The 121896-nt window shown below is 51.3% G+C and overlaps 5 protein-coding genes, 1 long non-coding RNA gene and 2 pseudogenes across 13 annotated transcripts in view; 3 read left to right on the top strand and 5 right to left on the bottom strand.

Annotated features, from left to right (window-relative positions):
• Window positions 1–3510: 3510 nt before the first annotated feature.
• SPRYD3 (SPRY domain containing 3) lies at window positions 3511–18534 on the top strand. 3 transcript variants are annotated; one of them, XR_005125846.2, is made up of 13 exons: window positions 3511–3587; window positions 5839–5985; window positions 6939–7014; window positions 7482–7606; window positions 7921–8056; window positions 8914–9099; window positions 9822–9956; window positions 15206–15355; window positions 15774–15831; window positions 16417–16536; window positions 16621–16793; window positions 17089–17274; window positions 18077–18534. XR_005125846.2 is itself a non-coding variant. In XM_037514811.2 (12 exons), exons 1-12 carry the CDS (start codon window positions 3511–3513, stop codon window positions 17221–17223), a joined length of 1518 nt encoding a protein of 505 aa, XP_037370708.1. In that variant the 3' UTR covers window positions 17224–18533. The 3 variants fall into 3 exon arrangements, 2 of the variants coding, with proteins under 2 accessions (XP_037370708.1, XP_037370709.1); XM_037514811.2 differs by having other exon boundaries at window positions 17089–18533; XM_037514812.2 differs by lacking the exon at window positions 9822–9956 and having other exon boundaries at window positions 17089–18531.
• Window position 18535: 1 nt separating this feature from the next.
• On the bottom strand, window positions 18536–32337 carry TNS2 (tensin 2). The gene is given in 31 exon segments (XM_037514810.2): window positions 18536–19172; window positions 19302–19331; window positions 19427–19495; window positions 19582–19750; window positions 20127–20204; window positions 20364–20441; window positions 20561–20653; window positions 20843–20968; window positions 21212–21301; window positions 21407–21715; window positions 21718–22016; window positions 22123–22273; window positions 22413–23624; window positions 23785–23898; window positions 23974–24039; window positions 24130–24259; window positions 24457–24532; window positions 24700–24760; window positions 24844–24956; window positions 25459–25542; window positions 26348–26412; window positions 26522–26644; window positions 26936–26986; window positions 27203–27374; window positions 27602–27651; window positions 27843–27881; window positions 28176–28214; window positions 29035–29072; window positions 29479–29587; window positions 31175–31395; window positions 32146–32337. Coding segments are annotated over 30 exon segments (4248 nt in total). The 5' UTR covers window positions 31250–31395; window positions 32146–32337; the 3' UTR covers window positions 18536–19033.
• A 6985-nt stretch (window positions 32338–39322) lies between these two features.
• EIF4B (eukaryotic translation initiation factor 4B) lies at window positions 39323–64332 on the bottom strand. Of its 5 annotated transcripts, none has more exons than XM_054696636.1 (15): window positions 64275–64332; window positions 56357–56494; window positions 54601–54809; window positions 53702–53818; window positions 51666–51720; window positions 50927–51061; window positions 46834–46965; window positions 46576–46749; window positions 44733–44961; window positions 43647–43759; window positions 41449–41662; window positions 40836–40891; window positions 40195–40303; window positions 39854–39926; window positions 39323–39527 (listed from the first exon to the last, which is right to left on the bottom strand). In XM_054696636.1, the coding sequence occupies exons 1-15, from the start codon at window positions 64285–64287 to the stop codon at window positions 39450–39452; spliced, it is 1845 nt and encodes a 614-aa protein (XP_054552611.1). In that variant the 5' UTR covers window positions 64288–64332; the 3' UTR covers window positions 39323–39449. The 5 variants fall into 5 exon arrangements, with proteins under 5 accessions (XP_054552611.1, XP_037370705.1, XP_054552612.1 ...); XM_037514808.2 differs by having other exon boundaries at window positions 40195–40300; XM_054696637.1 differs by having other exon boundaries at window positions 43662–43759.
• A 308-nt stretch (window positions 64333–64640) lies between these two features.
• Window positions 64641–68766, top strand: LOC129146038 (uncharacterized). Its single transcript, XR_008552351.1, has 3 exons — window positions 64641–65360; window positions 67019–67159; window positions 68481–68766. It is a non-coding gene; the product is annotated as an uncharacterized LOC129146038 (long non-coding RNA).
• Window positions 68767–71310: 2544 nt separating this feature from the next.
• On the bottom strand, window positions 71311–72249 carry LOC119247075 (CUE domain-containing protein 2-like; annotated as a pseudogene).
• Window positions 72250–92483: 20234 nt separating this feature from the next.
• Window positions 92484–96494, bottom strand: KRT18 (keratin 18). 2 transcript variants are annotated; one of them, XM_037514806.2, is made up of 7 exons: window positions 96026–96493; window positions 95229–95311; window positions 94765–94921; window positions 94047–94211; window positions 93820–93945; window positions 93303–93526; window positions 92484–92657 (listed from the first exon to the last, which is right to left on the bottom strand). In XM_037514806.2, the coding sequence occupies exons 1-7, from the start codon at window positions 96437–96439 to the stop codon at window positions 92540–92542; spliced, it is 1287 nt and encodes a 428-aa protein (XP_037370703.1). In that variant the 5' UTR covers window positions 96440–96493; the 3' UTR covers window positions 92484–92539. The 2 variants fall into 2 exon arrangements, with proteins under 2 accessions (XP_037370703.1, XP_037370704.1); XM_037514807.2 differs by having other exon boundaries at window positions 92618–92657; window positions 93275–93526; window positions 96026–96494.
• An 8080-nt stretch (window positions 96495–104574) lies between these two features.
• LOC119248411 (FAU ubiquitin-like and ribosomal protein S30) lies at window positions 104575–104996 on the bottom strand (annotated as a pseudogene).
• A 16409-nt stretch (window positions 104997–121405) lies between these two features.
• KRT8 (keratin 8) overlaps window positions 121406–121896 on the top strand; it is a 7396-nt gene continuing 6905 nt past the window's right edge. The window contains exon 1 of the mRNA XM_037514805.2: window positions 121406–121852. Within this exon, the coding sequence (XP_037370702.1) occupies window positions 121502–121852 (351 nt within the window). The 5' untranslated portion in view covers window positions 121406–121501. The remainder of the gene's footprint in view (window positions 121853–121896) is intronic.

Below are 121896 nucleotides of genomic sequence, written 5' to 3'. Positions count from 1 at the left end.
CACAGACAGAAAGACCTAGAAAAGGGCTTCATTGACTATATCATCAGCTACCCCAAAGCCACCTGGCTGGCCTCCAAGCTTTCAGGTCACAGGGACTAAACCCTTCTTACTATTCCTTCACCACAAACCACATTCTTTTTTTTTTTTTTTTTTTTTTTAAGATTTATTTATTATGCATACAAAAACTGGGGTACAGGCCAGAGGTGCGGGGGCTGAGAGGATCCACCAGAGACACAGTGGGGAACAGAACAGGCAGATTGACTGAAAAATACACTGCTGAGGGGAGCAGTGGGCGAGTCAGGAGAGGTCTGCTGTGCCGTGAGGGTAGCTCCCTGGCCGGGGATCAGACTCATGCTGCAGTGGCTGCGGACAGCTTCATAGGTTGTGTCTTAACACCTTGTGCCACGAGGGAGGCCCCCATGTGTCCCTTTTTAACAACTCTAATAGTTTATCTTGTTCTAGCGGCTTTTCATGTATTATGTCATGCCTGCTTCTGACTAGCTTATGAACAGGGACCACATCCTCTAGTTTCCTCTGTAAAATGGGTGTGGCAGTATTTGCTTTACAGAATTGATGTAAGAGTTAGAGATAATTCATATAATGTACATGGTGGGCACTCAGTGATTTAGTTTTTCTGTAATGAATGAAGTGACTAACTCAGTTCCTAGCCCACCCTAAAGTATTCAGTATTTGTTGGAGGATTGATGCAACCTTGGTTCAGAATTGTCCTGTGCATTGGATAGCCTCATTGGATTGGAAGAGATACAGAGAAAGGTAATGTTTCCGTGGGGAGAAGATACCAGCCTGTCTGAGCTAACCAAACTGATAAAGGCTCTCTAATCTGAAGAGGAGGCAGAAATATTCATATTCAACTGAAGTTCACTGAATGGTTATTTATATTTAGCATAATTCTCACAATGTTCCATTACCATCTCTATTTTGCAGATAAGAAGACATATTTAGAGAGACTAAGTATGTTGCCAAAGGCCACCAGGATAGATGGTGGGATCCACTGGATTTCAAGTGTAGAAAAACTTTCATTATGTAGAAAAACATTAAGAATGTGGATAAGGGGCCTCCCCTGGTGGCACAGCGGTTGAGCGCTGGGCTGCGAAGCTGCCTGCAGCCTCTGCAGCACCGGTTCGATCCCTGGCCTCCTGGCGAGGGTCCCACATGGCACGCAGACCTCTCCTGCCGCCTGCTGCTCCCCTCAGCAGTGTACTTTGGTCCTTCTGCCTGTTCTGCTCACCGCTCTGGCTCTGGTGAATTCTCTCACCCTCCCGCGCTTCTGACTGTACCCAGTGCTTGTATAAATAAATAAAGAAATCTTAAAAAAAAAAAAAAAGCTTTAAAAAATAAATGAAAAAGAGTGTGGATGCATACAAGTTAAATGCAGACTTGTATGCTAGATTCTTTAAATACTCAAACCACGTGTAATTTCTAGAACTAAAGGCTGTTGTTTTTTGGCAAATAAAAGGGATGGTTGCTTTATATTGGAGTGGATGGAAATAAACACAATGAACATATTATGATAAACAGCACAGATTGAAAAAGGAAAGAAGTTAGAAAAGAATTAATAAAATCATAGATAAAATATCCTTGGCAAGTCATGAAAAGACTAGACTTCTTCCTCTTCCTGAACTTTGAGTATACTTCCGAGCCTATCCAAAGGCAACCTGGGGCAGTTTGAGAGCTGGGTTCTTGTGCTTTTGGGGGGGGCTAGCTGACTTCCCTTACGTAGACTGTCTTTGGCAAAGCTGTTGAAGAACGAAACCCGACTCTAACAAAATATGGGTTATAGTTAATATATATTTTTAAAGATTTATTTATGCATGCAAGAACTGGGGTGCAAGCCAGAGGTGCAGGGGGTGAGAGGATTCACCAGATCCAGAGAGGGGAGCAGAACAGGTGGATCTACTGAAATACACTACTGAGGGGAACAGCACATGAGAGATCTGTGGTGCCATGTGGGTCACCTCCCTGGCCCAGGATGGAACTCTGCTTGATAGTGCTGAGACTTAACCCTTTGTGCCACCAGGGAGGCCATGCAGAGTACCTATTTTTTTTAAAGATTTATTTATTTATGCATACAAGAGCTGGGGTACAGGCCAGAGGTGTGGGGGGTGAGAGGATTCACCAGAGACAGAGCCGGGAACAGAACAGCCAGACTGACTGAAATACACTGCTGAGGGGAGTAGTGGGCGAGACAGGAGAGGTCTGCTGCACCATGTGGGTTGCTCCCTGGCCAGTCCAGGATAGAACTCATGCTGCAGAGGCCGCAGATTGCTTCATAGTGCGGTGCTTAATCCTTTGCGCCACCAGGGAGGGCCTAGAGTACTTATTAATGGTAAGACTTGGATGGGGCCCGGGATCAGAAGGAGCTCACAATCCAGTGGAGGCAGCTCTACATACACAGGTGGCTTTAATAATAAAAGACTGTAATTAGTGCTACATGTGGGGTGTTAAGGACACGGTATTTTATTTATTTAAAGGTTTTTTAAAATTTATTTATGCATACAAGAGCTGGGGTGTAGGCCAGAGGTGCGGGGAGTGAGAGGATTCACCCAAGGCAGAGTGGGGAGCAGAACAGGCGGATCTCCTGAAACACACTGCTGAGGGGAGCAGCGGGCGAGACTCCTGAGGTCTGCTGCGCCACGTGAATCGAACTCGCGCTGCAGAGGCTGCGGACCTCCCCACAGCGCGGTGCTCAACCCCCTGCGCCACCAGGGAGGCCCAGAACACGGCGTTTTAAATGCAGAGGAGGGGAAAACCTTCCTATCTGGTGAAATTTGGTGACGGGAGGAAATTGGGGAAGTCCGCTACCTCCCTCCCCGCCCCCCGCCATAAACACCCTTTAGAAGGTGTCCATGAAATCGACATTATAAGCCCAGCCTGACTTCCTTTCCCGCCGAGGCCCCTGGCTCCTGCACGGCCTGCGGTCTCAAGCCTCGGCCTTCAGCGACCGAAGCTTCTCCTCCCGGAGCGGCGCACCCCAGTCAGGGCGGGCGTCAAGACACGGGCTCGGGCGACTGTAACGCACACGATGATGGCGAAACTGCACGAGCCGCGGGGCCGGCCGCGGCCTCACCGCCCGCGGAGGGCCAAGCCCGGCTCCTCGGGGCGGCGGGCGGCCTGCGAGGACGAGCCTCAGTCCCGCCATCGCGCCGGCCCCGCGGGAGCGCCCGCGAAGGGCTCGCAGCATTTGCGCGCACGTCGAGACCGTCGCCCTGGCGTCTGCCCGCGCAGGAGCCGCCCCCGCCGCCCGGCCAGCGCCCAGCGCGGCGCCCCGCGCGGCTCCCGCGCCGCCACGTCGCCGCCCCCGACCCTGCCCGCGGCGGCGCCGCCCGGCCCCGGCCCCACGCGAGGTACCGGCTTCACCGGGCCGCGCCCCGACCGGCCTGCAGCTTCCGATTGGCTCCTTCAGGTGTCTGTCCTCCGGGGCCGCTGCGGATTGGCCGGGCGGGCGGGGCGGGGCGGGCCCCGAGGAGCGTCGCCAGGGCGGGGCCCCGGATGTGTGTGGTGGCGGCGGCCGAAACCTGGAGTGCGGCGCTGAGAGGCCTATGGATGAGGAGGACGCGGCGGCCCCGGTAGGCGGGGATCGGGGCGGGGTCCCGGAGGCCGCGGGTCTCCCGGGAGCGGGAGGCGGGAGGCGGGGGTCTTGGGCGGGGGCTGCGGGGTCAGGGGCGGGGCCTGTCGCTCGGGCCCGCGCTTCCTCCCGGGGAGCCGCCGCGGCGGGGCGGGCGGGGCCGGGCGTAGCTCCCGCCGGGGCCGCGCCCCGCGCCCCTGCGTGTCCGGAGGGACCGGGCCCTGCGCGGGCGGAGGCGGCGTCCAGGGCGGCCGCCACCCGCGGGGGCCGGGGCTGTGGGGCCGGGCGAGCGTTGCCCGAGGTTTGGGCCCCGGGGTCTCCCGGGGGTCGTGCCCGGGCGCGGGGCCCCTGGGGCTGGGCCGCGTGGTGCAGGGGGCGCTGCAGAAGGGGTGATGGGCGCAGCGGGGTTGGATCAGCCTGACCAAGGCGTGGTGAGCACCGACTGGGTGCAAGGCCTTGGTGGAACCCCCGATCAGGGTTTTAGAGGTGGGAAAAGCAAAGAACCTCACCATTTGCTCACCCGGCCCCAGGGAGAAATTCATTCATTCATATGTGAGCACCGCTGGCTGTTTGAGTGCCTGGAGCGTCGTAGTCTCTCCATCTTCCTTCCTCTGAACTGCTTCTCTCATCTCAGTTGTTCAACAATCTCCTCATTAAAATTTTTCGTCACTTCTGCTTTTGCTTCTTATGTTCAGTTCCCCAACCAGCAGCCCACTGGTTTTTAAGATCTGATAAACTTAAGGTCATATCATTTCCTTGTTTAAACTCTTCATAGGGGCCTCCCTGGTGGCACAAGGGGTTAAGCACCGCACTATGAAGCAATCCACAGCTTCTGCAGCACGAGTTCGATCCCTGGCCGGCCAGGGAGCAACCCACTTGGTGTGGCAGACCTCACCTGCCTCGCCCGCTGCCCCCCTCAGCAGTGTATTTCAGTCAGTCTGGCTGTTCTGTTCCTCACTCTGTCTTTGGTGAATCCTCTCACTCCCCGCATCTCTGGCCTGTACCCCAGCTCTTATATCTATAAGTCTTTTTTTTTTTTTTAAGATTTATTTATTTATACAAGCACTGGGTACAGTCAGAAGCGTGGGAGGGTAAGAGAATTCACCAGAGCCAGAGCGGAGAGCAAACAGGCAGACTGATGAAGTACACTGCTGAGGGGAGTAGCGGGCGGCAGGAGAGGTCTGTGAGCCATGTGGGACCCTCGCCCGGTGGCCAGGGATCGAACCGGTGCTGCAGAGGCTGCAGGCAGCTTCGCAAGCCAGCGCTCAACCGCTGCGCCACCGGGGAGGCCCAATCAATAAATCTTTAAAGGGCCTCCCCGGTGGCGCAGCGGTTGAGCGCTGGGTTGCAAAGCTGCCCGCAGCCTCTGCAGCGCCGGTTCGATCCCCGGCTGCTCCCCGGCCACCAGAGGAGGGTCCCACATGGCGCGCAGACCTCTCCTGCCGCCCGCTGCTCCCCTCAGCAGTGTACTTCGGTCCTTCTGCCTGCTCTGCTCCCCGCTCTGGCTCTGGTGAATTCTCTCACCCTCCCGCGCTTCTGACTGTACCCAGTGCTTGTATAAATAAATAAAAATAAATCTTTAAAAAAAAAAAATCTTTAAAAAAAAAAAAAAAAAAAAACTCTCCATAGGTTTCCCGCCCCACTTGGAATAAAATCCAGACTCCTTAATGTGGGCTGTAGGCTCTTGATCTGGCCCCCATTTCCTCCTGACTTCTTGTACATGGCCCCTGCATTCCCTGCACACCAGCCACCCTGGCCTTTCTGTTTCTCTCCCACCTCAGGACCTGTTTCCTGGCTGTCCCCTCTGCCTGGAATGCTCTTTCTGGGGCTTGTCACATGCTGGTATCTTCTCATCGCCACTCAGATGTCACCTCCTCAGAAAGGCCTTCTCTGTCCGCTCTCACCAAAGTATTCTTTAGCTAGTCTTCACCCCATTATTCTTTATCACGTCACCCTGCTCTTTACCCCACTAACACTGCCATGTCTGTTTACTGTCTGTCATGCCCCCCCCACTTGAAGGAACCCCTGTGAGGACAGGAGTCCTATCCATCTTGTTCACAGCTGCTTTCTCAGCACCTCAAACAGTGCACAGTGGGAGCTGAAATGATGAATGAAAGGGTGAGGATGGGGATTTTGGGATCAGTCTGGGCAGCTGATTTCGAGGCCAGTGCCCTCTCCGCATTCTGGGTCCAGCAGCTCGAGGGCTCTGCTCAGGCCCCTGCGCGTCCTCAGGCCGCTTCTCCCTTTGGCAGGTTTGTTCTCATGAACAAGATGGATGACCTCAACCTGCACTACCGGTTTCTAAACTGGCGCCGGCGGATCCGGGAGATTCGGGAAGTCCGTGCTTTTCGATATCAGGAGAGGTTCAAGCACATTCTCGTAGATGGAGACACTCTGAGGTGAGTTTAGAGGAATGCGTCCATGTTTTCTTGCCTGTGCCACATCTTTGGCAGAGGCAGAGGACTGTCAAGACTACTTTGGGGGAGGGGGCTTTTGACCCTGGAGGCCTTTCTGAGTAGAGGGGTGGGTTTTGCTTCATCCTGAACTCCCTTATGTCTGCCTTTGGGTCACACTGTCCTCGTCTGGCATTGTCAGAGCTGGGAGGCTGCTGGGGTGTCGGGGTTGCCCAAATGCCTTGTAGAGAGGACGCCAGTGGGTCTGTGGGGTGTCTGGGTCCCCTGCCTGCAGTTCAGTGGCCATTGTCAGTAGTGCAGTTGCTGTTTTGGGAGGGACAGTTCTGTAGTGCCTCCTGCCCACCATCTTCCAACCCTTTGGCTTGTGTATTTGTGTGTTTTCTTCTTCTTTTCTGGCTTGATCCCTTTCCCTGACTCCTTCTGAGCTGAATTCTCTCACAGAGTTGTCCCTGACGGAGTGTTGGGGAGGGAAGGAAGTAGTGCTATTTAGCCAGAAGATAAGAAAGCTGAGGAAGGGGCATTGAATAACTGTCTTTCAATCTACGAAGGGCTGTGGTACAGAGGATAGAGACCAGCCGTTCTCCAGCTCCACTGAGGACAGAGCCAGAGGATAAGGGCCGAAGCTGCAGCATGAGGGATTGAGGTTAGACAGGGTTGTGAGACCCCAGCAGGCAACTGAGGGAGGCTCTGCATTCTTTTCCCCCGTAGATGAAGAAGCCCGGCTTGTGTTGGTCTGGTATGGGTTGGACCCTGGCTGCAAGCAGTGGGAGGGGTGGGGTGGCTCAAGTATCTTATCACGGTGTCTGCGCAGATCCTGAAGTATGGCCTGATGGATTCTCCTCGTGCTGGCCCTGGCAGGGTGGGGGTGGGGATGCTGAGGCCCTCCCCGCAACTCATGAACCGGCTGCTAATGGAACTCTCCCTCATTCCTCCTTCAGTTACCATGGAAACTCTGGTGAAGTTGGCTGCTATGTGGCTTCTCGACCCCTGACCAAGGACAGCAATTATTTTGAGGTGATCCAAGCAGTGGGTGGGCAGAGCAGGGGGTGAGATGATTAAGCTCTAAGGAGCTTTTGTCTGAGATTCATGATCTGATCCTTTAAATTTCCCATCAAGGCTGTCCTTTTGTGTGGGGAAGGGGCACACATCTGAGAGACAGGTGCCCTGAGTGCTGTCACCGGGCCCTTCCGCTCCCTTGCTCCTCCTCACCTAGGTAGACTTGGACCCATGTCCTTTCCCACCCCCTGATCCCAGCCCACCATCTACTCCATCTTCTGTCTTTTCCCTAAGCAATGATAGTAAAGTAACCCCCCCCCGCCACCGCCCCGCTCTCCCTTTGGGTGCCCTGTCTTTGTCTCAGATTCTCTCATGTCTTTTACCTCTTGGGGGCTCAGCCTCCTCTGATGTCTATGTTTCCTTCCCCAAAACACTCAGCAGTTCATCCCTTTCCCCACCCCTGCTAACTGCCGGCTGTCCCCCAGGTGTCTATTGTGGACAGCGGGGTACGGGGCACCATAGCTGTGGGCCTGGTTCCTCAGTACTACAGCCTGGATCACCAGCCTGGCTGGCTGCCTGACTCCGTAGCCTACCATGCTGACGACGGCAAGTGAGTTGCCCCCGTGAAACCTGCCCCTTTCCTGTGGATTCGGGAATCTTAGATATAACAGGCTATCTCAGGGTGACCCTTGTCATTCCTTCACCTGTCTTGGGGTATTTCTTGGTTTTTCTGATCAGGACAGGCAGGTGGTCCAATGGCTACCCTTGGATGTTTGCAGACTTGGAGGGGAGGGTGAACCCCATGGCAGGATATCAGGATCTCACAGAGTGACTGGGAGCAGTGAGACATGAAGCCTCCGCTATCAGCGCGGGGGAGAGGTTGCGAGGCCAGAGTCGAGTCCCATGTCTGTTTTCTGTCCACAGGCTGTACAATGGCCGAGCCAAAGGTCGCCAGTTTGGGTCAAAGTGCAACTCTGGGGACCGAATTGGTTGTGGCATTGAGCCTGTGTCCTTTGATGTGCAGACTGCCCAGATATTCTTCACCAAGAACGGGAAGCGGGTGAGTGGGAAACCCCACGCGGGCAGCTTGGAGCTGTCCCAGCATGCGTGCGGCAGCAATAAACAGGAGTGCTGCCGGGACCTAGCCAGGGGCCCACAGGCTCTGTCCCCACTGCCTTCAGTGCAGCCTCTGATCCTCCTGGAGTAGAAGGTTCTTCTGCATGTGGAAGGCACTTTCCCAGCTCAGAGGCACTAGGATATTACCCTGATGTAGCTGTGGAGGGCATGTTATTGTAGTGGGGGGCAGAAATTGTGGGGGACAAAATTGGGAAGGATTTGGGCAAAAAAAAAAGGGGGTGGAAGATGATAGTCTGGCTGTAGAAAGCTGGAGGTCCTCTATGTATTGTTGGCTTGAGAGCTTTTGAGGATATGTCCTGTCTGTGTTTATTTTGCTTATATTTTGCTTATATTTCCCTTCCCTCTTCAGAAAGAGACTATAGTGGTGATGAGATGGGATACATGAGCGAAGTGAAGCCAGAGACTCTGGCTCTCTTTCTTTTCCCAGCTCCATCTCTGCCCTGGGAAAACTGCTTTCTAAGGCCTTGTCTGGGTGGTCCTGCTCCCTTAGCATCTGTACCTCCTGCTTTGCTGCTCTGGTTCACACTCATGTGTACCCAGTGTATTTGGCAGCAAGTCAAGGGACTTGTGTTGGCCTCTAGCTCTGTGGTCACTTTGCTCTACCAGGAGGGCTTCGCAGCTTTTTAAACTTTTCTATAACTCTGGGTTTTTCATTTTTTTTAAAAAATCTGTCAGTGTGTATAATTATTCGTTGCATTATCTCAAAAGGACCCTTGTGAAAATGAGGTGAGCTATGGGGAGGGGAGCCAGCTAGCAGCTCTGTCCCTCCCTCCACTGCAGGTGGGCTCTACCATCATGCCCATGTCCCCAGATGGGCTGTTCCCAGCAGTGGGCATGCACTCCCTGGGTGAGGAGGTGCGACTACACCTCAATGCTGAGCTGGGCCGTGAGGACGACAGCGTCATGATGGTGGACAGTTACGAAGACGAATGGGGCCGGCTGCACGACGTCAGAGTCTGTGGAACTGTGAGTAGGGGGCCCTTGGAAGGGCTGGGCAGAACTGTAGGCCACACAGCAGTCGGAATCACTCAGATGGGGATTGGGGCAGTGGCTTTTGTAGGGGTTTGAGAGACAAGAGTGTGAACAGGATAGCCTGAGACATGGACACGATCTGTTGGGTCTAGATCCCTGTTCTTCTGGGGGCTGAATCCCTTTCTTCTCTTCTGTCATGTGACAGCTCAGGTTAGTTTCGCTTGCAGAACATGTAGTGGTTCTCTTTCACCTTCTTTGGTTCCTTAGACACCTGCTGCCCTCTGCTGCCCTGCCTTTGAGGGGTTGGGGCTGATTTGGAGACAGCTCAGCTGGCCCACACCTTCCATTCACAGTGCTGTGGGACAGCTGTGGCCCCAGATCCCACACGTGGGGGTGGAGGCTCTTTGAGACTTTTATCAAGTGTCAGCGTTAATTTCTTCTGTTTTCCCTATACATTTCATACAGGGTGAGAATAGAGGTGGGTGAATATTCAGTAAGAACCCCTAACCCTAAATCTTAATCCCTAATCCCTAAAACTTCATATCATGCCTGTATTAGGTTTTAAACTTCTTTGGGGAGCATGACCTTGAGAGAGGGAAATTCTTCATGTCTACCCTCTGTGAGTGGATGCTGAGTCAGGGGTTTGGCCGTGACCTCTCGTGGGCTGCTCAGGCCTCCTACTTCGAATTGTCCCTCTCTTGCCCTCCTGCCCCCAGCTCAGCCTTCTTCTCCACCCTCTGGCCTTCTCACCCCAACCCGGGCTGTTTTCAACTCAGCTTTTGAGAGCAAAACAGAAGCAGTGGGGGGTGGAAATGGATTATGAGCAAGACTCTCCCCTTCTGGAGTTCAAGGTGAGTCAAACTCAGGAAAATGGCAGAAAGTGTGCCCTCCTGCTACTTCTGACACTCTGCACCTCCTTGTGGCACTGGGATCACATACTGCAGTGGTTATGAGCTAGGAGGCCTTAGTGCCCACTATGTGACCCGTCTTTCCCCTTCCACCACCATTTTGACAACATCCACACAGTTGAACTTGGGCCTGAGCCAGGGCGATGTTCCAGCTCTTATTCCTGACCTCTCCTCAAGAGTTTTTTCCTGGCATCCTTTCCCTGCCTGGACCTGTCCCCACTCTGCTCCCAGCTCCTCCCAGGCAATCTTTTTTAATTGATGCAGAATCTTGTAGACATTTATAAATAGCTTTCCTTCCTCTCTGCCTTCCCCCAAGTCCCCTCAGGACACTCATTTAAGAATTTTTTCTTTCTTAGACGTAAACTGTTGAGTTTGGCTCTTCTCAGGCCCTCACCCCAGCTTGGGACAGCTGTCAGAGTGGGCAGCTTGCTCCCTGCGTCCTTGCTGCTCTGGGGCAAGCTTGGGTATGAGCCTCTTGAAGGACAGCTGCCTCTCTTCCGGTCTTGCCAGCTCCCCCCATCCTCTGCTGTCCTGCCCACCAGCCCTCCTTGTCTCTTGGCCGCCTTTCTTTTTTCTCCTCCTAACCATGGGCTGTATTTCTGACTTGGTGATCAGCATTGTGTTTGCCTGGAGGAGCCTGGGAAAGGTCATTTAGGTCATGCGTGTGCTCCTGTTTCTAGAGATGTCTAGCACAGCTGTTTTTCCTTTTTGCCCTTCCTGATTTTTACACCTGCCTCCAGGGGGCCCTTCCTTGGACCTCAGACCCCTGCAGCTTCTCCTGCCTTAGGTGAGGTTCTCAGTAAAGTGCCTTTTTGGAACATAGAGTTTTGAGAGAGACTTTGATGTCATCCATTCCAGGGTTTCTCACAGGGGAGATTGTTGGTATTTTAGGTGAAACAGCTCCTTGATGTGCAAGAGGTTTAGTATTCCTGGTCCCCAGACATAAGGTGCTAGCAGCCCCCTCCCCTAGGCATCGTGACAGTCACACAGCTCTGAATAGCTTCTTGTTTTGCTGTTGATGAAAAAATAGTCCCAGAGGAAAATGAAAAGTTTTGTTGAAATGTCCAACAGCGAAATGGTAGCAAAACTTAGTTCAGCTGCTCATTCTTTGCTCCCTGCCCACTGCCTTCCATTAATACATGCTGAAACCTTCTACCCAAGCCTCCTTTCTGTCGCCAGTCATTTCTTCTCCTCCTGCCTGCTTCTCCTAAGATGAAACTGGAATTCCTGGACTTAAATTCCCACTTCTCCTGGGGTTCCCCGTCTGGTTTCTGTAACCAAGACCCTCGTAGGTGAGTTTGCTTCATAACCTTGGGATTCTTTCTCTCCTAGCCATTTGTCTCAGCTTTGATGTCTCGCTTCTCATTGGTTTTTCCTACAAAGGAAAGCAAATTCAATTTCTGCCTTTTATTTTTCCTCTAGCATTTCACTATGAAAAATTTCAAACATACAGAAAAGTTTAAAAAATAGTTCCTTGAACACCCATATACTTAACCATATAGCTTCAGTACTTGTTAATATTTGGTCCTGATTGATCTGAGCATTTAGTTGCAGATAGGCCTGGTCTCATGAGTAGAATGCTCCCCCTGCTTCCTCGGGCCTCAGTTTCCCTCCTAAATGGTTCCCCCATTGCCAGAACTCTGAGGTCTTGAAGAGTTGCTACCACATTTACTCAGAGTGGGGGTGTTGCTCCCTCCTGACTCCTGTCCCCAGGACTTGCAAAGTGAGGTGAGTGTGGAGGGTGGGGGGCAGTAGGTAAAGCTGGGGGATTAGGCCCATTCTTTCTTTGGTTCCTGTTCATAGTTCCTCTGACAACTCCTTAGAGACTGCGCAACAGCTTTGGTATACAAAGTGGGGTGAATGAGGCCTCACCCTCCCAGGGGTCCTCCCCAGACCCAACCCAAGTAGAGTCCGTGTTGGGGCCTGAGCTGGCTGGTGGGGAGCATGATCTTGGTTCTTGTTTCAACTGCTCTGGGCCCTCAGGGCACTGAGCCCTCCTTGGCTGCTGTCAAGAGGGATTAGGATCTCTACTGGGAAGAGGAAGAGGGTGGATACCAGCAGGGGAGAAGAGACTGAGAAGGCCTACGGGTGGGGGCGGGGGAGCAGTGGGGTGCAGGAGCCTCTGTGCACTCTGGCCTCAGTTACCCAGTTAACCTGTGTGACCGCTTAAGGCTTTGGTGGTTGTGTGCATGTACGGAGTTGGTGTGGGTAGGAGGGGACTTGAAAGCTCTGAGGAAAGGGTTCCCCTTACCCCACCAAAGATGTAGAACATTCCTGTTGTGTAGAGAGATGCTGGGAAGACGGCTGCTCCCAGAGTAACTAGGAGTGGGTGTCTGTCCTGGGGAACCAGTGACAGTTTTGGGAGCCCCTAATTGGTGGTGAGGGCTGGGATGAAAGTTCATTTCCTTCTTTGTGATTGGCAGATCTAATCGATGGTAGCTTTGAGGTGGCTGTTAAAGTTTAGGGAGCACTAATATGCTAGCATGTTCCAATGCAACCCTCATTTCCAGCATTAGGAAAGGCAGAAATGTGTGTAATCCCCTATTGGGTGTCAGGCTCCATGCTAAGCACTTGACCCTCCCTTCACTGGGCCTCCTCACCCATTTATGGAGATGCAGGTCGTAGTATCCCTATTTTACAGAGGTTTAAAGAAATGTAAGTTGTGGGGCCTCCCTGGTGGTGCAAGGGATTAAGTCTCAGCTCTATGAAGCAATCCACAGCCACTGCAGCGCGAGTTTAATCCCCGGCCAGGGAGCTACCCACATGGCACAGCAGACCTCCTGTCTCCCTGCTGCTCCCCTCAGCATTGTATTTCAGTGGATCTGCCTGTTCTGCTCCCCACTCTGTCTCTGGTGAATCTTCTCACCTCCCTGCACCTCTAGCCTATACCCCAGTTCTCATATGCATAAATTAAAAAAAAAAAAGTGCAGGTCACTTGTTGATGGTAGGTAGCTAGTGTGTAAGGGCAGTTATGGTTTGAACCCAGGTCTGTTTGCTTCTCTTTCAAACTTAAGAGCCATCTGAGACATAGATCGAGGGACCAACATGAAGATTCTAGCAATTCAGACTGTAGGAAGTAAACTGCCCATCTCCTCTGTGTTCCTCTAAGGAGGGTAGGAGTGAACTCAGATTTAAGAGTCAGTCTATCAGGCTGGCTGCCCCCCTTGTGTAAATGTTCCCAGGAGGCTCCCTGGGGCAGGGAGTCAGAGTGGATCAGGGATGACCCGGGCCAGTTGGTGTGGCTTCCTCCCCAGGGTGAGCGGTTCTCTTGCATAGGCACCAAGTCTTCCAGGCTGTCGCAGTCTGCGCAGGCTTCTCTGCAGGATGGAAGTGGGTTTTAGAGTCCCATTTTAATGCATTTCTTCCTCTTGCATAGGGGCAAACTCCTGCCCGAGCCACAGATGAAACTACCGCAGCGGCCCTTGTCTGGGCTGAGGCAGAAGGAATGGCTGGGCGGGTTTTTCCCAAGGACCATGATCTGGAGCCGCTGTCTCTTGGCTCCGGAAGTGGAGAGCACTGTTTTCCTATGCTGAGGCCAGTTGGATAGAGTGGTCTAGGGCAGCTGTGGGGTCCCCCACCCAGTTCTGCAATGCTGGACGGAGAGGGTGGGCTCGGGCTGCTTAGACTGGGAGTGTAAGCTGATTCATGTGCGCCAGGCCACAGCCTGCTTGGCCGGTGGGGAGCGGTGGGGGGCGGGGAGCCCAGGTCAAAGAGAGGACACTCAGGACCTTGAGCAGAATTCGGACAGCGTGGGACTTCGTCCCCGCTAAGGCAGAAGACAGCCTGGCGGGGGATCTCTTCCTGATGAGAGGAAGTGTGGGAAGACCTGGACTAGGAGCCTGACTGCCAGACAGCAGAGCAGCCCGGCTGGTGTCAGATCGGGCCGTGGGAAGTAGAGCAGGGCGAACCCGGGGGTGAGTGTAGCCGGTGTCCCACACGCCTCTGGCTTCTCTTCTGGCTCCTACCCTGTGCCTCCAGCTCTCTTTGGAGAGGAGGTGGGGATGGGCTGGAGGTAGCAGGGCTTTGGGGAGCCAGGGCTGAGAAGGGGACCAGGTTCCCCTATTCCCACTCTCCGAAGGCTTCCACTCTGGTGCAGGCGAACATAATTCCTTTCTTGTTCAGGCAGGAGTGCCCTGTGGGATGGGAGCCCAACACCCCAGGGCTTTTCAGGGCTGAGCAGAGTCCCTGAGGAGCGTTTTCTCTAGGGCTAGAGGGCTGGGAGGGTAGAAGAAAGTCTGGTGGGACAGTTTGGCTAATTAAAAAGGGATTAAGGGATCCCAGGTGATGTTAAGGGTGGGGGAGAGAGGGGATGGGGTTGAGTCATCGTCCCATTATTGTCATGACAACTGATAAATAAATCCTCCCAGGTTGGGGGTTGCCACCCCATCATGCCCAGGCAGGACCATTGTGGGACTGGAGCGCCCGTCAGTCGTGCCCGCTCCCACCTCCATGCCCTTGCCCCAGCTTGACAGGACCACGAGGGCTGGGAACAGGAGGCCTGCCTTCCTGCCTTTCTTCTGCCTGCTCCCCTCGCATGTTAAATGCCAGAGTCAAGCTGGCCCTTCCGGGCTCCCAGCTCCCCTGACCACCTCCCTGGCCCAGCTCCGAACAGCCCTGCTCGAGCCAAGTAAAGCAGAACCCTTGAGAAATGACATCAGTCCCACCCCAGGCAGATTTGGCTTCGGAGCTGGTCCCCCCGCCCCAAACATCTGGAGATGGCACAGGCCTCTGCATCCTCCCTGTCCCCATTGCGGGCCGCCCCCGGAAAGTCATCAGGTTTCCTCTGGCCTGGCCCTGGCTCCCTGTCTCGGTGCTCGGGGGCGCTGGGGTGGGCCTCTCCCGGCAGGGAAGGGCAGGGTTATTCAGGGAGATGATGACATCACCCTGAGCCCCTTCGCCGGGGTGGCTGTCCTGTCCTCGCTGTCTCTCTAGTGGGCAGGTGGCTGCGGCAGACGAGGGGGAGGGGCGGGGGGGTTGGTGTCGTGGCCCTGTTGTTCCTGCCGCCACCTTCACTGCCCCTCCCAGTTCTCCCGGGCCTTCCTGCGACCAGGGCCGCCTTGTGCCTCCAGGCCCTTTCCCCTCCTGCCAGGCCTTTTTGTCAGACCCAGCAGACGGGTCCCAGACTCCCTGGGGTCCAGGTTTCCAGGACAGGAGTCAACCTGCCCCGTGGCGCTCACGGCTCTCCCCCGCAGCTGCTGGAGTACTTGGGCAAGGGCAAGAGCATTGTCGACGTGGGGCTGGCTCAGGCCCGGCGCCCGCTCAGCACCCGGAGCCACTACTTCGAGGTGGAGATCGTGGACCCTGGAGAGAAATGCTACATCGCCTTGGGACTGGCCCGGAAGGTGCTGGCTTTTCCGCTGCGGGGCTCCACTCTGGGCTCTCGGGGTGGGGCGGGAGCTCTTGGAGGAATTGGGGCGAACTGTGGAGCGTTAACTGTCTCAGGTTAATTATCTTCTCGCGAGACAGACAGGCGAGGGGCTCTGCCGTGTAGGCGTGTAGACCCCACGTGACCCAGGACTTGTGAGAGTGTCACGTCTGTACCCCACACGCTCAGGCTGGTGGGGCTGCGGCAGCCTGCGGCCCTGCCCGCGAAAGCCAGGTTGTGCTTCCCCTGCAACCTTTTAAGTGCCTGAAGGCTCTCAGGCTGTGGAGGTGAGCAGCCATGTGTGTGGTAGCCTGTTCCAGAAAATTAAAGGCTCAGATGCCACTCTCCCTTTCTGTGTGTGGTACTATAGATTTTCTTCTGTCTTCTTGGTACAGGATTATCCCAAGAACAGGCACCCAGGATGGAGCAGAGGGTCTGTGGCTTATCACGCAGGTGAATTGGGCTGGCTTGGGGACGCTGGGATTGCGGGGGGTGCAGACACAGGGATGGCCCATCTTCCTGCTGTCCTTACCAGTGGCCCCTCCTCCAGCAGCTGGCTGCAGAGACGCCCCTGCTGCCAGACCTCCCCTCCCCAAGCCTCCAGTGCTTTCTCCTCATCTGTTTTTCCTCCTAGCCCTTAAAGCCAGGGGAGCAGAGCAGGGGTGGGGGGTCTGGACCAAGCTGGACATTCCAGGCCTCTGAGCTGCTTCCCTCTGCGCCCTTCCTGTGGATTCTGCATTTTCTTTTTTTGGTCAGCTTGATTTTTAGGACTTTCTTTAGAAAAATACAAGCTGTGAGTTCCTGACCCCGCTGCTGCCCTCTCCACACCCCCTCACCTTTGGACCATCTCCCTGAGGGAGTCTCCCACTAGCCTTTGGAGCTACCAGACATTGTCTGGTACCCTCTCCCCACTTCGGACCCTGCCCTTCCCGGGGGCTGCGGGGGCAGGGAATCATCCCCTGCGAGCGGGCACTGTCTGGGTGGGCATAGACTGCCAGTCCCTGTTTCTTCAAGGGCATGTCCTTTTGCCTTCCACAGATGACGGCAAGATCTTCCATGGCAGTGGCGTGGGGGACCCCTTCGGGCCGCGCTGTTATAAAGGGGACATTATGGGCTGTGGAATTATGTTTCCCCGGGACTACATTCTGGACAGCGAGGGTGAGTGGGGTGGGGGTGGCTTAGCAGGCTGGTTGGGCAGGGTGGGGGTGGATGCACAGGCGCTCAGGTCTCCTGGACTTCTAGGTGACAGTGATGACAGCTGTGACACAGTGATCCTGTCCCCGACCGCCCGAGCCGTCCGGAACGTCCGGAATGTCATGTACCTGCACCAGGAAGGGGAGGAGGAAGAGGAGGAAGAGGAAGAGGAAGAAGATGGGGAAGAGATAGAGCAGGAGCATGAGGGCAAGAAGGTGGTGGTGAGTAGGGGGAGGTGTGGGACTGGCCCATGTTCTTGTGCCTGGGCAAGGGCTAGTCCTAGCCTGGTATCCAGTGCCCCTGGGGCGGTGGAAGTTGCCTGGGGGCGCTGAGCTGGGGAGACTGGTTTCCAGCCTCAGGATGCCCTCTTGTGGTTGCTTCTAGCATCACCCTCAGTCTCCCCTTTCTGCCGGGCTGGGAGTTGGGAGTGATCAGGGTTCAGGCCTGTGTGGCCCTAGCCTCCCCTGAGCAGAGGCCAGAGCCACCTGTCCCACCTTCTCCCCCCTCCACCCCTAGGTTTTCTTCACTCGGAATGGCAAGATCATTGGCAAGAAGGATGCCGTGGTACCTTCTGGGGGTTTCTTCCCCACCATTGGGATGCTGAGCTGTGGGGAGAAAGTCAAAGTGGACCTGCATCCCCTGAGTGGCTAGGAGCTCCTCCCTCGCCTGCGCCTTCCCCCTGCTTACCCTGTGCAGGACCAGGTAGGCAGTGCGGGGACTTCCACGAGGATTGGCTTAGCAAGTGGCCCCTGGGGGTACATGGCCACTGCACCTACCAGATTAGGCCCTGCCAGGCTCCCCTGTGTCCATCTTTCTGACCTGGTGCTGCCCCATCATCAGTCCCTGGGCCTGAGCCCCTGGTGGGACAGGGCAGGCTCACAGACGGCTGTTGCTGTATTGGTGGGTCCCACCGGCTTGGGCTCTCGCATCCTCCTTTCCCCACCGGCCCTGGTGGGTGGCAAGGCGTGGGCGCCCTGTCTCAGCTGCTCTTTGGGCATGTGGCTTTGCAGAGGGTGGAGGATAGACGGCCCCTCCCGTTTACCACAGTGTTTCCCTTGCACTCTTCTGTTTCTGCTCCTGGTCCTTACCACGTGGCCCAGTTGCTGCTGTCATCTCCCCTGGCTGGGCTAGGGGACTCTTCTCATCGGCCGCCGGCCTACACAGACCCCTGTAGGGCCTCCACTCTTTCCCCGGAGTGCCGGCTTCCTCCCAGCTGTACATAGATGGGCTCCCGTTAGCTGTTTCATGGCACGACGGGGGGGCTATGGGGAGCACTGGGGCCCTTGCTCCTATCTCCACCTCCCATTCTCGGCTCACCTGTGGCACCCTTGTCCCTGGTTCTCTGGCATGCAGGCCGAGCTGGGAGCACGTCTCCTGCTGTGGTGAGGGCAGACCTCAGCTTGGCCCCTTTTCCTGTCCCACCCTGTCCCCATGTGCTGCCTGTGCCAGTTGCCTGTTTTGCTTCAGTGTTTGATTCTAGCACTTACATGTGTTTCTCCCCCAGACACCCCCATCTCTAGCCCCTTGACCTTCGGCCCCTACCCCTGCAGTGACTTCTCCTGGGAGGAAGCGGGAGCAGGAGCTGTGGGTTGGTTTGCACAGAGTGGGGAGGGATCGGGGGAGGTGGGTGAGTGGTTGTGCTGCTGGGGCCTCCCCTGGGCCCTCCCTTCAGGCCCTGCACTATGATGTATGAAATGTATGTACAGACCAGAGATGTTTATACAGCCAATAAAGACGGAGTTTCCGTATTTATCAGTACAGCCGGGACCGGGGAGTCCTTTCTAGTACCTCAGGATGGAAACAGGGCAGAAGATGGGGGCTGCGTGGTCACTGGGGGTATGACATCAAGGATGGGGGTCATGTTTGTTCCATGGACCTGGCCGTGGGCCTGGGCAGCCCCCAGGAAGCATGGGAGACGTGAGGCACTGGCCTTCCTCTGACCGCGGCGTAGCTCCAGCCTGACTAAAAGTTATAGAGATTCTTTATTATTAGACAAAAATAGACTCTTTTCCCCCCCTTTTCATGTGATTCCACTCTGGTCTTTTTGCTCAGAGGGGGAGGCAGAGGAGGAGTGCCTGCCCCTCACACCTCTCCCCTGTCCCTGCCATACTAGGACCTGCAGCTGGGCGCAGCTGGCAGGGCCTGTTCCCATCCAGGGCTGGTGTTCTCGCGCAGGCGGGGCTGTCCCGATCCCCTCCAGGGCTCAGCTGCTGGTGCCGCCTCACCCTTCACATGCCCATCTCTGCCATCTGCTCACGTGCGAGGTCATGTCCCGGGCCCGTCCACTTAGCTTAGCAGGCTGGGGGCAGGGAAGGGAGCAGCGCCCAGGTCAGTGCCCTCTCCGCATTCCTTAGGGAGCGGGCTGGCTCCGGGCCTCCTGGGTCCAGGCCAGGGGAAGTGAGGCTGTGGGGTGCTGGGAGAGGCGCAGTGTTGATGTGGGCTCTGAGCTGGTGGCCTTCCTTCATTTTCTCTGGCCCAGTAGAACTTTAGTGATGAAGGTGACAATGGCACCTGCAGGCTGATCTGGGTCAAGCTCTGCAAAGAGGTGACACACGTTCTCCCAGGGACTTCCCGGCTTCTTGGCCACGAAACCAAAAATCCTGGGGGCACAAAGCCAAGGGGGGGCGGGGGCTCAGCATCCCTTCCACAAGGGACTGCAAAGCCAGGCCTGGGGAGGACGGAGGCGCCTCATCCCTCGGAAGAGGGACTGCACTCCGTGGGGGGCTTACTTGGAGGTGGTCCCGTCGGGGTTGGTCCATCTGCAGAAGGAGAAGAACTGTGAGGAGTGCACCCAGAGAGGAGCTACCGAGGAGGAGGGGGGCTGCGGGAGAAAAGGGTTCAGAGGGAAGGTCACCTGCGGTCCTGCGGGTCCGTGCTGGAGAAGGTGATGCTGGTTACCGGATAATGGCGGCGAAAGAAAAGCCTGCAGGGGGAGGGTGAAGGTCAGCCAGGAATTGGGCCTCCGGGGCAAAGCCTGGGGCTCCCCAGAGGATGGGGGCACACACTCACTTCCTCTGATTGTCTGTCAGCGTGATGCCCTGGGCGGAGACCTTGAAGTGGACAACGGCCGGCGTGGGGCGGGGGCTGCAGCTCAGAGCCGCGGAGCTGGCCCGGGCCACGGCTTGGGGGCCGGTCAGTGACTCCGTCTCCACCGAGGTCAGGTAGAGCACACTGCAGGCTTGGAGGGCGAGAAGCGGGTCGGCGGTGAGCACCAGATCTGCCACCGCCCCCTCCCCACCAAGAGCTCCAACGCCCGCACCTTCCCCAGTCAGTGCTGCTCTCAAACACAGGCTCTCTGCCGCCCAGATCTGTAGTCGGGCATGCTGGGAAGAGGCCTGAGCGTCTGCGTTCTATCACGCCCCTCCCCCCGCAGCGATTCTCATGCTCACGTGACGTGAGAACCTGGACGGAAGATGGCCCTTCCGCCTCCTGCCCGCACACGCGGGCCTCGCCCTGCTTTCTCGGGTGGGCGCTCTCAGGGCCTTCCCGCGCCCCCAGCCGGTCTCGTCAGGGGCTCCCTTGGTGCCCAGGAAGGGAGAAGGGGAGGCGCCTACCAGCTCCCTGCCGCAGGAGGTCCGCCGCGGTGCTCATGTTGGTGGGTACCGGGGCCTCGGGGGTCTCCTCCAGAGGATCTGATAGACACGAGGGTCAGCGGGCCGCGCTGCTCCCCAGGAGCTGGAGAACCCCCTCTGCCGTCCCAGGGGAAGGCAGGCCGGGAGCCAGGACCTGGGGGTTGGCCGTGGGTTGTGGCTGAAGGGGAGAGGTCGGGAGACTCGTGACCAGACACCCACCTTTGCTGGGGATGCGCAGACAGCAGGGCAGGGACAGTGGGGAGATGGAGTGCTGGGAAACCAGGGCGGACAGGCTGCCTGCGGGGAGAGGGGGACGGGTCCCGAGATGCCCACAGGTCTCCCCGCTTTCCCGCCACCCTCCGAGACCGCCTGGCCTCCCTCAGCCAACCCAGGGGAGCCTCTCTGGCCCTGCTCACCGAAGTAGGGCTCGGTGGGACAGCCCTTGATCTTCACCCCTTTGGGCCCAGTCTCAATGAGAAAATGGCGGACCAGCTGCTCCAGGGGGTCCCCTGAGAGGCGAGAGGAAGGCTTTATCAGATCCCAGGTTCCTGCTTTCTCCCTGCCCGGATTCTTCCCAGCGCAGGAATAGCCACTTCCTGCCTCTCCCTGCCGAGGCGGAAAGGCCCCCCACCCCGTCTTGCCTTTGGTGCCTCCCTCCCCGCCTCTCCCCTTCTCCCCTAGGGCTGGGCACTCCCTACCTTTCCAGGGCTGAGCGCTGGGTGGGGGCGTCGCCACCTTGAGGGCCAGCCCGTAGGCTCCTTGGAATGAGTGACTGTCCCTGATCAGGAAGGCCCCGGGGTCCTTGTCCTTCAGCAGGGCGATGGCTGGCGGAGCGGAGACCGTCGCGGTGGCCGGCTGCTAACCAGCTCCCCAGACCTCCCACCCTGCCCACTTCGGGGTGCTGGGCCTCTGCGGGCGGAACTTCAGAGCCAGCAGGGCATCGGCAGCATCGGGCCCAGACTTCCTTGGGCCAAAGCCCAGCGTCAGCTGCTGGCGAGGGGCTGAGGCCGGAGCACGCCCGCCGGGCCCCGGGGGCAGCGCGGGCCTCGAGCTCGCCGGCTGCTCACCTTGGTCGCGGGACAGGTGCGGCTTGTACCAGAACTTGGACGTGTCCTGGACGAACTTGACGTTGCTCTGGCTCTCGGGCACCGGGGGCTCTAGGCCAGACGGGGACTGAGCTGGGGCCGCCGGCCCGCGCCCTGCCCCTCCCCGGGAGGACGGGTTCTCCCCAGGGGGCGCCGCCTCCTCTGGGGCCTTTATACCTGGGGCTGCGGGGGTGTGATCCCGGAGCAGGGGCGCGAAGGTGACGTGGTGACTGGTGCCTTTGCCTGGGGGGGACGCCTGCTCCGGAGCCCAGGCGCCGGGCTGCTGCCCCGCCACGTGGCGCTTCTCGGGCAGCGGGGGCTGGGCGGGGCCGCCGGCCTCATAGGCTGCGGCCAGGGGGAAGGCAGGCGTGGGCGAGCTCTGAGGGGGCTCCGGGCTGGCCACGAGCCAGGGCATCTGGGTGGGCACGGGGGTGAGGGGAGACCCATCCGGGCTGTCGGGGGGGTCTCGGAGACCCTGCCAGGGGCATGGCGGAGGCCAGGCAGCGTGGTGGGCACGGGGCCCCTGGGGCTGGTCCTGTCCGAGTGGCCTCCCGGGCTCCTGTCCTGAGGCCAGTCGTTGGGGGAGCCGGGAGAGGAGGTCGGGGAGAAGGGCCCTGGGGCCGGAGGCTCAAGCCCACTTCTTGCTGGCAGCTCGGAAGCCTTTGCGGCGCCTCCCTGGGACGCGGGCTGCACACAGGCTGCCTGGGAACCGGCGCCGCCCTGCGAAACAGGACTCCGTCGCTGGGCGGGCGCCGAGGTGGGGGACCTGGTGTCCTGTCGCCGGGTGCTGCGGGGCAGGGCAGGTCGTCAGAGCCCCGCTGTAAGCTGCCCCGGCCCTGCAGGGTCGGCCTCTGCTTGAACAGGAAGCACGCGCACCCCCGAGCTCTGCCTACCTCTCCTTGCCCTGCACGGGGCTGCTGGTGTGCAGGGGTGTGGAGGGACCAGACAGCTCGGAAGAGGCCCCGCACTGGGCATCTCGGGGAGACCGAGGCAGGGTGCTGTGCCGGCTGGGGCCCTCCCTCCAGGACGCTGGCTCGGGTGACTCTGCTGGGGATGGGAGAAGAGGGGGTGTGAGCCAGGACGATGCCCTCTGCTGGGTGAGTTCTTTCTCCCTGTGCCTCCTCCCCACGTTCTTCCAGAGCCCTCCTCTGCCCTGGGCCCTCCCCACCCCAGAGCCCCTCACCTGCTGATGCCAAGGGTCCCGCTGGGGCCAGGTGCCCGGGCAGTGGATACCTGTCCCCGCCTTCTTCTGCAGGGATCTCGTAGCTCAGCTTCCGGGACTGTGGGTAGGGTGGGCTGCCCGGGGAAATGGAGCCAGCCCGAGGGGAGTGGGCACCAGGGCTGGGGTATCCTCTGCCCTCGCCTGAAGACCCACAGTTGTGAGGCACCCGGCCATAGGCCGGGCAGTAACTGGGCACTGCTCCTCCATAGCTGTATGTCACCAGGGTGGGGTACCCGGGATGCCCATACCTGCCTTCGGGGCACATGGCATAGGGGTAGCCCTCGTGCCCTTCCTCGCCTGCCTTGGGAGGCTTCAGGCAGCTGTAGTCAGGCATGGGGGCGTGGTGATGCCCGCAGGCAGGCACCAGCAGGGGCAGGGCGTGCCCAGGCTGCACGGGGTGCAGGAGAGGCTTGCCAACCTCACTTGCCCATCCCTCTCCAGCCTCCCTCTCCAGCCGTAGCCCATACAGGGCTGCGGTGGGCAGTGCCAGCTTCTCCTCACAGGCGGGGCAGGGGCACACGGCAGGCAGCCCGGGGTCCTCCAGGATCACCACCTCCCGGTAGCTGGGGGCGCGGAAGCCGAAGTCCCCGTTGGCTGCTTTTCCCAGCTCGGCCGGGTATGGGTAGGGCCCCTCGGACAGGGACCGGCACAGGCGCCGCTTCTCCAGAGGGCCCTCGGCGTAGGCCTGGGGAGGGCCCTCGTAGCCCCCGTAGGCCAGCCGCCGCCTGTCCAGAGTGCCCTCGGGCCGGTAGAAGCCCCCGTTGGGGACGCCGCAGGCCTCCCGGTAGCCCTGGCGGCAGGAGCAGTGGCGGCTGAGGCCGGGTCGGTGGCCAGAGTACGTGGCGAGGTGGGGGCCTCCGCCCGCGGGGGGCTGCTCTTCATCATCCAGGATGGCCGTCTCGCGCCCAGCGCCCCGGCCCCCACTGGCCACGCCACAGCCGCCCAGCAGGCGATCGAGCTCCTGCCTTTCGGCAGCCGTCGGGGGCGGCCGGCCAGGGGACTCGGCAGCCGGCTCCGTGGTCAGCATGGAGGAATGGCCGGAGTCGCTGCTGACGGACAGCATCGGGGGTGGGGGCGGCTCTGGAGACGGTGCTGGTGGGGTCTGGCGGGGGGCGCGCTGCACCTGGGCATAGGGGCTGCCATCCAGGGGGCCCCGGGTGTGTGTCAGGGAGCCTGAGTGGGGAGTGGGTCAGGGAGGGAGAGAGAGAGAGAGTCAGTCACGGGGGACAGCGCTCGAGACTTCAGCTCAGGGGGTCTGTTGGGTGGGGATCTGCCCGGGAGGAGGGCGCGTGTCCCCCAAACGTGCACCGCCCACCACCCCTGCCCCACGCACCGTCCACGCTGTCCTCGTGGTGCTGGTTGAAGTTCTCGTAGGAATCCCAGCGCACGGCGGGCTCCGCGGTGTTGTAGTCCACAGACACCGAGGGGTCATTCCGCGGGGTGCTGCCTGCAGAAAGGACGCCAGGTGTCAGGGAGCAGGGAGGGGCGGCCTTCAGCCCACGCCCCAAGGCCCTGCTGTTACCTTTGATCTTCTCGGGGCTGGAGGAGAAGACAAACTCCACCGAGGCTTGGAAGGGGAACCGCTGGTCTGTGGGAAGTGGACAGTGAGGAGCCTGTTCCCGCCCCCCGCCTGCCTTCCCCTGGGCCGCAGCTCCCAAGCCACTGGTCACCCACTCACCAGCCCAGGCCTCATCCAGCTGGTCCTTGGGGAAGGTGAGCCGTGGCCCGTGGATGGTGCACGTGTGGAACTGGACTCGGAATACAAGGGTCCGGTCTGTCCTCCGGCCCCCCTTGTGGTAGCACGTCACCTGGAGGGTGGGAGGCTGGGGGTCAAGAGCTCATGCTCACGCACCTCTGTGCTTCCGCCCTGGGGACTGCTTCCACCGCAAGCGACCTCTCCACCTAGGGGTCTCCTTTTCACCCGCCAACGGACAGTCAGCTGGCAGGATGCACGCCAGCACCCGCTCCATCCCCGCGGCTGTCCCTGTTGCTGGGGCCAGCTCACCATGACATCGCCCTTGAGGAGGAGGGCTGGCTCCAGGCTGATGCAAAGCTGCTGGGGGCCGGGGCCTGCAATGTGACTGCGAAGAGAGCAGACTGGTCAGAGGCGCTCGGGTCCGGAGCGGCCAGGAACAGCCGGGAGGGAAGGGCGCCATCAGGTCTGGGAGTCCTGCAGGATGGACCTTTTGGCTGGAGAAACAGGACTCCAGGCCGTGGAGGTGTCAGGGGCCTGGGAAGAGAGACTCACTAGATTCCGGATGTGTAGACAAGCTGCATGGACTGGTAGATCTTGAGGAAGGGCTGGAAGCCTGGCAGGGCGAGAAGGCGCATGAGGAGTGCTGAGTGGAGGAGGGTGGGTGGCCGCTGGTCCTCACATGGAGAGCAGACTCACCTGTGCCAGGTTCAAAGGCTGGCAGCACGGGCACCAGCACATAGTGCAGGAAGAGAGGACTGCTGTTCATTCTGATGGAGCCGGACAGCAGACCACTGAAGTAGCTGACGTATCTGGAGGGGGATAAGCATAAGCCCCTTGCTCTAGAGGTCCCCTTGGGTCATTGTCTGTGTACACCCCACCCACCCCCAGAAAGCCTGCTCTTCTCAGCATTTCCCTCTCATGTCCCAGCTCACCAGAGAGTCCTTCCTTGCAGCTAACCTCAACCCGTGCTAGCTCAAGGTGGGACTTGTTTCTCCTCTGCTGGAATGCTCTTCCCAGAGCTCATGCTACAGAGGTGCCCCGGCTGCGCTGCCAGTCTCTATCACAAGACTTAGTTTTATTCATAGCCTTTTCCACGATCTAAAATGATCTTGTCTATTTATTCACAGGCATTTTGCCTCTACGCCACCAGAACATTAGCTCCAAGAGGGCAGGGACCTTGTTGGTTCTGAATTCTTGGCACCTGGCACCGCGTCTGGCCCCAGCAGGTGCGCTGCATGAATGCCTCTTGGCCTTGGGAGCCAAGGAGGGACAGAGCTGCTCCTCTGGCTCATCCCCACCCGGGCTGCTCACCGGCGCTGGGAAGGCTGCAGTTCCGAGGCCACCTTGTCCTCGCAGAACTTCCGCATGGTGAGAGTAGCCAGCGCCTGGTCGGCCCTGAGGAGAGCAGGGCCAGTGCAGAGCATTAGGGTGGCTGTCTAGCCCCATCTCCCACCCCTAAGCCCCAGGGGAGAAAGGAGGGGGGCAAAGCCCTCAAGTCTAGAGGAAACCCGGAATGGGGGTAAGGAGAACTAGAAGCCCCACATACAGTCACTTTATTAGCTGTTGGGCCTCAGGTAATTGTTCCCTGAACTTTAGTTTCCTCATCTGTAAAATGGGGTAATAAGACCATGTTAAGGCTTGACTTGTGTCCTCCCAAAAAGATATGTACCTCAGAATGTGACCTTATTTGGAAATAGGGTCGCTGCAGATGTAATTAGGGAAGATGTCCTACTGGAGGAGAGTGAGCCCTTAATCCAGTGACTGGTGTCCTTAGAAGAAGAGAAGAGACAGACACACACAGGAAGAAGGTCACGTGAGGACGGAGGCAGAGGCTGGAGTGCTGCGTCTGCAGCCAAGGACACCAGGATCGCTGGCCTCCACCGAAACCAGAGAGAGGCGAAGAAAGTGTCTACTCGGTCTCGGAGGGAGCGCGGCCCTGCTGGCGCCTCGATGTTAGACTTGCCAGTCTCCAGAGCCGAGACAATACATTTCTGTCGTCCCAACTCTCCTCTTTCATTGCAACTCTAAGAAGCTAATACAGACCGTGTGCCGGGAACAGGTGAAGGACAGGTGAGAGGAAGCAGGAGGAAAGGCCCCGTTGACAGTAAACTGCTCTAGGAGCACGGAGGAGACGGGCTCATGAATGGTCGCTGCAGGAAGGGCCATCGGGGCCGGGGTGAAGCGGGTCAGGGAAGCTCACCCTGCAGAGATCTTGCTGTAGTGCATGTAGGCAGAGATGATGACGCCAAACTTGCCTTTGCTCCCCTGAGGATATACACGGACAGGGAGGGGTGACGCGGACATAGACCAGGGTGGCTGGCCAGGGCCCGGCCCCGAGGGCACTCCTGCCCCCCCACCCCGCGGCCCCGCCCACCTTGCAGTACAGCACCACCACGTGCTGCGGGTCGGCACTGAGCCACGTCTCCATGGCTTTGCAGATGGAGCACAGCTTGTCCAGGGGGGGTGCGTGCAGCTCAGGCCACCCGAAGTCCTGGACCTGGTGGGGAGCGGGGGAGAACCGCGGGTGAAGAGATGGGTGGGGGTGGCAAAGGGACAGGGTGTCAAGGTCTGGGGTGCAAGGCCGGGGGCTGGTTGGCGTCCGTGAGGGCAGCGACACTTCTCGCCCACAGTGGGTTGATGCCAAGCTGCACCACCCTTTGGGTGTCTCAGGAACAGGACATTCGCGAAAACGCTTAAGAAGGACACGGATTCCGACCGCTGCTACTAAATGAGGAGGCCGTGGGCTCTGCGGGGGTGGTCCAGGGTAATGGCTTCCATCCCCTCCTACCTTGGGGTTCAGGCGGGTCAGGTCGTGTCTTTTCTCTGAAAGGTTGAAGAGCTGCAAGTAAAGGGGACCCTTAGAGGGAAGTGCCCGCCGGCACGGAGGCTGGTGGTGGGTGCGGGTGCTGCCCCCGCCGTGACCCACAGTGACAGCATCTCCGGCCGGGGCTGTTGCTGAGGCGGCCCCGCGTCCAGGCCCGCGCTCCAGGCCGGGGGCGCCCGAGCCCCCCCCCCCCCCCCCCCCCCCCGCCCGCGGCCGGCCGGGCCGCCTCACCAGGTACTTGTCGCGGTGCTTGCTCTGCAGCACGTGCGCCAGCTCCCGCAGGTGGCCGCGGTGGCGCTGCTCGTCGGGGCGCGCGGGGAAGGCGGCGGCCAGGATGCGCTCGGTCACGTAGGTGAGGTCCAGGTCCCAGCGCCGCTCCATGAGCGGGTCCAGGCTGAAGCTCCTGCGGGGCGCGGGCGCGGGCCGGCCTGAGGCTCCGGGGGGCGCGGGGGGGGGGGGGCGCAGGCGGGGGCGTGTTGGGGGCAGGGAGGTGGGGGGTGTGTGGGGCGCCCGCAAATGAGGCCCGTGCGCCCAGGGTGGCTGGGGCCGCCTGAGGGGCTCCCCGGGGGTCAGAGCCCAGCCGAGGGGCCGGGCCCGCGGAAAGGGCTGCGGGGCACCGGCAGGCCCTACCTGGGCAGAGTGCTGCGCTGCTTCGCGTGGTTCAGGGACTTGGTGGAGCCCTGGCAGGTGAGACACGCGGGCGGCTGTCCTGGGGTGTCCCTCCCTCGCGGCTTTCCTCCCTCCGCCCCCCCCCCCAGAGGACGGAGCACCGCGCCCCCCTCGGCTCCATCAGCTTCTGGGAGCAGAGGCAGGTGGGTCCTTAGCCCCGAAGCCCAGAGCCAGGGGCTCCCGCCGCTGCCCATCGCCTCACCAGGTGCTCTATGCGCCGCACAGGGGCCGTGCTTCTCCGCTGGAGGGAGGCGGGAAGGGGTGGTCAGGGCCGGGCAGGGCCCAGCGCGGGCCCCAGTAGCAGGGAGGGCAGGCCAGTGTCCCTGCGGAGCTGCTTCAGGCCAGGGCTGGGGTCCCAGCTCCCCGCAGGCCAGAGGCCCGGAGGGCAGGCTGCTCAGGCACCCCCACACCCCCTCGGGGTGGCCCGTCCCCACAGCAGCCGGGGGGACTGCGGGGGGCTCTCTCCGTCCAGGCCTCTGGACGCTGCAGCCAGTTCCTGGCCTCCCCCGCCCGTCCCCACCCGTCCCGGGCTCACCAGCTCCGGAGGAGGCACGGCCTGGCAGGATGAAGTCACCTGCAAGGAAACCCCAGCGAGGGGCTGAGCTCCCGGAGCAACGGGCTCTCCTGGGTTTGAGGATGGGGCCACCCCTCAGCTCCGGCAAGAAGGTGGAGGGGTCGTCAGCAGATGGGAGCAGGCTCCAGCTGAGGTACCTCTATTTAAGGGCGCCTTTCCTGCGGCCTCTTGGTCCCCCACCCCCAGGTCCCCAGTTGTTGCTCTTGGCTCCCCGCCCCCTGCCCACACAGACCCCCATTCATCCAGCTGCAGGGCAGGAGTTATATATAGAGCCGCGCAGGCAGGCCACGGCCAGGGTCGGACACTGGCCTCTTTCACCGGAGACCCCGCCCCTGGGCACACAGCTCCCCCTAAGTCAGCCCCCGGGTGCTGGGACCCCCCGTACTGCAGGAGGACCAGGGAACCGCCCCCAAGATGGGGCTGCCCACCCCAGTGGACGGTGGGTACCAGCTACAGACGTACCTTCTGTCTAGCCTGCCCGGGGCCTAGACCCACCCGGGCATCCCGAGGACCCTTCCCCAGAGGGAAGGCACAGCCCATCCGGCTGCCCAATCTCTGAGATCCTGCTCCCCCACCCTCCCACCCCACCCTTCCTCCTCCCCATTTTGCCCCCCCCCCTCTCGCCAGCTGCAGCCTGGGCACAGCACCAAGACAAACGCTGTCCACCGGCCTGGGCCAGCCCCCAGGGGGTGGAGTAGGGCGGTTCTTAAAGGGCCCAGGACAGCACCCTCTCCCAGCCCAGCCGGGTGCCCCCTGGCGAGAGGGTGGAGAGAGGAGGAGGTTTCAGAGGAAGGGGCCCCCGTCCCCCCCAAGTACCCACCTTGGCTTCACATTTTCTGTGGGTTGCCACCTTGCAGACTGGAGGGCGGGAGAGGGGAAGAGCGGGGTCAGCAGGAGGCTCGGGGACAGTGGGAGGGACGGGCCTCCCAAGCCCCGGAACTTGGCCCCGGGACTCCCAGGACTGCAGCTGCCCTGGGCTGGCTGAGGGGCCAAGGGGAGAGAACGGCAGTGGGGTGCGCGGGCCGGGAGGGGGCCGGGGACAATGTCCTAGGGTGGCTGGGGTGGGGGGCCGAGGGGGAGGAGAGGGAAGCCCCCAGTCAGGGCGGGGAGGTCCTAAGAGCAGTAGATCTGGGCTGCCGGGGGCGTCTGGCCTGGGGAGCGAGGGCTGTTTGCAGAGAAGGCAGAGGCCTGGCCAGGCCGGGGCCGCGTGCACGACGTGACTGCTGCTCCGCGAGCCGGCCGCGCGGTCCAGGCGGCGCCTCACCTCTGCATGAGACGCCCGTCCCGTCGACGGTCACCTTACACACGGCGCACACGGGCGGCTTCTTCCGGAAAACCTTCTCCCGGAAGCTGTGCGGCTCCGCTCGCCGGGGCTGGGGTGGCGGGACAGAGGGGCAGAGGCAGCAGGGATTGCGCCTGGGCTCAGCCCCGCGCGGGGTTCTTCCTCCCTCCGTCCCCATTCGGCCCCCGCACTTGTAAGGCGCCCTTGGCCACAGCTGTTTCCGGGCAGTTGTGGGGCCGCAGGTCCTCTACGGTGCATGGAATCTGGCCCCTTGCGTCACCCTAGCTGGGTCAGCTCCTCCCCAGGGGATCGCTTGCACCCCTCCTGTGGCCCTTGTGGTCACTACCACCCCAACTATAGAACTTTCCTTCTGGGAGGGGCTGCGCGCTGAGGGTCCCCTGCATCTCCTCCCATCTTGCTCTCCCCATGGAGGCCCCTGGGGGGGAGGGCACAGGCGGGAAGGTAGGTGGCAGGCACGCAGAGCCAGTCCAGACCGACCCAGCAGGGGTGGCCTCTGCCAGTCCGGCTCCCCTGGCTGCTGCTACCCCACGCTTTAGGCAGCTGACATGCCCTCCTCCCCCGACTGTCAGAACAACATGTTTACTCATTGTGCATTGAGGCGGCAGGCGGGCAGGCAGCGGGCAGCGGGCAGGCAGCAGGCAGGCTGTGTGTGGGGGGGGTTGCCGAGGAGAGGCAGACAGAGGCATGGCCCTGGGGAAACGTAGCTGCCTTGCTGCTCCTGGGTGTGGTGACACCCCATCACCTGAGGAGCTTCAGGTGGGATCAGCATGGGATAAAGGTGGGGGAGGACCAGATGCTCTGTGGGGTCCCTCCCTGCCCAGGGTGCAGTGAGGCGGGAGGCGGGAATGCCCCCTTAGGGCCCAGGCCTACCTCAGCCCCATCCCTCCACTGTGGGTTCACACCTCCCATCCTGTGGGGACCACTTGCTGCCATGCTTCCTTTTCTACCTCTCTCCTGTGGAGGTCAAGTTCAGCCCCCCACCCGCCACCCCCCCCCCAACAATATTGTCTCGTGTCATCCTGAGCTGTTTCTGGGATAAAGCTGAGAAAATGTGGGGAAAGGAGTGATGGAGCCTTTAGGCCCCCCAGCCTGGAGGACCCCAGGCATCACCTCTGGTCTCTTGGCTGTTCCTGAAGCACCTGGATGAAACCCAACCTGAACTCTTCTGGGCTGGGCCAGCCCTGCCTGCCGCTCTAGGAAAGTCGGGTGCATTTTGGCCTTGACAGCGTACACAGATGATGTCAGCAGAAACCACAGCCCCAGGAGGAAAGCGCTCCTGAGACCTAGCTCCCCCCCTTCCTTTCCTCACCCCTACCGCACTACCCCCAAATTCTCTGCCCAGGGAAGGGGTGTGATCTCTCAGCCCTAGCTCTAGGATACTACCTGCAATGAATTACATCTCGCCACAGGTTTGGGGGTACCAGGACTCCGAGGACTGCCCCAGGCAGGGGAGGTGAGAGAGGAACTAAAAGGGACACCAGGTTCTGCTGCTCATGTCGCAGAGCTGACCACCCCAAAAGGGCAGAGTAAAGAGGGGGTGCATGCCAAAGGGAGAAGGCTGGGGCTCTGAAACTAGGAAGAGGGTCCAGCCTGAATCCTGCCCCCCCCAACACCTCCACCCCTGCCCCTCCTCTGCCCACCCAGTAGGCACTCCTACCCTGCTGGTGGCCCGGCTGCTGTCCCTCCTCCCCAGAGCTCTGAGCAGCCTCTCCACCGGGCCGCTGGACTTCATGGTGTCTAGCTGGCTGGGGTGTCGGCCGAGGGGCCCGAACAATGCTGGGGCCTGGCCCGGGGCTTCCTGGAAGCAGCCTGGCGGAGGCAGCCGCTTCCCCTGGGTGGAGGGTGGGCTGTCTGGCTGGTGCGAGGAGAAGCCCGGCCCTGGAAGTGAGGGGAGTGCAGGCGGGAAGGGGGCAGGTCGCTGCTCCAGGAAGTGGGGGTGGGGGAGGATGTGGGGGCGGCCAGGAGATCAGATTCCCAGGATCTACCCTGCTGGGAGTGTCCGTTTTGGATCTCTTGCCTCCCACCTACCCTCTGGAGCTGCCCCCTGCCCCGGGATCCACCCTATCCAGGGATCTTCGGGATTCCCAGGGCCAGCCCCTGGCGGGGCGGGGCCGGGGCAGGGTGGGAATTTGGGTCTCAGGGCTGGGCCCAAGGGCCTGCAGGGAACACGGTGTTCAGCCGGGCCAGCCACCCAGCCAGAACTCAGCTCTCTGGGGACTTCCGGTGGGGAGGGAGGGGAGCTGGGACTCGCGAGCCCTGCCCAGCACGGCCAGCCGGGATCGGAGTGCATCCTGCGGGTCAGGGGAACTGGGCCTGAGGGCCACCTTCCCGCCTCATTCTCACTGGCTGAGACTAGGAAAAGGAAGACACGCACGGCCCCTTCCCCCCCAGACGGGAAGGCCACATCCCAGTCAGAGGGCTGCTGTGCCCGCAGGAGTGAGTCATCCTCTTGCTCCAGTGCCGGGCGTCTCAGGCCCTTCTCCCGAGAGCCCCCCCCCAGCTGCTCGCTCTGGACAGTCCCCCACTCACCCACCCCCTGGCTGTGTGGGCTGCCCATCTCAGGTCCTTGGCTCCACCCCAGTGCCAGGGCCGGGGCACACCCCCTACCCCCCGAAGCCTGAGTACTACCTTCATGGCTCTCCTTGCACAGCCGCTGTCCCAGGGCTGGGGGACTGGACAGGAGGCCTCCTCCCAACAGACACTCCACCCCTCTCCACAGGCCTCCTGCCTTCCTCCTGGGAAGGCGGCCAATTTCCTGTCCCAGGAGGCAAGGGGAGGAGGTGGATTGGGACCTTGGGAAAGGGAGGGGGGTAATCTTCCCAAAATATTAGGGGTTAATAGATGGCCTGGGGTCCTTAGCCCAAGCCTTGGAGAGCAGCCCCTTCCGCTGGCCACAGCTGCCACTCCAGAGAACATGCAAATGTGCCCCCCGTGGTATTCCCTGAATGTATGGCATTTACTGCGTGTTCACCTCGGCATGGAATTTACTGAATGGCCCGGAGCTCAGGCAGCACCCCAGCGCTAGCTCCTGCCGCCAGGGCCTTAGACGTCCCTTCTCCCTCCTTCGTGCCCACTGGGCTGATCTGTCCTGCCTTTCCTGGGATGGGACCCCGTCTGGGAAGCCCTTCGGGACACTTCCCTGGACCGCCCTGTGCTGGGCCTGGCCTGGAGCTTCTCGGCGAGGCTCTGGTTGTCCTAGGTCAGGAAGCCTGTCCCCAGGGTGTCTTGATGGCAGGGAGGCATCTGTGGGGCCAGGCCTGGCCTGTAACTAGAGCGGGGTACTGGCTCCGCAACCCACTCCCACCCCAGCCCTGGCTGGGTCCCAGGACATTCCAGGCTCTTGGCCAGTGTGGGCCACTGGGTCTGGCCTGGTTGGTCCCTAGCCCAGCTGGCTGCGCCTGCTGCCCACACCCTGACCAGGACCCCCCAGCAGTTTGCTCTCCCTTCTTCTGCCTCTCACTGGGCCGTCGCCCTCACCTGGAACAGGTTCCCCCGGTATCACAGGACACTTGCTCCTCATCTCTGGGGAGCGCACTAGCCCTGTGGGGCGCCCCATGGGCACCTCCGAGGAGGATGGAGGTGGGAGCCAGCGGGCTCTGCAGGGGGAGCTGAGAGGAAAAGCAGCTACGGGGTGGACGGAGCCCCCCGGGGCCCTTGCCGTCCTCCTGCGGGGCCTTCCCTGGCCGGCCTGCTCTGCCCCTGCCCGGCCCTCCCGCGCAGAAGCCGCGGGTTTGTTTGCAGACCCCCCTTCCTGGAAATAGCTGCGGTTGGGTGAGAGGCCGGCGCGGGCCGGCGGCGGAGGAGGGGTGAGGCCCGGGAAGGGGGGTGCCACGGTGTGCCCAGGGGATGGCGGGGAGCGGCGGAGGAGGCCGATGAGCGGGGCTGGACGGTCACGCCTGCCGGTGCCCTCAGCCTCGCCCTCCGCGGCGCTGCCGGGCCGGGCCGGGGCGCCCGCGCGCTCTCGGGGCCAGGCCAGGCCGGGGCCCGCCAGGCTCGCGCGGGGAGCGGGGGCGGCGCGCCTCGTGCCGGCGGGACGGAGCGGCGCCCCGAGCCCGAGAGGGCGTGACCGCCCGCCGGGGTGTCCCCCCTCGCCCCCGCCCCCGTGCCGGCCTCCAGGGCCCCCCGCGGCCGGCCCCGGCCCCCGCGCCCGCTCGGGGTGCCCGCGGCCCCCCGCGCCCCCGCGCCCCTGGCGCTCGCCCCCGGCCCCGCCCGCCCGGCGTGACGCAGAGGCCGCCGCGCGGCCACTCACCTGCGGGGGGCGCCCCGCGGGGCGGGGCGCGCCGGGGCGGGGCAGCAGCAGGGGGAGCCCCCGGGCCAGCCCATCGCGCTCGGGCCCGCGCGGGGACGCGGCGGAGGCGGCCGGGCCTGAGGCTCCCTCCCCCGCGCGCCCCGCGCCCGCCCCTCCGCGCGCGCCGCCCGCCCCGCGCCAATCCCCGCGCCGCAGCCGCTCCCCGCCCCGCCGGCCCCGCGCCCCCGCCCCCCCGAGCCCACGCGCACAAAGGGCCTCGGGGAGGCCGCGGCGCGGGCCGCGGAGACGCGCCGGGCCGGGCCGGGCCGGGCCCGAGGCGGCGGGGCGCGGGGCGGGGGCGCGGGCGGGGGCGCGGGCCCGGCGAGGCTCACGCGAGCCGCACGGCCGCAGAAGCAAAGGTGGACGCGGACCCAGAAGGCGGCAGGAGGAAACAGAACCCCCGCGGCCGCGCGGCCCCGCTGCTCCGGAGTGGGGGGCTTGGGCCTGACCCCGACGCCAGGACCCCTGCGGCCCGGCCTGGCGAGGCGAGCGCCGCCCGTCCACGCGCGAGCCCCGTCGCCGGACGCCCTCGCCTGCCCCCCGCCCGCAGGAGGCGCCCGCTCGCCCTCGGAGGACGGGTCGCGCGGACCGCCGTCGAGTCCAGCCCCCCCGCCCCCCGCGGCGCCAGCCACGGCCGGCACCCCGAGGCCGGCACCCCGAGGCCGGCACCCCGAGGCGGTCACTGCCGCTTCCAGGAGCCCTGCCGGGAGAGGCTTCCTCGCATTGAACTCAGGCCCCGGGGTCCCAGCGGGGCTGGAAGTTCACTCTGCGGCCTAAGCCCAGTCCGCTTTGCAGTGTCTGGACCTGGGGCCTGGCGGGGGCTGCTTGCCTCGTGCCCCCCGAGGGAAGGCAGGGGGGGGCGAAGGCCGGGGCGCCTTTCTAACCTCTGCGGGTCTGCCCCCCCTGCCCCGGCCTTGGCGGCGAGCACTCCTGCACCTCTCCCCCGCCCTCCCCACGGGGCTTTCCATGATGCAATCTGCGGGGGAGGGAGGGGGTGTGTTCCGAGGCGCCAGTGCCCGGGGCGCAGCGCCCAAAGCCTGCTCGCGTCAGCGCTACTCCTGAGAGGGCTGGGAGGCCCGTCCCTCCCTGTCCGGTGTCCCGCTTGTGTGTCCTTCTGTGCGCATCTTGCCTTTGGCAAAGGCTGGGAGTCTGGTTCTGAGGATGAGGGGGCGGAGCACCTGACTCCAATCTGGAGGCCAGGAGGAGGCTGTGAAGCAGCCCTGGTGACAATGTGGGTCCCCCGGAGGCTGGCTTTTGGGAGGGCGGGTGTGGCTGGACTTGGGAGCCTTGATTTTAACTGCTTTTGGCCCAGCTGATGTCAAGCAGACAGACTCAGAGCTGAGAGCAGCAGGGGCGCTGGGGCTGGGGGGGGGGGCGGGAGGGGGTGGGCAGATGCCCGCGTTGGGTTGGAGGCTGCCAGGGCAAGGCTGAAAATCAGTCAGTGTATTTTGGCAAAATTTGATTGTGCAGTTGAGATACGCGAGTTATAAACATTTGCTCATTTCTGTGGAGCCTCCTGCTATCTCTTTAACGTCTTCCCCTTCCCAGAATCCATTAGGGGTCTGGTAGGTCTGGGCTGCCTGCCAAGAGGACAAGTTCTGGTCTCCACAGGTACCAGAGCAGAGACTGGGACTAGAGACGCTCTTGCCTGGGTCCCAGAGAGGTGGCAGAGCTCCAGCTGTCCCGTCTGTGGGTGTTGCTGCACCTAAGAGGATCTTACAAGGTTCCAGAGAATTGGGAGACAGTAGCTGAACTTCCAGCCCCGACTTGATTCCTACTCTCAAGATTGGGGCCCGTGTGAGGGAATCTGCAGGAGGGAAGTTGAGGAAAAGGTTGAGAGTGAAAAATTACACAGACTGTGTCTGGGTGGGGGCAAGCCAGGCATCTTGATTACCAGCTTAGAGCATCAGGAGCTTCAGAAGGGAAGGCGGGGCCGGGGTGGGGTGGGGGGAAGCCAGGATGATGTTAATCAAGGTGAAGCAATTTCTGGAACACACTGACACTCCATCCATGCAAATTCCCTTACCTTGATGATGCAGAGGGCAGTCCATCTTGGCACTGAAGGCTGAACCCCCTCTTTCATGGCCTGGGGAGATCCCATGCCTGTGGCCGAGTATGCTCAGATCCTTGGGGTGGGGATGAGGACATTGAGGGTGTAGAGCACCGGGTCAGGGGAACTTCGGTGGAGGGTTTGGGCACTGGGAGCCAGGAAGTGGGGGAAGGGGCAGAGCTGACTTCGGGGCGGGTCTCCTGGATGAGGACAGAGGGTGCATTGTCCAAGTGGGAGGCTGCTGCAGCTGGGCGGGAGCATCCAGCTCGCCTCTTCAAACTTTTGGCGAAAAGGGAGGGTGAGGGAGGGCTGAGTCCTCCCTTCACTGGGGGTCCTGGGGGCTTCAGTGGTTGCTAAGAAACAAGATTTTATATGAGAAATCATGTTTCCCAGGGACAGATGTGTAAGCGCTCCCATTTCCTGAGCGGCCGGATGCTGGGAGCTGGCCTGGCACTTGAGGTGGGGCCCTCAGCACCAACGGGACCACAGCCTAGTGCTTGTTTAGAAGCTGGAGGGCGCAAGGGGCCCAAGCGCAAATCGACCCCTCTGAAGTAGGATCTCAACCCACACCCGTGGCTGACCAGTCCTGGGGTCCTTCCCTGCGGAGGGGCCTCGCGTGCTGACCGGGCACGGAGTGGGGCTGGACGAAGCACCCTCGCTCCCCTGGAATGGAGAGCGCCCTCTTGGGATGTGTAGTGAGGTCCTAATTCCCCGTCCGCTCTGCACGCAACCAACACAGCCTCTTTCAAGGTAGCTTCCCCTTGTCTCCTGTCGTGACGTGACCCACGTGAGGGGGGTGGCTGGAAGCAGAGGCTTGAATGTCACGAGTGACCTCTGCAGATTTCCAGAAGGGCGAGGTGGGGTGGGGGGGTGCATTCCTTACCTAAACCCACCTGAAATGCTCTTGAGTCATGACACCCACCAAACCCTTTACCCTGGAGATCGCCCCAGCGGACGCTTCAAGGTGCTGCAGCGCCAGGAAAGCCACTTGTGCAACTTGTCTTCCCTTCAGTGTCCCCTCCCCAGGGCTGTGTGGGAGGGGCCCGGGCTTTCTAGCCTCCACCGGCTTGTGACCTTAGGGGTTCTTGGCCAGCCTGGGTCCGAACCCCCTTCCTGCCTTGCCACAATGAACGGTCTGTCCCCGTTTGGAAAATTCCCACCAAATCTAAGCCCTGCCGAAGGGAAAGTGGCCCGTAGTAGCCCAGACCGCCCTGTTAGACGAACTCCGTTCACCTGGTGCGACACGGATGGCAAAGTGGCACCGTGCCAGGCTGCCAAGGGTGAGGGTCAGAGCCACTGCCCAACGCACATGAAGATTTCTCCCTAGAGCTGCCTCTTCCTCGAAGGCCCGGGCAGCGGGCTGCAGGAAGGCGAGGGAACACTGGAGGGGAGCAGGGGCAAATCCCAAGCTCTTAGTTGCCCACAAGCAGTCAGCTTCCCGGGCAACCCCACCCCCTCTGGTGCTTGCACCAAGTCTTCGGTGCCCAGAGAGGTCAGAGATGGAGATGGGGCGAGCAGCAGACCGTGAACCAAGGGTCCAATGAAAAGCCTTGGGAGGGTGAAGTGATGTCAAAGAATTTCAGCATTAAAAATATGAACTTTAAAGAGCAGATTTATTTGGAGAAAACAAACAAAAAAAACCCCCACAACCCAAAGGATGGGATTTTACATCTCAAGACATCTCCCAGGTATTAAGTCTACAGATTACAAATCATTTTCATAGAAGATATTTTTGTACAAATTTTACATGTATCGAGGAACGGGGCATAAATCCCTGCTTTTCCTTAGCGGGGCAGGGGCAGGGAGGAAACCAGCTTTTCTGGATACAACTATTTGGAAGTAGACACGAAGAGGGCAAACCCTACCTTTTCATCATCTACAGCAAATGGTTTTTAAAAAACCCTTCGACCTTGGGTATCTCTAAAAGCCACTTTTCCTAGCTACTAGTCAATCCAAGCCAATTATTTCAAGTTCATTCACTTGCTGTATCTTTTACGTTCACCAGGGAAATGATTCCTTGTGTCTACTGCTGCAGCACTCAGACCAACAACCCAGCGTGGCCAGACAAGGCCTGGCCCGGGACTGATGGGAGAAGGGATTGCAAAAGAGAGGCCGAGATGTCTTATCTCTGCAGGTACCAGTAGTGCCCGTAGGGCATCACCCACTGAGCTGACAGTACAAAGGTGCACATAAAAGCAGGCGAGTTAAGCTGCTGTGTTCCAGAGAAACCAGGACCTTGTTAAATATTCTCTCCATTATCATGTTTTCTCAAGGGAGGCTTAAAAAAAAAAAAAAAAAAAACAAAACACCCCAACAAAAAACCCAGAACAAAACAAAACACATTGGTCTAGGCCACATTATAAGCTCAAACACTGGTGTGGGATTTCAGTGGAGCGGATGTGTGTTATTAAAAAACAAAAAAACCCCCAACCCCCCCCACCCCAACAAAACCTAATCAAGGTTGTAAGACCGGTTATTACAAATTTTTGAGGTTTAAAAAGGGTCAAAGCAGCAGCAGGAATGGACGGAGGGAAGGATTCAGAGCCAACAGGCACCAAGGGGCCAAGATTTGCCTGGAGAAAAGCAGTGATTCCTCGCTGGGGCCCCCAGGGCGCCAAGCTGGGATGCCTGGGGGTCAGATTCGACTTAAATAGAAGCTACTTTTGGGAAGGTAACAGGTTAAAGTAGCATGAGGATGGTAAGATGGCAAGTCTAAAATTTTAAAGCTTCAAGATTTCAACAGGATTTGGATAAAACTGCACTTTCAGAAAGAACAGTGTTTAACTAAGAAAGGGCGGACACATAAAAGACTTGGGAATTCCCATGACCCCTAAGTGCTTCCTGTTCCAGGAAGCAATCATTCATGTGTTTACTGGAGGTCATACCACTTTCCCCTATTATTGGTGCAAAATAATTCATTACCTCCTCAAAGCTGCTTTCCAAACCACGATTTCCCCACTTACTTGGTCACCAACAAGTCCTATTCTTTAGTGGCCTGTAGACTTACTCCCAGCTACCCCCCTGGGGGGTAAAAATTAAGGAATTCCCCCTAGGCTGGCCCCAGTAACTCAGAATTAAATAAGAGGTGGAGCTGGCAGCCTCCTGGAGACTAAAACAACTTCAGAGACTAAACCTACCTTTCCAAGGATGGAAAATTTATTCAGATAATGTTTAAGAATTCATATATGCCACAATAGTATAGTTAAGAATTAAAAGTATAAATCTCGCACTCTTCCTTATACCTGTCCTACTGCCCAACCAGAGTCCAGACATTGCATCACTGTCACTGCCATTTTCTAAATGGAGGCCCTACCACTACTGACACAGGTAACTGCACATCATAAAAATGAACCACAACTTTTCCGTTAAAAGCTGTAGCATCTTTCTCTCTGGCTACAATGGCAATTCTCCAGTTAGTTCAATACTTTAAAGGCTGCAGCAGCATGCAAAAGAATTTCATTCTTTAAAAAAAAAGTTAAGAAAGGTCTCCAGGAGATGGTGAGTTTTATTTTATCTTGTCTGGATAGAGGTTTGATTTGCTCTCGAATGTTCCAGGGTGGAGAGAGACTAGGAGAAAGCACAGGATGTAGAGGTCTATTCAGTGTAATCTCCCTCATTTTCATCTTCACCATCAACGGAGAGAGCAGCATACTTGCTCGCAGAACTGAATTTCTGTAACAGACAAGAGTGATGAGATAATGAAACCCTGAATTATTACATCAAAACGCAAGAAACAGGATACTATCACTTTGGCAAATATTGGGTTGTTGGAAAAGTCTTGACGTATTTTTTCTTGAAAAAACAGAACAAAAAATGTGTCCTGACTCTTCCCACAACCCAACAGCGCCTGCCTGCTCAGAGGCGTAGGTAAGGAGACCTGTGCCATGTCACGGAGGAGCGAGACTTAGCGACAAGTACAAACAGGCTCTTCGGCACAGCCACGCCTTACTCCGAGCCACCGTCCGCGGCCCTAAACAGAAAGGATCTTGGACACTCACAGAGGCTGGATTTTCTTCAGGTTTCTTTGGCTCAGGCGCAGATCGGGAGTCTTGATCCTTTTTGCCATCTTTCCTGAAGAGGTAGAAGCATAAGATCACATCTCTAGGATACAGCTATCCCACTAACCCAGCAGTTTTGTGGCATTCAATAGGTACCTCCAGGCAACGGTCCTTGTTATCTGGGCATTTTATTATTTCTAGACTCAGAACTGCAATGTCCTGTACTGGATGACTTTAGTTTGTGCACAAAAGACCTGGCAAAGCCTAGAGAACGAATAACTTCTAATTACACGGACGTCTACCTAGCACTACAGAAGACGGCAGAGCGCGCGCACACATACTTATCTGACTCCTTCCAGTGGTCTTTGTTCCCTCCTTCTCCTGGACCACGGCTGCAGTTCCCGCTTTGGCCTTTTGGGACGCTCACCCCATCTACTTTATTTTCATCTGCTTACGTGGAGACACAAAAAGAAACTGAAGGCAAGTAAACTCATCACTCCCCCTTCCCCCAAGGTTCCCTAAACTGAAACACAAGCGTGCGCATTTGCAGAGGAAAATTAAACCTCACCCTTGACCCAGACTTCCTTCTTGAGTCTGTCTTCCCAGGTCATCTCTAACCCTCCACCCACCTGCCCAGATCCACTAAGAAGTTCCACTGTAGGGTGACACTACCATGGAAGTAAACAGGGAGTAAGGACTATGGTGCTGTGTGATGACCTTGGCCTTCCATGGTGACGTTTATGATCTGGACAAAGCACGTTTCCTTCCGATTCTCCCCCACACCCCCTTTCAAAGAAATGTTCTACCAGGAAAGGGCAGGGCTCCAAGCTCTCTCCAAAGAGGTCATTCCTGCCCTCTACTGGCAATGAAAGGCAGATAATCAAGGGCTCTAACAAAAAGCGGATGTAAAATAGAGCTCTACAGGCTTCTAAATTTAGGCCTCTATCGAAAGGCAAAAACAAAAACCTACTCTCCCTCTTACCTCTCCTTGCTGGTCCGTCCTCAGGTGGTTGGGCTGGAACTACTTTCCCCCCACCACTAGAAGGAAAACATGTAATCACATTCATCAGCCGTTTCAGGGAAGGAACATGTAAGAAACATTCTCCAAGTACAAAATTAGCTTCACAGAGATTCAAAAATACATACTAACATTGTGGAACATTAAAACAGGAAAAACCACAAAGACAGCAGTCATTTACCATCACTCATCAAGTGCCATGTCATTTAGATTCATCACAGTCACACCAGGTTATTCTCTATTTCACAAATGAGGGCAAGATCCTAAGATTTAGGGAAATGAAATGACCCCCCGAGGCCATGCTGTATGGCAGTAGTGGGTTCTGATTTACAGAGTTTGCAGATTTCTGTAAACACAGCACATTCAAATCATCAAAGTTTTGCCATCTATCAAAACTCCAGAAAATCAAACATTTGGCTCGTATGAGCCAGCTCTACTAACCCCCCGCTGAATGTGAACCAAGAGATGACAACTTATAAGATGCCGTGTAACTGGCATGGAACTTTGCACAATCACATCACAACAGTTAAGATATTATAGAGCTCATCTAGCAACTGCAGTTTCCAAGCTGACTCACCTTGTAGGGGACTGCTGCTCTGTGTCTGAGCTCTGAGATCGAGCAGGAGGGTTAGAACTTCGCTTCACCCAAGCATTCTCCTTTGGCGGAGGGGCTGGCATTACCTTGAGAGGCTGTTCAGGTTTGGGAGGCTTAGAAGTTGGAGAGTGACAGTCTTCCTCCTTATTGAATGTTTCATTTTCTAGAGATTTCTCACTCTCTCTCCTTCGTGCATCTGTGAAGCCCCAATTATATTATAAAAGGCTTATTGTGCAAGCATCAGTTAGGTTTCCAACACAGAAGAAAATGGTCCACATCCAATTTTACTGCTTTTTTATCATATTCTTAAACCCAGAACTTATGTTGGCTCCCCAAGGATGAAACTGTCCCTCAATCAGTGGTTTCTCAAAGTCATTTTGAGAAAATATTTTACCGATTCAAGAGATTAGGAATCTCTAAGGATAGCCATTTGAACTTTTCCTAAGGAATATTCTCTATTTTATGGTTATAGCTTTTCTTTCAACGCCTTCAAAGCCGACCAGGCAAAAATCATTCCCCCTTCATTGTTTAGTTTTAAAAACCTGTCCTGGGCCTCCCCTGGTGGCGCAGAGGTTGAGCGCTGGGCTGCGAATCTGCCCGCAGCCTCTGCAGCGCCTGTTTGATCCCCGGCCACCGGCGAGGATCCCACATGGCGCGCAGACCTCTCCTGCCGCCCGCTGCTCCCCTCAGCAGTGTTTTTGGTCCTTCTGCCTGTTCTGTTCCCTGCTCTGTCTCTGGTGAATTCTCTCACCCTCCCGCGCTTCTGACTGTACCCAGTGCTTGTATGTATAAATAAATAAATAAATTTAAAACAAACAAACAAACAAACAAAAAAACCTGTCCTATGTATTTTCTCTCTTCAGCTCTTCTACTACCCCACTACCACCCTCTCTTATACCCCCCCACAATCCTCTTATTTATCGCTTAATCTTAGTTATCAACGCCAGCCAATTTATAATTGTTGCATCAACTCATTACTTTGTGTATATTACTCATATATATGAAATTGTCTAGTATTTGTCTACCTCTTTGGCTTACTTCCCATAACTCCCTTTGCGTTCTTTTCATTTTTGCTGTAAATGGTTATCTTTCACCCTTCCTTTCAGCTGAATATTCTGTGGGGCTATAGCACATCTTTGTGGTACAATCCCCTACCAGGCACTTAGGTTGCTTCCATATCCTTGCTACTGTAAATAATGCTACAATAAACACTGTGGCACATATAATATTTTGAGATGATTTCATGTTCTTCAGATACCCAAAAGTGGGACTGCTGGATCATGCAGTATTTCCGTATTTACTTTTGTAGGGAAGTCCCGATGGCTTTCCAAAATGGCTGCACCAATCCACATTCCCACTAACGATGTATTAAGAGGTTTTTTTTCATATTATTTCAGGATTGTTGCTTTTCTATGTTCTGTGTTAAAATGCACTTATTTGGCGGAATCACAGGTCAACCTCAACTTAGCAACTCACGTACTACATAATAATATACAACTATATTTACAAAGAACACACTTTTTTTTTTAAGGAAAAGGTAACGTCTCCTTAAAATGAGAGCTTGTTTTGTCAGAGTCCTTCTACATTTTAAATGCACTGATCAGAAATTGGTATATAAATTAAGCAAATTTTGCCCCTACTTGCCTCCCAAAGAAGCAAATCACTTCAAGCCTTGAGATATGTTTTGAAATGCTCAAGCACAAATAAGAGGTGGGAGAAGAAATCTTAAGAAACACTGGCTCACAGCGGAGGAATGAAGGGTATAACTGAATGTTTCCAATAACACTAAACTTGCATGTGACCAATCAGTAAGCACATTAAAGGAAAGAATAGCAAACCACCGATGCCTGAGACACTGCTCTTGTCACACAGGGAGGACATTATGAAAAGCTACTCTGGCAATAGCTCATGGAGAGCCTGAAGGACCCTGACTACTCCGAATACAAATAAAATGACAAATCTAAAAGTCAAGCACACTCTTTAGTGGGAAATTATTAAACAGATGGACACCTAAGTATCTTCTTGTCCCTATTTCTCAGACTTTTCAGAACACGCGATGGGAAAGTCAGATCAAGCCATGCTAACCCAAATCAATAGTCCACGACTGAATGTATCATCCTCAAGCCTCTAATAACTTGTTATGTGTAAGTTATAGAAAAGAGCAATAAGATGATACCCACCCTGGTCTGACTTACTTCTGCCAGATGTGGCTGAGGTCCCAGTCTGTGATGACTCACTTCCTGTCCTTGACCGTTCCCGTTCCTGAGTTTCTTCACTTCGCCAGCTTGGGTGTCTACACAGAAGAGATGTAACGAAATTCATCATGAAAACACACACAAACCAGCTCAATGAAAGTCACCGTGAACCCATGCCAACCCTATAAAGGCCATCCCACATATTTCATCACACTTGTTCAATCTAGGGGTGGGTGTATACAAGATGTCTTTTGCCATCCTTTTTCCGCCAACCATTTGAAAGCCCCAGACATCAAGACACCTTGGCTGTAAAAACTTCAACAAGCATCAGTCAGTGTTAAGACTACTCTACATACGACATTGCCTTCCCTTACTGGTAACACAACTCTGCAAGGCATTCAAATCTAATTTTTCAGGACATTATATAGGAGCCCCCCGCCCTCCCGCCGTGTTACAGGGATTATTATAGGCTGGCTATGTTTCAAATGGTGGAGCTTTTTTCAATTCCTTCAGTCTCCCGACGGTGGACTTTACTGTGACAGCAAAGTGGTGGGGTCAGTCCAGGTACTCACGCAGAGTGCCAGATTTTGTTGGTTCGTCTCTTTATCTTGGTTTGGCCACAGAAGGAGTATAAGTACGTGCTATATTGGCAGATTTCAACTTTCCTATTTCCCTGAGGGAGGCACTATAATGGGTCCTGTATTTACCCAAGATCCCAACCTCCTTGGCGTGCTTGGCCATCTTTCTGCAAACTAGGTTAGAGCCTGGAGAGCAGCAAATTTTTTCTTACAGGGCCAGATAAATAGGTACAGACCATCAACTGATGACTCTTGTATTAAGTACCATCAGTTTATATTTGTTGCAGGTGTACTCCAGGAAATCTTCAAAATTGTGAGGAACAATTCTTCATTGGGTGAAAACCATTCCACACACTGTAGACCATGTAACAGTCCCAGCACACCAAATGCTAAGTGACAACCAGCGACAGCCATACAAATCTCCCTGGAGACGTACTGCCCCCATCAAGACCAATGGGCTCACAGACGGGCAATGCATAAATGAGAGGCTCACCTCTCCCGAGGCCGTCGTTCTAGTTTCGGCTCATCCAGCTGACGCTGCAGTTTTTCCTGTTCCTTTTGTAGCCGCTCTTCTACCTCTCGTTCTCTAGCAGCCGTGTCAACAGGCTTTGCCCCTCCGAAGATAGAGGCTGCTCGACTGGACTGGGAGGTGCTAGCAGAGGAATCATCTTCTTTAGGAGTACTCCGAGGCTTTAGATTCAGTTTGGGTCTTTGGGGGGGACCTAAGTTAAACAAAACTCTAAGTAACAGCTTTTAACAATCATCAGAAACTGATGTCTGGAAACCAGATTTCCAGACACAATTCTTATAAAATGCTAGGGACTCAGGTTAAAGGCCTAATCAAACTAGTAATAAAATTAAGAGAGATCACAAGAAAATGGGTGGCTTGAATAACCAAGTCCAATTAATCTTTCTGCTCTCACATCCACGATGTGGTAGTAGCAGATGAGAAATGTTAAATGGAAAGAGTTAAATGGGTAAAAAGGTAAAATTTACATGTAAATGTTAAATTAATCATTTATCAAGATTACTATCCCAGGAAGAAATTTTTGACTATGATGAAATTTGGTCTTGAAGATGGATATTTTCAGTAGGTGAAGCATAGCTTGTAACATTATGATAGGAAATGATTCTAGCTCCTATACTCTTGCCTCTGTGTATAAATTTAACAGTGATTCTTAAGGCCAAGCATGCAACACTGTACATCTGAATATAAACTTTAGGACCAGAACCTGATTTTTTTGTGGATCCAACTTGTCAGACTTACTTCTCAAAATCAGGGTTAATCCCGGAAATCTCATTATACAAAAGTTATAGAGAACATAAAGATAACTTCTCCTACCATCATGCTGCTATTTGGTATTTCTCTTTCCCAAGCATGGGTGGTTTTTTTTTTTTTTTTTTTTAACACTTTTACTATGTATCTACAAAGAAGGTATTGTTCCGTAAGATTGGCACTCTCTACAAAGGTTTTAAGCTTATGAACCCTCTCCACCCCCTGACACATTTTTAATCTGTGCAACTTTGTGCAGTTAATTCTTCACTTTTATAGGGCGAAAGTGTAGACTCAAAACGACTATATGGATTTCCTGTGCTATTGGAAAGTAGAATGTTTCTATTTGGTGTGTTTAGGAAGGCTCATAATTTTTTCTACAGAAATTAATGGTATTGGCATACCCAGACCTAAAAAATAAGCTGCTATATCATACCAAACAGGAACATTCATTTTTAGATAGTGGGGGAAACCTGTAGGTCATCTACCTAATACTTTGTATTTATTTATTTAAAAGATTTATTTATTTATACAAGCACTGGGTAGTCAGAAGCGCGGGAGGGTGAAAGAATTCACCAGAGCCAGAGCGGGGAACAGAACAGGCAGACTGACAAAATACAATGCCGAAGGGAGCAGTGGGCGTGGCAGGAGAGGTCTGTCACACCATGTGGGACCCTTGCCGGCGGCAGGGGATGGAACTGGCGTTGCAGAGGCTGTGGGCAGCTTCGCAGCCCAGCGCTCAACCGCTGCGCCAGTAGGGGAGGCCCTAAAACTACCCATTTTAAGTGTAATTTATTAAATGAGGTTATATCGTAAGAATACCTGGGAAACTTCTTTTTCTTCTACACTGAAAAATCTATTATGTTACAATGAATCAGAAGTAAACCTTGCTTTATTTCCATGATGTCATCCTTAACCAATCTTTTTCTAATACACTGATTATCCTTTACAATGTGTAAAGGATATTTGTACCAACTTAAGGGGTTTGAGGCATTAACTGAAAAATTTCCACTCAATTTCCCCAATGCATGTGTTGCATTAATATGCAAAAGAAAACGATTACCTCTATCATCACGCCTGTAATCATCCTGAGAATAATCATCTCTGGAGCTCCATGACCGATCATCTCGTCTGTCGTATCTGCCTTCAAAGCGGTCCCCACCTCCTCTGTAGTCATCATCCCTACGGTACCCGGTACCAAATGCTCTTCTGCCACTGCCTATTCTGGAATCATAGCCTGTAAACATATGCCAAATTATGATATCATACTTGAGGGTAGAAAAGACCTTAAAAGCACTTTAACTTGTGTTTTATAAATGACCTCTATCATAATCTCTGCTGCCTCGGTCATAACGATCCCGGCTTCCGTATCGATCCATATCCCGGCGTGGCCCATCACGGTACCCATCCCGATACCCATCATATCGGTCTGAATCATAACGATCTCGAATCTCTAGAGAGAAGAAACAGGTAGTGAATTAAATTGTCTTATTATTTGATTTAAGCAATTTTCTCTGATGATTCAGTAAATTTACTGGGATACAATTTAGGAGGAAAGTAGGAGAGAGGAAAATCTATCTATCACATAATGAATATATAAAATTAGAGATTCAAATATTAAAAAACAAACACTAGGAGAAAATGTAAAGAAATCATCCACTTAAAGACCACTTAAAAATTTAGCACAGGGTCTCCCCGGTGGCACAGCGATTGAGCGCTGGGTTGCGAAGCTGCCTGCAGCCTCTGCAGAGCTGGTTCATTCCCCGGTCACCGGGTGAGGGTCCCACATGGCGCGCAGACCTCTCCTACCCCGCCCGCTGCTCCCCTCAGCAGTGTACTTCGGTCCTTCTGCCTGCTCTGCTCCCCGCTCTGGCTCTGGTGAATTCTCTCACCCTCCCGCGCTTCTGACTGTACCCAGTGCTTGTGTAAATAAATAAATAAATAAATCTTAAAAAAAAAAAAAAAAAAAAAAATTTTAGCACAGGGGCCTCCCTGGTGGTGCAAGGGGTTAAGACTCAACCTATGAAGCTATCAGCAGCCTCTGCAGCACGGGTTTGCTTCCTGGCCAGCCAGGGAGCAAACCACATGGCGAAGCAGACCTCTCCTGACTTGCCCGCTGCTCCCCTCAGCAGTGTACTTTGGTCCACCTGCCTGTTCTGCCACTCTGTCTCTGGTGAATGCTCTCATCTCCTACACCTCTGGCCTGTACCCCAGCTCTTGTATGCATAAATAAATATATATTTTTTTAAATTTAGCACAGGAAAACAACGTACACCATAAATATCAAGCAGCAAACAAAATGAGAGAACCGTGACATGACAATGGATTGTCTATTACTTAAACAACTAAAATTACTTAAAGAAATTAAAATTAATACTGGACACGTTTCCATTATTAGCAAAGTTACAGAAATACATCAATTCCTAGACTGCCGAGTTTAAAGTAGTACAATCACTTTGAAAGTGGTTCCAGAGCTATGCAATACAATGTTTTAAATCATATACACTCTCTAAGTCACCAACTTAATTTCTAGAAAATATCCTCAGGTAATAACTGATCACACAAAGATACATGTACAGGATGTTCAGTGCAACACAGCTTATAATATAAAAACCACTGAATGTATAAGATATAGGTTAAATAAATTAGGAGGCATCCATACAAAACAATCACTAAAAATGAAATGAAAAATTTGTTTACTAAATGTGTTCATGCACAGTACTTTAAAAAAATATACCATAAACTGCATTTTACACACATACATGAGTATCAGTGTCACAGACTTGTAACTGCTAGAAATCTATAAATCTTAAGCAGCAATCTGGACAGTAGAAGACATTTATACAAGGGGGATAGCAGCTATTAGGTCCAGCTGACTGGTTATAGCTTCAGTTTTTTTGAGATAAACTGGGAACTCAGATTTTTATATGAAAAATCTCATTTTCCAAACATGAACTAATTAAAAAAAAAACTTATTTCTAGGATCATTTTCTTTCAGACAACACTTTAATTTGGAAATAGCATTTTGTCCATGCAAACACTCATTCCCTGGTAGTTTGATTTTATAAATTTAGGAGTACTGATGCTACTAACACATTATACACAGGAGAGAATTAAAACAATTAAAAAGTCAGCCATGTGTTTAGAAAAACAGTATTTAATTTCTTGAAGGTCAAAAATGGTATTTCATTTGGTTTAAATAATTTCATGTGGTTAAGTAAGTCTGCATGCAGTAAGAAACATGGACGAAGAGTGAAGAAAAGCGGATGTGAGTATGCTGCTATTAAAACAACATTTGGCCAAGAAACACAAGTGTTTTGATTTTAGAGCACTAGTTAGTATAATAATCTGCAAACCCAACGTATTTTTTAATCAGGTGAATGCTCAGGATAGGAGTCTCTGACCTCTTGATATAGTCTGAGATCTCCAACAAACTGGCAGAGCTGACGTTGGGGTCATAAGGACAGCAGCTCTGGGAAACAACAGCACACTCACTTATGTTATCACTCCTGCTTGCTTCAAAAATTCAAGGTTTCAGGCAAGAAATATTTCAAACACACAGGAATATAAAGAAGCAATTACAACAGAATTATGAACTCATTACCTAGGTTTGGTGGATGCCAATATCTTGCCATACTTATTTTTATTTTCAAATGTAACAGCATGTTACAGACACTGTATGTTAACAGTATGCAAGAGTGTATTACAGATACTAAAGGATTCCTCCCATCCTATATTCATAATCATGAGGGTGGTATTTCTTACAACTATGTGTTAGTAACACACAGGATAAAGCTTTTAAATTTTTACACATTTTTGCTTTTCCCCTTAAACAAAACAGGTCTTTAGTATTATCCCTCATTTGTTTGTTTATTTATGGTATTATATAAACATTCCACTATACGGACAAACAACTACTTTATTTTTTTTTTTTAAGATTTATCTTTTTTTTATGCTTGTATGAACTGGGGTGTAGGCCAGAGGTGTGGGGGGTGAGAGGATTCACCAGAGACAGAGTGGGGAGCAGAACAGGCAGATCTACTGAAATACATTGCTGAGGGGAGCAGTGGCCGAGACAGGCGAGATCTGCTGCGCCGCGTGGGTTACTTCACTGGTTGGGGATTGAACTCGTGCTGCAGGGGCTGCCTATAGCTTCACAGTGCTGAGACTTAACCCCTTGTGCCACTAGGGAGGCCCTAGTTAGTCATTTCTTTACTGAACAGTAAGTTCTTTCAATTTAAAATACTATAGTGTTGGGTCTTCAAGTATTTTAATCAGGGAATAATTTTCTCCACAAAGGTTTTACAAAGCTTTTCTGGTGTGAGGTGGTATATGTAAAGTTGCAATTCATCCAACCCTTACCACCTTATGGCATTCTCTATTCTCCTTGTATTTATCTGCCTATTGTTTCTTTCCCCCACTATGAAAAATGTAAATGAGGACAGGATTCTGTCTGTTTTGTTCACTGATAGACCATGAGCTTAGAATTGTAGTTGGCACATGGTAAACACTGTTATTTTAAAAAGGTTTCTTGGGCCTCCCAGGTGGTGCAGGTGTTAAGATCTCAGTACTATCAAGCTATCGCCAACTACAGAAGCATGAGTTCGATCCCCGGCCAGGGAGCTGGCCCACACAGGACAGCAAGACCTCTTGCCCGCTGCTCCCCTCAGCAGCGTATTTCAGCAGATCCGCCTGTTCTGCTCCCCACTTTGTCTCTGCTGAATCCTCTCACCCCCTGTACCTCTGGTCCACACCCCAGTTCAGGTATGCATAAATAAATAAAAATAAATCTTAAAAAGTTTTTTAAAAATCACATTTGGGGCCTCCCCGGTGGCGCAGCGGTTGAGCGCTGGGTTGCGAAGCTGCCTGCAGCCTTGGCAGCGCCGGTTTGATCCCCTGCTGCTCCCAGGCCACCGGAGGAGGGTCCCACATGGCGCGCAGACCTCTCCTGCCGCCCGCTGCTCCCCTCAGCAGTGTATCTCGTCACTCTGCCTGCTCTGCTCCCCGCTCTGGCTCTGGTGAATTCTCTCACCCTCCCGCGCTTCTGACTGTACCCAGTGCTTGTATAAATAAATAAATAAATCTTAAAAAAAAAAAAAAAAAAAAAAACCACATTTGACTGCTATTAAAAGCCACCAATTTTTGCGTACTGTCCTTAACGCAGCAATCTTACCATACCTTATTTTGCAGATTATAGTGTTTCTTTATATATAATTAAGTATCTCCAAAAGAGAGAATGTCTGCTCTACTCTATTAGGTAAGGTTAAAAAAAAATTAGAACTTATAAATTATTTTGGATATTAAAAATTTCTTTTCTACAACATTGTCTATTGATGTGATCATCTACAGCAGTACATTTGTCCTATAACAGTCCCTCAGGACACAGAAAAAACTAACGATAAAAATGAACTTACTGTCTCCAAAGCTATCATCACCTCTTCTAGGTGGGTAGTCATCAAAGCTGTCTGTGGCAGGACGGGCCCTCCAGTCTGTATCTGTTTTGTCAGAATCCCGATTTCTATCTCGGCCAAAAGAACGATCATCCCTGTCTGTAGAAATATAAAACAAAACATTTTGCTTAGATTTCTCACTTGCACAGAACTGCCTCTTCCCCAATACATTACTTTTCTTTCATTTCAGTGTTATTACCAAGTCCCCATTGGTTTAATGTTTATCCTCATCTTCTGCATAAGCCAGAAGCCCAGAAATACATAAATTAGGCCCTCCATGTGTCCAATGTGCTGCAAGGCACCTAATATAATTATGCTTAACATCTGTCCAAACCAATCAGGGATTCTCAATTCTAACACTACCAACATTCTGGGTTGGATAATTATTTGTTGTGGGGGACTATGCAGAAGAGGATTAATCTGTATATTGTATCTATACGACAGATGTCAGGTGCATTCCCCAGTTTTGACAATCCAAAATGTCTCCAAACACTGACAAACCATCTCTGTCTCCAGTGGGACAAAACTGTCCTCAGTTGAAAACTATCGCTCTAGATTCAGATAGGTCTATTATGTACTACTACTGCTGCTGTTGCTGCTACAACAACTACAACAACAACAACAATTTTCTGGAAAAGGCTACCTCTGGCTTTGTCACTGTAGGACTCTAATAGAACAGGGTAAGTTTTATAAGCTTTCTTACCTTTATCCTGTGCTTGGTCAGCAATGTCCACTCGAATTCTCCTGTTACCTAGAGACTGAGAGCATAGGACCATATTAACCAACCTTTTGCCCCATTATGCACAATTCCCATGAGTGACCTTGAACGTCTGGGCATAGAAGAAGCACTGGGGGAAGGAAGATAAAGGAAAAACACTGTAATCTAGCCAACACTAGAGTAGGTTGGCTAAAGAATCCTTTATTACAGACTTGAAAACTGAAGTAACCCCTTAGAATTACCAAATTTAAGTTGGGTTTAAGTAAGTGTCTGGTAAAGTATTTTACTATCTTTATGAAGCTAATTTCACAGAAAAGAATTAAACTTTTTATTATCTATAGTAATTTGTCAACAGTAATAAACTAAAAATATTTCCCAGGAAATTAAAGGTATATTTGGGTCCAGGGAAATTAGTTAAACCTCTATAGAGCTCCTACTCTGCACCAGCAAAGTTGTATAAAGTATGGCTTCTGTGTATAATGTCATGTTCTTTCACTTCATGTTACCTTTGGATAAATTAGTTCCTCCAGAATATCCTGACTTCCCTTTCCTATATCATTATTTATTTTGAACCCAATTAATTCTAGTGAAGATTTCATAGCAGAATCATAAACACCATATGATGAAGTCTCTAAATACAAAGTAAACCCCTAAACTTGGACCATGAGAATATTTTACACAATAGTTAACCCAGAAAACACCAGATATTTTTTATTACATATACCAAAAAGTTAAAATTAGCAACGTTAATAAATCTAAAAATGATCTAAGAAGAACTTTGGAACAACTTCAGCTTTTCTTATATTGGACATTTACAGATTACGGGTATGAAAAGTATTTTAAAAGACAGTGATTTTAAATGTGTTACATGGTAGATTTGGATTATAAAATTATGATGTTAGATATTGTCTCTCAACATTGCATTGTTTCCGGAATTGAAAGAGAAGAACAAGTTGTTTTTCTTCCCAAATATAATTAGTTTGATTAGGAAAGTCACTGGAGGTTAATAAAACCAAAAAGACAGTTCCCGGTTTGTTAATTTTCCAGGTAAAAATACTTGAATATCCTTTGCTTGGGGTTAGTCTAAGAACCAAGTCATTCAAATAACTAATCCCCATGTGCCCGTCAGGATTAACAGCTGACTTGACCCTCCCTACTGAACCTCTAGTTTCTCTGGGTAGAAAAACATCTAGGGGTATGTTAAGAAACAGAACTAAATGTTTATTGTCATTCTCCTATATAAGATTCCTCAAAACATATTGTAAGAGACATCCTAGTGATGTTTCTGAACCCTCTTGAAATTGTCAAAAAGCACCATTAAAGAACTATCAAAAACACCATTACTTCCCTGAAAGTGAGATGACTTTTCCTATTTGCCTTGATCAGGCAATTATTTTGAAAAAGCAAAACCATGAAAGCTGAGGCAAGCTGTAAGTACTAAGGAACAAAAAACTACTTCACATCTACTGAAGCTATAAAAGTCTATCTTTTTTTTTTTTTTAAATTTATTCATTTTCATACAAGAACTGGGGTACAGGCCAGATGCGCAGGAGGGTGAGAACACTGACCAGAGACAGAGTGGGGAACAGAACAGGCAGACTGATGAAATACACTGCTGAGGGGAGCAGGAGGAGAGACAGGAGAGGTCTGCCCCGCCATGTGGGATTCTCGCTGGCCGGCTGGGATTGAACTCGCACTGCAGAGGCCGCGGACAGCTTCACAGTGTGGCACTCAACTGCCTGCGTAACCATGGAGGCCCTAAAAGTCTAGCTTGATGAACTAGGTTTCTTCTACATTTTCCAACTAAGTACCTTCTTAAATTATTGTGGCCTACTAAACTTGCAGAAGTGAAGTGTGACTTGTTAGTGAATATTAAGTGTTTCATTACTAATACAAGATTTTCTTTGTAAATATGGGAAGAATCTTGGAAACAGTTGCTGACCCAATCTAAAAATTATGTTCGATAAACATGAGATCTGTCAGCTCCCACCCCTCAAGTTTCCCACTCTTATTTTCTTTACCTCTTCATTGAGGCTCAAGGCACTGAGCAAGGAATCCAGGTCTGAAAACTCAGCATAACCAAAACCTTTCAACCTTTCTGGATTGCTGGGTTCACGTGGTAAACGAACTGCACTGATCTGAAGGAGTAAAGAAACAAAAATTTCCCAATTTAATGACCTATTTCATTTCAGTTCTTCCTTTTGAGCACTAATAAGCAATGAATTTCTCTGAAGCACACACAAGAACCTGCTTCTCTCCAGGATGAAAACTGGTATAAAGGGGTAGAAAAGAGAGTGCACTGTACGATGGGTTAACTTTCTCAATTTGAACACTATGAACTTAATCCTTAAACGGAACAAAAAATCCCCATGAACTTGTCTTCAGTTTATCCCTTGTAGCCCTTATTTCTATCGTCTACTTTTAAAGCTCTTTTCCAATTAAGAGCAAATGCTTAAGAGCAACGGCCTGCCCGCCAATCAGGTGAGTCAGTGATATATTAATGACTATATTTCAGTTGGTTCCAAAATATTTTCAACTCTCATTTCTCAGAAATTTCACTCATTTTTTTTTTTTTTTTGGCCAAAAAATCACGGACAGTGTATTTTTGGGAGAATATACTTATCTGTGATATGTCTTCAAATACTCACAATAGCTTGACTGAATCAAACACTGGCCTGTAAATAGCCCCATGACCCCTAACCACTCTGATGAATTCTCAGAGGGCTAGGCACTGAAGTTTTGCTTTTTGAAGTTCAGGAGATAAATTCATAGTAACCTGGTTGTAATTTAAGGTTAACTTGCATTTTCTGATTTTTTTCAAGTCTACCTACAAGCTCAAAACCCTTTTTCAACACAGAAAATTCAGTTACAACCAATACACCACTATAGCTAGTTAATTGCCTAAAACCTTTACACTTACATTTAATCCTCTAAAGAAGTCCTTGATGGAGTCTTCTGTCACATCATAGGGTAGGTTACCCAGAAAAGCAGTGTAGGGTGGTGATTTGGGAAGACGGCTCCGGTCAATATTGGGTTCCCGAGCAGCCCGTGGAGCAGTGGGCAGGATGGAACGGTCAATTGGAGGTGCCCTATACACGTCATCGTCATTACTGTGCCAAGTGGTTGAAACTAGCATAGAAAAGTAGACACAATAAATTAGAGAAAACTTCCTAACTGCCATAGTGAAATCCGATCCATGCTAACAGCCACGTATTAAATAAGCTCTAGCAGGAAAGAAACAGATAAAAAGGGTGAAGGTTCAGCAGTAGGGGCAACTTTTCAAAAAGATGCTCCTGAAATGTCAAAATCAGAATAGCAATGCACAAGACTCAGTATTCACCATCTCTTTGTTTTGAACCACTTTAAGACCTTTAAAGGATCAAGGTATTTTTTTTTTTTAAGGTTAACATTGATTTACAACACTGTATGTTATATGGGTATAGGTTCACATCTCTACAAATGTTATCACACCATGCTCACTACCAAAGCGCCAATAATCTATCACCATAGTCCACTGAATTCCCTTCAACTCTCCTTCTGGTGGACCAGGCTTTTAACAAAACCATGGGAACTCTTATTCCTCATGCAGCAGAGATGGGAGGCTATCAACCACGAAACATTTATTGTAAATGTCACTATGTGCCAGGTGTTTTATATCCCACCTTATCTTTTCTTGTTAAAAAGATTTATTTATTTATGCATACAAGAGCTGGGGTACAGGCCAGAGGTGTCTATGTGTGTGTGTGGTGGGGGTGAGAGGATTTACCAGAGACAGAGTGGGGAGCAGAACAGGTGGATCTAATGAAATACACTGCTGAGGGTGAGCCAGGAGAGGTCTGCTGCGCCATGTGGGTAGCTCCCTGCCCGGGGATCAAACCTGTGCTGCAGTGGCTATGGACTGACTCACTGGTTGCGTCCCAACCCCTTGCGCCACCAGGGAGGCCCTACAAGCAACTTATATATTCCTTCTTTTCAGCTGGACAAAATACTTCCTTCACAGGAATGAATGAATAAATAAAATTTCACTCCTAAACAAGGTCTACGCATTTAAACTTCAGGCATCAGCACTTATGTTAAGTACAATTTATATAAATTTCTCATTATGAAACTAAGTCATAAAAGAAAAAATATTCCTCACTTTACAATAAAAGTTTTAAGGAAAAAATAAAAGTGACTGATCAGATTTCAGCAATACTGAAAACAACTATATAGTTCTCTCCTAGTTCCTGACTACTATCCAAGGCAAATCACACCCCAATGTCTCTTCTGTTTCTCTACCAAAATTACTATTCCCATCCCTTTTCTTCAGGCCATTTTTGTTTACTCAGGAACACCCTGACATCATACAAATAGCCCCCAAATGAATTATTCCTTGATGCCAAAGACCTAAAAGGAAATAATCTTACTACTTACTTTCCAAGTGAAGAAAATGGGCTCGTATCCTAAGTCTGTAAATCCAAGAGCCAGAACTAGCACTAACCTCTCTTGAACCACCACTTCAGTCTATCACAAACTCATATCATTAAAGCTAAAATTCTATGAAATACATCAACCCAAGATTTCAGGTTCTGCAAAATGAGTTCTTTTCAGATCACATGTGTGAACTATTATGGTATAGAGGTTTTGTTTAGAATCAAAGAAAATTCTAAGCATGATGGAAAATAAGAAAAAATTACCATCTCCTTCCAAGTCGTCTGTTTCATCAGCCCAGCTGACTGGTTTGGGAACGTAGGGACTTCCTCCACCAGTCCCTCCATCCTCAGCCAGAAAGTGTGTCAGGGAGACAGTCTTCCCCTTCTTATTCTTCTTTTTTGCTGTTTCAAAAAGGTAAGAAAAAGATTATTCATCAATACTTATTTAGTTGGATAATGTACATGTTATTTAATGTTTATAAAGGAAGCACCATAAAGGCTTAAAAGATTGCATTGTGGCACATTTATACAAAGGAATATACAAATATCAACAAAAAGAAAACACATGTACTGACACAGAAAGAAACAACAGGAAAAGAAAAAGTCAAAAGGTTGCAGAATACATATTATGCTATCCCCATTTGTCCAAATATACATTAAGCTTATAAAAAAGGGTCCAGGAGAATTTCCAATAGTATCTCCCCTGAGAAATAAGACTGGGATGGGGGCAACCCTTACTTCCTACTATATTCACCCATGTATCATTTGAGATTTTTAATTTAGAAACTGTGTTTAAACAAGTAAACTACATTTGTTGCTCCTGGGATACACAGAAATAAAATCCCTACCTCAATGACATATTCTTATGACATTTTTGAAGACTGATACTTGTAAAAATATCCACCAGGTGTGAATTATTACTATCAATTTACAGAGAAGAAAACCAAGTCTTGGAAGGTTAAATGACTATCCTAAAGTTTCAGGGATATTAGATGGCCGAGCCAGAATTCAGCTCAGGGTTTTGGATGCCAAATCTAAGGCTCTTCCCACAGGAGCCTTAGCCTCTAAGAAGAGGATTCATTCTGCAGCAGGTTGCCACACATGGCAAAGTGTTCTCAATATCATGTGTAACCGTCCAAAGAGTAAGGCTCACACACAGCTGCTCTGTCCTCTATAATAAACAATGATCTACTTTCCTACTTGAACACCACACACGAAGATGAGAAATCATGAAGTGGGAAAGTAGGAAATTCCTAAGAATCAACATTTTAAATAATTCCCAGTTATAAAATCTGTAGGACTCTCCAAATGGCTTTATATAGTAGACTGTGGCTAATTAGCTAGTCTTCAGAACTTCCAAGGTGGCATCCATCAGCAGTTAATACGGAAGAGTTGAAGTCCTCACTGTACTAATTAATTAGCCCCGTAGCAGGCACTACACAGTAAGAAAAACGCAAGCAGCTTTGTTGTAACAAAAATCAATTTCACAGTTTTCATAATCATGAGTTCATCCTCCATGTTCCAATTTTCACATAGTCATCAACCCAAGAGGACTAACAATATATAACCCAACACACTGCGTAACAGAAGGTTCCTCTTTCAGCTGGTACCTACCCTTCTTTTAAAATTCAACTTTCAGAAAATGAAGATGACTTGTTTGCTATGAACTTAACTACAGTAACCAAGAAAAGATGGCTGTGAAGTTTCCACACTTCTCTCAAATGTCTCCCAGAATATCACTTATAATCAACCAGGTTTTATTTTGGATCTAGCCTATGCTTTGAAAGAAAGCAGTTATGCAGAGATTGGGTTTTTCAGCACTGATACTGCCCCTAGTTCATATGCAAAGGCTTTGGGGAAATTTTAGTAACTTAATTTGAACAAAGCATAAAGCATACTTTTGAGGTAGAACACTTACAGTGGGGCTACTAGGTTTAATTTGGTTTAGTCTGGTATATTCTCTAATTCAAGAACAGTGTCTGGGACTAGTTGCTAGCCAGAGATCCTTAACCTATTATCATTAGCTAATACCCAATTATCAAACCGGTCCAGTCACTGGGAAAATAATAAAACTGGTGGTCAGTCCAGACAATGAAGTCATGTTCAACGTAAGAATAGAGTTAAAGTATTCCTTTTCCTCTTGTTCTATATACATATGTAATACCCAAATAGCAGAATCTGGAATTAACTTGCCCTTTGGTCTGATTCTGGCTTAAGTCAACTTTCTAGATGAAGGTTTCTCAACTTTTACCCCTCGACTTTTGACAAACAAGTCTTACGATCTCCTGTAATGTTATTTGAATTTCAAAATAATAAACATCATGACTAAAAGAATTAAAGTGTTGTTAGTTTCAGAAAGTCTTTTCAAATGATCCATCTCCCTTTCCCCTCTGATTCTGTCACTGCTCCCTCCAAAAGCTGGTAGAGAAGTCACTGCAGGAGGAAGCTTCACTTAAAGACAGGACATTTTCACAAGCTCTTTAACTTACATCTACATGTTTCTTTACCTCTGGCAGCAGCAATGACTCAGTAACAACTGAATCAGTAGATTTAAAGGAATTAATCCTTAAAAAAGGGAAAATCAATAAATCTAAAGCGTACATCACTGTTTGTTCCATTCTATTTTATCTGAATAACGGAGAGATATTATTGAAATCCTCTTTCAAATTGCCCTTTGCTCCCCCAACATTTAGGTCAGGTCCTGTTCAGGATTTCAGCAAAGTTCTCCTCTTTATAAGTAAAGCTTGCTTAATGTTTCAGATGAATCAACCCCTTGCTATAATGAGCTGGTCCAATTTTTAACTTTCTTTAAATCTTTTATGTGAATTGGTTAAAAATTAAAATCAACCACCTCATGAAACAAGTAACTTGTGTCCCAACTGTTTCAGGCTAAATCCATAGGTATAAGAGGGGGAAATCCCACGTTTCAGAAGTTTTATCAAATTCTCTAAATAACAGCTGCCTCATTTACAATTTTAAGTTATTAAACAAGTACTTGGTACTTGTGAAGCTCTTAATATATTCAAATAAGTTAAACATGTCAAGTCTACAAATCCTTAAATGAGACAATACACTGTGGCCTTCTTAATAAATAAGCTATCAGTTTAACTATTAGTTTCTCAATTTTTGCACCAGTGACTTTTTTTAAAAAAGATTTATTTATGCATACAAGAACTGGGGTACAGGCCAGAGGTGGTGGGGGGTGAAAGGATTCACCAGAGACAGAGTAGGGAACAGAACAGGCAGATTAACTGAAATACACGGCTGAGGGGAGCAGCAGGTGAGCCGGGAGTGGTCTGCTGCACCATGTGGGTCACCTCCCCATGTGGGGATCAAACTCGTGCGAATAGGTTGCGTCTTAAACCCTTGCACCACCAGGGAGGCTCCACCAGTGACATTTTAACTCAGGTAGCACTGTGGGGGCTGTCCTGTGCACTGCAGGATGTTTAACAGTATCTCCGGCCTCTCATTTAGATGCCAGGGGCAAACCCCTCAACCCCACTCTGACAACTGAAAATGCCACCAGACATTGTCAAATGTCCCTTGCTTAGGTGGGTGAGACACAAGTGTCCCTTGGTTGAGAATTACTGTTCTAAGTGATATTTCACATCACCAAGTAAGAGGATGAACAAAATGAGGTTAAAGCACACTAGCAGAAAGGTACCTGCAATAAACCCAAGGCTTTACAGCATGTAAAAATCTCTCCTTTATTTTCTCTGAATGTTTCCTTATTATTATTCTACTTTATTAGTAATAAATGGAGTGATAAAATCTACAAACTGGCTGTTGGTTCTTTACTTCAAAACAGAAGACACCATAAGGCACTATAAGCAATGAAACTTATTTTACCATACAGTCCCCCCACGTCTCTTTCATAAACTAGCATCTCTTTATTTAGGAAGGGGAATTTATGTGGCTCAAAAGTTGAAGTCGGGCCACCCCGGTGGCGCAGCGGTTGAGCGCTGGGTTGCAAAGCTGCCCGCAGCCTCTGCAGCGCCGGTTCAACCCCTGGCTGCTCCCCGGCCACCGGAGGAGGGTCCCACATGGCGCGCAGACCTCTCCTGCCGCCCGCTGCTCCCCTCAGCAGTGTACTTCAGTCCTTCTGCCTGCTCTGCTCCCCGCTCTGGCTCTGGTGAATCCTCTCACCCTCCCGCGCTTCTGACCGTACCCAGTGCTCGTATAAATAAATAAATAAATCTTAAAAAAAAAAAAAAAAAGTTGAAGTCGTCAAAAATTAAGTCTCATTATTTCAGATTTTGCCCAAGCCCACTTACCGTGTAGGATTACCAACTCTTCTGAGCATTTTTTTTTTAAGATTTGTTTATTTATGCATACAAGAGCTGGGGTACAGGCCAGAGGCGTGGGGAGTGAGAGGATCCACCAGAGACAGAGTGGGCAGCAGCACAGGCAGACTGACTGAAATCACTGCTGAGGGGAGCAGTGGGCAAGACAGGAGAGGTCTGCTGCCATGTGGGTAGCTCCCTGGCCAGCTGGGGATCGAACTTGTGCTGCAGAGGCTGCGGACTACTTTACAGTGCTGTGCTTAACCCCTTGTGCCACCAGGGAGACCCTCTTCTGAGTATTTTTTTTTTACCTACAGATTAAGAAACTGAGAAGAGGCATAAAAATCTGTTTAAGATCACAGCAGCAAAAAAAACTGGCAAAAATCCAAATGCCCATAAATTTGGCAATAAAAATGAACAAGTAACCATGTATCCTACAATATGGATCAACTCTGAAAGAAGTTAGTAACAAACATCCATTTATGAAATGTATGAAATGTTTAGATGAGGTAAATAATAAAGAAATAGATTACCTGGGGAAAAAAAATCACTGCTAATGGGTCAAGTGTTTCTTTTTGGGATGTGAATCCTGCCAAATTCTCCAGAATTAAAAATTAACGCATGTTTCCTTATATAATACTGTGTAAATATACACAAAATACTAAAATCCCTAGAATTAATTATACTGTATAGAGTCCAGTCATGAGAACATGCTTCACATAATGCAAATATAATGATGCTGAGGGATCTCACCTTTAGAGAGCCGCACACCTTTTATTTATTTATGCGTACAAGAGCTGGGGTACAGGCCAGAGTTGTGGGGGAATGAGAGGATTCAACAGAGACAGAGAGGGGAGCAGAACAGGCAGACCTACTGAAATACACTGTTAAGGGGAGCAGTGGGGGAGGTAGGAGAGGCCTGCTGTGCCATGTGGATCACCTCCCTGGCCAGGGATGGAACTCGTGCTGCAGTGGCTCAGGGTAGCTTCACAGTGCTGTGTCTTAACCCCTTGAGCCATCAGGGAAGCCCCTCAAGGTTGTTTTGAAGTATATACATACATGTGACATTATTTAGAAACACTATGCTTCACCTGACACTACCCTATTTGTACTTGACTTTGCAAAGTTTTAGTCCTGGCCTTCAGAATCTGGGTCTCTTACTCCCTGTAAGAAATGTGAACAGCAGGCATGTAATGGCAACCACTGAAAGTATTTTTAACTTTAAGGGTGAGCATTGTATGAAAACAATCATGAGCACCATCTTCTCTCCATGAAATTAATCTAAAAATGAAAGTCAAGATGTCACATATAATGGCATCTTGGTGTTATGCAAATGAAAGACCTGGTGTAGATATGCTATTTCCGATTTCCTTTTTAAAGATTTATCTATTTTTATACAAGAACTGGAGTATAGGCCAGATGTGCAGGAGGGTGAGAGGATTCACCAGAGAGAGTGGGGAAAAGAACAGGCAGACCAATCAAAATACACTGCTGAGGGGAGCAGCAGGAGACAGGAGAGGTCTGCCACGCCATGTGGGTATCTCCCATGCTGGCGGGGATCAAAGCGGCACTGCAGAGGGTGTGGACAGCTTCACAGCGATGATCTCAACTGCCTGGAGGTCCTGCTATTTCCAATTTTAAAGCATTTTTGCTTTACAAAAATGTTCACCCTTAATCCAACACATGATTCCCTACAGATGAGAACAGATTCAGTATTCCACTCTGGAACACTTCCAGTTCTTGAAGGTCAATAATGGGTCACACAGGATACTAGTATCATTGCAAAGGATGAAAAAGAAAATCTCACTTAATGGTAGAAGCAGCCTAGGAAGTTTTAGCATGTATTTTCACTAAGAAAATGTAAGATGTATTTTCACTTGATCTTAGCCAAAAGGCCGAGAAGCGATAGAAAATGTAAGATGTATTTTCAAAAGACACTGGGCAGCATTAAGTATATTGGAAAAAACACTGGTTTCATGAATACAGGCATATCTGAGAATACTGGCTGTTTAACAAAGTCAATGTGCTTGAAAAAGTTTCAAAGTGGGGAAATTTGACAAATCCCAAACTCCTTTAAGGCAGAATGTCAGGTGTAACCTTGTGCTCAGATACCAGCATACTATCCTTATATTACAAAAGCTAAAAAGATTTATGGAGCAAAATTAAAGGAGATGACAACTTTCAAGGGGGAGAGAAAATATGGTAGAAGGAACACTAGTAAGCAAATACCTTCAACTAGTCCAGATTTCACTGAATTGGACATAAATTACTAACATTTCGACCACCTCTCAAAATTCCACAAAAGTTTTGGAGAAAGGGAATATAAATGATGACAGTAGACTTGTCAAGATGGCAATTCAGGCCAAATAAACACTCGACTTCAGATGAAGCTTTCAGGCAGTATCTTAAACTTACAATGACAGAAAGCCAACCCTGGTATTTTCAAATTGAGTAGAGTCAGGCGTCTCAAAGATTTCGACCTTACTCTGACACTGGCAAGTAGTGTGACCTTGAACAAATAATTTCATTTTCCTCTGCCTACATTATTTCACAGAGGCTCAAAGGAGACAATTTACATAAAAGTGGACAGTGGACTATCAAGTGCTACATCAGTGAAAGGTATGTTCAAATGCACCTCAATTCCCATATTGTCCAAATGTTAGGGGGAAGAGGATGTAGACAAACACAAAACTTGGCCTCCCACATAACAGAGAAGAAAAACTCTTAAGAGAGGATTGGGGATGAATGCATGCCTTGGAGAATGAAGGATCGTGGCACGGATGAGAACCTGTATACCCCACACTAAGATAAGTGCTCTAAAATACTGCAGTCGGCAGCTAAATCCACTAGAAAAGCAAGCAGACTAGCGTGTTATTTTTCCTGAAAGGCGTCTTAAAAAAGAAACCAAGTCTGGCCTTCGGGGTTGTTTTAAAGCACCCCCTAAGAATCGTGCAATTAAAATAGCGCGAATCCTCTCCTGAAACTGTCAAAAATCAAACAAAATGGTAGCTGTCACACTCGCTCACCATTTCATTTCTAACACCTTGAACGAATCGTGTCTTGGCATGTAGTTTGGGCTCAGTAAAAATGTTAAGGGGGAAAAAAGCCTAAAAAAAAAAAAAAACAAAAAAAAAACCTCCTGGCTTCCTCTCTGCCAACACGTGGGCGCAGGATGGGGTTCCCAGTCCCACGTAATCCAATAGTTCCAACCTGCAACCCTAACGTATCTGGTCTCTGAAGAGCACGGGGGTCGGGCCAGGCTCTAAAAAGGGCAGGGCAGGGCAGAGCAAGGCCCCGCAAGGCAGCCGCCCCAGCGCACAGCCCTTCCCCATCTGGCCGGCGCGCGTGCTTCCCGGCGCGCCCGTCCTCACTCCCCGCGTCCCTCCGACCGCGCACGCGCGCCGGCGCCTCCCCCCGCCCCTCCCGGCCTCGCGCCCGCGTTCTAACTGCCCCCTCCCTTTATCCCCTGCCCCCACCCGGCCCGCAACGGCCTCGCGCCTCGGGGACCCCGCCTGGGGTGCACCCGTCCGCGCGCCAACCGCCTCCTCCTTCCTCCACGCGGGCACGGTGCTTCCCGGCTCTCGGGCGGCCTCCCGCCTCCCGCGGATCGCCCTGCGCCTTCTCCTCACGCCGCCTCGGGCCCGAGGCCACCCTTCCTCCCCACTTCAACCCCGCGCAGACCGGGCGAAAGCGTGTGCGGGGGGAGGGGAAGGTGCCCTTCCCCTCCCCCCAAACATCCCGGAGCGATACCCTAACGTGGCCACGCCGCCAGCCCGCCGCAGCCCGAGAACCCAAAGGGAAGCGGTGCCGCCCACTCTCTGACTGAAGGGGATCCGTGGATCAGGCTCGGGGGGCGCCTTCGGAGCCCAGTCCTTGGCCGCGCTCGGCCGCTCACTCACCTGAGGACGCCATGTTGGGAGAGGGAGAGAGAACGCAAAGGACCCGGATGAGGCGGTCACGTGATTATAGCGGGCGCGTCGGGCTCGGAGACGCGGAGCCGGGGGGGGGGGGGCGGGGAGGCGAGGCGGGAGGCGGGGCGGCGCAGCTCTAGGTTCGTAAAGCAGCGCGAGGCGGTGGCGCGGCGTCCGACGGGAAGCCCGGCGCGACATGTGGCTGAGGGGGTGGGGCCTGGGGTGTCGCGAAACCCCACACGCTTTACGTAGAGCTACGCGCGGACGCGGGGCCCGCCTGGGCCCGGGGCGGGGGCGCCGGGTCCCTGGACTTCCGGCCCGGGGCTGAGCGGAAGGGGCGGGGCGCGCCCGCGGTTCCACGTCTGTGGCACCGAACGCGGGGTGCTGGAACCCGAACGGCGGGCCACAATGCGCTTTCTGAAGCCAAGATTCGGAGCTGGTGTTTAAATCGCGTTTTGTTCGGGCGGAGCAAGCCCGCTCGCCTGCGGCAGGCTGGCTTTTATTGGGGCTGTTTCGAACGCATGAGAAAGTAACCTACTGAGCATTTATTTGCCAGGGGTTTTGTTACCTCATCGAATTTTTAATGTTTTTGACTCGGTTCAGTGAAAATCAGGCCCTTATGGCCCTACGTGCTAGCCTGTTCCTCTGGCCAATGGTGCTTTTTGTCATGGTATTTAGCCAATGTTAGGTTTTATAGGGTTTTCATGGAGGCACCGGTTTGGCATTTTCGGGTACAACAGAATTGTCCCAAAAGAGGTTATAGTCAAGTGAGGGAAAGACAGTAAGCTGTAAATACACACAGTACTAGAAACGATAAAGACTTCGCAGGTAATTAAGGTGATTTGATAAAGGGTAGTTAGGTGCAACTTTTTGATTGCCTGGTTTGGGAAGATTAAGGAAGTGGCATTTAAACAGATTCGAATTGCAGACAGCTCGTTCTATGAACTTCTTTATGAGCTGTGGAAGACAGCAGAAGAACGTCTACATAAAAAGCTGCAAGGCAGGAATATCTGCGTACTGAGGAATTTAAAGACTAGTAGCTAGACTATGGTGGGGGACAGGGGTGAATACAAGGTGAGTTTGAGAGAGGTAGGGGTTGGGTCATGTGAGGCTTGAAGCCACATTTAGGAGTTTGGATTTTACTCCAATTTGCCTGGAAAAGCGTGGAATGATTTTATGCAAGGGAATGTCATGATCTGAAAATGAAATTTTGAAAAGGGTTGTTCTGTATCTCTTGTCGTGGGTGGTGGTTCCATGAGTCTGTGTGTAAACATTCAGATAGTACATTTAAGATTTGTGCACTTTAATGTATAAAGACACACTTTAATAAAAACCAAAATTGTGGTGATGGTGCATGGGTGTATTGGGGAAGGAAATTCTATAGGGACTAAACCTGAGGGAGGGAGGAAACAAATATTGTTTAAAAATGATCAATGATGTAAAAAGAAAATAGCATTAAAACTAAATTTTAAAAAAACCACCAAAATTACTTAGGTTACTGAGTAGAGGATGGATTATACTAATCTGCTAAAGGATGAGAAAGACCAGTTAACAGGTGGTTATTGTCAGGGCCCAGTTATAATTTTTCTAGGCATTATGCCTTCATAGACCCATTTCTCTCTAAAAACGGTATCAAAAGTTTTATGACTGTGCTGGTACAGAGGTGAACATACTATTATACCTTAAAGCATTTTGTTTGATCTAAATGTTTTCTTATAATTTTAAAATAGATTAAAATGCTTTGTGGCCTCTAAAAGAATAGCAGGACCCAGGAACCATACCTGCTTACCTGCTGGCTAAATCAGCCCCGGCTGCTGTAATCCTGATGAGAGAGGATGGTGATTTGGACAAGAGTATAGAAATGGAAAGGGACTTACAGAGATATATTTTGGAAGTAGACTCGATGATTGATCTGTCTATTGCCAGGTGTCACAAGTGACGCTGCTGAGGGGAGCAGCGGGTGAGACAGGAGAGGTCTGCTGCACCCTATGTGGGTCAGCTCCCTGGCCAGGGATTGAACTCGTGCTGCAGTGGCTGCAGATTGCTTCATATTGCTGATTGCAACAGGGTGGTCCCCAGGAAAGGGGGAGTTTCCCTGTTGCACTTGCACCACCAGGGAGGACTGAAGCTGGGTTTTTCTACTGTTACCCACTGTTCTCGTCACTTAGAGTAATCCGTTCCTTTTCAGTTGTATTAAGTCCTTTGCAGGAGAAGCCCTAACTACTTCAAGACATTGTCCCAAGACAATGTTTTTGGTCTAGTTTCACATTTAGTTACAGACTTGGTCTATTTCATCCTTCTGATTAGATTATAAACATCAGAGTGCTTTTTTATACATGTTTGTTTTTTCCTCTCTCCAAAACCTTGTACCCTGAAAATGATGAAGATTTCTGTTTGAGGGGTGTGGGTGGACTATTCTGGCCCAAATCCAATCTCTACCACCAAGGACGCCAGAGTGTTGGAGATTGTTAGTCAAAGGCGGGACTGGTGTGGACTTTGACTAGAGATTTGCCATACAGTGTTTGAGATCCGAACCCACCCCTGGACCCACACAGGAGCACAATCTGGGGTCGCTCCTTAGGCCAGGCTTCACAGTAGCATGTGTAAGCTACCCTCTTTTTATCCTCACTTACCAGTTCAGACTCTTTAATGCTTAAATGCTTTTGAGAAACAACTAACGGCCCTGTCCCTTGGAGTTTACAAATTTATGCTTTAATTGTGTGCCCTTGCAGGTGTTGAAAAGAGAATAATTCACCTGATTATGATTTTTCTTGTTTGTGGATAAATGAAAAATAAATAGTGAAATACTCTTCATAGACACATCAAAGGCAAGTGCAACAGGGGAAAGGAGCTCAGGATGAACTCATCACCAGGTGAGTTACTCTCTTTCCCACCGTGACCTTGCCTTGCCTGTGATGGTTTCCTCTTCTTTCTCCGTCCTTATCCAAGTCCTGCCCATCCTTCAAGGAGCACCTAAGATGACTCCTCCTCTAGGAAACCTTCCTGGATGACTCTGGATTCATCATAGCCTGCTTGAATACCAGAGTTAATAACCTCTGCCACACAGTTTAGAGCCTAATGGAGCACTTCAACACTTGATTGCCTTTTTCTGTAGATTTCTACTTAAATTCTAAGTCCTTTGAATAATCATAATCACAGCAATAAAACAGCTAATGCTTATAAGCATTTATTTTGAACTTGGAACCATGATAATATGTCTAATGATTTTATCTAATTTCATCCAGCCAGCAGCCCTATGGAGAAGTACAATTATTATTGCCATTTCACAGATGAGAAAACTGTGTTATAGGATAATTTTCAAGTAGGTAAAATAATGACTCTCACATACACATAGAGTGAACGTGCAGCCAAGGTTGTGTTTAACTGAGGAGGGTGTCTGCACTTTGTTAAAACCAGCTGAAAGGCGAAGTGAAGAGCACACGTTCAAGGCAACCAGGAATGCGTCAAATGGTGAATAGCCTGCAAGGCCTGGGCTGTAATATTTGGAATTATCTTTTCTAGTGGACAGAAACTCAGTTTATTTCACTCCACAAAGCTGATTTGCATTTCTGTGAACAAAAATCACTTGCATGACTGCCAGGTTTTCCAACTTGCAGAGCTGTAAATGAGTCTAGTGAGCAGGTTTCACGGAACACATGGACTATCTTTTCATACGGAACAGCGGTTGATGCGAGCTATGCTGGTTTTTGGGCATATCTGGAAATACGATGTTAAATCCCTATTGAGTCTTTAAACTTTTTATGAATTAAAAAAATCAAAGACATAGACTCCCATAGAATCAAATATCACCAAAGGACCCACCCAGACGAAGCCCAGCACCCCTGGCAGGCACCCAGTGATTTTTTGTTCATTTCAGTCTTCGACGATTTTTCTTGCACACACTGTGTCTTGGGGTTTCTTCATACTTCAACACAGTATCTAGTGCATATTAGGCATTCGGTAAGTGCAGGATGGTTGATCGATGGGAATCATTGCATAGTGGATTATTGAAAAACATGATCAAAATTTTTTACAGCTCCTTCCTCAAGAGGTAGACTCTTCTTTCCTAGTCCTTATATGTAGAATTGCCTTGTGACTTGCTTTGGCCAATGAATATGTCAGAAGTGACAATGTGTGACTTCTGGAGAGTAGATTTCCAGAGTGCTTACAGCACTTGGGACCTGCCGTTACCAGGTTGAGAAATCCAGGCTGTTCAGCTGGAGAGCTGACAGTCCCAGCTCCTGCCTTGTGTGCGAGTGAGGCTATCTTGGGCCATCCTGCACCAGGTGACTGCAGCCACCCGAACAACTTCAGGTGAGACCAGCGGAAGAACTCGCCAAGGCAGGGAAGAATTATGAACTAATAAATGGTTATTGTTGTAAGCCTTTAAGCTTTGGGGTGTTTTGTTATGCAGTGATGGTTAAATGGACACAGTACTGTCTTTGTAGTCACAGAATATAGGTGAGGGCAAGAGACAAGTGGTACTTTTTTGGGGAATAGCCTGGTCCCCGTGATTGAATTTCTTGACTCAGCTGTTCTACACTCCAGCTGGTTGGGGTTCTTGCATTGCTCCTTGAAGGAAGTGGCACTACCTGGATATGAGCTTTGGCACTGAACTCTCTAGGTGCCCATGCAGCAGCCCCTTTGACAGGCTCCTTATCTGCACTGGGTTGGGGACTCAGAGAAATGGGAGTCAACCCTCTTGGAAAGAACCGGTGAGTAAGCAACACCCTTCTAGGAAAGATACATGCGAACACAAATTAAAGTACAAAGTAACCCTATCAACATCTGGTACTTCCTTAACATTTTTACTTTCCAAACACCTTTCTACTTAGTTTATTTGAATCCCAACATAGCCCAGTGAGTAAGGACAGGTGGGGAAGTCAGGAGATTTGCCCAGCTCTGCACAGGAGCTTAATCTGGGCCAGGTCCCCGGCCTTTTGCTGAGGCGCCCAGTGGCTGAGTACTGGGGACTGCCGTCAGCAAGTTCCATGTGCAGCCCTTCCTCTCCCATGGCCCTCAGTCCAGGATGCACACTCAGTTCACACATGAGGGCTCAGGATGGTGTCAGGCTGGCAGCGTGGTGTCAAGAGAAAGATCTAGTATCAGTTCGTTTAGCTCAATGAGTGTGTGACCTCATGCAGCCACTTAACCACTCTCGGCCTCAGTGTCCTCATCTGTAAAATGGGATTACAATTATATGTACCTATACATTAAAAAAAAACAAACCTATTATTTAAAAAAGTGTAAATAAGGGTTGTATCTGGAGTGAGATATGGGACTGGGCATCAGGGATAGGAGGAAGACTGACTTTTCATTGTATATCTTTTGTACTATTCAATTTTGTAATTGTGATGATTTATTTTATGTGTCCACTTGGCTAAGAGATGCTCAGATAATTGGTGGTTTCTGTGTGTTTGAGATTAGCCTTTGAATCAGCGCACTGCGTAAAGAAGATTGCCCTCATTAGTGGGAGAGGACATTATCCAATCTGATTAGGTCCTGAATAGAACAAAAGTTGGAGGAAGGACGAATTCACTCTCTCTGCTTAGGCTGAGACATCCATTTTCTCCAGTCCTCTGACAATAGTGGTTCCTGATTCTTGGACTTTTGAATTCAGACCAGGAGTTACAGGATTGGGCCCCTCATCTCAAACCTTTGGACTCAGACTGAATGATAGCACTGGCTTTCCTGGTTCGCCAGTGTGTAGATAACAGATTGTGGGACTTCCTGGCCTCTGTAACTGCAGGAACCAATTCTGATAATAAATCTTCTTTTATGTATGTTTTATGTATCATATTCTGTTTTTCAGGAGAGCTGACTAATACAGTTATGTAGGGCAAGCATTGTTCTTTCAATAGCCACACTAATTAACCAAGAAATAAATGATTGATTCATAGCAATTCTTTAGCCAATAATCATATCCATCAACAGAATGAAAAGGCAACCTACTGAATGGGAGAGATTTGCAAGTCATATATCTGATAAGGGGTTAATATCCAAAATACATAGCTCATACACTTTAGTAGTTAAAAAAAAAAAAAAACCTGTTTGAAAAATGGGCATAGGATCTGAACAGATGTTTTTCTAAAGAAGACAAAGTGTCCAAGGGGGGGGGCCTCCCTGGTGGTGCAGGGGTTAAAAACAGCGCTATCAAGCTAGCACCAGCCACTGCAGCATGAGTTCAATCCCCAGCCAGGGAGCTACCCACATGGTGCAGCAGACCTCTCCTGTCTCACCCACTGCTCCCCTCAGCAGTGTTCTTCAGTCAGTCTGCCTGTTCTGTTCTCCACTCTGTCTCTGGTGAATCTTCTCACCCCCTGCACCTCTGACCTGTACCCCACTTCTTGTATGCATAAATAAAAAAATCTTTAAAAAACAAACAGGGCCTCCCTGGTGGCACAAGGGCTTAAAGCACCGCACTATGAAGCAATCCACAGCCTTAGCAGCATGAGTTCGATCCCCGGCCAGCCAGGGAGCAACCCACATGGTGCGGCAGACCTCTCCTGTCTCCTGCTGCTCCTCTCAGCAGTGTATTTCAGTCAATCTGCCTGTTCTGTTCCCTACTCTGGTGAATGCTCTCACCCCCCACATCTCTGGCCTGCACCCCAGCTCTTGTATGCATAAATAAATAAATCTTAAAAAGCAAACAACAACAAAAATAAAATGGCCAAGAGGTAGATGAAAAGATGTGCACCATCACTCATCATCAGGACAATGCAAATCCAAACCTCATACCTGTTAGAATGGCTATCTATTATCAAATAGGCAAGAAATGACCAGTGTGGGATGTGGAGAAAAATGGAACCATTGTGCACTGTTGGTTGGGATTTATTTGGTGTAGCCACTATGGAAAAGTGTGGAGGTTCTTCAGAAAATTAAAAATAGAACTACCGTATGATTCAGCAGTTCCATTTCTGAATATTTATTTGAAGAAAGCAAAAGCACCGAGTTGAAAAGATATCTGCACCCCCATGTTCCTTACAGCATTATTTGCAATAACCATGACATGGAAACCGTATGTAGGGATATAGCTACCGCTTCCATGGTCCGGGAATCTTCTGATCCCTTGTGCTCCCCACCATCCTATACTTCTGCGAGATGAAGGACTTCAGCGCATCCTTTTGGGGGCCTCTGAGGTGCTGAGGCAGGGCCGGGTTGGAGCCATCTCAGGCTGGCAGCCCCTCCTCCTTCACCTCTCCTTCCAAGGCCCCCAAAGCTAGGGCCAGCATCCATGGAGCCTGCTCCCCTGAACAGATAGGGACGCCCTCCAGGAAACCTGCGGTCCTGGTGGTAGCGCCTCCTCAGTGCCGGCTGCCTCATCTTGGATGCCCCAGCAGCAGCAGAAGACCTAATTTCTTCTTTAGACCTTCCAGGCCTCTGCAGGGGCTCTGCGGAGATGGGCACCTGACCTTGGACCTCTGAGCTCTGTCACTGCATGTCTTCTTTGTTCCTGGCACCACTCAGATGCCCTGAGAGCTTCTGCATCATGTCCCCTATTGTGCCTCTTGGGATGTGTGCAAAACCAGGCACACAGGCTCCTGTTACCTCAGTAAGGCCTCCATATGGAAGTTCCCCTCTGACAGCAGAGGGGCCGAGTCTTCCAGGACCTGGAGCACATAGGAGAAGATGATCTCACCTAGCCTGCGAGGTCAGCCTCTGAGAGGGGCACCCTGACACAGAACTAGGTGGAGGCCAGAGGTTTGCGGGGAGGGTAAGAGGATTCACCAGAGACAGAGTGGGGAGCAGAACAGGCGGATTGACTGAAATACACTGCCGAGGGGAGCAGCGGGCGAGATAGGAGGGCGGCCTCACAATCCCGCCCGCTGCACCCTCTCTCTTTTGCTCTACTAGGTGTCGCTGGCAACTTGTCCCTCGAGGTGCGTTTCTCCTCCTCCAGCCTTACCAACTCGGTTTTCCTTTTTGAAACACGTCTGTGGGGCGGGCTGACAGCTTGTGACATGACTGATAAACCTGTTCAAACCCAAGTCTGGTCTGACTTCCCATTCTGCCAGTCGGCCTAGCTCTAAAACCTATTTTCTTGTTCTAATGTAGGGCCACTGCTGCCTTCCTGAATTGGGAAGCTTAGGCGAAATGTGTTTCACATTTGAAGCACAGTACCCACATAGTACCCTCAAAGAGTGGTAACTTCATACAAAATAGCTGAAAAACTGCAAAGCGTTTTACAAATATTAGGATAAAGATTCCATCTTCTAAATGCATTTATTGATTCTGATTTATGTTCTAAGTAAGGTCAGAGTAAGAAATGTGGGAGCCCAGAAGTTGAGGGCTGAGGGGTTGGGAGTGAGATGAGAACTGAGTCTACTGGGTCCTGTGCTTACTGGGGAGGGGGAGGGGAGGGCCGCAGTCATCCCAAGTGCCTAGAATGGCTCTGTGTGAGGCAGGTCAGTTCTATAGAGTTTAGCAAGTTAAGTTTGCTACCCTCAGGAATCTTGACAAAGCAAAGTTTCTTTTAAAATGGCCAGAGAGGGCCTCCCCGGTCGAGCGCTGGGTTGCGAAGCTGCCTGCAGCCTCTGCAGTGCCGGTTTGCTTCCCGGCCACCGGGCGAGGGTCCCACATGACATGCAGACCTCTCCTGCCGCCCGCTGCTCCCCTCAGCAGTGTACTTCGTCAGTCTGCCTGTTCGACTCTCCGCTCTGGCTCTGGTGAATTCTCTCACTCTCCCATGCCTCTGACTGTACCCAGTGCTTGTATAAATAAATAAATAAATAAATAAATAAATAAATAAATAAATAAATAAATAAATAAATAAATAAATAAATGAAATGGCTAGAGAGAATAAACTAAAAATAAATAAATAAAATGGTCATAGGGATGTCTTTTGCAGTTCATTTTATGATGGCAGAAAGCTAAAAGCAATGTAAATATCCCCAAACTAGGAAACTGGTTAAACAAATTATGCTATATCCACTTAGAGACTACTATTCAGTCCTTAAATATAACAGTATTAGATTCTTGGCAGATGAATATTTATTGACAGAGAAATTCCCATTATATGTTTTATGCGTAAAGGGGAGATTACAAAACAGTGGGTACAATCTCGCTTTTATGAAACAAAAAGTGTATTGTTAAAAGATACTGAAGAATGCATATCAAGGTATTAATGGTATTCTGCTATTAATATCAAAGTATTAAGGACTGTGTTAGTAGCTAATCTGGAAAAGCCTCCAGTAGGAAGCTGATGATTTTCCAAGCAGGGTGAAGGGGGTGCGGTGGAGACATTGGGGAAGGGGCATGAGGGGGCAGTGCCAGGAAACTGGGATAACTTGGGCCCTAGGGAGCTGTTGGGTTGACGGTCCCATGCCTGACATTCATCTTGCCAGTTCCTTGACTGCTGGACAATGTCACTGTCACTCTACCCACACCTCTACCACGGCTGGAAGGAACTTCGAGCATGGATGAAGCTTTGCCTGGATCTCTGTCCACTGATGTCTCTTTCATTCCAAGAGTTCTATGAACCCCAGCTCAGGTGGGAGGTTGGGAAGAAACGAGGTGAATTCGGGCAGAAAGTCGACTGTTCGCAGACTTGGCCAAATGGTGGTGCTATAAAGCCAGAAAATCAGAAGATGGCGCGGGCCTCTGCCCTGGGCGGCACCTGCACGGACAGACCACCAGGGGGCAGAGGCGGGTTCGGAGGGGAGCTGCTTCCCCAGCGCCAGTGGTGTCCCGGGTCTAAGGAGCCAGGAGCTGCAATTCAACTAAATGAATAGAACAATGAATTGCCAGCAACAAACTGGAGTGGCTCAACAGATGCAGATCTTGGAGTTAAAAGCCTAAGGGCTCAAGGCCCCTCTCCAGCCTCAGGCCGGAGTCCTGTCCTGCTCCCCTGGTGACCTCCTGGCTCCAGCCCTCATCCTCTCCCGGGGCTTCTCCTTCCCTCAGTGCTCTACTTTCCCTTTCCCCCACCCGGCACCTTCTGGGTTCCAGAGCACTTAGTCAGCACCAGGAAGGTAAGGGAAAGGTCCCGGAGGTTGAGGTGGGAGGGAGCTAAGCGTGGTGCTTGTGTGTGTGTGTGTGTGTGTGTGTGTGTGTAAAACAGATGTGTCAGGTAGGACTGGCAGAGAACACCCCACTCCCCAGGTCCTTGGGCTGGAAAAATGTGGCTCTTGAGGAAAACCAGGGAAGTCTAATGTGGCTGAAGGCTGGTCAATAAGGGGGAGACAGGAAGGATGGAGGAGTCAGGACTGCGTGATTTTGGACATTTCCAAAGCCTCTGAAGGGTTTCATGTAGGAGGGGCCAGCCTGGAGTGGACTGGGGAGTGGACAGGGGTTAGGGAAGGAGGGCCTATGAGAGGAACAGAGACTGAGGGGGGGAGCTGGTTTAAAGGGGGGCAACACTAGAACATGTTGAATGCTAACGGGAAGGCTCTGAGGGAAAGAAATCTGCTGTAGGAGAGAGGCCCCGACAGTGTGCGGGAGGGTGTGGGTCCAGACCTCTGCTCCTGCCTTTCCCTCTGCTGCCACATCTGGCACCATCTTACTGCCACTCACCTCGTCAGAGCATTCAAGGACCAGCTCAGATTCACTGCTTCTGAGACAAAACTTTGTCTCCACTCCTAACAGCACGTTCACTGCTGGCGGTAGTTTCAGTCACACGTTATTGAGACTCCGGATGAAGTGTCTGCACCCCAGCCCTGTGTCGGACGCATAGTGATTCTGACTGGACGGCCAGATGGATGAAGAATCGACACCATGGACACCATAGGGCTGGGTAAGGGGTGACGTGTGTTTATGTGTGTGTGGGGGGTGTTAGGGGGAACAGGATGTTCTAAAGCTAATTCCATACAGGCTTTGTGGACTCCACCCCCACCCCAGGCCAAAGCCAAAGGCACTGGGAACTCCAAATCCCATCACCACCCAAGGGAAGGTGGCTGGGACCTGAGGGTGGGGTGAAGCAGCCAGGTTGGTATAAAGCCAGACACGTGGGCTTTGGGGGGGGGGTCCCCCATTTTGGCTCTCAGCCAGCTCGCAGCATCCGGCCAGCTCTGAGAGTGCTTTTTGGGTTTCCAGGTCATCGGGTTAGGTAGGACGCATTAAAGACTTTATTTCCCTATTTTCTCCCTGGGTTGTACATTTTCCTCATTTCCTTTTCCCTTGTAAATAAACCTTTTTTAACCTTTTGTGTGTGCCTGCAGTGGAGTAGTAATAAGTCCCTTTTAAGCGCGCGGGTGAGGACCCACAGCCAGGCAACCTGTTCAATATTGGGGCTGCCCTATAACAGGGGGAGGTGGCATGGCAGGCTGGCTGAGAGAATTGCTTTCTCTCAGTGGTCATTTCAAATGTTTTTTCTGCAGGAGCGCTGCTCTGACAATTCCCAGATCCTCTCACAGAATTTCCCTAGGAATCTAGCTTAAAGGATGGCCCAAGAGACAAACAGGAGGCCGAGCCCTTGTGCCCTTGCTCCTGTTGTCCCCCGCAGCCAACTTGGAGGTTAGCGGGGAGGAGAGCAGCATTAGGGAGGTCCCCCAATTCCCAGCACATTGGAGGGATCTACAGATATTTTCTAGTTGAGAGGAGGAGAGGCAACAGGGGCCATCTGGAATGTAAACACCAGATTAGAACGGACTCCCCTGCTCGCCAGGAAGTATCATTTTCTTTCTGGTAGGATGAATACTGCGTTCTTGTGGGATGAATACCACGTTCTTTCCCAGGAAGGAGTTTCTGTCTCTTGGGTCTCTGCAGTTTATCTTCTTCCCTGGGGGGAACAGTCTTGGCCTCTTGGTCTTTCCTCCCTCTCTCTGCCTCTGTCCCACGTCTGGGTCTCTCATGCACTATACGCTATACACCATACACCATACACTGTACACTGTACACTGTACACTATACACCATACATTATACACTATACACTGTACGCTATACACCATACACCATACACTATACACCATTCACTATACACTATACACCATACACTATACACCATACACCATTCACTATACACTATACACTTTACACCATACACTGTACACTATACACCATACACTATACTGTGCTTCTGAACCTGGAGGGGTCCATTCAGTTTATCACCATGGACATCTTTTGGGTGGGGGGCCGGAGTTACTGACCCTGGCTGTGAACTTCTCTTCCTGTTCCTTCCAGAATAACAGTAGTCGCCTTCATTGGAACGACACAGTGTGCATCCCAGCCTTTGGGGCGGGCACCTCAAGTACTGAAAGACACCCTCCATGAGTGGTGCCAATAAGAGGTGTCCTCTAGACCTGCTACAAGGATGGGATTAGAGGGACGCGCTTGGGAAGATGAGAAATGCTTTGCAGACACCAAACCTCTCATGAGGTTGAGCACATGGAATCCCAGGCCTTCTGGGTGGGGGGCACCACATGGCCATCTGTGCTGACTTCCCACCCAATGCTGAACCCCAAGCTATCTCACTGGGGTGAGGACGCAGCAGGTAGACCTCTGAAAGTCCATCATCTGAGCAGAAACTGCCTCCTGCAGCCTCCACACTTTGGTCTGGTGGTACTTGAAGACCAGGCTAATTTAAATCTCTCTTCCTCAGTGACAGTCCTTTAAATATTTGGTATCATAAAAAGTGAAAGGGAACTTAGCGATCAAAGGCTAAGTCGCCATTTTATGAGAAAACTGGGCCCACAGAGGAAAAGCCCTTGTTCACATTGCTCACAGTGTCTGCCGGGGGCGCCCGGCCTCCTGACTGTGCCTTACCTCCCAAATGCCCTTCTCCAGGCCACTCTCCACGGAAATCTCGCTTTGAACTGTATGTGCACATTCCGTCTGTCCGTGAGGTCACCCTGTAATTCATACACTGTCCTGCCCACAAGGTCTTAGCAGAGTACAGGGTAGTCAAGAAATACTGACCGGATGAAGGGACAAAGTTGCTGGCACCCTTCTTGTTCCAAATGTGCTACGCTTCAGCTCCTTTCATCCGGCCAGGTGGGTTCATTTGCATGATGAAGGAACCCAGGGGAGGCAGGAGAGTGCTGCTCAAGGCCTGATCCGGAAGGTGTGAAACCGCAGGGCTGCAGGTATGCCTCCCGCTGCTTTCTGTTACAGCCCTGAGACGCTGCATTCGTGTGCCTGCTGGTGAACAATGACGGCCTGGCCTGTCCAAATCCCCCCACTCCACCTTGTCTTCTGGGGACCCCGACTCATCAGTTTTAAGGAGCAGGCGGTAAAGCTCAGAAGCCTTTGGCTCCAGATTTAAGTCTGGCTTGTGCCGCAAATCCACAATCCCTTAACCTAGCTCCTGGGTCCAGATGATCTCAGGATTCAGAACATTTCAGATTTTAGAAAGGAAATGTCGTGCATGTAATGTGTAATGCGGAAGCCCACAGAGGGACTTGAGGCAGCACCTGGAATCATGGAATTAGACACATATTTCCAGAGGGAAATGTATGACTATTCACTATCAATAGCCTCATGAAAGGTTTTACATGTAGGTGAATTACAAATAACTTGGTCTTTAGAGCTTTTGGGAGTTGGAATTGTTGGATTAGAGATTGGACAACATTATACTACCTTTTTAGGATAATGATTTGTGTATTTACTGAGTGGGACTTAAGCCTCACTGAAAAGGGGTGGAGAAGTAATGTTAGGGGGAAAAGGATGTCCCAAAGCAAATTCCATATAGGCTTTGTGGACTCCACCCCCACCCCAGGTCAAAGCCAAAGACACTGGGAACTCCAAATCCCATCACCACCAAAGGGAAGGGGGCTGGGACCTGAGGGTGGGGTTAAGCATCCAGGTGGATACAAAAGACAAACACGTGGGCTTTGGGGGCTCTCCATTTTTGGGCTCTCAGCCAGCTCGCAGCGTCCGGCCAGCTCGGAGAGTGACTTTGGGTTTCCAGGTCGTCGGATCGGGTAGGACGCATTAAAGACTTTATTTCCCTATTTTCTCCCTGAGTTGTACATTTTCCTTATTTCTTTTTCTCTTGTAAATAAACCTTTTATTAACCCTTTTGCGTATGTCTGTAGTAGAGTATTCATAAGTCCCTTTAAAGCGCTCGGGTGAGGACCCACAGCCACGAACCCGTTTAATATCGGGGTTGCTCTATAACAGTAACGGAGGCCTGGAAGTGGGTAGCACATTAGAGAGACAACTCCATGGCACCCCAGAAATGCATTGATTTGCTCAGGGCTGTGGCCCATTCAGCCACCTTTAGCCCTGGCAACAGAGTGATCTGGTAGCTCTGGGGAGCAGATTGTGGCTGATTTTAGTGTCAAACCAAGTTCAAGGCATAGCCAAAGTGAGCGACAGGCCTTTGAGACCCTGGCTGGGCATAGTCGTGGTCTCCAGGCAGGGTGACACCTCCTATTTAGGCTGGGACCTGGGGACAACTGGAGGGCTGGCATCTAGGATAGTAGTTGGTACAAGAGCCTTTTGTTGGTGTTGGTTCAGCTCAGCCCACTGTATGCCCGGGCTGTTCCTGCCAGCTCACTGTTACCTGCCTGGTGATGTACTGCCTGAAGCTTGGCATTTTCCCACCCTGCTTTCCTGCCATTGCTACAGCCTAGAGTAGATGCAGATCTGCTGGCACCCTGTTCACGTGATGAACACACAGCTAGAAAATACCTACTATGTGTTCATCACACAGTTGAGTCCTATTTTATTCTCATTTGGAGTGCACACCTTGCCGTTGCACAAGTCCTAACATCCCTCAGGTTCCACTTTTGCCATGAGTCATGATCACAACCTTCTCTGAAGGTCTGTAACATTTATTGCCCTGTCATTCCTTGGCTCTGAATGATGACTTTCCTTGTATTCTGTTGCTTGAAATTTTATTTGAACGCTCTGTGTTTTGAATCACTTAGGAATAAGACTAAGGGTCTCAACCTGGGACTATGCTAGTCCAAAGCAGGTACCAGCCCCTCCTTCCTTGAACATGTGTGGAATTTGGGAATGAATCCAGGGGGAACTGGAAAGCCCTTTAAAGGAGATGTGGAAACGGTGTGTGGGGCTTCCAAACATTTGCACTGAGCATTCCTAAATGACAGCAAGATTTACAGTTTTAGCACCTTCCCATTACAAAGGCTGTCTAAATGACTGAGGGAGGCTTTGCAATTTCTGTACCTGGGAAATTAAACAGCGATAGTGACTAGCTAGCGCGAGCCTGGTATTCATGCTACAGCTGGACCATGTATTCAGCAGCTTTTGTAACATAGGATTTTCCTCTGGCTAGAATGATTTAGGTTGGGGCCTGCTGGCAAGTCCCAGGGTTTCCTAAAGTTATGGGGGGCCGTGAAGTGGGGTGGCCATTCCCCCGCTACCTTGGTCCAAAGAGGAGCTACAGGGTCTCCCCCGTGGCGCAGCGGTTGAGCTCTGGCTTGCGAAGCTGCCCACAGCCTCTGCAGCGCCGGTTCGATCCCCGGCTGCTCTCCGGCCACCGGAGGAGGGTCCCACATGGCGCGACCCTCCCGCGCTTCTGACTGTACCCAGTGCTTGTATGTATAAATAATTAAATAAATAAATAAATAAATAAATAAATAAATCTTTAAAAAAAAAAAAGACAACTATAACAAAGAGGAGCTACAACGGGAGAAAGATGCCTGTTGACAGCTTAGTAGATTCCTCCTCTCTTCTTAATCCTCCCTCCCCTGGGGGTTCTGCATGCACAGCTGCATCTTGATAGGTTTTATACTCATTTATTTGTTCTTTCATTCACATTCATTCAAAAGGTAGCGGGAGCTAACTGTTGAATTCAGGAATTTTGCTTGCCAGAGGTAAACCCTATAGCTGGAAATTGACCACAGTAGGGGGATTTGGTCGGGGCTACTTTCTTTTTTTTTTTTTTAAAGATTTATTTATTTATACAAGAACCGGGGTATAGGCCAGATGTGTGGGAGGTGAGAGGATTCACCAGAGATAGAGCAGGAGCAGAACAGGCAGACTGACAAAATACACTGCTGAGGGGAGCAGCGGGCGCTACAGGAGAGGTCTGCTGCGCCATGTGGGACCCTTTCCAGCTGGTTGGGATCGAACCGGCACTGCAGACTGGGGACAGCTTCACAGTGCTGGGCTCAACCGCCTGCGCCACCAGGGGAGGCCCAGGGCTACTTTCTTTTGGTCTCAAAAACAAAACAAAGACCATCTCTCCTCCCCCCACTGTTTATTGGTTAGGTAACACATTGGCACCGTTACCTTCCAGAAAGCAAGACAGCCTAGTCTGTGCCAGCTTAATCTCCCACGGTCTAGAACAGCACTGTTCAGCACGGTAGGCATTGGCCACTAGCTACTCCTGTGCTACTTACTTTTAAATTAATTGAAGTTGGGCCTTCCTGGTGGTGCAGGTGGTTGAGCGCCGCACTGTGAGGCTGTCCGCAGCCTCTGCAGCGCGGGTTCAATCCCGCCTGGCTGGAGAGAATCCCATATGGTGCGGCAGACCTCTCCAGTCTTGCCCACTGCTCCCCTCAGCAGTGTATTTCGTCAGTCTGCCTGTTCTGTTCCCTGCTCTGTCTCTGGTGAGTCCTCTCACCCTCCCGCGCCTCTGGCCTGTACCCCGGTTCTTGTATAAATAAATAAATCTTTTAAAAAATAAATTAATTGAAGTTAATATAATAAAAAGATTCTTTGCTCAGCGACACTAGTCATATTTTAAGTGCTCAGTAGCCACATGTGGCTAGTGGCTGCCACGTTGGGCGCACAAGTATAGTATATTTCCCTGACGGTGGAGAGTTCTGTCGGATGCTGCCTAGGGGCAGGGGAGGAGGAGTACGGCAGGTGGTTCAGATGTCCGCCAAGACAATCACAATGTCTGACCAGGTGCTCTGGACAGGGGGTTTTTAGACTTTTAAAACTAAAATCTGCAGTAATAGATGTAACAGTTTCTCTCAGTATTTTTTTCCAAAAGATTTATTTTTATTTATACAGGTGCTGGGGTACAGGCCAGATTGCGGAAGGGTGAAAGGATTCACCAGAGACAGAGTGGGGAGCAGAACAGGCAGACTGATAAAACACACTGCTGAAGGGAGCAGCGGGCGAGACAGGAGAGGTCTGCCACGCCGTGTGGGATTCTCACCGGCCAGCCGGGGTTGAACCCGGGCTGCAGAGGCTGTGGACAGCTTCACAGTGCAGCGCTCCACTGCCTGCGGCACCAGGGAGGCCCTCTCTCAGTATTTTTATTGAGAGAGTGAGACAGTATTCATTTTACCACGTAGCATGGGGGCCTCCCCGGTGGCGCAGCGGTTGAGCGCTGGGTTGCGAAGCTGCCGGCGACCTCTGCGGCGCAGCGGCGGCTTCGACCCCGGCTGCTCCCCGGCCACCGGAGGAGGGTCCCACATGGCGCGCAGACCTCTCCTGCCGCCCGCTGCTCCCCTCAGCAGTGTACTTCGGTCCTTCTGCCTGCTCTGCTCCCCGCTCTGGCTCTGGTGAATTCTCTCGCCCTCCCGCGCTTCTGACTGTACCCAGTGCATGTATAAACAAAACAAACAAATAAATAAATAAATAAATTAAAAAAAAAAAAAAACATGCCTCGTAGCATGCTCACTCAATCCTACTACCTGGGGGTGGGGAGGGGGAGAACTCTGTGCTTTTGTTTATTTTACCCTGTTATATTATCTGACCGATCTAATTCTCTGCTACCCTGTCAGCTGTCCTGCTCCTATGCTTCAGTTTGAAAAACACTGTTGTAGCCCTTAGTGGGGCGGGGGAGGCAGGGAACATGGAAGGGTGCACAGGTGAGGTGGGCTTCCAGGTGGAGAGTGCAGCCATTTGGAAGAAGAGGGACAGGTGGTGCAAGCCCAGCCGAGGGAACACGAGGGGCCCATGCAGAGGAGGGCACAGGCCACAGGAACTGTGACTTCAAGGCCTCCGTCTTCCCCACCCACTTTACCTTGGGCTCCCTATTTGGCCTTGTGTGTAAATCATTAGCTGGGGTAGTGGACGTGAGGCAAGACTCAAGCGCAGGTGTGTGTGTGGGAAGGGTCTGGGGGAGGTTCACCTTGTAAAGGGGTGTCTGCAGATCCTGGGGAGGGGGCTGGGGATGGACGAAGGTCAGCCAGCTTGTGGGGGCTCACTCAGTCCTGGGACCTGAGTGGGAGGGAGAGTGCTGTAAGTCGAGGGCATTACAATACCTTCAGATCCCTGGAGTTTGCCCTCAATCTGTTCTGCCTCAGCAGTGGTCACTTCGTCATGTTGTGATCAGGGTCTTCGGAAGGTACAGCCTCCCAGGACGTGAGGGTCACTGTATTTCCATGAGACACTTCCCCAGCTCAGCCCCGGCCAGGTGGGTGAGGCCAGCAGGGGAGCCAAATCCTTGAGGCTCCCTCTACCCAGATTAGGAGAACAGTGATCACTCACACTGGAAAGCGTGTGGATAAGGGGTTTTGTGTGGCTCTGGAAGATAGAGCTGGATCTAGAAGGAGGCAAGTTTCAGTCTAGTAAAAGGAACAATAATGTTAATGTCCGGTGATGAGAGTGCCCAATGGGGCGTTTGCAGTCCAGAGTCTCCACACAGGCGAGCTGTCAGGAAGGCCGTACGTAAATAGGTTCCGACCCTAAGACATCAACTTTGAACCATTTGTTCACTCAGCACGTACGTGCGGTGCACCAGGGCAGAGCAGACAAAAGTCCCTAAGCTCCCCGACCTGACATGGGCTGCGTGTGGGAGGAGAGGACTCAGGCAGGGAGGCCTCCTGTAGTTCCAGGGCTGTGCAGTATGCCCAGGGCAGCTGTTGGTGCTCTCGGGCTCACTTTCACCCATGTTATTCCAGGTGCTTCTTACAGTGACCCTCATGTTACATAATGTCTTCCGGTGAATCAACGCTTGTCCAAGCAAGGAGTGCTTCGCTTTATTCATGAAAAAAATTGAAGCCCAGAGGTGACTGACTCAAGGTCATAGAGGTCATGAGAAGGATGGGACAAGGCTTCATATTTTAGAGTTTCCCAGCTTTTCTCATTCTCATTGACCCCGACCAAGTGGGCCAGAGTATCCCTCTTCATCGCGTTGCTCAGAGGCGTTCCCTGGTTGGGAGAGGGGAGAGGCACCTAGGCCAGGGTGAGGGCGCTGGCTGGAGGTAGAGCTAGGGGCCTGTGCTCTGCCCTTCTCATTCCTGGGGACCACTGGTGACCAGGCTGTGACAGACCTTCCAGAGAGGGAAGGGCAGGGCCAGTTATGGACCTGTGCAGGGGACTCGAAATTCTGGTGTTCAACCACTTACAATGTATCGAGCTTCACAGAGCACTTACTCTCTGGGTCAGACAGCTTCCTAAAAACTTAACATGTTAATTTATTTAAACCTTCCCAACACCCCAAGAAGTGCAGCCCCACTTCTAACCCTAACACAGGACTGAGGGCACTCAGGCACTGACAGGTGGGGGTCAGTGGCTCCCACATTTGAGTGCCCACAGTCAAGTTCCTTGTCTGCCACTCAGAGGTGCTGGCCTGGTCACTGTTGGGTCAGGAGCAGGCTTCCCTCTTCATTGGCCATTTCCTTCAGCAGGCACCTGGCCAACCTATTGCTCTGGCACTGACCTCACTCCTCGAAACTGACCTTGACCACAAGGAAGGCCTCATCCAAGGTCGCCCTCCCTGGGGGCTGGGCTGGGGGGGAAGGTGAGAGCAACTAGAACAGAATGCAGCTTTGTGTCAGGAGGGATTCCCCTTAAAGCTCAGCCAAGGTGGAAGACTCGGGAGTGCAGGGACTTAAGAGAAAGTGCTGAGAACAGGAGGTGGGGGAGGGGAGTCCAGGGAGCTGAGGGAGGGTGAGGTAGCCTCAGCTCTAGCCTGCTGGAGCCCAGAAGGGTGGGAGAGGGGCCCTCGATCTCCCAAATTCTCCTTAAAAAGCTCTTTGGAGCCAGGAAAGCTGCTGCAGGCTCCGTGCTGCCCCGTCTGGATTCCTTATCTGAGCAGCATGCGTGGGGAAGCCACATTTCTGCCCGTTCTCCCCTCTCTTCTCTGTCCTCAGACTCCCGGGAAGCGGAGCTCCCTTCTCCCCTCATCTTGTGGTGCCTGGGCCCCTAGCCAGGGAACTCCAGCTGCAGCCTGTCCGGGGAGCACCCTCACCCCCAGGCAAGGCCGGGGCTTCTGTCATTGTATTTGAAGTGAGTTTCTTGTAGGTAGTGTGTGGCTTGGTCATGCTTTTTATTTTTATTTTATTTTTTTAAAAGATTTATTTATTTATTTATACAAGCACTGGGTACAGTCAGAAGCGCGGGAGGGTGAGAGAATTCACCAGAGCCAGAGCAGGGAGCAGAGCAGGCAGAAGGACCGAAGTACACTGCTGAGGGGAGCAGCGGGCGGCAGGAGAGGTCTGCGCGCCATGTGGGACCCTCACCAGTGGCCGGGGATCGAACTGGCGCTGCAGAGGGCTGTGGGCAGCTTCGCAGCCAAGCGCTCAACCACTGCGCCACCGGGGAGGCCCCCTGGTCATGCTTTTTAAGCCATTTTGCCAATGGCTGGCTTTTATTGGTGTATTTATACCATTGAATATAATTATTGGTATGGTCAGGCTTCAGCCTGCCCTTTTAGTTTTATGTTCTCTATTGGCTGCTTTCTGTTTGTCGTCTTCCTTCTGTGGGTTGCTCAAACTTTTTAAAAACTCCATTTTAATTAATTGACAGTGTGTTTGGTTCTATTTCTTTGCATATCTTTTAAAAAGGTCCCTCAGGTATTACTATATATCTCTTTCTATCTCTATCTTATCAGAGTCTGCTGGTACTTATCATTTTACCAATTTCTGGAAATAAGGAAACTTTACCTCTTACTCCCTCCCTCTGCCCTCCCCTGTTTGGAAACACACCAGACAGTGTTATGTTTCCTGCAAACTTAAAACATAATTTAGGAAACTTAGGAGGAAAACGTGTTTCATTTACCCATATTTTTGCTCTTTCTTTCTTCTTTTCTGGTGTTTTAGGTTTCCTTGGATCCAGAGCAATAAAACACCCATGTATCCTGGTGGGGATATAAAACAGTCCAGCTACTTTGGAAAACAGTCTGTCAAAAAACATACACTTACCAAATGACTCAGCAGCCTCATTCCTAGGGACTTAAGAGAAGTGAAAACAACCCAAAAGAAATATAAGATGGAAAATGAAAACCGGATAACCCATATATGAGTAGTTGTTGTTGCTTAATTCATAAATGCCCTAAACTGGAAACCATCTAAATGTTCTCCACCTGGTGAATTGACAGACAAATGGAGGTAGTCATACAATAGAATATTACTCAGCAATAAAAAAGAGGGAACTACTGTTACATGCAACTCCATGGATGAATCTCAAATATACATGAGAGAGGCCAGCCTCGAAAGGCTACACGTTGTAGAATTGCTTTTATATGATGTTTTGGAAGAAAACAAAATGATCGAGATGGAGATCAGCGGTGGCCAGGGAATAGGAATAAGTGGAGGTTTGATTATCAAACATCAGGGCAAGGGAACTGTTTTGTACCTTGACTCTGGTGATGGTTCTATGACTCTATGCCCGTGTCATGATTCGTGGAACATGAACATACCAAAAGGAGTGAGTTTTACTGTATGTAAGTTAAACATCAATTGAAAAATAAAAGATGACTTTATTGGACTGCCCACTTATTTCAGAACTAGAACCCTGCTAAAGATGCCTGTGAGTGAGACTATTCGGATTATCACTCTGACCTCTGCTGGACAACCTCAGCTGCCAGCTGGCTTCTGCCCTGGGTAGCTAGGGAAACCAACGCTTCCATTTTCATCTCTGTGCATGCCGTGAAAAATCAGTACACTTTTTAAGAATGTTGCCCTACTCTCATCAGTATATTTCTCATGCCTCAGCAAAGTGAATATTTCCCAGGTCCTCTTGGGGGAATTATGCAGGGGCAAGTCAATAGATTGTGCTTGATAAATCATCTCCAACATTCCTTTCTCCCTACGTCTTTGAATTCTTTCCGTTGCATTATGCAATAGGATTTCTCATATCTCAGCTTCATTACTGCACACCACCCCTAAGTCCAGGTTTTAACTAATCAACTCTGGAAAGAGATAAAATCAGTTCCAGTTACTGGAGATAGCACACTGAGTTTGGAATCTCGGACCCCACATAAATAAACCCATATAAATAAATTCAGCCCAGTCTAAAACTGTTCCTCTCCCTGGTTTGGCACCCTTAGAATCCAACCCTACATCATCCCCCAAGTTTGTGTCTATATTAATTTGAAACATTTTTGCAGGGTTTTTTTGGATATTCTTCTCTGGGGTCAAATTTGTATTTGCCTGAGACATCCAGTGCACATTAACTGCCTCAGGGGAGGCTGGTACATAGTGTCCAAGACAAGGCCTGCCTCATTAGATAGGAAAGGAGGAGCTGTCTCTGCCAGCCAGTGAGATCTAGAAGGGTCTGGGCATTCAGCATCCTCAAATATATACCCCAAGGCCCCGCTGCCAATAGGCTTTCACATGAGACGTAGCAAGGTTGTGATTTCAATCTATGATGTAATTCAACAACCTGCAGCGTCAGGCTCAACTACATCAGTCCTGCAGCTACAGCAATTGCGAGGTTCCTTTAGGAAGGCTTAGAAACAGCGTGCTTCCCTTGAGTCAAGAATTAAAAATTTTGAATTTTCCATTTCCTTTCTTTAAGATCACCAATGCAGTCAAAGCAGCCACATATGAGGAGATTGATTTGTGAGGGTCAGGAGCATGGGATGCCAAGCAGGTTCCCTCCTCCCTGTTGCTTCCTCAGATATGCAAGGCTAATTCCTTCACTTTCAGTTTCAACTCAAGTGCCTCTTCTAACAGACTGCCCAGCTTAAAATTGCACCCGGCCTCTCCTCTCTTACAGTAGGCTAAACACTTCTCTCCCCAAAATGTCTACATCCTAATCCCCAGAGCCTGTGGATATGTTACCTTACATGACAAAAGAGACTTTGCAGCCATGATGAAGTTGAAGATGTTGAGAAGGGATGGTTATTCTGGATCATTTGGGTGCACCCAATGTAATCATAAGGCACCTTCTTCCAAGAGGAGAGCAGGAAAGTTAGTCAGAGAAGATGTGATGGCATTGGGAGCAGAAGTCACAGAAAGAGAGCTTTGAAGGTGTTATGCAGCTGCCTCTGAAGATAGCAGATGGTGGGGAGCACACAAGACAAGGACTGCTAGTGGCCTTGAGAATCTGGAAAAAGCAAGGAAACTGATCTCATTCCCCCACCCAGGGGAGAGTGTGCTTCCAGGTCTTGGTGATGGACAGAGCCTGAGTCTGGTGCTCAACCCTGCCTGTACAGGGGACACTTTCAAAAAGCACAACCCAGGGCCTCCCCGGTGGCACAGCGGCTGAGCGCTGGGTTGTGAAGCTGCCCACGGCCTCTGAGGCACCGGTTCCATCCCCGGCTGCTCCCCGGCCACGGGAGGAGACCTCTCCTGCCGCCCGCTGCTCCCCTCAGCAGTGTACTTCGGTCCTTCTGCCTGTTCTGCTCCCCGCTCTGGCTTGGTGAATTCTCTCACCCTCCCACGCTTCTGACTGTACCCAGTGCTTGTATAAATAAATAAATAAATCTTTTAAAAAAATAAACATTCAGTTATACATCTTTATAAACACTATAAATATTAAAAAAAAAAAAAGAAAACTTGGGTTTAGAAACTTAAGCAGCTTGGGCCTCCCTGGTGGCAGGGAGCTATCAAGCTATCGGCAGCCACTGAAGCACAAGTTCGATCCCTGGTCAGGGAGCTGACTCACATGGTGCAGCAAACCTCTCCTGTCTTACCCACTGCTCCCCTCAGCAGTGTATTTCAGTTGATCCACCTGTTCTGTTCCTCACTCTGTCTCTGGCGAATCCTCTCACCCCTACTCCCACCTCTGGCCTACACCCCAGTTCTTCTATGCATAAATAAGTAATGCATGAGGGGCAAGGCCATGGTGCTGACCCTTGGCATAGCTGGGGTCTGATTCCCAACCTTGCCTGACTATTAGAATCACAGTGTTGTTTTTTTTTTTTTAAGATTTATTAATTATGCAAAAAAGGACTGGGGTGCAGGCCAGAAGTGAGGGGGATGAGAGGATTTACCAGAGACAGGGTGGGGAGCAGAATAGGCAGATCCATTGAAATACAGTGCTGAGGGGAGCAGCAGGTAACACAGAAGAGGTCTGCTGTGCCATGTGGGTAGCTCCCTGGCTGGGGATCGAACTCATGTTGCAGTGGCTGCGGACAGCTTCATAGATTGCATCTTAACCCCTTGCGCCACCAGGGAGGCCCCTGAATCACAGTGTTTTTTAACATTTACTGGGAGGCCGGGGCCTCACCCCAGAACAACAAATCAGAATTTGTGGAGATGGGATCTGGGCTTTGATAATATTTGTAAAACTTATAACTTAACTGAGTTCAGTTATAGGTGGAGGAAAAAGCTTGGGATGGGGACTCTGAAAATGTGGTTTCCTGCTTTAGATTCTAGCTCTGTGGCTTAAGACAAGTCACGTGATTTCTGTGGGCCCCAGGGCCCACATCTTTGGGTCAGAGCCAATAAGTACTATGCATACCTCACAGAATTGCCTTGAGGATCCAGTGTATAAGCGCCCTGGGAACTGCGGGATGGGAGGGAGAGTTGTATCAGGTGCACGTCTTGGGTTACTCTAGTGGCCTTGACGCAGCTGCAAGGACCGCTTGGCCTCTGCCAGGGACTTTCTGCTGGACTCTTGGCAGGTCCGCATTCCATGAAGTTTGCTGGCGTCAATCTGTTCTGGCTCTCTCTGCTCCCAGACCCACCCTGGCTGCTGATTCATCAGTCTCTCCCTTCGGTGGGCTTGCCACTAGGGTGGTGCACCCCTCTAGGGAGAGTCATCGGAAGCTCCGGGGCACCTGTGTGGTTATAAAGCACATTCAATATCATGCCATTGCATTTGGAAGACGGTGAGGACAGCCGGGGCAGAAACACGAATCCGACTGCTTTCCTTAAACAAATCTCAGAAACTTCAGCCATTTTGCCCCAGAGCCCAGTAGAACCCAGGATCCCAGAGACTGCTGGGGTCACTGCCCATAGAGGCTCCCAGTTAAGCTTCTGTGTAACTAACCTCAGACCTCACTTGGGAAGAGTGGCTTCAGGTCCTTGGTTTATTCACTCGCAGTCACTCTGGCTCTGCAGTGAGTGATCAAGACTCCATCCTGTTCCTGGGGGAGCGGTGGGGGGTGGGGAGGTGGGAGGGTGGGGAGAGGGTATAGGGAAGGGGGGCTGGGGGACCAGGTGTTCTACATCACCCTCAGGGGCTGCCTGTCCTGTCCTTCCTTGTCCTTTGAACCCCCAGCAACAAAGGGCCTTGAACAGTGCCGTCTTAAACTTTTGTCCACTGAGCACCCTCGTATTTTAGAGATTGCAGAGTAAACATGATGATTTTCTCAGCCTCGGTTTCCATTTTAGTTGAAGGTCCATTATCTTAGTGTTCTCACCATCTCCCTTCACGTTCCTGTCTCTCCCCACATGATGGTCCCCGCCTGCTTTATCCAGGGCTGTATTACATGCACAGGCATTTTATTTGTCTTGTTCACTGATGCGTCAGTACCTGGAAGAGTGACTGGTACATAATAGTGTCAGTATTTGTTGAAAGAATGAACAAAAAGCATATGCATTGGACCATTAGGTTACGAAGTAGGGGCAATACCCATTTTTTTTTTAAGATTTATTTATTTATTTATATAAGAACCGAGGTACAGGCCAGATGGGCGGGAGGGTGAGAGCATTCACCAGAGAAGCTGGGAACAGAACAGGCAGACTGACGAAATACAGTTCTGAGGGGAGCAGCGGGCGAGACAGGAGAGGTCTGCCGTGCCATGTGGGACCCTTGCTGGCCGGCCAGCCGGCCGGGATTGAACCGGCGCTGCAGAAGCTGCAGACAGCTTCACAGCACGGCGTTCAATTGCCTGCGCCACCAAGGGAGGCCTGCAATACCCATTTTGTTCACCATTCACAAACACACACACATATACACACATGATACACACATACGGCCTGCATAAAGTAGGTACTTCATAAATACTTATTGATACACCCAGTGTACCCCTTCTAGGAATTTATTCTATAGATGTGCTCACATGGTACACATTAATCAGATATTAACTGTATATTAATTAGCATTAATTGCAGCATTGCTGCAAAAACTAAAACTACTGAAGGCTAAGCTGTCCAAGTTAAGTAAATTCTTAGTCCATACATTGGAATACTAGACAGCTATTAAAAAGAATAAAGTGCAGGGGCCTCCCTGGTGGCACAGCAGGTTGAGTGGCGCGCTGTGAAGCTGTCCACAGCCTCTGCAGTGCGGGTTCGATCCTGACCGGCGGGGGAGATTCCCACATGGCTCAGCAGACCTCTCCTGTCTCGCCTGCTGCTCCCCTCAGCTGTGTCTTCAGTCTGTCTGCCTGTTCTGCTCCCTGTTCTGTCTCCCTATTCTCTCACCCTCCCACGCCTCTGACTGTACCCCAGGTCTTGTATAAATAAATCTTTAAAAAAAAAAGAATAACGTACATAAACAGGTTTAATCGAGTAGTCCCTTCCCCACCAAATGGAACTGTTTTTGGTTGCTGAGAACTGAGAGGGTCCTTGTCAAATACTGATCCTCACATCATTCCCACACAGATATAATAAGAACTTTTGTGATACTTTGTATCATCTCAGTCTAGATGGGTAACAAATCAATAAGGCAAGGGTGGATAGGGTCTGAGGTGTCTTCTCATATTGATCTGTTGACCATGATTGGACATTACACAAAAGTTCTGATTTTTTGAAACAATGTGGAGTGTAGTAATTCTTTATTGCATATTACAGGAAGATTTGTGTGACATAAAGGTTTGATTGGAGAATAGGCAGAAAAATGTCACCAAAACAGGAATGGTGACAGAACACATCATTACTGCAATTCTGTGCCCCCCCCCCCAATATTGAACTGGCAGTTTTCTTTTGGTGGATGGAATATATGTATTGATTCCAAACAAAAGTAGTATAGATCCCAGTCCACTCATCTGGGTAAAAAGAAAAAAACAGGAGAGAGTATACCTATGCAGATTCAGAAAGGTATCCAAGATACATTGTGAAATGAAGAAAGCAGCTTAAGAACACCAGATGAATAACAGTGCAAAATAAATATTTTACAATATTTGTACAAAATAAAATGTGTTTGTATATGTCTTGTTTAAGAAACTGTTTTATAGGGCCTCCCCTGTGGCGCAGTGGTTGAGCGCTGGGTTGTGAAGCTGCCCATGGCCTCTGTGGCGCTGGTTCGATCCCCGGCTGCTCCCCGGCCACCGGAGGAGGGTCCCACATGGCGCGCAGACCTCTCCTGCCGCCCGCTGCTCCCCCCAGCAGTGGACTTCAGTCCTTCTGCCTGCTCTGCTCCCCGCTCTGGCTCTGGTGAGTTCTCTCACCCTCCTGCACTTCTGACTGTACCCAGTGCTTGTATAAACAAACAAACAAATAAATAAAAAACATGCCTCTATAAAAAAAAAAAAACAAACAAACTAAAAAACTGTTTTATAATGGTTACCTCTGGGGAGTGAGATGGGAAATATTTCCTTCTCTCCTTTTGGATTTTGTGACGTTACTTTGACGCTTTTTTAAAAAAAGATTTATTTTATTTATGCATACAAGAGCTGGGGGGTAGGCCATTTCAGTTGGCACCATCGGGCTCATTACTAGTTAAGTAGGTGCTTACATGAGGTACCGCTTACCTGGTCAGAGCTGTTAGAGGCTATTCCTTCATCTGCGATGACTGCGTTTACTCTGTTTCCCATCACACCTCTAGCTCTCTAAACACGTATCCTGATAGAGCGAATGAGCGTGGCATAGGGGACCATACATTCGGGGGCTGAATGTGGGACAGGATGGGGAGAGAGCTGGGTAGTGGGTCAGGATGTGGAGTGGCAGGGATGGGGAAGGCCAGATGTGTGCCCTGGGTCCTGCTTCCTCCTCCTCCTTTGCCCTCTGTCCTGGTCTCACTTCCTTCTGGGGCTCAGATTTCTGGTAAGGAGCACCTGTCAGGAAGGGGCGTTAGGATCACCCATTACCGGCTCTCTTCAAAGCTAAGATTCCACAATGCTGCTGTAGTTTCCTCGCTGCCATTGGCTCAACCCATGTATCTTTCCCTCCTCTTTCACTGAGGTGTTCCAAGAGCCTATATCCTTCCTCTGCCCATCCCCCACCTCATGAAACCCCCTGGGACTGAGATGGTTTCTGCCTGATCAGAGGTAGGACTCCTGAGTCAGTGCATTCACACAAGTATGGAAACAGCCAAGGAGACACAAACTGATGTGCAATGACCTCAGAACTTTTTATTGACCTGCTCCCCAAAGGGTGCCCCACTTCTGCTGACTCAGTGCTTCAGAACTTTGGTATCACTGATCTCAGACACCACTTTGCCATCCACAATCCTGCGGGAGGTCTTATGGATGGTTTGCACGGAGTTGCTGTAGTCCAAAGCATCACTGAGTCTGTAACAGAAGACCAAGCCTCAGTTATAAACAGCCCCTCAGAGCAGAAGGGAGACAAAGAGCAAAAAAGGCCCCCCATTCCTACCTTTTTTTTTTTTTAAGATTTATTTATTTATGCATACAGGAGCTGGGGTGCAGGCCAGAGGTGCAGGGGGTGGTGAGAGACAGAGTGGGGAACAGAACAGGTGGATCTGCTGAAATCCACTGCTGAGGGGAGCAGCAGGCGAGACAGGACAGGTCTGCTGCGCCATTTTATGGGTTGCTCTCTGGCCAGCCAGGGATGGAAATGGTGCTGCAGAGGCTGTGGACTGCTTCATAGTGCGGTGCTTAACCCCTTGCACCACCAGGGAGGCCCCAATTCCTATCTTTATGTTTAAATTCCCCTTGGTTGCTTTGCCCATAAAAGAAACTCCATTTGCACTCCAAGGGCTCAAGGTCATCCTTATATTTAATGCATTCTTTTCTCTAGGAGGTAACTTCTGTAAATGTTACTCCCTTGGAGAAGCAGGGGTGTGATAGAACACCAGTTCACAGCTCAGCGCGTACCAAAGAAAAGGCCCATAGTGGGAGGCGCTCCCCAAAACCCAGGCGTTGGGGAGAAGTGATATCCTGCCTACCACGTGTGTTGGTAGGAGGGTCACTTACTTGAAGTCTTCCCCGTCTTCTAGCAGGCGGCGGTAGTGGTTGATCTCAGCCTCCAGCTTGACCTTGATGTTCAGCAGTGACTCATACTCCTGGGTCTGGCGCTGCACCTCTGCCCGGATCTGGGTCAGCTCTGACTCCAGGTGCAGCAGTTCCCCGTTGAGTTGCTCCATCCGAAGGGCGTAGTGGGCCTGCACCTCCCTCAGATTGTCCTCCAAGTTGGCCTTCTGTGGGGACACAGGGAAGAGGGTTGGTGAGCCTTGAGATAGAGCAGAGGGAGTCTGCAACTTTTAGGAGAGCATCCAGAACCCACACCTACTCAATCCTGCACTCTTAGAAACTTTTTTGAGCACCTACTGTGCTCCGGGTAATAGGGTAGGGAGCAGGAGCCGTGGGAATTGCAAAGAGAAACAGAGCGGAAGGAATTGATGGTGGAAGGGGTAGACTTGGGCTGAGCATTGGTTCTGAGACCGGCAGGGGTCAGGGGCCAAAGGAGTTGGGGTGAAGTGAGGGCGCTAACCTGGTTTCTCATGGATTCCAGCTCGATCTCCAAGGACTGGACCGTGCGTCTTAGCTCCGTGAGGGTCGCCTGAGCCTTTCCTACCTCAGTGCTCTGCATGGTGACCACTGTGGTGCTCTCCTCAATCTGTAGAGAGGGGTTGTCATTAGGCCCTTTCTCCATTTGCCTCCATCCCACACCTGTGGGCCTCTGTGCCCAGCTGGCATCCATCCCTTCCCCTCATGCACCTGATGGGACCAGTACTTGTCCAGCTCCTCTCGGTTCTTCTGAGCCAGCTCGTCATACTGGGCCCGGATATCTGCCATGATCTTGCCTAGGTCCTGAGATTTGGGGGCATCTACCTCCACAGTCAACCCAGAGTTGGCGATCTGGATTTGTAGACCCTTTACTTCCTGCAGGAGAGAAGCACAAAAGTGAGGGGGGCTCAGGTGGGAGCTGCAGGAAGGCACTGGGACTCCCTCCTCCTGGGAGGCCTCCAGGATCAGCTGGAAAACAGCTTTTCACTCTGGGCAGTGCCAGTTCTGGGCTTTCTACTCCGGGAGGGTAAAATGCCACCTGCTCACTGCCTATGCCAGCCACTCACAGGTGGTTTCTCCCCTCACCCTGCCCTGGCCCTTTTTCCACTCTGCATCCACGAACCTGTTCCATGTTATACCCTCTTCCAGGAGGCCCTGCCTTTCCCACGGCCTCAGTCCTCCATCATTCCTCACCGCTCGTGCTGGCTGCGTCTGCCTCTGTCCCCATCTCATGTCTCACCCATGTCTTCTCGGCCTCATCACATTGTGACTCAGGTGATTCCCTGAGCAGGCTGACTGTCTGCCTGAGAAGCAACCAGGCTGGTCTAAGCTTCCCTGCTGGGCTACTTGTGGGGACACCTGCCTGCCCCTGTCTGCCCCCACCCAGATTTGTCTGGTGGCCGCTGCCTGGCCAGTAGCCTCTGCTTGCCTCCTCGTGGTTCTTCTTCATGAAGAGCAGCTCCTCCTTAAGAGTCTCGATCTCCGTCTCTAGCTGCAGGCGCATGACGTTGGTGTCATCAATCACCTTGCGGAGCCCATGGATGTCACTCTCCACGGACTGGCGCATGGCCAGCTCCGTCTCATACCTGTGGGGATCGAGATCATCAGAGGGGCCCCAGCTCTGATCCGGAGCCTTCTCAACCCATACCACCTCCTGAGAGCAGCCCTGTGCCCACTGTAAACCAGCAACCTGAGTCAGGGATCAGGTGGAAACCTTCTGAGCACCGTGGTACCCCGAGGACAGTGTTCCTCACCTGAGCTACATGAGCGAATAAAGTGATGGTGCCCAACTCATCCACCCGCAGCTGCAAACATCCCACTATGAGCTCTGGCCTGCCCCAGCCCTCCTCTGACCTTGGTTTCACCCCAGCTTCCTAGCCCCTGCCCCCTTACTTGACTCTGAAGTCATCAGCAGCCAGTCGGGCATTGTCAATCTGCAGAACGATGCGGGCGTTGTTCACAGAACTTTTGAAGATCTGGGGGTTTGTGGAGAGAGGTTACTTGGGGAAAGTTGATGGTTACTTGGTTACTTGAGAAGCTGATGATGGGGCGGGCTTAGTGGAAGCTACCATGCATCTCAATGAAGCCTTCTGGGTCCTGGAAACGCTGAAGTCTCCTGTGTACTGTTCCCTTCCCTCCCTCCTGCCCCCCAACACTGGCCGTTTCTTTCCTGGGCCTCAGTCCTCTTGTTCCTCTGGTCTCCCAGGGCTGGCCAGCCTGGCCGGAAATGAGCCACTGCTAACAAGTTTTCTCCCTGGCCTGCTACTTCTAAGCCACCTGCTCACCCTCTCTGGCTGCCCCCCCCAAACTGGCCCCTCCCACAGGTAGGCCTCCTGTTTATCCTAGATGACTCAGCCTTAGGCACATCCGCTTAACCCTCCAAATGTCCCTCCAACTGTCCCCGCCAGGCCAGGCCTCGGGCTTTGTTTCTGTGCCCCCTCCCTCCCCACTGACTGCTGGGAAAGCCTCCCGCGTTCAGTCAGCACCTTGGGGTGAAATCCAGGCCATTCCTAACCCCCTTCTGGGGAACTGGGACGGGGTAGACGCGGGAAGGAGTCACGGAAGCCCCCCCCACCCCCCCCTACCCCACCCCACGAAACTTCCAGCCTTGGAGCAGGAATTCCTAAGGGGCGGGGAAGCGATAAGGGCGCATGGCTGGGAGCAGGGGCTGCTCGCCCAGCCCCCCTTACCTGAGCCTTCAGCTCCTCGATGGTGTTGAAGTAACGGCTCCAGTCTCTGTCCTGGGGCCCCTGCTTGTCCAGGTGTTCCCGGATTTTGCTCTCCAGTCTCTGGTTTTCCGCCTCCAGGCTCCTCACCTTCTCCAGGTAGGAGGCCAGGCGGTCGTTCAGCTCCTGCATGGTCTCCTTCTCGTTCTGGATGCTCCCCATGCCCGCCAGAGTCCCGGCCACGCCCGAGGCCAGGCCTCCGGACCCCCAGCTGCTCCGGTACCTGCTGACGCTGGACCGGGAGATCCGGGAGCCGGAGCCGCCGGCGCCTGCATAGACGCTGGCCGCGCTGCTGGCCGGCCGGGCCCGGAGGCTGGGCGCCCGCGCGGAGCCCAGGGACCGGTAGCTGGTGAAGCTGGAGCTGGCGGTGAAGCTCATGCTGCGGCGGCGGGAAGGCGAGAGGCGGGAGTCAGGCTGGGGCTGCGGTCGGTGTCGGGTCGGCGGCGCGGCTCAAGTTTTATCTGGGAGGGGAGTGGCGGGACGGCGGCCCGGCCCCGCCCTCAAACAGGCTCGAGCTGGGCTACAGGTGCACCGCGGAGGCGGGCAGGTGGGGATCGCTGCCTCCGGATGCCGGCCCTCCCAGCCCCTCTCCCCCTCCCCCTGCACGGTCCTGCCCAGACCACCCTCTGTCCCCTAGAGAGGGGCTGGTTAGCCTGGACCAACTGAGGGCAAGGAGGGGGGCTGTTGGCACATGTGGCTGTGGTTTCAGGGCAGGAAGTGACGTGAATAGTCCCCGCTCCCCTAGGCAGAGGAGGTGCTGGCAGGTGGAGAATCTGAGGCCTTGGGGGAATGAGCAAATGGAAAGGGAGTTAGCCTCCATAGCCGGCCTCAGTCTGCTACCCACATTCTCCACCTGCAGAGGGGACCTGGGAACCCCAAGAGTCCTGGGGAGGAAAAGTTGAGTACTGGAGAAGAGGGTGAGAAACTCAATCTTGAACCCCAAATCTGCTCTTTTACACACTTGACCCCACCACACTTGGTTCCCACACTCGGCAGGCAGGCACGTGTCTCCTGGAGTCCCCACCTTGTCAGAGGATGCATGTGAAACACACACACAGTCATGTACCAAGTGTGATCAGACTCTTGAAAAACAAACTCTCACTGAACCCCCTTCCCACCCATTCCCCACCCCCTCGCATCTCACTCCCAGGGTGCCTGGCCTTGGAGAACACTTTGCTGTTTGAAAACATGGCACACCCTCACTTATCTTATATCGCCCTTACCTCCCTCCTCCCCGAGCACATACAATTCAATATCTATTTTTTTGGGTAACTGCTGTGTGTCAGGTCCTGTACTAGTTGCTGGCAGGACATCAGTGCTGGCAGGACATCAGTGAATGAAAGAGAACAAAATCCCTCCTGGAGATTGTAATGTGTCCCATGTGGTCTGGGGCCTAAGAGGACAGAGAAGCACATGGAGAAACCTTTTACCCAAGATCCAGCCCCTGTGCCAGCCCCGGTGCCAGCCCCTCCCCCCCACACACTAGGACATTTCACTGGGTTCCCTTACTCCCCTGCATCACCTCATAAGGCTCTTTCCATCCCAAGCCTATCCCCAGGAGGCTGCCTCCTCCAGGAAGCTCATGTCAGGATATGGTTAAGAAGGATGGAGTTAGGGAGGTTCCCAGTACTCCCTGCACCCCAGAAGCTGGATGACCACCACCCATGCTAAATGAATGGGAGAATTGGGAAGGCACCAGGAAGTCAAGTCTGTCATTACCAGCAGCTCCCAGCTCTGGTCTGTCCAGCAGGTCTGACCTAACTTGCATCCGTGCTCTTTGCTCTGGAGTGGACCTATTGATTCTTACTGAGCTGCCAGCTGAACTGAGGCCATGGGGGAGACAGGAGAGTAGGGCTGGGTGGGGAAGGGACCTGGGCCAGTGGACCAGCCAGTTAGGAGGTGCAGCTCAGATGGGAGGTGGGAGGATTTGGTCCCTACCTAGATTATCCCAGGCCTGCTACTCTCTGGAGGGGCAGCCTCTCTATGCTTAATGGAAGCTGGCCAGGGGCAGGTCAGGGTGGGAGCTGGCCAGGGGCAGGAGCTGGCCTGAAGGCCAAAAGGCAAATGGGATACAAAATAATATACAAATGAATGCCACTCATTTTGCATGGAAGTTTCTGGGAGATGAGAGGTGCCAGCCAATCAAAGAGATTCCTCCTCCTTCCCTCCTCCCCATTGGCTTCCAAAATTGTCATGTTGTGTAGAATTGCACAATAAAGAATGTAGATTAAACATGTGATGTGTTGTCTTCGCTGTTTTTGCCAAGCTTGGAGTTAGCTAACTTGAGTACTTTAGGGAAGTCGGTAACTGAACTTCAGTCTCTTCATTTGTAAAGGGAGAATAATAAGGCCCGTCCAGTCTATCTCCTTGTGTGCCAATGAGTGTGAATTATCACTCAATTACTCATTGAATGAATACGAATTAATGTAGAGTAAGACCCCAACACATCCAGGAGGGCAAAGGTGAGGGGGGTCAGTTTAATTGTAAAGATGACTCAGGGGTGTTGAGTCTTTCTCCAAGTCACTTAAGACCTCCAGGGGACTTTGAATTCCACTAAGGATCAGGCCCAGATCCCAGGATTCTTAACAAAGCTCCTTTCCAGATCCTTCTATGATCCTATCCCACCCCCAATTGCTTGGAACTTCAGGGGCCTGGGGAGGTTCAGTCTGGGGCGGGAGGGGGAGCTGCCAACGGGTCTTATCTCCCCCAGCTGATGTCGGAGGCCGCATTCCTGACCTCTTGCAGCACAGGGCAAATACCAACCGCGGGCTTCCAGCCCCAGCCTGCTCTGTTCCACCACTTCCAGATTCCTCAGTGTTGGGGACCTTCATTCAGTCTGAGACTCTAGCTGAGCTGGGGAAGAGGCGAGAAGTAGGAATTTCCACCCCTAGATTCCCAGCACTGGGATGTGGAGTGGGGTGGGAGACGGGGAAGGGGAAAGAATGTGAGGTCGGTGCTGGGAGAGGTCGGAGCTGGAGGGTCCTTGGCGAGAGGCTTTTGGGGGACAAAGACAACAGAGGTGTTGTAGAATAAAGTGACTCAGCAGTGGGGAGTCCTGAGCAGGGGAAATGGCTCCCTCCCCCACCCCCAACGGCCCTGGAGTCCCATGTCCTGTCCTGCTGACCAGAGCCCGAACCTGAGAGGCAGGTTTAACGCCTGAGTCAACTCAGAGATGACCCTGATAAGGTGGGTCAGCCCTTTTCTCCCCCTCCCCACCTTCTCCCAAGGCAGGCTGCAGCCCACAGCTCCGGGGAAACCAGATAGTGGGAGATTAGGCCTTCAGGGAAGATTAGGAGGGCCTGAAATCCTTCAGGTTTTGTGTTATCATTTTCGCTGGAAATTTCTGACTCAACCCTGAAGAGGGAGGTGCTTAGATCAACAACTGAAGTGTGTGTGGGGGGGTGTCTTTAGCTGATTCCCATATCTTGTTAAGAGTGATCCCTGAAAGGACTTCCACAAAGCGTAGGGGTATGTTGGGAAAGTGAGAAGGCCTGATGCTGGGAAGGCTGGAGGCAGGAGGTGGCCAGAGGATGACTCCTCTCAGCAATCCTGGGGGCGCTGTTAGGGGACTGGGGTGGAGGGGGGGGCTGCCCAGTTGGGAGCAGAACCATAGAGGAAGGGAAAGACAGAGGAAAAGGCATCTGCGGCAGAGTAGGAATGTGCTGAGCCCTGAAACTGGCATATGGGGGAGCTCTGAAAATTATTTTGATTTAAAAAATGAATGAGGGCCTCCCTGGTGGCGCAGGGGGTGAAGATGCAACCTATGAAGCTGTCTGCAGCCTCTGCAGCATGAGTTCGATCCCCTGGCCAGCCAGGAAACTACCCACATGGCGCAGCAGACCTCTCCTGACTCACCCACTGCTCCCCTCATCAGTGTACTTCGGTCAATCTGCCTGTTCTGTTCCCCACTCTGTCTCTGCTGAATCCTCTCACCCCCCACACCTCTGGCCTGTACCCCAGTTCTTGTATGCATAAATAGATAAATCTTAAAAAAAAAAAAAAAAACAGCGAAGTTCAAGGTGTTAGGAGGCCAGGTGTTGGTGTGTTTGGGAGTCAATAGCTGCAAGGGGCCCTGCATGGCAGCTGTCCCTCCCTCTCTGGGTCGTGCTGCCCTGTTATCATCTGAACAGAGTTCACTTAAAGTTTTTCCGATACTTTCCATTGTGTTCCTGCTCCTATTTTGTAAGGTGGTAGTCAGCTTTTCCCGCAGGGTTTTCTGGCTTTGTTTCACATGAGTTCTGTTGTGTGTGTTCGGAGGAGGGGAGCCCTGCCTCTTTGCTGCATCTTCCTGTGATCTCAGTTTGCATTTTTCTTTTTAATGATGTGCTATTTTTTTGTTTTTTTTAAAGATTTATTTATTTATGCATCCAAGAACTGGGGTACAGGCCAGAGGTGTGGGGGGTGAGAGGATTCGCCAGAGACAGAGCGGGGAACAGAACAGGCAGACTGACTGAAATACACTGCTGAGGGGAGCAGCGGACGAGTCAGGAGAGGTCTGCTGCGCCATGTGGGTAGCTCCCTGACAGGGGATCAAGCTTGTGCTGCCACCACGAATAGTTTCATAGGCTTCATCTTAACCCCTTGTGCCACCTTCATAGGCCCCCTCAGTTTGCATTTTTTAAGGAATTTGTCCATTTCATCCAAGTTGTTAAATTTATAGCTACCAAGTTTGTTCAAAATATTTCCTTATTAACCTTTTAATGTCTGTGGGGTTCATACGGGTATCCCCTCTCTCACCACAGTTTGTTCCCACTGTCTTTCCCGGCGTGAGGTTTATCAATAGTTTTGATCTTTTAAAAAAAAATCATCTTTTGGTTTCATTGCTTTCTTCTACTGTTTTTCTGTTTTTAAGGTCATTGATTTCTGCTTTTTAGTTGATTATTTCCTGTCTTTTTCTTGCTTGTTGTTTTGTCCCCTCCATTTTATTTATTTATTTATATTTTATTTTATTATTTTTTATGAATTATTTTATTTTATATCATTCTTACATCATTTTTCATTTTTGCACAATGTATGCATTTTCATTTTGGTTATAGTCCCCATATAATTCCCACCCCCACCCCCTTATTTTGACCCTAATCCTTGCTCCCCCCTTATCCCTGCAGTGTGTCTCTGGTTTATAGTTGCTTGTTGATTTTGATTTTTACTTTATTATAATTAGTCTTTTTCCTGGTCCCTTATTTAGGTTTTCTAGATTCCTGCTATGAGTGAGACCATCCGGTATTTTTCTTTTTCTTTCTGGCTTATTTCGCTGAGCATGATCCCTTCCAGCGCCATCCATGTTGCTGCAAATTGCATGAGTTTATCTTTTTTGAATGCTGAGTAATATTCCATGGTGTATATGTACCACATCTTCTTGATCCAGTCATCTATTTTGGGGCATTTGGGTTGTTTCCATAGCTTAGTTATTGTAAATAGTGCTGCTATAAACATAGGGGTGCAGGTGCCCTTTTGAATTGATGTTTCTGTGTCCTTTGGGCAAATACCTAGGAGTGGAATTGCTGGATCATATGGAAGCTCTATCTTTAGTAGGTCCAGAAATCTCCACACAGCTCTCCATAGTGGTTGGACCAGTTTGCACTCCCACCAGCAGTGCAGGAGAGTTCCTTTTTCTCCACATCCTTGCCAACCGTTTGTTGTTGCTAGTTTCTTTAATATGTGCCATTCTCACTGGTGTAAGATGGTATCTCATGGTAGTTTTACTTTGCATTTCCCTGATTACAAGCGATGCTGAACATTTTTTCATATGCCTGTTGGCCATTTGCATTTCCTCTTTGGAGAAGTGTCTTTTTAGCTCTTCTGCCCACTTTTTTGACTGGATTATATTTTTTTACATTTTAAAAGGACTGGTTTACTAGCAAAAAGATAAGGGAAAAGAGAGATACCTGCATAGTCACAGGCAGGCAGGGAAGAAAGCTGCCTACTTTGGCTTTAGTTTGCCCTTCTTGGGCCTCCCCGGTGTCTCAAGGGGTTAATTCTCAGCACTAAGAAGCTATCAGCCGCCACTGCAGCACAAGTTTGATCCCCCACCAGGGAGTTATCCACATGGTGCAGCAGACCTCTCCTGTATCGCCCACTGCTCCCCTCAGCAGTGTATTTCAGTGAATCCACCTGTTCTGCTCCCCACTCTGGCTCTGGTGAATCCTCGCACACCCTTCCCCCCCCAACTCTGGCCTACACCCCAGCTTTTATATGTATAAATAAATAAAATAAATCTTAAAAAAATAATTTGCTCTTATTTTTCCCCAGTTGCTTAACTTGGAAAGTTAGGTTTTTATTTAAAGGCTTTCTTTTTTTTTTTTTTTAGATTATTTATTTATTTTTTATAAATTTACAGTCATCTGCGTGAGAGAATTCACCAGAGCCAGAGCTGGGAGCAGCAGGCAGAAGGACCGAAGGACAGAGCAAGGAGTGGTTTGCGCGCCATGTGGGACCCTCCTCTGGTGGCCGGGGAGCAGCCGGGGATCGAACCGGTGTTGCAGAGGCTGTGGGCAGCTTCGCAACCCATTGCTCAACGGCTGTGCCACTGGGGAGGCCCCTTTCTTTTTTTTTTTTTATAAATAAGTATTTAATGCTATAAATTTTCTCATCTGCGTTGCTTTATCTGTGTCACAAGTGTTTAATTAATTTCAAAATATTGCCAATATTACCTTGTGATTTCTTTTTTCCTTGGGTTATTTGGAAGTATGTGGTTTAATTCCCAAATATTTGGAGACTTTTCAGATATTGTTATTGACATCTCGCATAAGCTTCTTATGGTCAGACAACATAGATTGTATGATTTTATTTTTCTAAATTTGTTTAGATTTGTTTTTGTGATACAGAATATGGTCTCTCTTGGTGGATGCTCATTGTGAACTTGAGAAACATACATCTTCTTCTATTGTTGGATAAAATTATATATATATCAGTTGTTATTGATACATATTATTCTTATTCTTATGGTAAAGACCCAAACCCTAAAGTGGCTGACTAGACTCTGAATAGTGGTCTCCCTCCCTGTAGACCATTTCTTCCTTTTGATATGGCTACACTGACTTTTTTTCTGTTTCTGGAAAATGGTGCCCTCCTGCGACCCGAGACCTTTCTACACGAACTCCCTCTATCATCCCATATCTAAACCGTTCAGTTTGCATGTACATCTTCACTGTGTGATTATCAGCCTGCTCTCTTGCTCTTCAACTGGATTGTAAGTTCCGGGGACCATGTCTGTTTTGTACACCGGTGTGTTCCGAGGCCTGCCCTTATGTTGCTCAGTGAACATTTGTTGACTCTACGGAGAGTCAATGGACAGTAGATAAAAAGAAGAGGCAGGAGATGAAGTGGGAAAGGTTGATGAGAACCAGGCAGAGGGGGACCTTGCAAGCCTCGAAGAGTTTGCACTTCCCTGCTTCTCAACTCTGCTTTGTGCCATAGCTGCTGAGAGACGTGTTTTGAACGCAGGTGCCCGTGTAACACCCCCACCTGCAGGGTAATACTCTTTGGGATTGAAGTCTGGGCCTCCCTGGGGATGCACCGAAGACGGAGGGCTCCTGTTTCAGGGGCTGCAAGGACACACAAAGTGATCAGAATTGCATTTTGGCAAGACTGTTCCAGCTGGATGTTTTGGAAAGTTGCAAAAGGAGAAGACGGCAGATGATTGTGCTCCTCTAGTCGGGTGAGAATGAAGGCCTGAACTGAGGGAGAATCAGTGGAAATCGTTCCCTCTGGTTGGATGTCTGTCTCTGCAGGAAACGGGCACATAGGTGGATCTGTAAAATGGTGCTTGTTCCTTCAGGACACTCTCCCCAGCTCTCAGGACAGGCTCTCCCCACAAGGGGGTGCTTAGCAGAGAAGGAACGCCAGGCTGGCATGATCTGAGCAGTCAGTTGGCAGGCTGGCATCAGGGCCCTCACCTTGGCAAGGACCTTTGCTCCTTGCCCTGCAGGCCCTGCCTCTGTTGCCACGGCTGCCTCTTAGTTTGGGGATAAACAGAGCTCTTCCTCCTCCGCGTGTTCAGTTTACAGAAGATCTCCGCAGGGACTGGCTAGAATTTCAAGTGACCGGGTGCCCCCTCTTCACCTGGGGAGACACAGAATGATGAGTCACTGAATTTAGACCCCTTCTTGCCTACTCACTGTGGCTGGTCTTGTTTCTCCTTCTTACCTCACTCAAGCCCTCCTGGAACTGGAGTGGGTAGAGAGAAGGGCTGGGACTCACAGTGGACTGTGGGTATAGGGGGGTAGAGGGAGGAAACTTCCTGTCCTGAAATACCTCTTTTGGACTGTTTCCGGCCTTGGAGAGTTCTTCCTGAGCCCCAACGCCAGTCGCTGGAATCAATGACAATAATCACAGCTTTTTCCTCTGTTGATTTCCAGAGCCTTGGAGTGCACGCTGAGGGAACAGAGAAGCCAGGATAAAATGAATGTGGGGAGAGGATGCAGGGATCAGAGTGCAGAAGTGTTCCGTGGGGTGGCAATGACTCATAGGCCCATTCATTCATTCACTCCATGAATCAAACAAGTTCTTTTTTGACTGGATGGAATGGCTTTATTAGAGAAGCCAAGGTTACAAAAACTTAAGAGTTGGCATTGGGGCCCTTCTTCTTGCCAAAGGTGGGCACGACATTGACAAAGCACTGATTGTGTTGCATCCGCCGCTTGGCCCGCCCCGTCTTCTTCTTCTTCTCCTGTTTGGCCACCTTGGGAGTCTGACCTCCAGAGTGGTCAGGGCCTCTACCCTGCACTGGCCTAAGGTTGCCTCAAGGGGCGTGCCTGCCAGGAGCACGACTTGGTCTTCCAGGGCGATGCCCTCCAGCGAGGCTACCTGAGCCTTGATCTGGGGGACCGTCTCCCGGCCGGTCACCTCGAGGGTGTGGAGGTCCTGGGCGCGGACAAAGAGCCGCATGTCGGCGACTGAGCGCGGTCACAGCTGCCGCTGCCGTGAAGATGGAGTCAGGAAAGGAATCAAAGAAGTTCTTTGTGCTGGGTGCATAGGGGGAACATGTGTAAGATGTGACCTTGCCTTTGAGGGAGGTGGCTTGGTGCTGGTGTGGGGACCCCGGACAGTTACTGCTCTGACTAACTTACCTCGCGTTCCTCATCTGAAAATAAGGATAATAATACAGAACTCCCAAGGTTGGTGTGAGGCGCGTATGAAACAACGATGGAGCCTACCTGGTTGGCAGATCCTCAATGCCTGTGGACCATGTTTACAATCAGGAAGGGGAGCTCAGGCAATTTTTACCCATCCCAGGGGTGTAACAAAGGCTTGTTCTTGGGGTCTCTGGAAGTGGCTGCTTCCAGCGGCCTTGGAGACCAGAGTAGGCTGCATGCCTAGCGTGTGATTTTCATTCAGTAAATGTTTGCAGAATGAATGGTGAGCACTGGAGCCAGGGCTTGCGGGGAGGGTAAGATTTCAGCAGGTGCAGGTGACAGGGAGGAGCTATGTGCAGGAAGGCACAGACCTGGGCTGGGCAGTGAGGCAGCCGGTGCCAGGAGGGGAGGGCTCCAAAGAGTTTGACCTTTAAGCTAAAGGAATGGGAAGCTCTGAGTGACGGGATCAAATTGGTGTTTATAGAGGATCAGTCTGGCTCCACACTGGGAGAGGACATTTTGCACCAAAGAGTGGGGGAGGTGGAGGGACATGGGGACAGAGAGTTGGGACAGAGAGAGAGAGAGTGTGTATGTGTCTAAGAGCCTGGGGCTGGCAGTGATGTCACCTCTCCTAGCAGGGGGGGCCCCTCTCACCTGCCTGCAAGGAGGAGGGAACATTACAGGGAAGTGGAGAATTTCTCAGGAACGCTGAGATCAGAGGAACACTGCCTCCTTTCTCCCCCTCTCTCCAGGGGACCCAGGACCCAGGTCTGACTCATGGTGGGGGGAAGGGGAGGGCGAGGGAGGCAGCGCTGGTACCTGGACATGGGTCCCTTGACTTTCTGGGTCCTTCTCCTGTCCTCCCAGAGAGAAGGGAGTCAGCTATGGTTTTTAAAGAAGGAGTTAAAGATGGCACAGAGAGTGAGAGCTGTTAGGCCCCAGGGAGAACGGTGCATCAACCCAGAGCTCAGGAACTGAGGGCTTGTGGAATGACAGTGAGGTCCAGCCTGGGACCTAACTTCCCCCAGGGAAAGTTTTGGCCTGGGGCTGGCTGGTAGGCCTCTGAGACACTTACCTTCCACTAGATCCCGATCCATCTCTCCTTCTCTTTGCTCCAATCTCATTTCCGGATGGATCACACACCCAGTGGTGACTCACTTATTGTCGGGGCCCACTACCCCCGACAGCCCTGACGCAGCCTCCAGAGATAGCTCTCCTGGCTCCAGTGGTGGAAGATAAGGTTTATGGCTCCTTCTGGTGAGGTGGTCAGTCTGCCTGCGTGCGCATACCTCAGATGCATTCCTCCCAGCCCCGGCCCTGCTTGCTCAGTCTAACACCCCCCCCACACACACATCGCAGACTTCTGAGAGTGCCATTTCCAAAAACTGGCTCAGCTCCTCCTCCACTCCCACGAGGTCATCTCCTCACCATGCTGGCCTGGCCTGTGGCTCCCAAGCTCATCTGTGCGTGGTTTCTGTGCAAGCCTGATGGGATCTGGGTCTGGGTCAGAGAGAGAAGAGACCCTCTCTCTAGGCACTCATTTCTACTCCTGGACTCGTCAGTCCTTCCTTTAGTCTATCCCTTGTGCTCCCTTTCAGTGCTTTGGAAAGGAGAGCCTTGCCTGGGGCTGGGTGGATGGAGGAAAGACAGGAGGAAGGGTGAGCTCACGGAGGAGAGCTTGTCATTTCTGCCATCAGAGTAGAGGCCCACCCAGGGCAAAGAAATTCTCTTACCACCATTATCGTCATACAATTTATTTTATTTTATTAAAGATGTATTTTTTTTTTTAATACAAGAACTAGCGTACAGGTCAGAGGCGCGGGAGAGTGAGAGGATTCACCAGAGACAGAGTGGGGAGCAGAACAGGCAGACGGACCGAAATACACTGCTGAGGGGAGCAGCGGGCGAGACAGGAGAGGCCTGCCGCGCCATGTGGGTATCTCTCTGGCTGGTCGGGGATCGAACCCACGCTGCAGTGGCTGCAGACAGCTTCACAGTGCTGCGCTCAACCTGCTGCGCCACTGGGGAGGCCCACAATTTATTTTTTATATGAGAGATGTTAAGAGATCAAATCAAGTATGATTTCAAGTTTAAGGCTTTCGCCACTACATTCAATCACTTTGGGATATTTGAAGTTCTCAAAGCCAAATTAATTTAAAGATCATTAATAATAAAACATAACTTGAGGAAGTTTTAAAAATAAATCACGTTGCTCTTTCTTTGTAGGTGAGGCTCATAGAAAGAAGTAACTTGTCCAATGGCACACAGCCATTTGGAGACTAGAATATTTATCTGAGTTTTTGATTTATGTTTTCTTGCTACTCCACATTACTCCCAATGCTATTTTAGACAATTCTCAAAAGGAAAATGATTTCATTTTCATGACAATTCCCAGAGCAATTTGGGTGCGGTAGGGTAGTAGGAATTTGCAGAACTGAGAAGGCTGGCAGGTGTGTCTGCTCACAGATGCGTGGAAGGTGGAGAGCTGTCCTGGGATTCCTGAGCCTCCCCCCACAGCAGCTTTTATCAGAGGTGCTGGCTCCTCAGAGCTTTCCTCCCAGCCTGGAACAGCTGCGGTCCTTTCTCCTGCATCTCTCAGTTTAGAGATCTCTGGCTAGAGCCAGAGGACGGGGAGACCTAACTTTGGGTTTCAGAGCTAGCAGAGTTGGGTCAGATTCTGATCATGGCCTTTAAGTGCTGTGAGACCTTAGGAAATATGTTAGAAGTTTCTAAGCTTCCGTATCCTGTAATGTGGCTATTTGTACTTTTCTCATAGAGGTAATTGTGAGGATTAAATGAGGCTATAAAAGTCTATGGTTTGGGGAGTGCCTGGCATATGGTACGCTCTTGGGCAAGGAAAGGGAGAGGGAGGTGTGAGGCAGGGAGGGGAGACATGGCGTTGGAGACAGGCAGGCTCCAGTTCTGCCTCTCCCATTTATTTGTTCTCTAGCATATAAGCTCTTCTTAACCTTGAGGCTCAGTTTCCTCAGCTCCTAAATAGAGATGGTGCTTATTTCATAGCTTCTGTAAGAATTAAAGCTGTTGTTACCCCCTTAAAGGAACTCCTAGCTACTGGATTGCCTGAGCCCGGATCCAATTCCGGATATCTAATCACAGATTCTAAGGAGGAAGATGGGGGAGAAGCCTGGGAGGTCTTGCTGATGTTGCTCGGGATGGAGCCAGACTGAAGGGGCAGAGAAAGAGGGGGAGGGTCCCTGTTTCCAAAAACTGCATAGGTGGAGAGACTTTCTGCAGGCACTGGACGCCGCTGGAACAGGTCATTACAGGGAGGGCGGACCTGGGTGTGGAGGGTGAGAGGGAACCAGAGGGACTAGGAGAGGCTGGATCCTGCTTAGTCAGAAGTTCTGGGAGGGAAATGATCTTCTCCCCAGGGAAGACTTTTTCTCCTCTGTCTCCCATGTTCTGGACGCTGCTGCTGTTGCTCAAGCTTCTCTAAGATGATCCCCTGGGAGACCTGGGGAAATGAGAAAGGAGGGAAGGTGAGAGGGAGCAGGGCACAGCCTGAGGGGTGGATACCCGTGGCCTGGAAGTCTGTTGGGGGCACAGAAACACACACTGAATCGGGTTGCCACGGGGCTGGCCTAACACTTCCCAGGGTTAAACTGCCCCCACTGTCCCAAGCCCAGCCCATTCCTGCCTTCCAAGTCAGCAGACGTCACGGTGTCCACGTCCTCCACCGTCACCACCTCCACCAGCACCAGCACCACCACACCCTCAGCACAGCCATCTTCCTTGGGAGGAGAAAGATCCTGGTTTAAGATGTGGGGGAGGTGGTGGTGCAAGGGGTTGAGGTGCAACCTATGAAGTTATCCGCAGCCTCTGCAGCACAGGTTTGATCCCCGGCCAGGGAGCTACCCACATGGCGCAGCAGACCTCTCCTGTCTCGCCCGCTGCTCCCCTCAGCAGTGTATTTCAGTCAGTCTGCCTGTTCTGTTCCCCGCTCTGTCTCTGGTGAATCCTCTCACCCCCCACACCTCTGGCCTGTACCCCAGTTCTTGCATGCATGCATAAATAAATCTTTAAAAAAAAGAAGTTGGGGAGGGAAGGGAATGAGGTGTCAATAGGCAGGGCTCAGTTTGCATGGCTTGGGTCCTAAGAATTGCATTTGCCAGCTTCCGTTTTGCATGATGGCGGGCTTTTGCATGGTGTTCCTTAATTACTGTGCTATGAAAGCATCCATATAGCCTCAGTTGTCACCACCTTCTAGTCACCTTCAGCTCTTCTGAGCCAGTGCTCTCACCCCCCTGTGGACTGGGCAGAAGTGCCTCTGAACCCCTTCTCCCTCCCTGCCAACCATCCCACCACACCAGGCGCTTCCTACAGGCAGTGAGCAGAAGCCTCTTTTCTAGTCTAGTTACCTGTCCTGTTGCTTTTTTCCCGACGGTCTAACCTACATGTCTTGGCACACTTTCCCTTCCTGCTCTCCCTGAGTCACCCTCCTGCCCTCACACCTTGGTGGCTCCTGCAACTTACAGGACAAACTCTGTCTGGCCTTGAAGCCTCAGCCACTCCCGCCTCACCGCCTGCCCTTTCTGCCATTTTCCACAGAAATGTGTTCCTGTCCGGTGACTCATAGCATTTCCAAATCATTCTATCTTTATTTACTTTCTGGAGGGTAACTCGATCAAATCCAAATCCACTTCACACAGTTATTCCTTCCTCGGAAGTCTCATAATATATGTCTGAATCACTCATCTGAAGTATTTACACAGGGGCTCAGTATCTTTATATTCCTGCCCTTCTCTTTGCTTCCATGTCTTCTTTGTGTACATTTGAGTTAGCGTGGGTAGCATTTTTCTGTTTTAAAGATTTATTTCATTTATTTATGCATACAAGAACAGGGGTACAGGCCAGAGGTGTGGTGGGTGAGAGGATTCGCCAGAGACAGAGTGGGGAGCAGAACAGTGGAGCTACTGAAATACACTGCTGAGGGGAGCAGAGGGTGAAACAGGAGAGGTCTGCTGTGCCATGTGGGGAGCTCCCTGGGCGGGGATCGAACTCGTGCTGCAGTGGCTGCCAATAGCTTCATAGAGCTGACACTTAACCCCTTGCACTGCCCAGGAGAGGACCCCTCCTTTTTTTTTTAACCTGTCCACCTTCTCTTCCTTTTTTTGGTGAATCAACAACTTAGGTGAGGTTGACCACCCCTCCTGGGGGGCCAGACACATGATTGGGTATATTCAAAATGACAGATTCACAGTCCCCTGGCCACAGGCTTTGTACCCACACAGACCTAAATCAACCCAGTGAGAATCAGCCATGGGACTTTTAGCTGGAAGGATCGGGCAAGAGGCACGCTCTTGATGGCCGTGTTTGTGAGCGCGTGGAGACAGACACCTGAGGAGGAAGCTAACACAGGAAAACAGTCAAGAGAAGCAGAGAAAGACGGGACTCTCATGCCATCACTGAGCCTCATGTGACTGCTAAAGCCAAATTCACAGCTGAATTCACTGCCCAGCCGTGTGAGCAAATAAATGCTCTCTTATGTTGAAGCCATTCTGAGTTGGGTCTGACCTTGCAATCAAGAGTCCCAGGGACAATGTGCATTTGGGTTTGGCTTTGGATGTGCAGTGCATGCCTGCTGTGCGTGGAAGGGCGGTGTGTTCGTAACTAGGGTGAGTAGGCGAGGTAAGGGGTGGTATATGTGTGTGTGTGGTGGTGGGGGGGGATGGAGGGAGAGAGAGGGAGAGGTGGGGGACGTGACCCACCAGCTGTGAGGGCACTTGTGGGTGCAGAGGGCAAGTGGCATGTGAGAGGGGCTGTTGTTCTATCAGAGCACCTGACTCCTGTGTGTCCCGGGGCCAGGGCTGAGCTTTGTATTTTTATGTGTCTGAACTCAGCAGGAGCTCAGAAAATACCTACTCATTCTCATTAGCTTCTGCCCTTTGGAGAAAATCGCATTCTTTTCAGAATGAAGACACATTCCTGGAATCCTCGAGTGATGTAAAACCATAAAACTTTGTTAATACTGCTGGTGGAGTCCGAGGACCCAGGGGCTGTGTGGGCTGTTAGCTGGTATCAGAAGAGGAAGCTGAGATGGCTTCAAGGATCATGCAGTCATATTTCAGTCACATCAGCACGTTTGCTTCCACCCACTCCAGCAAGTGGGGACATAGGTGGGCAGGGCTGGCCTTGGGGCGGCACCCTTTTGAGGAAACCCCCTCAGCCCTGCCTGTTCATGGAGGTGACTGAGTTTATGGTGGGTGATTAAACTCAGGATGGGCCTGGATCCTGGGTGTTTATGACTTCCAGCTCTGAGAGGTGCCCTTGAACCCTGAGACTTCTCTCCCAGATGAGCTGGGGCCCAGTTTGTACCCCATTCCTTATTATTCTTCTTTCGCTTCTTTCGCTTCACCAGAGTAGACTGGTCGTCCCAAGGCAGAGCTTCCCAGCTAGTATGCCTGGTCACCTGGGTGGTGTCGAGAGTGGGCTGTGTGGTGTGCTTGGGTCACCAGCTCTGCAATTGTCTGACTGAGGCTAGGGGCGGCCATACCAGGGGGCCTGGCTGTATCTGTCCTTTCATGTACCCCGACCTGCCCATCCCAACCATCATTCCCCCTAGGCCGTGACAATGACTATGGGAAGACTGAGGAAGGCTCCGTGGTGGCCATATCCGAGGTAGAATAAATATGGAAACCAAGAGGACCATGCCAGCCCCTCAGGGCAGGGTGACTTCCTCTTCTGTACCCCTTTGGGTATGAGCAAAAGGCACCCTGGCCTTCACTGGGGGCTGGGCTCTGTGTTGGAGTGGGCTCTAGGCTGGGACTCCCACAGGTTCAGGCATTCAAAGGTTCTTATTCCAACCCCATGTCATGGACTTTTAAGGGGGCCCCTGGAGGAATGTTTTTCAGATCACAAAGGACTCAGAGCCCTAGATTTCTCTGGGCACTGGACTGGGTAGGGGGGGGTTGAAAAGTGGAGATGCAGCACTATGAAGCTGTCGCCGGTCACTGCAGCACAAGTTTGATCCCCGGCCAGGGAGGTGACCCACATGGCACAACAGACCTCTCCTGTCTCCCCCGCTGCTCCCCTCAGCGGTGGATTTCAGTAGACTCTTCGGTTCTGCTTCCCACTCTGTCTCTGGTGAATCCTTTCACCCCCCACACACCTCTGGCTTACACCCCAGTTCTTGTATGCATAAAAAAATAAAATAAATCTTTGGGAAAAAAAGAAAAGCAGAGACTCAGAAGTCTTCATCCCAGACGAAACTGACTTGAGGCAACATGGAGGCGAGGAAGCAGCCTCAGCATCCTGCCCACCCGTGAGTCCTCAGGACCTCCTGGAGGGACCCTGGGACCCGAAGCTGACCCTGCTGTTTCCATTAGAATGTTCCTGTGCTCCGTTCCTTTTCGCAGGCCCTGGTCCTGCTCGTCCCAGTTGCTCTATCTGGTAAAAACAGCAATTATGGCCCCTACTGCACAGGGTTCTTGCGAAGACTGAATGAGTTAATATTTGTAAGGCATTTTTGGCACTATGTAAGTGTTGTCATTACAGAATTAGAAAACATGGCATTATTATTCTGTCTTCCTCCATAGATAATTTTCCGGGCCTAGGGGAAAATGCTCCCACTGCTCTGGATTCTTCTTGGGCTGGATGAGTAATCAAAATCATTTCAGATGGGTTGCAAAGGGAAAATCAATTTAATAGCATACGTAATGGAGGATTTTTACATGGTCACAAATTTTAAAGTAAAATGGAACAAATTAGGGCTAGCCCAGGGTCCTGTGCTAAGGGGGACAGGGTGTCAAGGAGAGAGGAGGGGAGATGTCACATCACAAGGGGGTGACTTCATGTCACGAGCCCTTGCCTCTGGATGTCGGCCCTGCCTTAAGATAGGTCTCGCTGATTAAAAACTTGTTTCCGGAGATAGCCCTAAATCTAGGTAAACTGCATTTTTAAAGTGATGGTAATAGTTTCTCCCTCCGTCTACAGCACCTCCCTCAATTAACCTCAGTTCCCCATACCTGGGAGACACTTACTAGAAAAGGTCTACTCAAAAGCTACCTGACCTTTTGAGAAGACAGAGGCTACACAGTGAAAGCTCTTAGGGACCCGGCTCAGCGCCCTCCCAGCATGCACCCGGGACACGGCAAGTCCCCCGTACACCACGCTGGTGACTAAAGACACTTACTGGTCACTTTTCAACAGCGACCGAAGGAAGGAGAGCCTACCTGCACCTAACAGGTGTGAAAGGAAACAAATAACTATTTCCCCAAACTCTCTTTCGCTAGTCCCTGCTAAGCAAATGAGTGGAGGGATGAACGAATGGGCGAACAAAACCAGGAAGTAATAAACACCTGGGGTTCCTGCCCCACTCCCCTCCTTCAGCCTGGGGTGCTGGCAGGAAATTCAGATCAATAGCTCCCCTCACCGAGCAGCTCAGGCCTCAGAACTTCTCTGGGCTGAGAGTGGGGCTGGGCAGGGGACTGCAGCTGGGCCCTGGTCCTTTCTCCCTCCTGCACCAGGCGACCTGAACACCGCCTTGGGACATTTCCTTCTGTCTGCAGTGTCGCTGAGGGGAGGCCTCCACTCTTTCCCAGGCTCCTCCAGGGAGCCTCCCCCCATCCCCACAGCCTTCCCCAGTGAGTCCCTACCCTGCACTTCCCTCACTAAGGTCGCCCAAATGCTGTCCTCACCTTGAGTGGGACCCTGTCTCGGGGAGAGGTGGGGTGTCCGGCTCAGGAGCAGCCAAGCTGTTTTGCTCCCTGCAGGGCAGCCAGCAGCCTGCAGGGCTCTGCCTTCACTCTGGCCTGCGCTTTGGGGTGAGGAGAGTGTGCTTCCAGGTCTTGGTGGTGGACGGAGCCTGAGTCTGGTGCTCAACCCTGCCTGTACAGGGGACACTTTCAAAAAGCACAACCCAGGGCCTCCCCGGTGGCACAGCGGTTAAGCGCTGGGTTGAGAAGCTGCCTGAAACCTCTGCGGCGCCAGTTCGATCCCCGGCTGCTCCCCGCCAGTTCGATCCCCGGCTGCTCCCCGGCCACCAGAGGAGGATCCCACGTGGCGCACAGACCTCTCCTGCCGCCCGCTGCTCCCCTCAGCAGTGTATTTTGTCACTCTGCCTGCTCTGCTCCCTGCTCTGGCTCTGGTGAATCCTCTCACCCTCCCGCGCTTCTGACTGTACCCAGTGCTTGTATAAATAAATAAATAAATAAATAAATAAATAAATAAATCTTTAAAAAAAAAAAAAAAGAGCACAACCCAGATGCTTTTTGATGCTGTGAGTGTGTGTGTCGGGAATCACTTTGCCTTTACCCTTCAGTTCTTGGCTGACACACCCCAGTCATAAAGACAGATTCATGGTAGAAAAACAAAAGTTTAATAAAATAAGCAGTACACACGGGAGAGACCTGGTTTTCCCGCCATCACATTAAATACCATCTTCAGTTAAAGACAAAAGAGGAATGTTGGGACTTGAGGTCTGAGCTAGGAGGGAAGAAAGGCAAATCACAGGAAGATGGGAAACGCAAATATTTGGTAAGGAGATGTTTGTTAACTGGGCAGAAACTATGGGACACGGAGGAATTTAAACCTAGCAGTGCTAGGCGCCCCCAGTCTAGCACATTCTGCTCACAGTCTGCAGACCTCACTGGCAGCCCAGTCTTTCTTCCTGAGCAGGGAGGGACACCCCGCTAAGTGGAGACATTCCCTTACACATGCAGCAAATATTCCTTGCAAAAAAGGTAACTTCCCAGTTTTCAGGGCTTTTATTTTATTTATTATTTTATTGAGGAAATACTGGTTTACAACACTGTACATGATTCAGATGTGTGTCGCCACACCCACCACCAAAGCACCCCTAGGTCTTTACCATAGACCATCAGGCTCCCTCCCTACTTTGTTCCTCAACCTCTTCCCTTCCCCTCCAGTATTTCTAGGATTTGTTTTGTCTGTTCCTGTGTTTCTTTACATTTCACATGATTATAATTATTCCAAAATTTTTTTAATAACAGAATTTTTATACTCCTTTCATTTTTTTTGAAGATTTATTTATTTATGCATACAAGAACTGGGGTACAGGCCAGAGGTGGGGAGGTGAGAGGATTCCCCAGAGACACCTGAGAGAATGGCCCACATCAAAAAATAAAAACAGAAACAGAAACAACAAATCCTGGTGACGATGTGGAGAAAAAAGAGCCCTCGTACACTGTTGGTAGGAATGTAGATTGGTCCAATGACTGTGGAAAACAATAGGGAGGTTCCTTAAAATGTATAGATCTGCCATATGATCCAGGAATTCCACTCCTTAGTATTTATCCAGAGAACGCAAGAACATCTGTTGTTGGACACTTAGATTGTTCCCAATAACTTGATAATTGTAAACAGTGCTGCAGTGAACATAGTTGTTCACATAGCCCTTCAAATGAGTGTTTTTGCAGTCTCCAAAATGCAGACAGAGTGGGGAACAGAACAGGCGGATTGGCTGAAGTACACTGTTGAGGGGAGCAGCGGGCGAGACAGAAGAGATCTGCTGCGCCATGTGGGTTGCTATAGTTGTTCATATACCCTTTTAAGCTGCATTTTGGAGACTGCAAAAACACTCATTTGAAGGGCTATGTGAACAACTATGTTCACTGCAGCACTGTTTACAATTATCAGGTTATGGGAACAATCTAAGTGTCCAACAACAGATGTTCTTGCATTCTCTGGATAAATACTAAGGAGTGGAATTCCTGGATCAAATGGCAGATCTATACATTTTCAGGAACCTCCGTATTGTTTTCCTCAGTCATTGGACCAATCTACATTCCTACCAACAGTGTATGAGGGATCTTTTTTCTCCACACCGTCACCAGCATTTGTTGTTTCTGTTTTTATTTTTTGACGTGGGCCATTTTCTCAGGTATGAGATAGCATCTTGTTGTGGTTTTGATTTACATTTCCCTGGTGATAAGTAATATCAAACATTTTTTCATGTGCTGTTGGCCATTTGTATATCTTCTTTGAAGAAGTGTCTGTTTAGCTCTTCTGCCATATTTTGATTGGGTTCTTTGTTTTCTTACTGTTGATTTGTATGCATTCTTTGTAGATCTTGGATTTTAGCCCTTTGTTGGATATATGATATATAAATGCACCATATATCAATACGTCATATAAATAGTTCATTCCCATTCAGTATGATGTGTTTTCATTTTAACGATAGTTTCTTTCACTGTGCAGAAGCTTTTAGTTTGATCTGGTTCAATTTGTTTATTTTTGCTTTTATTTGCCTTACCTCAAAGACATCACTGAAGCCAATGTTGTGGAGTGATTTTCTGTATATTCTTCTATGCATTTCATGGTTTCTGGTCATGACATATAAAGTTAATACATTTTAAGTTAATTTTTGTGTACAGTGTGAGAGAGTGTTCTACTTTGACTTTTTTTTTTGGCATGTAGTTATTCAGTTTTCCCAACATTACTTGTTGAAGAGAATTTCTTCTTTAGAGTATACTCTTGGCTTTTTTGTTATAGATGAACTATCCATATAAGTTTATTGCTGGACTTTCAATTCTGTTTCATTCGCCTCTGTGTGTACTTTTGTTCCAATACCATACTGTTTTCTTATTATAGGCTTGTGGTATATTTGGAGTCAGACACCTCCATTCTTTTTTGTCAATATTGCTTTGGCTATCCAAGGTCTTTTGTGGTACCATATAAATTCCAGAAATATTTGCTCTTTTAGGGGAGAAGAATTATACTGAAACTTTGATAGGGATTGCATTGAACCTATATATTGCTTTGAGTAAGATGGCCGTTTGCATCACACAGAGAATTAACATAGTTAATTCTTCCAATTCATGAGCAAGAAATACTTTTCCATTTCTTTGTGTCTTCTTTTAGAATTTCTTCTTTGTCTGCTGTCACTTAAAAATAACCAGCTCAGGGCTTCCCCTGTTGGAGCACGGTTGAGCGTTGGGCTGCAAAGCTGCCCTCGGCCTCTGTAGTGCTGGTTCTATTTTCAGCCACCGGCGAGGGTTCAACGTGGCGAGCAGACCTCTCCTGCCGCGCCCGCTGCTCCCCTCAGCAGTGTATATTTCGTCAGTCTGCGTGTCCTGTTCCCCACTCTGGCTCTGGTGAATCCTCTCACCCTCCCGCACTTCTGACTGTACCCAGAAGCTTGTATACATTTATACTGCTTGTAGAAATAAAATAAATAAATCTTAAAAATAAAATAACCAGCTCAAAATAACTCTTATGCCAAAGAGGCATATTTTGGGGTGGTAAACTCTCTTTTCTTCAATGTGCTTGCTCCAGACAGCAAACCAAGGGGAAGGAGTCCAAGACGGATCCCTGCCACTTGACTTGATTGCCCAGCTCATGGATGTCTCTTCCAGTTTGGTATCAGTGGAGATGAGGTTGTGGGCTATGAATTGGGAGTGAACAGCCTCATTCCAGCTGTTGGGCTTATATACTTTTCTCCATAGCAAAACTTATCTTGCCACCATTCTGCCCACACTTGTTCTAATTACTTTTAACCATGTCTTTGTCAAAATCAAAATTCCAATTCAGAGAATATTCATGGATGTCTATTCTTTGTGTAAAGCTCTATGGTGATCACACATGGATCAAAGCTCACAGAGTGGGAGGATATGGAAATTCTAGTTCAAACCCCTGCAGGGCCCAAAAATCCTCCACCAGTGAACTCAGTGGACAGTTGATCAGCAGGCTTTGATCTTAGGGCTTGCAGCCATAGGCGCTTGCTGCCTTCCAGCCCATGCCAGTTCAGTCTGGTTTTAATCAACAGAGCTGCCATTGTCATGAAGAAAAACAGTCACCATTTACAGAGCACTGACTCAACAATGTGTGCCTTGAGGCACACAGCACAAAAATCAACAATCAAATCAACTTTATTATTCATGATATGGCTTACTGATGGGTGTCCCCACCTCTGTGGCTGCCAACTTTAACTGATCTTGTTGCCCTGGTGTTAACCTCAGTTCTTTCTCTAAGTAAGATTTCAAATTGTCCATCTTTTAGAGTGAGGTCAGTGCTTTGGTGACATTGCACCTAGACACAGGCATCTTTTCACCTTCTGCATCTTAACAAAATCTTCCCTTCTATCCTCTGAACTCTGTGCTGGCTCAAAAAGTCTCTGCTTTATATATGAGACTAATTTTGCTTTTGTGGAATTTTTTGGATAATAGCTTTATTGAGCTATAATTCACATATCATACAATTCAACGATCTGAAGTATACAATGTAGTGGTTTTCAGTATTTTCACAGAACTGTGCAATCATCACCACAGTGGAATTTGAAATATTTTCATCCATTCCCCCAAAAAATCCCATGCTCTTTAGTGATCGCCTCCATTTCTTTCAACCCTGGGCACCCACAAATCTATTTTCTGTTTCTACAGATTTGCCTATTTTGGACATTTCATATACATGGAATTGTGCACATGTGACCCCTGTGCTCGTTTTCCTTCACTTAGCATAATGTTTGCAAGGTCCATCCTCATTCCATTGTAGTGCAAATAATGTATGACTGTACGTACCACATTTTGTTTATTCATCTGTCAATTGGACCTTTGGGTTGGCTCCGTTTTGACTTTGTAAAGACCATGAGGTCTCTGTGTTATCAGTCCTGGTCACTGAGAAACCCCGTTCAGACCATCTTTTCCGATGACAGGGTATGAGATACCGATAATGGCTGCCTGCCCACCCACCTCTGCCCCCAGCCTGGACACAGCCACTCAGGGCCTCCCTGGCTCATCTGCAGCATCGCCATGGGGTGGGAAGGGAACAACGTCTCCTCTTTCCCCCTTGTGTTCTCCAGGAAAGGCAGGTGGGGCGTGGTCACTGCAAACACTTTGCCTTTTGTTGAGCAGGTAACAGTGTGCAGACTGCAGGGGGCGGGAGCAGGACAACGCGGCGGGGGGTGGGGGGGGACAACCTTACAGAATTGCACCTACGGGCCACCCCGTCTCACCTCTTGGCCTTTGACCAAGGGCCTTTCCCTTCTGCCCCCATCTGGAATCCCAAGCAGGGGCCATTGGAAAGAATAGCTCTGGTCTCTTCTGCACTGAGGCTGGACTTGGGGCATCTGGGCTGAGTGGTGTGGGCAATAGGAAGCTGACAAGTGAGATGCATACACGTCTGGCCCTGGATTGTTGGGGGTTGCCCCAGCAAAGAGGGGCTGCCCCTGAATGAGAACTAGGCCAGCCAACCTTATAGCCCACTTTGTCCTTTCTGAAACAAAAGACACTCTTGAAATTGGGGAACCAGGTTGGGGCCTGGGGTGTGGAGGAGCTAGGATTTCAGAGAGGGCTCTGCGTGGCAATGTCGTGTTCCCACTTCTGGTATGGTCCCTCCCTCTGAGCCTGCCCAGGTATACCCTGCAGCAGCGTGGGGGAGGGCAGAGGTGGGAGCTCTTCATCCAGTCTCAGGGTTGCTATACCTGTCTGACCAGCCTCTCCCGTTGTCCTTCCGCCTTCCCAGTGCCCGGTTTGGCACCGGTCCATACCCCCTTCCTTTGGTCTCTGGGAGGAGGAGTCTCTCAGCGCTGTGAGAAGTGGGTGTTTCTTGGGGAGGGGGTGGCTTACCTTCAAATCGCTCTGGAAACTGAGCATTGTTTGAAGGGGCTGGGAGAGGGCCTAGTACAAACAGGTATTCGCTGGGTTTCCCTCTGCCTGGTCTAACAGGTCTGGAGGCCAGAGCCTGGGGGAGGGTGGAAAGGAGAGGAGAGGGAAGAGAGAAAGGGTTGTGGTCATCGTGTCCTCTGGGGTGGGGGGGGGTTCTCTGAATTAGTCTTTCAAATTGTGTCCCTGTGCACACATACGTGCACATATACTTGTGCGTGCGCGTGCATGTGTGTGTGTGTGTGTGTGTGTGGTGAAGGGAGCTTATCTGTGTCTCTGGATTCATGTCTGTCTTTTAAGGAAGGGGCTTCTAGATCTAAGTGTCTGTGCAGGGAGCCTGGGTGTCTCCGGAGGGGTAGGCTCTGTATCTGCCCTCCTGGTAGAGTGCGTCATAGTCACCACCTTTGCCTGGGAGGAGGGCTTTGGGCTGCCTGCTCTCCCCAAGGCATGCGCTGGTCTCTTTAGTTAGGAGCCCACCAGTCTGCACTCATGCCCTGCAGGATCTTGCAGAGAATCCAACCCAGCCGACCTTAATTGCGGCTGGAATCCCTGCCTCCAGGACCTGAGCCTCCTGCCTTCCACCCACAGCCTGCCTCACCTCGCCCCACCCAGGCCTGGGGTGCCTTGCTGAGCTCCCCGTTCTCCAGCCTTCTGCAGGTGCCTGCTGTGTCCCAACCTGCTATCCTGACTCATTCTCATAATGGGTTCAGAAAGACAGGTGCAGGCACCCATCTTCCATCTCCTTTGGCCAGTTGGGGGCCTGGGAAGAGAGGTGGGTCCAGGTGGCTACAGACTGACTCACCAGCTGTGCCCCCCACTCTACCCCACCCCACATGGGGAGGGGAGCTCTGAGAACAGCTCCCCCAATGAGCAATGAGAACCATGAAGAGTCCTGATGCAGTTCCCGGTCCCTGAGCCCCCACCCCCATTGTCTTTAGCCCTTGCTCTTCATTCTCTGTGGCCTCCAACAGGGCCAGTGTTCAGTCTGGGGGTGGGGGAGGGAGGGCAATCCTGTGTCCTGCAAGCAGAGGAGGCCACTAGGTGGTGTCCAGGAAAAGTGCCGCGTTAGATTTCGCTCTATTTTGCACCTGCAGACCCAAAGGGACGAGGGCCAGTGTGTGCAGCCGAGGGCATCTGTTTGTCCAGTCTACAAATATTTACCCAGCCCCTCGAGGCACCGCCCAGTTGGTGCTGAGGTACAGCAGTGACTGCAAAGAGACGAAGCAACATCGCTACTTCAGGCTCAGAGCCCCGTTGGGCAATAACATGGAGAGAAACACATGTGGTGGTAGCTTTGGGGGTGTCACTGCTCAGAGGAGACCCAAATACCAGGGATCATTTCTCCTGCTGTTTCCCAGTCCTTGAGTTTATTTCCCACAGAAGGGAAGGAGAAAAGACCCAGGAGTCGGGACTGAAGTGGCTGGGTGACCCCTGGCAACTCTCTTTGTTGGAGGCAGCTGTGCTGGGCTGGCTGGACTCTTTCCACTTTCACATTTGCTGAGGAGCTCTTGCCCCGTTCCTGGGGAGGTGGTAGAGCGGGCTCCGGGGTAGGAGCAGCTCTCTGCTGCCCCCATCAGAATGCCGCCTATAGGTGGCAGGTGTCGGGTTGGGCCCTGCCCCCTGGAGACCTAGCCACTCAGGTAAGAGTCCTATCATCCTCCTCTTGGGAGGGCTGGGTTCTCTATAAAGGCCCAACCCTGGGGGGCTGTACCCCATTAGAGGCAGCTCTTGGCTCCTTCTTGAATCTCTGTCTGCTCGGCCTATTCACTCCCACTTCAGCCTCCACCATGTCCCACAGGGTGATCAAGAAGACCTACGCGGTGTCCACCACTGGCGCCCCAGCCATTGGCTCCTCCCGGGGCTTCAGCAGCCACAGCAGCTACAGCAGCCACAGCAGCCGCGGCTTCGCCAACGGGCCTCTCATCAGCCCCATTTTAGGTCGGGGGAACATGCTGGGCGCCAACATGGGTCTGGTCGGCTACGGTGGTGTTGTAGGGGACATCACCTCTGTCAAGGTGAACCAGAACCTGCTGACCCCCGCTCCGCACGGGCTGGACCCCGAGATCCAGGCCGTTCGCATCCAGGAGAAGGAGCAGATCAAGACCCTCAACAACAAGTTTGCGTCCTTCATCAACAAGGTGAGGGCTTCCCGGGGCCTGGCTGTGTCGGGGCAGGCTGGACC

The sequence above is a fragment of the Talpa occidentalis genome, unplaced genomic scaffold (genome assembly GCF_014898055.3).
Source record: "Talpa occidentalis isolate TD23 unplaced genomic scaffold, MPIMG_talOcc4v2.1 talOcc4.16, whole genome shotgun sequence".
Classification (NCBI taxonomy): Eukaryota; Metazoa; Chordata; class Mammalia; order Eulipotyphla; family Talpidae; genus Talpa; species Talpa occidentalis.
The sequence above is the reverse complement of the archived record's forward strand: the minus strand, read 5'-3'. Positions and strand labels throughout refer to the sequence as shown.

Bases quoted from the DNA above. Each gene is read 5' to 3' on its own strand.
- SPRYD3 (XM_037514811.2), top strand. From the start codon at position 3,511: ATGTGTGTGGTGGCGGCGGCCGAAACCTGGAGTGCGGCGCTGAGAGGC. The intron at 7,015-7,481 runs GTGATCCAAGCA...GCTGTCCCCCAG, and splicing joins AGGACAGCAATTATTTTGAG to GTGTCTATTGTGGACAGCGG. The intron at 16,537-16,620 runs GTGAGTGGGGTG...CTGGACTTCTAG, and splicing joins CTACATTCTGGACAGCGAGG to GTGACAGTGATGACAGCTGT.
- EIF4B (XM_054696636.1), bottom strand. The intron at 44,962-46,575 runs GTAATCGTTTTC...TGTTTAACTTAG, and splicing joins TTACAGGCGTGATGATAGAG to GTCCCCCCCAAAGACCCAAA. The intron at 41,663-43,646 runs GTGGGTATCATC...GGGGCTTCACAG, and splicing joins CAGAAGTAAGTCAGACCAGG to ATGCACGAAGGAGAGAGAGT.
- KRT18 (XM_037514806.2), bottom strand. From the start codon at position 96,439: ATGAGCTTCACCGCCAGCTCCAGCTTCACCAGCTACCGGTCCCTGGGC. The intron at 95,312-96,025 runs GTAAGGGGGGCT...ACAAACCCCCAG, and splicing joins TCGAGGAGCTGAAGGCTCAG to ATCTTCAAAAGTTCTGTGAA. The intron at 94,212-94,764 runs GCAAGCAGAGGC...TCTCTCCTGCAG, and splicing joins TGAAGAAGAACCACGAGGAG to GAAGTAAAGGGTCTACAAAT.